General features: G+C 37.9%; 15 protein-coding genes, 1 long non-coding RNA gene and 1 other non-coding gene across 32 annotated transcripts in view; 2 read left to right on the forward strand and 15 right to left on the reverse strand.

The window, feature by feature from the left end:
* Positions 1-3,709: 3,709 nt before the first annotated feature.
* Positions 3,710-4,564, reverse strand: LOC131098789 (trace amine-associated receptor 4-like). Its single transcript, XM_058045991.1, has 2 exons — positions 4,375-4,564; positions 3,710-4,302 (listed from the first exon to the last, which is right to left on the reverse strand). The coding sequence occupies exons 1-2, from the start codon at positions 4,562-4,564 to the stop codon at positions 3,710-3,712; spliced, it is 783 nt and encodes a 260-aa protein (XP_057901974.1).
* A 2,494-nt stretch (positions 4,565-7,058) lies between these two features.
* On the reverse strand, positions 7,059-8,030 carry LOC131098805 (trace amine-associated receptor 1-like). The gene is made up of 2 exons (XM_058045992.1): positions 7,709-8,030; positions 7,059-7,636 (listed from the first exon to the last, which is right to left on the reverse strand). Exons 1-2 carry the CDS (start codon positions 8,028-8,030, stop codon positions 7,059-7,061), a joined length of 900 nt encoding a protein of 299 aa, XP_057901975.1.
* Positions 8,031-11,687: 3,657 nt separating this feature from the next.
* LOC131098821 (trace amine-associated receptor 1-like) lies at positions 11,688-12,671 on the reverse strand. Its single transcript, XM_058045993.1, has 2 exons — positions 12,344-12,671; positions 11,688-12,271 (listed from the first exon to the last, which is right to left on the reverse strand). The coding sequence occupies exons 1-2, from the start codon at positions 12,669-12,671 to the stop codon at positions 11,688-11,690; spliced, it is 912 nt and encodes a 303-aa protein (XP_057901976.1).
* Positions 12,672-14,551: 1,880 nt separating this feature from the next.
* On the reverse strand, positions 14,552-15,550 carry LOC131098837 (trace amine-associated receptor 1-like). The gene is made up of 2 exons (XM_058045994.1): positions 15,223-15,550; positions 14,552-15,150 (listed from the first exon to the last, which is right to left on the reverse strand). The coding sequence occupies exons 1-2, from the start codon at positions 15,548-15,550 to the stop codon at positions 14,552-14,554; spliced, it is 927 nt and encodes a 308-aa protein (XP_057901977.1).
* Positions 15,551-16,868: 1,318 nt separating this feature from the next.
* On the forward strand, positions 16,869-74,668 carry LOC131129148 (adhesion G protein-coupled receptor F5-like). 2 transcript variants are annotated; one of them, XM_058072362.1, is made up of 32 exons: positions 16,869-16,942; positions 51,853-51,965; positions 52,400-52,442; positions 52,766-52,975; positions 53,059-53,223; positions 55,963-55,992; positions 56,187-56,336; positions 56,411-56,578; positions 56,757-56,795; positions 56,883-57,026; positions 57,851-58,018; positions 58,752-58,790; positions 58,866-59,009; positions 59,084-59,251; positions 59,872-59,904; positions 61,073-61,222; positions 61,326-61,493; positions 62,428-62,469; positions 62,858-62,896; positions 62,966-63,054; positions 63,131-63,192; positions 64,784-64,908; positions 64,987-65,202; positions 66,445-66,645; positions 67,434-67,562; positions 67,646-67,830; positions 69,432-69,608; positions 69,688-71,064; positions 71,399-71,440; positions 71,525-71,569; positions 71,667-71,724; positions 72,868-74,668. In XM_058072362.1, exons 1-32 carry the CDS (start codon positions 16,879-16,881, stop codon positions 72,984-72,986), a joined length of 4,902 nt encoding a protein of 1,633 aa, XP_057928345.1. In that variant the 5' UTR covers positions 16,869-16,878; the 3' UTR covers positions 72,987-74,668. The 2 variants fall into 2 exon arrangements, with proteins under 2 accessions (XP_057928345.1, XP_057928340.1); XM_058072357.1 differs by lacking the exon at positions 16,869-16,942 and having other exon boundaries at positions 51,654-51,965.
* LOC131129169 (trace amine-associated receptor 1-like) lies at positions 21,834-22,826 on the reverse strand. Its single transcript, XM_058072393.1, has one exon. It carries the CDS (start codon positions 22,824-22,826, stop codon positions 21,834-21,836), a length of 993 nt encoding a protein of 330 aa, XP_057928376.1.
* Positions 31,408-33,532, reverse strand: LOC131129164 (trace amine-associated receptor 1-like). The gene has a single exon (XM_058072381.1). It carries the CDS (start codon positions 33,528-33,530, stop codon positions 32,538-32,540), a length of 993 nt encoding a protein of 330 aa, XP_057928364.1. The 5' UTR covers positions 33,531-33,532; the 3' UTR covers positions 31,408-32,537.
* LOC131129156 (trace amine-associated receptor 1-like) lies at positions 33,975-36,699 on the reverse strand. Its single transcript, XM_058072370.1, has one exon. The coding sequence runs from the start codon at positions 36,465-36,467 to the stop codon at positions 35,475-35,477; it is 993 nt and encodes a 330-aa protein (XP_057928353.1). The 5' UTR covers positions 36,468-36,699; the 3' UTR covers positions 33,975-35,474.
* LOC131129175 (trace amine-associated receptor 1-like) lies at positions 42,403-43,790 on the reverse strand. The gene has a single exon (XM_058072406.1). It carries the CDS (start codon positions 43,597-43,599, stop codon positions 42,631-42,633), a length of 969 nt encoding a protein of 322 aa, XP_057928389.1. The 5' UTR covers positions 43,600-43,790; the 3' UTR covers positions 42,403-42,630.
* On the reverse strand, positions 57,601-60,571 carry LOC131129179 (uncharacterized). The gene is made up of 3 exons (XR_009129786.1): positions 60,502-60,571; positions 58,574-58,656; positions 57,601-58,466 (listed from the first exon to the last, which is right to left on the reverse strand). It is a non-coding gene; the product is annotated as an uncharacterized LOC131129179 (long non-coding RNA).
* A 507-nt stretch (positions 74,669-75,175) lies between the features above and the next one.
* On the reverse strand, positions 75,176-86,305 carry adgrf3b (adhesion G protein-coupled receptor F3b). Its single transcript, XM_058076266.1, has 12 exons — positions 85,917-86,305; positions 85,776-85,834; positions 84,152-84,273; positions 83,798-84,028; positions 83,463-83,702; positions 82,477-82,614; positions 82,209-82,393; positions 80,735-80,914; positions 77,938-79,239; positions 76,286-76,327; positions 76,187-76,216; positions 75,176-76,095 (listed from the first exon to the last, which is right to left on the reverse strand). Exons 1-12 carry the CDS (start codon positions 86,001-86,003, stop codon positions 75,973-75,975), a joined length of 2,739 nt encoding a protein of 912 aa, XP_057932249.1. The 5' UTR covers positions 86,004-86,305; the 3' UTR covers positions 75,176-75,972.
* A 7,309-nt stretch (positions 86,306-93,614) lies between these two features.
* Positions 93,615-102,201, reverse strand: LOC131139486 (meprin A subunit alpha-like). 3 transcript variants are annotated; one of them, XM_058089152.1, is made up of 14 exons: positions 101,697-102,054; positions 101,593-101,617; positions 101,462-101,515; positions 101,362-101,399; positions 101,207-101,282; positions 101,024-101,141; positions 99,887-100,062; positions 99,599-99,820; positions 98,288-98,434; positions 97,999-98,214; positions 96,377-96,823; positions 96,066-96,239; positions 95,820-95,976; positions 93,615-94,145 (listed from the first exon to the last, which is right to left on the reverse strand). In XM_058089152.1, the coding sequence occupies exons 1-14, from the start codon at positions 101,757-101,759 to the stop codon at positions 93,929-93,931; spliced, it is 2,130 nt and encodes a 709-aa protein (XP_057945135.1). In that variant the 5' UTR covers positions 101,760-102,054; the 3' UTR covers positions 93,615-93,928. The 3 variants fall into 3 exon arrangements, with proteins under 3 accessions (XP_057945135.1, XP_057945145.1, XP_057945152.1); XM_058089169.1 differs by lacking the exon at positions 101,697-102,054 and adding an exon at positions 102,099-102,186 and having other exon boundaries at positions 93,617-94,145; XM_058089162.1 differs by lacking the exons at positions 101,593-101,617; positions 101,697-102,054 and adding an exon at positions 102,099-102,201 and having other exon boundaries at positions 93,616-94,145.
* Positions 102,202-102,814: 613 nt separating this feature from the next.
* Positions 102,815-102,896, forward strand: trnas-gcu (transfer RNA serine (anticodon GCU)). Its single transcript has one exon. It is a non-coding gene; the product is annotated as a tRNA-Ser (tRNA).
* Positions 102,897-103,053: 157 nt separating this feature from the next.
* On the reverse strand, positions 103,054-106,562 carry LOC131139700 (uncharacterized). 6 transcript variants are annotated; one of them, XM_058089561.1, is made up of 6 exons: positions 105,689-106,008; positions 105,605-105,627; positions 103,776-103,955; positions 103,653-103,701; positions 103,485-103,567; positions 103,054-103,417 (listed from the first exon to the last, which is right to left on the reverse strand). In XM_058089561.1, exons 3-6 carry the CDS (start codon positions 103,953-103,955, stop codon positions 103,259-103,261), a joined length of 471 nt encoding a protein of 156 aa, XP_057945544.1. In that variant the 5' UTR covers positions 105,605-105,627; positions 105,689-106,008; the 3' UTR covers positions 103,054-103,258. The 6 variants fall into 6 exon arrangements, with proteins under 6 accessions (XP_057945544.1, XP_057945570.1, XP_057945553.1 ...); XM_058089587.1 differs by lacking the exons at positions 105,605-105,627; positions 105,689-106,008 and adding an exon at positions 106,188-106,562; XM_058089570.1 differs by lacking the exons at positions 105,605-105,627; positions 105,689-106,008 and adding an exon at positions 106,148-106,562.
* A 127-nt stretch (positions 106,563-106,689) lies between these two features.
* brox (BRO1 domain and CAAX motif containing) lies at positions 106,690-116,455 on the reverse strand. 2 transcript variants are annotated; one of them, XM_058089524.1, is made up of 13 exons: positions 116,349-116,455; positions 115,805-115,933; positions 114,304-114,410; positions 114,082-114,178; positions 113,056-113,151; positions 112,909-112,981; positions 112,224-112,329; positions 111,891-111,980; positions 110,659-110,744; positions 110,494-110,575; positions 108,960-109,110; positions 108,700-108,859; positions 106,690-108,117 (listed from the first exon to the last, which is right to left on the reverse strand). In XM_058089524.1, the coding sequence occupies exons 2-13, from the start codon at positions 115,903-115,905 to the stop codon at positions 108,034-108,036; spliced, it is 1,233 nt and encodes a 410-aa protein (XP_057945507.1). In that variant the 5' UTR covers positions 115,906-115,933; positions 116,349-116,455; the 3' UTR covers positions 106,690-108,033. The 2 variants fall into 2 exon arrangements, with proteins under 2 accessions (XP_057945507.1, XP_057945513.1); XM_058089530.1 differs by lacking the exons at positions 110,494-110,575; positions 110,659-110,744.
* Positions 116,456-117,123: 668 nt separating this feature from the next.
* Positions 117,124-119,883, reverse strand: LOC131130210 (alpha-1,6-mannosyl-glycoprotein 2-beta-N-acetylglucosaminyltransferase). Its single transcript, XM_058074485.1, has 2 exons — positions 119,719-119,883; positions 117,124-119,636 (listed from the first exon to the last, which is right to left on the reverse strand). Exon 2 carries the CDS (start codon positions 119,515-119,517, stop codon positions 118,273-118,275), a length of 1,245 nt encoding a protein of 414 aa, XP_057930468.1. The 5' UTR covers positions 119,518-119,636; positions 119,719-119,883; the 3' UTR covers positions 117,124-118,272.
* Positions 119,884-128,204: 8,321 nt separating this feature from the next.
* Positions 128,205-142,055, reverse strand: part of disp1 (dispatched homolog 1 (Drosophila)) — a 76,443-nt gene continuing 62,592 nt past the window's right edge. For 4 of the 7 annotated variants that reach the window (XM_058090518.1, XM_058090524.1, XM_058090474.1 and 1 more), the window contains exons 13-15: positions 141,682-141,765; positions 141,465-141,549; positions 139,160-139,901 (exon numbers count right to left, since the gene is read on the reverse strand). The gene's annotated coding sequence lies outside the window, so the exon portion shown is untranslated. Of the gene's footprint in view, positions 128,635-134,869; positions 135,432-139,159; positions 139,902-141,464; positions 141,550-141,681; positions 141,766-142,055 lie in introns of those variants that run through there. The other 3 variants (XM_058090501.1, XM_058090492.1, XM_058090508.1) reach the window with 3 other exon arrangements.

Below are 142,055 nucleotides of genomic sequence, written 5' to 3' on the forward strand. Positions count from 1 at the left end.
TTAAACCTTAATGATTGATTGAATGAATATATTGCATAAGTGCTTTTTAAACAATAAGTAGTTGTGAGATATAGTCTGTAATGGCGTAAGGGATTGTGTGTGATGTCCTGTGTTGCATATACAGTTGCTAGTACAAAATGAGAATATGATACAGAATCTCACAATAAAAATATATTACATTTTTAAAATAATTTTTACTAATGCTGTAATTAATTAATTGTATTTTTATTCTTGATGCCCATGTTAGTAATTCAGTGTTTTTATACAAAGTGATGTAAAACAGGTGATGTCTGCAAATGATTTTTATTACAATTTTGTAGAAAACAACATGTAGCATAGGAAAATATGGCATAACAATGGGAGAAAAACAGGAAGAGCATATTTAATGTCATGTCTAATCACATTCATCGCATGTGTCAGAGTCAAAGAAAACATGTCACAATAAAAATATATTACATTTTTTAATAATTTTTACTAATAATAATTGTATTTTTATTCTTGATGCCCATGTTGATAATTCAGTGTTTTTTATACAAAGTGATGTAAACCAGGTTATGTCTGCAGATGATTTTTATTACAATTTTGTAGAAAACAAGATGTAGCATAGCAAAATATGGCATAATAATGAAAGAAAAACAGGAAGAGCATATTTAATGTGTCTAATCACATTCATCGCATGTGTCAGAGTCAAAGAAAACATGTGACCTCAATGCAGTTTACAGTTTCTGTAATTGCCACTGAATACTTTCCCTGAAATAATAATTCTGAAAGCAGCTCGGAACCACGAATAAAAGAAGCCATAAACCTTTGGGTTTTTTTTTTTTGTATGTTTTGTATGTTTTGTACACTACCAGTGAAGGTGAAAGTAACCTTAAATGTTCATTTAAATCCCTTTCATTTGTCATGTATATGCATTTAGAATTATTTTATGCATGCAACACTATAATTGTGAAACTATTAAAACGTGTTTTGTGTTTACATTTTTGAGAGTCAACCCGCTGAAGACATAGCGTAGATATAGATCAGATATAGCAGACTTACGGTTCTGGTTGCCATTTTGTTAGCAAGCTAAGGATGCTAACAAGGGCATTCATGATAAAAAAAAAAACAAAACATTAAGAACGCAGTTGTATTTATGCAGCGTTTAATAATATGAGAACATGCACTCCATTTTAAATGTAGGCAAACTTCAAAATTTTAATGTACACTATTTTACTTTAACTGAATAATAAGCTAACCGGCGTGGACATACATGACTAAGGATTAGTTAGCTAAGGATGCTAACAAGGATATTCATGATAAAAAAAACATTAAGAACGCAGTTGTATTTATGCAGTGTTTGCTAACAAGACAAGATGCGCTCCATTTTATATGCCAACCAGAAAATGCTCGCAAGGTCAAAATTTTAATGTACGTTTTTTTACTTTAACCAAAAAATAAGCTAACTAGTGTGGACATAGCTGACTTCTGGTTCTGGTTGCCATTTTGTTAGCAAGCTAAAGATGCTAACAAGGGAATTCATGATAAAAAAAAATACATTAAGAACGCAGTTGTATTTATGTAGTGTTTAATAACAAGACAAGATGCGCTCCATTTTATATGCCAACGGAAAATGTAGGCAAATGTAGATTTGTGTCATTATTGGCGTATTTATTGGATTTAGACTGTGATACTTTAAACCTGACCATATACAACTGTGTCTGATGTTTTTTTTTTTTTTATAAAATTGTAAGTCTACAAAGGTATGGGGGGACTAATAAACATATTCATGAAAAAAATACATTAAGAATGTAGTTGTATTTATGCAGTGTTTGCTAACAAGACAAGATGAACTCCATTTTATATGCCAACCAGAAAATGTAGGCAAACTTCAAAATTTTAATGTAAGTTCTTTTACTTTAACTGAAAAATAAGCTAACCGATGTGGACATAGCTAACTTCTGGTTCTGGTTGCAATTTTGTTAGCAAGCTAAGGATGCTAACAACGGCATTAATTGTTAAAAAAACATTAAGAATGTAGTTGTATTTATACAGTGTTTGCTAACAAGACAAGATGCGCTCCATTTTATATGCCAACCAGAAAATGTAGGCAAACTACTACATTTTAATGTACACTATTTTACTTTAACTGAAAAATAAGCTAACCGGTGTGGACATACATGACTAAGGATTAGTTAGCTAAGGATGCTAACAAGGACATTCATGATAAAAAATACATTAAGAACATTGTATTTAAGCAGTGTTTGCTAACAAGACAAGAAGCGCTCCATTTTATATGCCAACCAGAAAATGCTCGCAAAAGTCAAAATTTTAATGTACATTTTTTTACTTTAACCGAAAAATAAGCTAACCAGTGTGGACATAGCCGACTTCCGGTTCTGGTTGCCATTTTGTTAGCAAGCTAAAGATGCTAACAAGGGAATTCATGATAATAAAAAAAAATACATTAAGAATAAATACATTATGTAGTGTTTAATAACAAGACAAGATGCGCTCCATTTTATATGCCAACCGGAAAATGTAGGCAAACTTCTAAATTTTAGTTTACACTTTTTTTTTACTTTAACTGAGAATTATGCTAATCGGTGTGGACGCTAGCCACACACACTTTCGCATTCAATTTCAAGAAGTGTGTCCAAAAGTTTGTTGTTAGTGCTCATTCAATTATTCTGAAATGTTCAAATAATAAGTATTTGTGTCATTATTGGCGTATTTATTGGATTTAGACTGTGATACTTTAAACCTGACCATTTACAACTGTGTCTGATGTTTTTTTTTTAATAAAATTGTAAGTCTACAAAGGTATGGGGGGACTAATAAACATTTTTATTTTATCAAGCGTAAATGTGTGCGAGCAAATATGTGTGAATTTAGCATGCAAACATTTATTCATTCATAGTAAATGCATTTTATCAACTTACATCATTGACAATGAACTGATGCAGTCCTGTTTGTCGCTGTTGTTGTCATGGCAACTGTTGTTGCTGCTGTTTTTGTCTCTCTCTTTCTACTGTGCAGCTTAAACCTTAATGATTGATTGAATGAATATATTGCACAAGTGCTTTTTAAACAATAAGTAGTTGTGAGATATAGTCTGTAATGGCGTAAGGGATTGTGTGTGATGTGATATAGAATATGATACAGAATCTCACAATAAAAATATATTACATTTTTAAAATAATTTTTACTAATGCTGTAATTAATTAATTGTATTTTTATTCTTGATGCCCATGTTAGTAATTCAGTGTTTTTATACAAAGTGATGTAAAACAGGTGATGTCTGCAGATGATTTTTATTACAATTTTGTAGAAAACAACATGTAGCATAGGAAAATATGGCATAACAATGGGAGAAAAACAGGAAGAGCATATTTAATGTCATGTCTAAACACATTCATCGCATGTGTGAGAGTCAAAGAAAACATGTCACAATAAAAAAATACATGACATTTTTTTTATAATTTTTACAAATGCTGTAATTCAATAATTGTATTTTTATTCTTGATTGCTCATGTTGGTAATTCAGTGTTTTTATACAAAGTGATGTAAAATAGGTGATGTCTGCAGATGATTTTTATTACAATTTTGTAGAAAACAAGATGTAGCATAGCAAAATATGGCATAATAATGAAAGAAAAACAGGAAGAGCATATTTAATGTGTCTAATCACATTCATCGCATGTGTCAGAGTCAAAGAAAACATGTGACCTCAATGCAGTTTACAGTTTCTGTAATTGCCACTGAATACTTTCCCTGAAATAATAATTCTGAAAGCAGCTCGAAACCACGAATAAAAGAAACCATAAACAAACGGATTAAAAATAGAATTTGACCATCCGAGCCAAAGCAGCATTTCACTCAGAGGTAGCGGAATTGAATAACCACTGAGAGGATTAAAAGTTAAGGAGAGAAAAAAAGGGGTCCAACAGAGAAGAAAAACTCCCATCACAATAACCAGCGTTTTTGTGGCTTTTCTTTCCATTTTACTCACTCGTTCAGTTCGTGCAGTTTGTGTGCTTTGGATGCTTTGTGCCTGTTTCAGCGCCACAGTTAATATTTTTAAATAAATGCCGAGCAGGATGATCACCGGCAGGTAAAACGAAACAATAGGCCCCACAAATCCATTCGGAATGTGAAATACGAAGCACCGGCCTTCACAGATAGTGTCTTTAAGCCCCACAAATGTAAGACCGAATCCAGAAAGAGCAGAAAAAACCCAAATTACCAGGATCATGATCCCAACCACTTGACCGGTTATCTTAGTTTTATAAGTCAGAGGCTGACACACGGCGTAATACCTGTCAATAGAAATGCAACACAAGTTAAGAATGGAGGTCTTCATCAGCCAAATATCAAAACTTCGACGAATTTTACAAAATACGTCCCCGAAACATATACAGGAATTGACAGACAGAGCCATGTTGAACTGCAAAACCAAAGCACCCAAGAGTAGGTCAGCGACAGCCAGAGACAGGATGAGGTAGTTGGTTGGAGTGTGGAGCTGCTTGAAGTAAATGATAGACGTGATTACCAGGAGGTTACAACATATTATGCTGATAGACATAGTACTACCGATGAACATGTACAAGAACATACGTGTTACAGAGGGTCTTATTATCATCAAGCAAGACTCTTGCTTGGTTTCATGACAGAAATACAACAAATCAGTCTTATTGACAATAAATTCCATGCTTCCTAGATGGGCAGATTTCATCATAAAACAAGGTTACAACATTAGAAGTATTAATCAGACATAAATAATACATTAATTGAAAATGCTTGAAAAAAAAAATCATCCATATTCAGGAAAAAAAAAAAGTGTAGTTCTTGTTGAAGTTTTGTCTCCTCCTGTTGACAGACTCAAATAGTCTAAACTGCATCAAAGGAGTTCGTGTTATTATGCTTATTGCGTTCAAGGACCTGTCCAATCACAGGTTACTGGGCATGGCAGGCCACACCAGCTTCTGCTAATGAGGTTTTGTGATTGGTTCAGTATTGTTTCTATTTTTTTTTCCAATTATGCAAAATGAATTGGATTTTTTTTCCCCTGTAGGGGTCGCTACAGAGAATCAATCCTATTATGGAGGGGATAAGGTTTCATTTTTATGATGGATGCTCTTCATAACACAACCATCCATAGTTGGGTGTAGGGGCTCTGGTCAGGAATATGGCGGTCTGCATGAAAGGCGACAGCATGTACCGTTATATCACCCTGCAGTAGTCAGCCAATCACAGGGCACATATAGACAAACAACCATTCACACTCACATTCATACCTATGGACAATTTGGAGTCGCCGATTAACCTCGCATGTTTTTGTATATCTTACATCATACTTATATCTAAATATCTTACTTTTTTTTTAAGTAACATGAAAAATAAATAAACAAATCAAGAATAAAGAAAATGAACCAATCAGTAATAAATAAATATTATAATAATAATAAAACGGCAAATAATAAAAACTTAAGAAACCACATATAGTTGGTGGGTAGACAAATTATTTTTTTCAGATTAAAATGAACAAAGCATTATTAGAGCCCTGTAGACATGACAAAACACGACTATAGTCACATTTATACTCTTTTTATTTACAACATATTGCGCAACTGCAGGGTCTTGAGACACATGCTAACTCGCAAACTAGAGAGCTAGCGACCTAAACGGTAGCCTTCAAGTTATTTCCTTTAAACTTAAAAAGCCAAAAACTTAACACTTCCACACGGATAGGGAGGATAACTATTAACAGTTATTTAACCTTTAACATGAACATTAATCAAACGTAATAATTTTTTTCTGGGTACATGATACCATACAGCATCCATATCAAACTTGCGCGGGGCCGCACTAACATTAAACTTTCATATCAAGGCGGGGGCCTCAAACTAGTGTCCCGCGGGCCGCGTGTTTGAGACCCCTGCTGTAAATGGAATGAGTAAAATTCTACAGTCATGTTCATACCTATGTACAATTTAGAGTCTCCAATTAAACTTAACATGTATATTTTTGGAATGTGACAGGGAAACCGAAGTACCCACCAGGAACATAAAACATGAACTTTGCTGTACTGTGAAAATAAAAATGTTACGACATAAAAATACCCAAAGACTGTAAAGGTGTAATGCGTTTATTTATTCTTTATTCTTCTTAATTTATTTCAGACATGCATATTATGTTACATTAATGTTTCTCGCATATACACTTACAATACAACATACTTACAATATCTATTTATATACTTACATATATACGTATACACACACATATACACACATACTACATATATATGTATATATATGCAGCATACATGCACATTTTCATACATACAGTACATATATATATATAGTACATACATATACGTATATACAAACATACACACATACACAACACCTCATTACTACACATGTCTGAAAAGGAGCAGGAAGAAGCAAAGCTTATTAACCCCTTCTCCACGTCACAGTAAGTGATTTGGATGGATTCTTTGGAATTCCACTATGGAATCACAGTTAAATGTTATGAATTTCATTTATAAACAGAACCAACAATAGTGCATATACAATATATGACAATAATAAATCATGTAGATAAATATAGACAGTATCCATTCCAAGAGTTGTATCAGTATATTTCTTCTTTTTATTTGTTTTGGTCTTTATTATAATAATCCTAATAATCCTAATATTATAGGCAAACCCCCCGCCCCAAAAATCAAGGAAAATTATCACTATTGGCAAAAAAATTGTCCTGTATTTGCCCTAATAAAAAAATGCACGGCGGACGAGTGGTTAGCGCGCCGACCTCACAGCTCGGAGACCAGGGTTCAATTCCACCATCTGCCATCTCTGTGTGGAGTCTGCATGTTCTCCCCGTGCATGTGTGGGTTTTCTCCGGGTACTCCGGTTTCCTCCCACATTCCAAAAACATGCTAGGTTAATTAGCTACTCCAAATTGTCCATAGGTATGAATGTGAGTGTGAATGGTTGTTTGTCTATATGTGCCCTGTGATTGGCTGGCCACCAGTAGAAAATGAATGAATGAATGAATAATATTTGTTCAAATCACATCAATGTACAATCAGCAAAATCCCCTTGAAATATCTTCCCGGTTATGATCATTTTGAAAGCAGAGCGGAACCAGTTATAAAAGAAAGCGTATATAAACGGATTCAGCATTGAGTTGGATAACGTCAGCCAGTTTAACGTCTCGATCACAGGAATCGACGGAGCGTCGGCGAATAGCGGCTGAAAGACCACGCAGAAAAAGTAAGGCGACATAAACAACAGGAACACTCCCATGACAATCGCTAGAGTTTTGGTAGCTTTCCGTTCCAGTTTACTCACAGACTTTGAACTCTGGATGCTGTTCACTTGCCTCTGAGCCACGAAGAAGATCTTCAAGTAGATGCAGCTCATAATAACCGCCGGGAGATAAAACGCTAAAACCGGTCCCATAATATTGGATAAAATAACATTAACGGAACACATTTCCTCACAGGTTCCTTGGCTATATCCTCCTATGATAATACCGATTCCGATCATAGCGGCAATAACCCAGCACAATAGAATCATCATCAAAGCCACTTGAACGTTTATTTTTGATCGATACGTTAAAGGCTGACAAACGGCGTAATATCTATCAATAGAAATGCAACATAAATTTAAAATCGATGACGTGCATAATGATACGTCGAAGATATCTCGTATTTTACAGATGAAATCCTTGTGGTCAAGACAGGAAGTGACGGTAAAAGCCATACTGAAGGGAAAAACTAAAACACCGACAAGTAAATCAGCTACAGAAAGAGACAGAATGAAATAATTAGTCGGAGTGTGAAGTTTTTGGAAGTAAATGACAGCGATAATCACGAGAAGGTTGCCGCATATTGTAGTCACGGACAATAACCCAAGGACACAATACACAAAAACGCACGTTAAAGAAGGATGGTTTGTGAATATTAAGGATGCATTGTAGGATTCATAACAAGGATGCATGGCGTTTATAGCGTCGGTCCCGTTGATGATGGAATCCATTTCCATGAATTAAGATTTCTGCAATCAAATCAAATCAACTTTATTTGTATAGTACTTTTCCTGCAAAGACATGCAACACAAAGTGCTTTACAGAATTAAAACAATTACCAGAATTAAAAAAAGAAAAAAAAAACAAAAAAAAAAAAAACAAAGAAACAAAAGAAAGCCCCCCTCCTTCCCACCCTCCATACTAGAGCTGCAGGCCGTGCCATCGGAGGACCAGCACCCGGGCCCCCCAACTCCGACAGACGGGCGGACCCCCACATTAAAGGGAGAAAACCCCCAGCCGGCCGGGTCGAAGGGACCCAAGGATGGCACCCCCTCAGCAGACCCGACACAGCCCCCAGTGTGGAGGACCCAACCCCTGAGGAAACACTGGAGTTAAAACTAAGAGCATAAAATAGGACTAAAAAGATAACAACAAAACACTGGAGTTAAAAGCTGAAGACTAAGAGCATAAAATAGGACTAAAAAGATAAAAACATAACACTGCAGTTAAAAGCTGAAGACTAAGAGCAAAAAAATAGGACTAAAAAGATAAAAACAAAACACTGGAGTTAAAAGCTGAAGACCAAGAGCAAAAAAAAAGAAAAAAAATAGGACTAAAAAGATAAAAACAAAACACTGGAGTTAAAAGCTGAAGACTAAGAGCAAAAAAAAAAAAATAGCACTAAAAAGATAAAAACATAAGACTGGAGTTAAAAGCTGAAGACTAAGTGCAAAAAAATAGGACTAAAAAGATAAAAACAAAACACTGGAGTTAAAAGCTGTAGACTAAGAGCATAAAATAGGACTAAAAAGATAAAAACAAAACACTGGAGTTAAAAGCTGAAGACTAAGAGCAAAAAAAAATAGGACTAAAAAGATAAAAACAAAACACTGGAGTTAAAGGCTGAAGACTAAGAGCAAAAAAAAATAGGACTAAAAAGATACAAACAAAACACTGGCGTTAAAAGCTGAAGACTAAGAGCATAAAATAGGACTAAAAAAGATAAAAACATAACACTGGAGTTAAAAGCTGAAGACCAAGAGCATAAAATAGGACTTAAAAGATAAAAACAAACGAAAAGTTTTAAAATATTAGTTAAAAGCCTGATTAAAAAGGTGTTTAATCTTTAATCTTTTTTTTTAAATATCAACAGCCGTGACAATTCAGTTAAAATAGAATCCAACACACTCTCTTACTCATCTCTTACCTGTGTATTAAAATTGAGGCGTTCCCATATTCTGTACGCTATGCAACTTTTTAGCAATATTTATAACCCTGTAGCTCATTTGCATAATCAAAACAAGCCTATCAGATGCAAGTTGTATGCAAATTCAACCCATGCATGCATGCATTAAAAAAACTCACATTGTAAAGTAAATAGGAACTTCAAATGTACAGATTATTTTTATTTTTTGTATTTTATGTAAGTGGTCAAATTCACATTCTCACGGTGCAACAAAACGAAAACACAACACATCCACAGCAAGTTACCGCATCACATAAATCAACTACTAGTACCAAATGCGGCATAAACAACAACTCTGCGCTAAACATAACATGCAACTTTAGGTGTTTGTTTACGATTCCCGTTGCAAGGCATGCTGGGTAGCATCGCGGCAACAATAATATGAATGATAAAATGTCAGATATCAAGAGTATGTTATCGTCCCTTCTTGTTTGCTTCCCCCGACTACCTCCTCAATATAGTTTACAATCAAGCAGAGTTACGACAAACACAACAAAATGCTACCTAGCATGCCTTGCGGAGGGAAAGTATGGGTGTAATTTTGTCATAGGAATTGTACGTGTTTATTTGTATGCTCAGGTACTGTTGGTTACATTGTAGTGAGCGTGTGTTGTTATTTTCTGCTAGCCACCGATGGCTTCTGACATATTTTCCACGGGGCCACAGTTTGCCCACCCCTGCTCTACACTGATTTTACATGATCATTTGTTAGTGGTTCGGTCTAGAGACAACGCCACTGAGGAAAAGACAGGAAGCAGAACTGGAGGTAGCAGAAATGAGGATGCGGAGGTTCTCATTGGGAGTGACCATGATGGATAGGATCAGGGACGAGTACATCAGAGGGACATTACATGTTTAGAGGCCTTGGAGATGAAGTCAGAGAGGCCAGACTGAGATGGTTCGGACATGTCCAGAGGAGATCTTGGGTTGAGGGGGCATAAGCGGGGAGGCGGATCCCAGGCTAGGGTAGGTCACCGTGGAGTCCCTTGGCACCGGGCATGTGTTGGTGGAATTGAGGACCCTTCCACTGGTCCACAACATATCGTAGCTTCGAGGTTAGCAGCATCTCCACCGTACACGGTTGTGACAGTGCACCCTCCTCAGACTGCAAATGTATATCCGGAATCCCTCCCAAGCCATGTGGAATTGGTTCTCTACTTTATATAAGTTGACTTGTGGACTCATATAAAGGAATAAAAACAACCTAATGAGATGTAGTATCTCACATACTCTGATATCAAGTCACATGTGACAATAACAGAAGCAAGTACATAGTAACTGAAATGACACGGGTGAGGCCACAATGCTGAGAATGACAGGAATGACAGAACCAGAAAACTACATACACTCATGTTAATTACACAGGCGATACTCTCTGTTGAAACATATGACAGATAAGAAGATGATTGGCTGACACGAGACCAGGTGAAACTAGCAAGAGAGTGAAATGAGGACAAAATGGAGGCTATGACGCTTATCCTCATTTGGGTGCTGGGGTATGCTGGAGCTGACTTCGGGAGGCGGGGTACACCCTGGACTGGTGGCCAGCCAATCACAGGGCACATATAGACAAACAACCATTCACACTTACATTCATACCTATGGACAATTTGGAGTGGCTAATTAACCTAGCATGTTTTTGGAATGTGGGAGGAAACCGGAGTACCCGGAGAAAACCCAATTCATAAAAAAAAATATTAATTAAAAGATTATATTAGGAAAGCAGGAAGTGAACAAATGTAACAGTTGATGTTTGCTAAATACAAGGATGAAGAGTCTTGAACCAGTCATGATGTGCTATATATATCACTATATTGACACTTACTATGGTACCCATTATGTCATTGGATGCTCATATCACCTCCTAGTTCTGTACATGACAAAAAATAAAAAATAAAATAAAACTAAAAAAATAAAAATTCATTCAAAAAATTTTTTTTATCAAAAAATTATATTAGGAAAGCAGGAAGTGAACAAATGTAATAGTTGATGTTTGCTAAATACAAAGATGAAGAGTCTTGAACCAGTCATGATGTGCTATATATATCACTATATTGACACTTACTATGGTACCCGTTATGTCATTGGATGCTCATATCACCTCCTACTTCGGTACATGACAAAAAATAAAAAAATAAAATAAAACTAAAAAAAATTAAAATTCATAAAAAAAAAATTTAAATAAAAAAATTATATTAGGAAAGCAGGAAGTGAACAAATGTAACAGTTACTGATTGTAAAAGTACCAGATGGAGGGGTAGGATTTAATAAGCTTTGCTTCTTCCTACTCCTTTCGGACATGTGGAACTGGGAACTGATTATGTGATGCATTCAATTGTAATCTGATGCATGTTCAAATGAAATAAAACTATTACATTACCATAATAATTTGTATGATAAAGCTTACACATATTCAGTCATTTCATCCAAATAAACCCATATTGGTAAAATCCCCTTGAAATATTCTCCCAGTTATAATCGTTTTGAAAGCAGAGCGGAACCAGTTGTAAAAGAAAGCATAAATGAACGGATTCAGCATCGAATTGGATAAAGTCAACCAGTTTAACGTTTCGATCACGGCGACGGATGGAGGTCTGCGGAACAACGGCTGAAAGACGACGGAAAAAAAATACGGCGTCATGCATATCAGGAAGACTCCCATAACAATCGCTAGAGTTTTGGTGGCTTTTCGTTCCATTTTTGTGAAACATTTCATACTCTGGATGCTGTTCACTTGTCTTTGAGCCACAAAGAAAATCTTCAAGTAGATGCAGCTCATAATCACCGCGGGGAGGTAAAACCCAAAAACCGGTCCCATTGTGTGAGCCAAAACTATATCCACAGAACACGTTCCTCCGTTACAAGTTCCTTGACTAAATCCTCCGAATATTATTCCGATTGCTATCAGTGCAGAAATCCCCCAGCACACGCCAATCATCATTAAAGCGACTTGATGGTTTATTTTCGATTTATACATTAAAGGCTGACACACTGCATAATATCTATCGATGGAAATGCAACATAAATTTAAAATCGATGTTGTACAAAGCACGATATCGAAGCTGTCTCGTATTTTGCAAGCTAAATCCTCACGATACAAACAGGATGTGACAGTAAAAGCCATGCTGGAAGGAAAAACTAAAACGCCCACGAGCAGATCCGCTACAGATAAAGATAAAATAAGATAATTAGTCGGAGTGTGAAGTTGTTTGAAGTAAACCACAGAAATAATCACGAGAAGATTCCCGCAAATTGTAGCGACGGACAACAAACCAAGGACGCAATAAACAGAGATACATATTAAAGAAGGGGTGCTTGTAAATATCAAAGATGTATTATTAGATTCATAGCAAGGATGTGAGGCAATAAATGCATTAGTTCCATTGATGGTGGAATCCTGTTGCATTTTCCACGATGCCTGCAATAATGAACCGCAATATTAGCAACATATTATCATTTATGGTATTTAGTAAGTTCTCTTACCTACAAGCGCCTCCGGGGGTGTGTGTGCTCCCAAGCCTTCAGATGATATTTATAAGGCATAATTAGCATATTCAAAAAAACCCAAAACAATTACGTCTAATGTAAGCTGACAGCGGAGGATGGAAATAAATTAGAATAATTTTTGATAACTAGGGATGCTCCGATCAGGACTGAAATCACATGGATTAATTATTCATTCATTCATTTTCTACCGCTTATCCTCACAAGGGTCGCAGGGGTGCTGGAGCCTATCCCAGCTCTTATTTTATTCTATTTTATTTTATTTTATTTTTCTACCACTTTTTCCTCACGAGGGTCGTAGGGATACTGGAGCCTATCCTAGTTATCTTCCAGCAAGAGTCGGGGTACATTCTGGACTGGTGGCCAGCCAATCTCAGGGCACATATAGACAAACAACCATTGACACTCATTTTATTTTATTTTATTTTATTTTATTTTATTTTATTTTATTTTATTTTATTTTATTTTATTTTTAACTCGGGTCTCCTAGCTGTGAGGCCCTCACGCTAATCACTCGTACACCATGCAGCGTAAAAACTGCTTATTTTCTCTTATTATGTCGACTATATTGGGTAATATGAGTATAAAGTTCACTATAGGGGTGTTACTTCATGTCTAGAGGGCTCTAAAATTCATTCATTCATTTTCTACCACTTATCCTCATAAGGATCGCGAGGGTGCTGGAGCCTATCCCAGCTGTCTTCAGGCGAGAGGCGGGGTACACCCTGGACTGGTGGCCAGCCAATCACAGGGCACATATAGACAAACAACCATTCACACTCACATTCATACCTATGGACAATTTGGAGTCGCTAATTAACCTAGCATGTTTTTGGAATGTGGGAGGAAACCGGAGTACCCGGAGAAAACCCACGCATGCACGGGAAGAACATGCAAACTCCACACAGAGATGGCCGAGGGTGGAATTGAACCCGGGTCTCCGAGCTGTGAGACCTGCGCGCTAACCACTCGGTCACCGTGCAGCCTAATTATACATTGTTGAGTTTATTTACTGTGGTCAAACCTGTTCAAAAACTGTTTTTCTCTTCTCACATCCCCCTCAATGTGCCCCCCCCTCTCTCTCTTTGTGCTACAGCCAGTGATGACCCCCACCCCCTGCCACACCTCCCATCATGTTGTTATTCTGCATCCTTTGTACTATTTTTACTCTGTATTTACGCTGGACTCTTGGTTCCTTTTGCACTGCAAGGTCATTATTTCAAAAATAGTATAATTATTAAAATTATTTAAAAAAAACAGGACAGGGTGGGTATAAAAATGTAGCATTTGAGAGGCTTTATATATGGCATGTAATACAGTAACAAAATATAAACATAGAATTCAATAAATTGATAATATAATTACATTTCTAGAGTTCTCAGTAAGCAACAATGGCTGGCAATGAATTACAAACTAATAATAATAATATTAATAGTACATTTTATTGGTATAGCGCTTTTCAAAATACTCAGACACTTTACAGAAGAATGGAGCTGAATAAAAGCAAGTAAACAGAGTACAAGATACATTAAAATACAACATTAATTTGTTAATACACAGTTAAAACACAAGAAAACGCAGGGCGGGGCACAGCAGTCTGATATAAAAACAACAACAAACATTAAAAACAAATTTAAAGACTAAAAGTAAATTACATTTCCATGTATACTAGTACAGTTGCCAAACACAGAAAGACCCCATTATGTTTCAAATGTGCACAAATACTCTAAAAAATATTACAGTACATAAATAGCATTCAAATTTAGTTTATAAGGCAAAACATCAAAATAATTTTGTGTTGGTAAAATCCCCATAAAATATCTTTCCGGTGATAATCAGTCTAAAAGCTGTCCTGAACCAGCTGTAAAAGAAAGCATAAATAAAGGGATTAAGCATGGAATTAGAAAGCGTTAGCCAGTTTAGTGTTTCGATCACAGCAACCGGCGTTACGTTAAATGTTAACGGTTGAAAAATGATACAAACGAAGTAGGGCGTCCAACATAAAATAAAAACACCCATGACTATAGCTAAAGTTTTGGTAGCTTTTCTTTCCATTTTACTGACAGTTCCTGACTTTGTACTCTGACATGTTGTGGTCTGGATGAGCCGGACTTGTTTTTGCGCAACAAGAAATATTGTTAAGTAGATACTAAGCATGATAATGACTGGGATGTAAAAGGAGAATATACATGCCAGGGTGGTAGATATCAACGCATCCATTAAGCAACTTTCTTCGCATTTTCCTTGATTAAATCCTGCAACGGTGATACCGATTCCTATTAGCGCAGAAACACCCCAGCTTACAAAGACCATGACGCCGATAACACGGTAATTTATTATACTTCTATAAGTCAGAGGCCGACACACGGCATAGTACCTGTCGATGGAAATGCAGCATAAGTTTAAAATGGAAGCCGTACTCAGCGTGACGTCGAAACTAGCTCGTATTTTACAAAAGAGGCCTTCGTGATACCAACAGGAGAACACGGTGAACGCCATACTGAAAGGAAAAACCAGAACCCCCACCAGCAGATCGGCCACGGCTAAAGACAGAATGAGGTAGTTAGTGGGGCTGTGGAGCTGTCTGAAGTAAATGACGGCCATTATTACCAGAAGGTTTCCACATATTGTGCAAACGGATAATAAGCCGAGAAAAACATACAAAGAAACGCATACAATTGAAGGATTACTTGCAAATACATAAGTCGTATTATCTAATACATAGCAGGGATGAATATAATTATAAATATCGGTCTTGTTGACGGTCGGTTCTGGCTCCATCGTTACGGATTCCTGGAAATACACAACGATAACAACAATAACAACAATGACAAAAAGTAACAGAAGAAAATATTTACACATTAGGAAACATTACCCGGTTAGTAAGTGCATCAATGTTACCTTCAGTTTGTGTGTGACACTTTTAAACCTCTACATAATTACCATAATTCATGCAAATATATATTGACCAATCAGATTGTACCATTTTATGACATCATGCAACTGTTTTTTTTGAAGCATCTTCATTCATTTTCTACCGCTTAGGAGCCTAACCCAGCTGTCTTCGGCCGAGAGGCGGGGTACACCCTGGACTGGTGGCCAGCCAATCACAGGGCACATATAGACAAACAACCATTCACACTCACATTCATACCTATGGACAAGTTGGGGAATGAATGTGACTGTTTGTCTATATGTGCCCTGTGATTGGCTGGCCACCAGTCCAGGGTGTACCCCGCCTCTCGCCCGAAGACAGCTGGGATAGGCTCCAGCCCCCCCGAGGATAAGCAGTAGAAAATGAATTAATGAATTTTAGTGCCCTTTAGACATGAAGTAACATCCCTATAGTGAACTTTATACTTATATTACCCAATATAGTAGACATAATAAGACAAAATAAGATGTTTTTACCAAAAGCATGCTAGGTTAATTAGCCACTCCAAATTGTCCATAGGTATGAATGTGAGTGTGAATGGTTGTTTGTCTATATGTGCCCTGTGATTGGCTGGCCACCAGTCCAGGGTGTACCCCGCCTCTCGCCCGAAGACAGCTGGGATAGGCTCCAGCAACCCCCGCGAGGACACGCGATAGAAAATGAATGAATGAAAGATTGACATTACTTAAATAATATTAAGTTGCACATCCTGTGTCCGAGCTTCATCAAACACACCACTTCCTCCTTTGACATTAGCCTACACCAGGGGTCGGCAACCTTTACTATGTAAAAGAGCCAATTTCCCCCCATGAGCCAGACATCTGTCCATGCAGAATTAAAAACTCCAATGTTCCTTTTCATATTCATGGTTAGTTTACCCCGTTGGCTGAAGACCCGTAACATCCCAACCAAATTCATCCAACCAAAAAAAAAATGGTGTTATGATGTGGCTTTCGGGTGTGCGACCCCAGAATGCATAGAGCAGGCATGTACATGTAAAGTGTTAGTTTTGAATAATAATTGCAGCAACAGGAAACAACAACTGAGACGTGCAGACCAACAAAGGATAATGATCCCACAAAGGGGAGAAGCACACACCTGAACTAAATAGACAACAGAAATTAGGAACAGGTGTGGGTGATAATAGCAACACGGGGAGGAAAACAGGAAGTGAATGCAAAATAAGGGCGTCCGAACAGAAACTAAAGCCCAAGAAGGGAACATAGACGAGCTGTCAGGTAGGAACCTACACAGGGCGTTCCACAACAAAGAGCCTGAGAGCCGTGGGTTGCTGACCCCTTTAAATTATCTACACTTCATGTTGTTGCATGGTACTTAAAGTGACATGATACATGTACTGTCAATTTATTTAAAGAATTTATGATGGATATCCAGCCATTAGTCAGTCAACATCACTAAATAAATACTCAATATGTGGATGTTTATGGAAATGGGGCATTACAAAATAATTGTTGTTTACAATATGAGTCATTAAGACTAGAAGGTATCGAACAAAATTCTGTATATTCAACTCGACAAACTAAATTAATGGACCACACTCTTAATTTATTATGGTAACGGTAATGGTTTTATTTCATTTGAACATGCATCAGATTACAATTGAATGCATCACATAATCAGTTCCCAGTTCCACATGTCCAAAAGGAGTAGGAAGAAGCAAAGCTTATTAAATCCTACCCCTCCATCTGGTACTTTTACAATCAGTAACTGTTACATTTGTTCACTTCCTGCTTTCCTAATATAGTTTAATTTTTTTTTTTTTTTTTTTTTTGTCACGTACCAAAGTAACTTTCAATGAGTCCCTTCCAACGCTGCGGAGGAATTGTGGTCATGAACCCTGACCTAAACTGAGATAAGTGAGGCCTCCAGTTCTTTGGATGTTGTTGTGGGTTCTTTCGTGACCTCTTGGATGAGTCATTGTTGTGCTCTTAGGGTCAATTTGGTTGGCCCGGTTCACCAGTGGCAGTAGGGGCATAGGTTGGGGCACCCCAACAGCTTGCCCACCAAGCCGCCGTCTGCAGAACTACTGAAAGCAAGTGTCTGTTCTTCAGAAATTATGATATTTTTATTATGATATCGATATTTACAGGATGAAGAGACTTGAACCAGTCATGATGTGCTATATATATCACTATATTGACACTTACTATGGTACCCATTATGGCATTGGATGCTCATATAAAAAAAATAATAATCACAAAAAATAAAAAAATAAAATAAAACTAAAAAAATAAAAATTTATAAAAAAAATTATATTAGGAAAGCAGGAAGTGAACAAATGTAACAGTTACTGATTGTAAAAGTACCAGATGGAGGGGTAGGATTTAATAAGCTTTGCTTCTTCCTACTCCTTTCGGACATGTGGAACTGGGAACTGATTATGGGATGCATTCAATTGTAATCTGATGCACGTTCAAATGAAATAAAACCAATACCATTACCATAATAAATGTTTCATAAACATTAATGCACAACACAGTTATGTTTCCTTCTGTTCAATTTATTATAATTCAGACATAAACATTGACAAATAAGAAATAATAGCAGCAGACATTGTATTAAAAAGGCGAAATATGAAACTGTACATGTTTTTACATGTAATACCAACTAATGAAGTCAATCAGGTTGTCTTTTAATAATAAGATCATATTCTCAGTACTTATTACAGGAAAGGCAGCGCTCTCCCAGAGGAGACGAGGAAGGAAACGACCTTGAGATGACAATATTCTTCAAATAAAGTCATTAAAGAATCAGTTGTGATAGACTCCAGCATATATATATATATATATATATATATATATATATATATATATATATATATATATATATATATATATATATATATATATATATATATATATATATATATATATATATGTATATGTACATTTAACCAGGAAGTAATAACAATGACAGCATCTTAAACAGAATTAATTATTAACATTTAAAGCACAAAATCAACACAATTTTGTGTTGTTAAAATCCCCATAAAATATCTTTCCAGTGATAATCAGTCTAAAAGCTGTCCTGAACCAGCTGTAAAAGAAAGCATAAATAAAGGGATTAAGCATGGAATTAAAAAGTGTGAGCCAGTTTAGCGTTTCGACCACAGCAATCGGAGTCGCACCGAATGTTAAAGGTTGAAAAATGATATAAACGAAGTAGGGTATCCAACATAAAATAAAAACACCCATGACTATAGCTAAAGTTTTGGTAGCTTTTCTTTCCATTTTACTGACAGTTCCTGACTTTGTACTCTGACATGTTGTGGTCTGGATGAGCCGGACTTGTTTTTGCGCAACAAGAAATATTCTTAAGTAGATACTAAGCATGATAATGATTGGGATAACAAAAGCAAATATGGACCCCAGGGCGGTAGATATCAACGCATCCATTAAGCAGCTTTCTTCGCATTTTCCTTGATTAAATCCTGCAACGGTGATACCGATTCCTATTAGCGCAGAAACACCCCAGCTTACAAACACCATGACGCCGATAACACGGTAATTTATTATACTTCTATAAGTCAGAGGCCGACACACGGCATAGTACCTGTCGATGGAAATGCAGCATAAGTTTAAAATGGAAGCCGTGCTCAGCGTGACGTCGAAACTAGCTCGTATTTTACAAAAGAGGCCTTCATGATACCAACAGGAGAACACGGTGAACGCCATACTGAAGGGATAAACCAGAACCCCCACCAGCAGATCGGCCACGGCTAAAGACAGAATGAGGTAGTTAGTGGGGCTGTGGAGCTGTCTGAAGTAAATGACGGCCATTATTACCAGAAGGTTTCCACATATTGTGCAAACGGATAATAAGCCGAGAAAAACATACAAAGAAACGCATACAATTGAAGGATTACTTGCAAATACATAAGTCGTATTATCTAATACATAGCAGGGATGAATATAATTATAAATATCGGTCTTGTTGGCGGTCGGTTCTGGTTCCATCGTTACGGATTCCTGGAAATACACAACGATAACAACAATAACAACAATAACAACAATGACAAAAAGTAACAGAAGAAAATATTTACACATTAGGAAATATTACCCGGTTAGTAAGTGCATCAATGTTACCTTCAGTTTGTGTGTGACACTTTTAAACCTCTACATAATTACCATAATTCATGCAAATATCTATTGACCAATCAGATTGTACCATTTTATGACATCATGCAACTGTTTTTTTTTTTGAAACATCTTCATTCATTTTCTACCGCTTATCCCAGCTGTCTTCCACCGAGAGGCGGTGGCCAGCCAATCACAGGGCACATACAGTCAAACAACCATTCACACTCACATTCATACCTATGGACAATTTGGAGTGGCTAATTAACCTAGCATGTTTTTGGAATGTGGGAGGAAACCGGAGTACCCGGAGAAAACCCATGCATGCACGGGGAGAACATGCAAACTCCACACAGAGATGGCCGATTGTGGAATCAAACTCTGGTCTCCTAGTTGTGAGTCCCTCGTGCTAATCACTCGTCTGCCATGCAGCGTAAAAACATCTTATTTTCTCTTATTATGTCTACTATATTGGGTAATATGAGTATAAAGTTCACTATAGGGGTGTTACTTCATGTCTAGAGGGCTCTAAAATTCATTCATTCATTTTCTACCACTTATCCTCACAAGCGTTGCAGGGGGTGCTGGAGCCTATCCCAGCTGTCTTCATGGCGAGAGGCGGGGTACACCCTGGACTGGTGGCCAGCCAATCACAGGGCACATATAGACAAACAACCATTCACACTCACATTCATACCTATGGACAATTTGGAGTCGCTAATTAACCTAGCATGTTTTTGGAATGTGGGAGGAAACCGGAGTACCCGGCATCGTTTAACACGAGAATACAACATTCTATCTACATTTATAGGTCAGAAAAGTGGAAAAAGCATAATAGGTGCCTTTTAATAATATTTTGTAATGTTCGTCAATGGAACTTTTTAAGTAAACAAATGTCCAAAGGTTTATACAATGAGACAGACAGTATTTGGACGGTGAAATATATATTTTTTAATGATTGTGCATTGATACAACATCAGAATAAATATACAATAATACAGTAGTTGGTGGGAGGCAAGACAATTATGACAATAATTAACTGCTTCTTAATACTTGTTCTTAAAATCTTTGCAGCCAGCTTATTTGTAAGGAGGAGACCAGGGTTCAATTCCACCCTCGGCCATCTCTGTGTGGAGTTTGCATGTTCTCCTCGTGCATGCGTGGGTTTTCTCCGGGTACTCCGGTTTCCTCCCACATTCCAAAAACATGCTAGATTAATTAGCGACTCCAAATTGTCCATAGGTATGAATGTGAGTGTGAATGGTTGTTTGTCTATATGTGCCCTGGCCACCAGTCCAGGGTGTACCCTGCCTCTCGCCCGAAGATGGCTGGGATAGGCTCCAGCACACGTAAGGAAAAGCGGTAGAAAATGAATGAATAAAAATAAAATAAAATAAAATAAAATAAAATAAAATAAAATAAAATAAAATAAAATAAAATAAAATAAAATAAAATAAAATAAAATAAAATAAAATAAAATAAAATAAATGCATTCAATTTTAATCTGATGCATGTTCAAATTAAATAAAATCATTACCATTATGATTATGTTTTGTTATGTGTTATCTATGTTCTCTACTAATTAAAAAAGGTGGCACTGAAACAGGAAATGAACAAACCTTGAAATGACACAGTGGAAAACACAAGTATCAGCATATTAAACATAAAAATGACATAAAAAATAATCTTCTTACTCTTTTTTCAAACATGAATCCCATACCATCATACACAGTAAAATGCAAAAATATTGGTACAGTGAATTTGAAATACAGTAATCACATTTTAATAAAGTGTTGAGCTTTTCCCATTCATTCTGTGTACCATGTAAAAGTTGCAATAATGAAAAATTGCATGTATTTTCTGCCAGCTTACATTGAAACCATACGTGGGTTTTGATTCTGTCATTTTTATGTAAAAACAGCTTTGATTTAATTTAATTTTTCTGTGAATAACACACACATTAATGTATATGTTATGTTATGGCTTGCAGCGACATTAATTATTTATCGACTTTCTGATCGATAACTCCATGTTAGTGAAGTTTTATGTGAGAAAAATCCCCTTGGAATATTTTTCCCGTTATTATCATTTTAAAAGCAGACTGAAACCAACTGTAAAAGAAAGCATAAATAAACGGATTGAACATTGAATTAGTCAGAGCCAACCAAGTCAGTCCTTCAAAAAATGCTATCGGTATCAACGTCCGGTTTCCGAGACGAATACAAGAATACAGAAAGAAAGGACTCCAACAAATTAAGAAAAAACCCACGACTATGGACAAAGTTTTAGTAGCCTTCCTCTCCATTTTACTGACTGTTGCTCTTAGCATCCTGCTTTGATGGTTAGCGTTTTCAATGCTGCGTGCCTGTTTCTGTGCGACAAGGAATATCTTTACATAAATACATAACATTATGATCACAGGAAGGTAAAATGAACAAATAAGTCCCAAAACTGATGCAATTAAAATATCATTATAACATTTCTCTCCACATTTTGCATAGTTTATACGTGTAACCACAAATCGAACTGCAACAAGACCGGAAAGACTCCAGCTCATCGATATCATAACCCCGACAACACGATCAGTGATTATAGATCTATACATCAAAGGCTTACAAACTGCGTAATATCTATCTATAGAAATACAACATAAATGTAAAATAGAAGCGGTGCTAAGTGTTATATCGATAATGTTCCGTATTTGACAAAGCAGTTCTTTTTGATACACGCAATAAGTGACGCTGAATTCGATACTGAGAGGAAACCCCGAAACCCCTACGAGTAAGTCGGCCACCGCCAGAGAAAGAATGAGATAATTAGTAGGAGTGTGAAGCTGTTTGAAATAAAGCACAGAGATGATGATGAGAAGGTTTCCGCATATGATAATAATGGATAATAAAGACAGAAATATGTTCAATAAAACACACTGTAAGGAATGGGTTTTTGACAGTACATAATACAGATGATGGAACTCATAACAAGGATGTATGACATCGGTTCCGTTGACGACGACCTCCGATGCCATGTTCCTGGATACCTGCAAATCAACTACATTAAAAGTTATGAATATTTTTGTAAAATGATTTACTCGTTTCAGTTGGGTTTACCTGCTCGGTACGAAGTGTGTCCTTCAGAAGCATGTGACAGTGTGTACATTTGTTTTATAGCAACATTTGGCTAATTAGCATAATATATTCATACTTCAACTGTCCAATAGAATTTTTGGACAATGTTTTGTTGACTTTAGGTACCATAGAAACCTTAACCCTATTACTGTGTAACAATGGTCTCCTCACTCAAATATTCAAACATTCATTCATTTTTTTACCGCTTATCCTCACGAGGGTTGTTTTACGTAAAATGTAAAAAACAATATTTTTTTTCTAATGAGAGAAAATTATGCTTGAAATGTAGCTTTTCCCACAAAAAAAAGTTTTTAGTTGGGAACTGATATTTTCCTGAAAGAACGCACCAGGGATAAAATTTAACAGTTGGGTTTACCTGCTCGGTACGAAGTGTGACGAACATTTGGCTAATTAGCATAATATATTCAGCCTTCAACTGTCCAGTAGAACTTTGGACAATGTTTTGTTGACTTTAGGTACCATAGAAACCTTAACCCGATTACTGTGTAACAATGGTCTCCTCACTCAAATATTCAAATATTCATTCATTCATTCATTTTTTACCACTTATACTCACAAGGGTCGTTTTACGTAAAAATGTAAAAAAGGCAGAAACAATCTTTTTTTCTAATGAGAGAAAATTATGTTTGAAATGTAGCTTTTCCCACAAAAAAAAAAATGTTTTTAGTTGGGAACTGATATTTTCCTGAAAGAACGCACCAGGGATAAAATTTAACAGTTGGGTTTACCTGCTTGGTAAACAAAACAAAACAAAAAAAAAACAAAAAAAAAAGTTTTTAGTTGGGAACTAATATTTTCCTGAAAGAACGCACCCGGGATCAAATTTAACAGTTGGGTTTACCTGCTTGGTAAACAAACAAAACAAAAAAAAAACAAAAAAAAAAGTTTTTAGTTGGGAACTAATATTTTCCTGAAAGAACGCACCTGGGATCAAATTTAACAGTTGGGTTTACCTGCTTGGTAAACAAAGAAAAAAAAGTTTTAGTGGGGAACTAATATTTTCCTGAAAGAATGCACCCGGGAAAAGATCAAAGTAAATTTTAAAGTAATGAATTAAACTGTGGACATGTTTTATATAGATATATCTTTTATTTTGAAGAAAAACTGGCGTATAGAAGGGTTTAGATTCTGTTCCACAGATGGCGCTAATGCACACCAAAGCTGCTTGCCAACCGCCAATAAACAACAGAAGAAGAAAAACACCACAAAGAAGAACGCAGTCTGACAACTTTCCGTTTGAGCGGGTACAAGATACCTCAATCGGATTGGGGAAAGGAATATTCCACCCCTGGGAATCCCATTATATATTCATTCGGATTGGCACTTTTCTTTGGGAATGTGGTGTATACAAAGGTTACATTCTTTCCGTTTGAGCAAATAAACCGAATGGAATTGGAATATTTGGGTCCATGTAAACGTGGCTAATGAAAACAGACACACATGCACATGGCATTATATCGAGACTTCTTGTGTGATTAATTAATTTATTATCGGTTCTTCTTGATAGACACAATAAAAGAGAGAATGATACAATTGTGCCTGAAAGCCTTACAGTGCGAGGGTATTGATGGTTGTATGCATTTGTGTATTCAAAGTACTTTTCAGAAGGGGGTAGTAGTTCTTTTAGAGTTGGGACATTATGGAATTATTCCAGTTAGCTAATGGACACTTCATACTCGGTTAGCAGGATTAAAACTATTATATAAGGATTAAAATCACAGGGCACATATAGACAAAGAACCATTCACACTCACATTCATACCTATGGACAATTTGGAGTCGCTAATTAACCTAGCATGTTTTTGGAATGTGGGATGAGGAAACCGGAATACCCGGAGAAAACCCACGCATGCACGGGGAGAACATGCAAACTCCACACAGAGATGCCCGAGGGTGGAATTGAACTCGGGTCTCCTAGCTGTGAGGCCCTCGTGCTAATCACTCATCCGCCATGCAGTGTAAAAAACATCTTATTTTGTCTTATTATGTCTACTATATTGGGTAATATGAGTATAAAGTTCACTATAGGGGTGTTACTTCATGTCTAGAGGGCTCTAAAATTCATTCATTCATTCATTTTCTACCGCTTATCCTCACGATGGTTGCGGAGAAAACCCACGCAGCACGTGGAGAACATGCAAACTCCACACAGAGATGGCCAAGGGTGGAATTGAACTTGGGTCTTCAAGCTGTGAGGCCTGCACAATAACCACTAATCCACTATGCAGCCCTTGCTTTAATATTAATTAATTCATAAATTTTCTACCTCATATCCTCACGAGCATCACATTGGTGCTGGAGCCTATCCCAGCTGTCTTCGGGCGAGAGGCGGTTTGTTTTTGTTTCGATAGTCGTCTCACTCACTATATTATCAAACACCAGTAATTCTCGGCTTTATATTAGCATTAAAAGGTAATAATTTGCATAATTGGTGCACATTCTACCAGTCAGACATTTTTAAGCATTGCATGAAAATGATTTGCTAATTATTGTCTCAAAAGAACCGAAACGATGAACCAACTGTTGTCTGAGTCCATATGTTGGTCTGTGTAAATATGATTTTATTTTATATTTTCTCTGCTGAATATAATATTGTTTGCAAAAAACACGGAATCACATGCTGAGAAATATTTAAACACACTTCCCGGTATCCAGATCTATTTCTGTATATGCATTAATTCTGATTAATAACTCCATGTTAGTGAAGGTTGGTGCTAGAAAAATCCCTATGGAATATTTTTCCTGTTATTATCATTTTAAAAGCAGACTGGAACCAGCTGTAAAAGAAAGCATAAATAAACAGATTCAGCATTGAATTAGTCAGAGCCAACCAGGAAAGTGTTTCCACAACTGCTATCGGGATCAAAACCTGGTTTCCGATATTAATACAAGAATACAGAAAGAAAGGACTCCAACATATTAAAAAAACACCCATAACTATACTTAAAGTTTTAGTAGCCTTCCTCTCCATTTTACTGACTGTTGCTCTTGGCGTCCTGCTTTGATGGTTAGCGTTTCGGATGCTGCGTGCCTGTTTCTGTGCGACAAGAAATATCTTTACATAAATACATAACATTATACTCATAGGAAGATAAAAGCAACAAATAAGTCCTAAAACAGATGCAATTAAAATATCAATATAACATTCTTCTCCACATTTTGCATAGTTTAATTCCGCAACCAAAAATCCCATAGAGACTAAAATCGATAAACACCAGCTCATCAATATCATAACTCCGACAACATGAACAGTGATTGTAGTTCTATACATCAAAGGCTTACACACTGCATAATATCTATCTATAGAAATACAACATAAATGTAAAATAGAAGCGGTGCTAAGCGTTATATCGATGCTGCTTCGCACTTTGCAAAGCAATTCCTCTTCATAGACGCAATAAGTGACGGTGAATTCGATGCTGAGCGGAAACACCAAAACCCCGACAAATAAATCAGCCACCGCTAGAGAAAGAATGAGATAATTAGTAGGAGTGTGAAGCTGTTTAAAATAAACCACAGAGATGATAATGAGAAAGTTTCCGCATATGATAATAATAGATAATAAAGACAGAAATATGTTCAATAAAACACATTGTAAGGAATAGATTTTTCCGTAACATGGATGTATGACATCGGTTCGGTTGACGGCGACCTCCGTTGCCATGATCCTGGATGGAAATCAGCTCGGTTAGGGAACATATAACATGAATATAATCATCTACTAGTTTCGGTTCATCTTACCTGCGCTGATGAATCATTAATGTGTTGATATGACGCGAGGAACAGTGTGTAAAACATTTTTATATATCAGGATTTGTCTTATTATCGTAGTCTAATATATTCATATTGAGTTATCCAATAGAATGTAAGATATGGTTTTGTTGACATTAGATACTATAGAAACGCTGACCCCATTACTGTGTGGACGTTGTCTTAGTTTTTGTTTGGATGATATTCTCACAATTATGGATTTATGTATAGTCAGTGAGTTAAAAATTACCAAAAAATAAATTGAGACAAGGAGTGCTTGTTGGGCATTTCTGAGCCTGGTGATATAATATAAAAATTATATGAGTGAATTTACTTCCATTAAAACCTTGGGTCATACTGATGACTTTGTGTTTACATTTATCTAGAACAGGGGTCTCAAACTCAATTTACTTGGGGGGTCACTGGAGCTCGGGTCTGGGCGAGACTGGGCCGCATCAGGTTTTCCAAAAAAAAAACCAAAAAACGCATTTATTAATAACAGAAAAATTAATAAACTTGAATATAACTAAAGTTATATACTAAAGTGGTAAAAACTATTATTATTATTAACCTGATTAATCACATTTTTTCCATTGTTAAGTTGTAATTAATCACAGTTAATTGCAGCATATCAATGTGCGATGATTTTTTTTCTCGACAATTTGAGAATTTGGCTTTTTTTGATTCCCTACTCATTAGAAAAAGGTGACACTTAAAGCTTCCAATCGATTAAAATCTTTAACCTGATTAATCACATGTTATCCACATTGAAGTTGTAATTAATCACAGTGAATTGCAGCATATCAATGTGCGATGATTTTTTTCTCGACAATTTGAGAATTTGGCTTTTCTACTCATTAGAAAAAGGGAAGTGAACAAGCTTTCAATCGATTAAAATCTTTAACCTGATTAATCACATGTTGTCCACAGTGAAGTTGTAATTAATCACATTTAATTGCAGCATACCAATGTGCGATGATTTTTTTCTTGACAATTTGAGAATTTGGCTTTTTTTTTTGATTCCCTACTCCTTAGAAAAAGGTGACACTTAAAGCTTTCAAGCGATTAAAATCTTTAACCTGATTAATCACATGTTGTCCACAGTGAAGTTGTAATTAATCACATTTAATTGCAGCATACCAATGTGCTGATTACAATCAGTACTCACATTTGTCTATAGTGGGGTGCTTTTTTCGTAAGATTTTTTTCTCTAAAATTTGAGAATTTGGCTTTTTTTTGTTTCATTTTTTGTTTTTTGTTTTCATCACTGTGGAAGATATCTATTGCTATGTGCTTTCTACTCGTTTCCCTACTCATTAAAAAAGGTGACACTGAAACACGGGAAGTGAAAAATGTTTGAATTGATTAAAATCTTTAACCTGATTAATCACATTTTTTCCATAGTTAAATTGTAATTAATCATAGTTAATTGCAGCATACCAATGTGCTGATTACGATCAGTACTCATATTTGTCTATAGTAGGGTGCTTTTTTCGTATTATTATTTTTTTTACAACAATTTGCGAATTTTTCATTTTTCTTACATTTTTTGTTTTTTGCTTTCATCACTGTGAAAGATATCTATTGCTGCGTTTTTTCTACTCGTTTCCCTACTCATTAGAATAAGGTGACACTGAAACACGGGAAGTGAAACATTTTTGAATCGATTAAAATCTTTAACCTGATTAAATCACAATTAATTGCAGATCAATACTCAGTGTACCTTTGAAAGATCATTTTAAAGTGGTTAGAACACCAATCCAAAAACAAGACCGAATAACATGTTGCTTTATTTTTATAAACAGCTCAACACAAAATATATACAACAAGTCGACATTAGTAATGTAAACTGTCCATCACTCCAAAAGCATTCTCTTCAAGCAAATAATTAACAAAATCATCATTTTGACTAATAGTATAAATAAAGGTTTGCAAAAACACCAAACAAGTAAGTGACATTAGGACGTTAGAAAAATAAATATTGACTTTTACAGACACACACACACTTTATCACACTTGTCCTGGTCTGGAAACTTCAGCAGAGTGGACGTGTGACCCCGCAAGTCATGCAACATTTTGTTCTTTTTTTGACATAATAAACATAATAAATTTCTAATAAATACAGTGGTATGAAAAAGTATCCGAACCTTCTCACATTTCTGCATAAAATCACCCATCAAATGTGATCTGATCTTTGTCAAAATCACACAGTTGAAAAAAAACAGTGTCTGCTTTAACTGAAACCACCCAAACATTTATAGGATTTCATATTTTAATGAGTATAGCATGCAATCAATGACTAGAACCGAGTAGTAAAATCTCATTGTACCCCCTTTTGTAAAGACAATAAAGCTTCATCTTCCGTGTGAGTTCGGAAATCGGTATTAAGACTATATCTGCTAAATATCCCGTTTTTGGCTCAAAAAAGGGAATTCCGTATTAACTCCTTATTATCTTTGACAGCCCTACAATGAATTTGAAATACATACAATACACATCTCGGTATCTGCATTAATTCTGATTAATAACTCCATGTTAGTGAAGTTTGGTGCTAGAAAAATCAACTTGGAATATTTTTCCTGTTATTATCATTCAGGTAATTCTCGGCTTTATATTAGCATTAAAAGGTAATAATTTGCATTATTGGTGCACATTGTACCATTCAGATGTTTTAAGCATTGAATGAAAATGATTTGCTAATTATTGTCTCAAAAGAACCGAAACATATGTCTGAGTCCATATGTTGGTCTATGTAAATATGATTTTATTTTATATTTTCTTTGCTGAATATAATATTGTTTGCGAAAAACACGGGTTCACATGCTGAGAAATATTTAAACACACTTCCTGGTATCCAGATCTATTTCTGTATATGCATTAATTCTGATCGATAACTCCATGTTATTGAAGTTTGGTGCTAGAAAAATCCCTATGGAATATTTTTCCCGTTATTATCATTTTAAAAGCAGACTGGAACCAGCTGTAAAAGAAAGCATAAATAAACGGATTGAGCATTGAATTAGTCAAAGCCAACCAAGTCAGTCCTTCGACAACTGCTATCGGTATCAACTGTTGGTTTCCAACATAAATTGAAGAATACAGAAAGAAAGGAATCCAACATATTAAAAAAACACCCATAACTATACTTAAAGTTTTAGTAGCCTTTCTCTCCATTTTACTGACTGTTGCTCTTGAAGTCCTGCTATGATGGTTAGCGTTTTCGATGCTGCGTGCCTGTTTCTGTGCGACAAGAAATATCTTTACATAAATACATAACATTATACTCATAGGAAGATAAAAGGAGAAAATAAGTCCTAAAACAGATGCAATCAAAACATCACTATAACATTTCCCCGCACATTTTGCATAGTTTAATTGTGAAACCAAAAACCCGATGGAGACTAAAATCGATAAACACCAGCTCATCAATATCATGACCCCGACAACATGAACGGTGATTGTAGTTCTATACATCAGAGGCTTACACACTGCATAATATCTATCTATAGAAATACAACATAAATGTAAAATAGAAGAAATGCTAAGCGTTATATCGATGCTGCTTCGCACTTTGCAGAACAGTTCCTGTCGATAAACGCAATAAGTGACGCTGAATTCAATACTGAGAGGAAACCCCGAAACCCCTACGAGTAAGTCGGCCGCCGCCAGAGAGAGAATAAGATAATTAGTAGGAGTGTGAAGCTGTTTGAAATAAAGCACAGAGATGATGATGAGAAGGTTTCCGCATATGATAATAATGGATAATAAAGACAGAAATATGTTCAATAAAACACACTGTAAGGAATGGGTTTTTGACAGTACATAATACAGATGATGGAACTCATAACAAGGATGTATGACATCGGTTCCGTTGACGACGACCTCCGATGCCATGTTCCTGGATACCTGCAAATCAACTACATTAAAAGTTGTGAATATTTTTGCAATGATTTACTCGTTTCAGTTGGGTTTACCTGCTCGGTGCGAAGTGTGTCCTTCAGAAGCATGTGACAGTGTGTACATTTGTTTTATAACAACATTTGGCTAATTAGCATAATATAGTCATACTTCAACTGTCCAATAGAACTTTGGGAAATGTTTTGTTGACTTTAGGTACCATAGAAACCTTAACCCTATTACTGTGTAACAATGGTCTCCTCACTCAAATATTCAAATATTCGTTCATTTTCTAGCGCTTATCCTCACAAGGGTCGTTTTACGTAAAAACGTAAAAAAATCTTTTTTTTTCTAATGAGAGAAAATTATGCTTGAAATTTAGCTTTTCCCACAAAAAAAAAAAAAAAAAAAAGTTTTTAGTTGGGAACTGATATTTTCCTGAAAGAACGCACCAGGGATAAAATTAATAGAATTTTTGGACAATGTTTTGTTGACTTTAGGTACTATAGAAACCTTAACCCTATTACTGTGTAACAATGGTCTCCTCACTCAAATATTCAAATATTCAAATATTCATTCATTTTCTACAGCTTATCCTCACAAGGGTCGTTTTACGTAAAAACGTAAAAAAAATCTTTTTTTTTCTAATGAGAGAAAATTATGCTTGAAATGTAGCTTTTCCCACAAAAAATGTTTTTAGTTGGGAACTGATATTTTCCTGAAAGTAAGCACCAGGGATAAAATTTAACAGTTGGGTTTACCTGCTTGGTACAAAGTGTGTCCTTCAGAAGCATGTGACAGTGTGTACATTTGTTTTATAACAACATTTGGCTAATTAGCATAATATATTCATCCTTCAACTGTCCAATAAAATTTTTGGACAATGTTTTGTTGACTTTAGGTACCATAGAAACCTTAACCATATTACTGAGTAACAATGGTCTCCTCACTCAAATATTCAAATATTCATTCATTTTCTACCGCTTATGCTAATTATGCTTGAAATTTAGCTTTTCCCACAAAAAAATGTTTTTAGTTGGGAACTGATATTTTCCTGAAAGAACGCACCAGGGATAAAATGTAACAGTTGGGTTTACCTGCTTGATGAAACATCAATGTGTGTCCTTCAGAAGCATGTGACAGCGTGTTAGCTTGATTTATAGCAACATTTGGCTAATTAGCATAATATATTCATACTTCAACTGTCCAATAGAACTTGGGAAAATGTTTTGTTGACTTTCGGTACTATAGAAACCTTAACCCTATTAACTGTGTATGTAAAATAATTGGCCTTATTTTTTTGTTTAGGTCGTAGCCTCAGTCAAATATGATATATTTATCATTGATTGGTATCAAGGCGGGCTGCACGGCGGTCAAGTGGTTAGCGCGCAGACCTCACCCTTCAATCCCACCCTCGGCCATTCCAAAAACATGCTAGTTTAATTAGCCACTCCAAATTGTCCATAGGTATGAATGTGAGTGTGAATGGTTGTTTGTCTATATGTGCCCTGTGATTGGCTGGCTGGTGATTGGTGCTTGTGTATTACATCGATCAGTTCCCCTTTGGATACAACTATTTACTAATCTGACAAAGGTGGATGCAAATTTTTGGTGTGGACCGGTCCAAAATTTCGGATGGTGGGAAGTTTAAGTAAAAAAAAAAAAAAATAATAATAATAATAACCAACATACATTTGTATACACAAGGAAGGAAGGAGTTTTTAATTTCACCAAAACACTTCTATTTCAATGCCGGTCAAGACCTTAGCCAGTCTACCTTATTGTATTTATCCAAAACAAAAGCTTGTTTGTTATTAATTATTTACACACAAAAGTCCGTACATGAACATGAAGGATTGCTCGTTCTTAGACTTGGGAGTACAGTGTCCTTTAAGAGTCAAAAATCTTATAATGAACCTGATTAGAACTGATCTTATTACTTGTCAGTGAAGTCCGGTTCGAGAAAAATTTTCTCGGAATAGTTTCCCTAATATAATCATTTTAAAAGCAGACTGGAACCAGCTGTAAAAGAAAGCATAAATGAACGGATTAAGCATTGAATTAGTCAAAGCCAACCAGTTTAGTGTTTCGACAACTGCTATCGGTACCAAAACCTGGTTTAAAATTTGAACCAAAAAGTACAGAAAGAAAGGACTCCAACATATTAAAAAAACACCCATAACTATACTTAAAGTTTTAGTAGCCTTCCTCTCCATTTTACTGACTGTTGCTCTTGGCGTCCTGCTTTGATGGTTAGCGTTTTCGATGCTGCGTGCCTGTTTCTGTGCGACAAGAAATATCTTTACATAAATACATAACATTATACTCACAGGAAAGTAAAAGGAACAAATAAGTCCGGCGACATTTGCAATCAAAACATCAATATAACATTCTTCTCCGCATTTGGCATAGTTTAATTCCGCAACCAAAAAACCGATGGCGACTAAAATCGATAAACACCAGCTCATCAATATCATGACCCCGACAACATGAACGGTGATTGTAGTTCTATACATCAGAGGTTTACACACTGCATAATATCTATCTATAGAAATACAACATAAATGTAAAATAGAAGCGGTGCTAAGTGTTACGTCGATGCTGCTTCGCACTTTGCAAAGCAATTCCTCTTCATACACGCAATAAGTGACGGTGAATTCGATGCTGAGCGGAAACACCAAAACCCCGACAAATAAATCAGCCACCGCTAGAGAAAGAATGAGATAATTAGTAGGAGTGTGAAGCTGTTTGAAATAAAGCACAGAGATGATGATGAGAAGGTTTCCGCATATGATAATAATGGATAATAAAGACAGAAATATGTTCAATAAAACACACTGTAAGGAATGGGTTTTTGACAGTACATAATACAGATGATGGAACTCATAACAAGGATGTATGACATCGGTTCCGTTGACGACGACCTCCGATGCCATGTTCCTGGATACCTGCAAATCAACTACATTAAAAGTTATGAATATTTTTGTAAAATGATTTACTCGTTTCAGTTGGGTTTACCTGCTCGGTGCGAAGTGTGTCCTTCAGAAGCATGTGACAGTGTGTACATTTGTTTTATAACAACATTTGGCTAATTAGCATAATATAGTCATACTTCAACTGTCCAATAGAACTTTGGGAAATGTTTTGTTGACTTTAGGTACCATAGAAACCTTAACCCTATTACTGTGTAACAATGGTCTCCTCACTCAAATATTCAAATATTCGTTCATTTTCTAGCGCTTATCCTCACAGGGGTCGTTTTACGTAAAAACGTAAAAAAATCTTTTTTTTTCTAATGAGAGAAAATTATGCTTGAAATTTAGCTTTTCCCACAAAAAAAAAAAAAAAAGTTTTTAGTTGGGAACTGATATTTTCCTGAAAGAACGCACCAGGGATAAAATTAATAGAATTTTTGGACAATGTTTTGTTGACTTTAGGTACTATAGAAACCTTAACCCTATTACTGTGTAACAATGGTCTCCTCACTCAAATATTCAAATATTCAAATATTCATTCATTTTCTACAGCTTATCCTCACAAGGGTCGTTTTACGTAAAAACGTAAAAAAAATCTTTTTTTTTCTAATGAGAGAAAATTATGCTTGAAATGTAGCTTTTCCCACAAAAAATGTTTTTAGTTGGGAACTGATATTTTCCTGAAAGTAAGCACCAGGGATAAAATTTAACAGTTGGGTTTACCTGCTTGGTACAAAGTGTGTCCTTCAGAAGCATGTGACAGTGTGTACATTTGTTTTATAACAACATTTGGCTAATTAGCATAATATATTCATCCTTCAACTGTCCAATAGAATTTTTGGACAATGTTTTGTTGACTTTAGGTACCATAGAAACCTTAACCATATTACTGAGTAACAATGGTCTCCTCACTCAAATATTCAAATATTCATTCATTTTCTACCGCTTATGCTAATTATGCTTGAAATTTAGCTTTTCCCACAAAAAAATGTTTTTAGTTGGGAACTGATATTTTCCTGAAAGAACGCACCAGGGATAAAATGTAACAGTTGGGTTTACCTGCTTGATGAAACATCAATGTGTGTCCTTCAGAAGCATGTGACAGCGTGTTAGCTTGATTTATAGCAACATTTGGCTAATTAGCATAATATATTCATACTTCAACTGTCCAATAGAACTTGGGAAAATGTTTTGTTGACTTTCGGTACTATAGAAACCTTAACCCTATTAACTGTGTATGTAAAATAATTGGCCTTATTTTTTTGTTTAGGTCGTAGCCTCAGTCAAATATGATATATTTATCATTGATTGGTATCAAGGCGGGCTGCACGGCGGTCAAGTGGTTAGCGCGCAGACCTCACCCTTCAATCCCACCCTCGGCCATTCCAAAAACATGCTAGTTTAATTAGCCACTCCAAATTGTCCATAGGTATGAATGTGAGTGTGAATGGTTGTTTGTCTATATGTGCCCTGTGATTGGCTGGCTGGTGATTGGTGCTTGTGTATTACATCGATCAGTTCCCCTTTGGATACAACTATTTACTAATCTGACAAAGGTGGATGCAAATTTTTGGTGTGGACCGGTCCAAAATTTCGGATGGTGGGAAGTTTAAGTAAAAAAAAAAAAAAATAATAATAATAATAACCAACATACATTTGTATACACAAGGAAGGAAGGAGTTTTTAATTTCACCAAAACACTTCTATTTCAATGCCGGTCAAGACCTTAGCCAGTCTACCTTATTGTATTTATCCAAAACAAAAGCTTGTTTGTTATTAATTATTTACACACAAAAGTCCGTACATGAACATGAAGGATTGCTCGTTCTTAGACTTGGGAGTACAGTGTCCTTTAAGAGTCAAAAATCTTATAATGAACCTGATTAGAACTGATCTTATTACTTGTCAGTGAAGTCCGGTTCGAGAAAAATTTTCTCGGAATAGTTTCCCTAATATAATCATTTTAAAAGCAGACTGGAACCAGCTGTAAAAGAAAGCATAAATGAACGGATTAAGCATTGAATTAGTCAAAGCCAACCAGTTTAGTGTTTCGACAACTGCTATCGGTACCAAAACCTGGTTTAAAATTTGAACCAAAAAGTACAGAAAGAAAGGACTCCAACATATTAAAAAAACACCCATAACTATACTTAAAGTTTTAGTAGCCTTCCTCTCCATTTTACTGACTGTTGCTCTTGGCGTCCTGCTTTGATGGTTAGCGTTTTCGATGCTGCGTGCCTGTTTCTGTGCGACAAGAAATATCTTTACATAAATACATAACATTATACTCACAGGAAAGTAAAAGGAACAAATAAGTCCGGCGACATTTGCAATCAAAACATCAATATAACATTCTTCTCCGCATTTGGCATAGTTTAATTCCGCAACCAAAAAACCGATGGCGACTAAAATCGATAAACACCAGCTCATCAATATCATGACCCCGACAACATGAACGGTGATTGTAGTTCTATACATCAGAGGTTTACACACTGCATAATATCTATCTATAGAAATACAACATAAATGTAAAATAGAAGCGGTGCTAAGTGTTACGTCGATGCTGCTTCGCACTTTGCAAAGCAATTCCTCTTCATACACGCAATAAGTGACGGTGAATTCGATGCTGAGCGGAAACACCAAAACCCCGACAAATAAATCAGCCACCGCTAGAGAAAGAATGAGATAATTAGTAGGAGTGTGAAGCTGTTTGAAATAAAGCACAGAGATGATGATGAGAAGGTTTCCGCATATGATAATAATGGATAATAAAGACAGAAATATGTTCAATAAAACACACTGTAAGGAATGGGTTTTTGACAGTACATAATACAGATGATGGAACTCATAACAAGGATGTATGACATCGGTTCCGTTGACGACGACCTCCGATGCCATGTTCCTGGATACCTGCAAATCAACTACATTAAAAGTTATGAATATTTTTGTAAAATGATTTACTCGTTTCAGTTGGGTTTACCTGCTCGGTACGAAGTGTGTCCTTCAGAAGCATGTGACAGCGTGTACATTTGTTTTATAACAACATTTGGCTAATTAGCATAATATATTCATCCTTCAACTGTCCAATAGAACTTGGGACAATGTTTTGTTGACTTTAGGTACTACAGAAACCTTAACCCTATTACTGTGTAACAATGGTCTCCTCACTCAAATATTCAAATATTCATTCATTCATTCATTTTCTACCGCTTATCCTCACGAGGGTCATTTTACATAAAAACGTAAAAAATCGTTTTTTTTTCCAATAAGAGAAAATTATGCTTGAAATGTAGCTTTTCCCACAAAAAAATGTTTTTAGTTGGGAACTGATATTTTCCTGAAAGAACGCACCAGGGATAAAAATTAACAGTTGGGTTTACCTGCTTGGTATGAAGACACATTGATGTCCTTCAGAAGCATGTGACAGCGTGTTAGCTTGATTTATATCAACATTTGGCTAATTAGCATAATATATTCAATCCTTCAACTGATCAATTGAACTTGGGAAAATGCTTTGTTGACTTTAGGTACTATAGAAACCTTAACCCTATTACTGTGTAACAATGGTCTCCTCACTCAAATATTCAAATATTTATTCATTCATTTATTTTCTACCGCTTAACCTCACGAGGGTTGTTTTACGTAAAAACGTTTAAAAAAGTCAGGAACAATCTTTTTTCTAATGAGAGAAAATTATGCTTGAAATGTAGCTTTTCCCACAAAAAATTTTTTTTAGTTGGGAACCGATATTTTCCTGAAAGAACGCACCCTAACCCTAACCCTATAGAAACCTTAACCGTATTAACTGTGTATGTAACATAGTTGGCCTTATTTTTTTGTTTAGGTAGTCGCCTCAGTCAAATATGATATATTTATCATTGATTGGTATCAAGGCGGGCTGCACGGCGGTCGAGTGGTTAGCGCGCAGACCTCACAGCTAGGAGAACCGATTTCAATCCCACCCTCGGCCATTCCAAAAACATGCTAGTTTAATTAGCGACTCCAAATTGTCCATGGGTATGAAGGTGAGTGTGAACGCTTGTCTATATTTGCGCTGTGATTGGCTGGCTGGTGATTGGTGCTTGTGTATTACATCGATCAGTTCCCGTCTGGATACAACTATTTACTAATCTGACAAAGTGGATACCAATTTTTGTGTGGACCGGTCCAAAATCTTGGCTGGTGGGAAGTTTAAGTAAAAAAAAAATAATAATAATAATAAACAACCAACATACATTTGTATACACAAGGAAGAAACAAATAAACATGGCAGGCATGCATCCAAAATACCTTTATTTATTTATTTTGTGACACAAAAAAGCCAGATGAACAAACCTGGGCAAAAAAAAAAAAAAACACATGGTCACATGGTCTTCTTAATGAGATGTGGTGCTTTTCCTGGTTGGGGGTGACTTGTACTCTGTCATTATTACATATGTGCATATTTTGTATACCTCAATAATGTAATTGCAAACATGGAATTTCCATTTTTTAAATGTAAATATCTTGGAGAACCCCATCCCTTTCCCCCTCAGAAGACCGAAGCCATTATGTCAGGGGTCTCAAACTCAATTTACTTGGGGGCCACTGGAGCTCGGGTCTGGGTGAGACTGGGCTGCATCAGGTTTTCCAAAAAAAAAAACAAAAAAACATATTTATTAAAAACAAAAAAAATTAAAAAAACTTCGCTTTGGTTCCAATTATCTACAAGAAAAGCTCTGATAAAACATTCCACTGTTCTCAAATATCTTACTTTTTATTTTTCTGCACAAAATAAGATTAAACATATATAAACAAATCAAGAATAAAGAAAATGAATCAGTAATAAATAAATAAATATAATAATAATAAAACGGCAAATAATAAAAACTTATAGTTGGTGGGTAGACAAATTATTTTTTTCAGATTAAAATGAACAAAGCATTATTAGAGCCCTGTAGACATGACAAAACACGACTATAGTCACATTTATACTCTTTTTATTTACAACATATTGCGCAACTGCAGGGTCTTGAGACACATGCTAACTCGCAAACTAGAGAGCTAGTGACCTAAACGGTAGCCTTCAAGTTATTTCCTTTAAACTTAAATAGCCAAAAACTTACCACTTCCACACGGATAGGGAGGATAACTATTAACAGTTATTTAACCTTTAACATGAACATTAATCAAACGTAAAAAAAAAATTCTGGGTACATGATACCATACAGCATCCATATTTCATATCAAGGCGGGGGCCTCAAACTAGTGTCCTGCGGGCCACATTTCATGTGTTTGAGACCCCTGCAGTATGTCATACAGTTGACCAGTCACATGCAGACAACATATTCTGAGTCTATCACGAAAGCCTGGTGTTTGAAAAATCACCTTGAAGAATTTTTACAGATATAAGTATTTTAAAAGCAGACCTGTACCAGCTGTAAAAGAAAGCATAAATAAACGGGTTGACCATTGAGTTTGACATTTGCATCCAGGACATAACTTCCACAGTTGTAAATAGCACTGACTTCTTCTTAATGAAAAAAAACATCCAAACTGTAAAAAAAGGACCGCAACAAATGAGGAAGGCACCCATAACAATAGCTAAAGTTTTTGTAGCCTTTCTCTCCATCTTGCGAACAGTTGGTCCTGAGGTCCTGCTTGCATTTTCGATGCTGCATGCCTGTTTCTGTGCCACAAGAAAAATCTTCACATAAATACATATTATTATCACCATAGGAAGATAAAAAGTAAAAATAGGTCCGGAAACATTTATAATTAAAACACCAATAAAGCACTTTTCACCACATCTGCGGTAGTTTAATTCCGCAACCACAAAACCAATAGAGAGTAGAATTGAAAAACCCCAACTCAGCAAGACCATGACCACAACAACACGGACTGTGATTGTCGTTTTATAAGTTAGAGGTTTACACACTGCGTAATATCGATCTATAGAAATACACATTAGGTTCAGAATCGAAGCTGTGGTCAGTGACACGCTGATGCATGTCTGCGCGGTGCAACCCAAACCTCCGTGACTCGTACAGTAGTCAATAGTGAATTCCCTGCTGAGAGGAATGATTAAAACGCCGACGAGTAAGTCGGCCACCGCCAGGGAGAGAATGAGATAATTAGTAGCGGTGTGAAGCTGTTTGAAATAAACCACAGATATGATTATGAGGAGGTTTCCAAATATGATGATAATACATATCAAGTAAGGAAATATTCTTAATAAAACACAGGAAAAATAAGGTTTACAGGAAAAGACGGCGTCGGTTCTGTTGTCATTGTCTTCTGGTGTCATAGTTCGATGGGCCTGCAAATCATCTCAGTTAGTAACATGCAAGAATAAAAGGTAAAAATAGGTAATTAGGTAAATAATTATAGGTAATAAGTAAATAGGTAAATTGGTGTCAGTTGATATTTTGACCTACCTGACTGAAATGGCCTGAATCCTTGATGACGCGTTGAGGTTGTGTCGTTTTTATATCATTGTTGACTCAACTTGTACACCATCGTCATTCTTCAGTCGTCCAATTGAATGTAAGTCTGTAGTTTGTTGATGTTTGATGCCATGGAAACCCACAGTGGGCAACGTGCAGTAACCGTCCAAATAATCCAAACGTTGTGTTGGTATCGCAAAGACTTTATTTAAATAATAACTTTGATTTTTTTTGTAAAAGACAGTACTTGATGGAGCACTGAAGTGGTAATCACATGTAAAGTCGGAGGTGGGTTGTAAACAACAACATAGATGGATGGTACATGTTATTATATTGTTATATATAATAACCTCCTGCAATTTCCAGTGGCTTGACAAGCTTGTTGTCAGTGCACCGATGTAATTGTCTATATACTGGAATATACTGTAAATAAAATAAATAAGATGTTGGATGCGTCAATAAATACTGGAGTAAAAAAATCGGAAACATTGTTCGTAAATATTATATCGACAATATTAATTTGCGCACAGAAATGCATGTGAAAGCAATGGTATACATAGAAAGGAATATTCCAATCTGAAAGAATGCACCTTGGATAAATTTAAACAGGAAAACAAAAAGAAAAAAAAGAAAAAAAAAAGTTTTTAGTTGGGAACTGATATTTTCCTGAAACGTACGTATGTTCTACTTCTGATTACTAAAGAACAGAGAAAGGCAGAAACAAACTTTTTTGAGAGAAAATTATGCTTGAAATATAGCTTTTCCCACAAAAAAAATGTTTTTAGTTGGGAACTGATATTTTCCTGAAAGAACGCACCCGGGATACATTCAAACAGGAAAAGATCAAATTCAATCTTAAACTAATTAATTAAGCTGGGGATATGTTTTATATAGATATATTTTCTGATGAAAGAAAATTATGCTTGAAATATAGCTTTTCCCACAAAAAAAAATGTTTTTAGTTGGGAACTGATATTTTCCTGAAACATACGTATGTTCTACTGCTGATTACTAAAGAACAGAGAAAGGCAGAAACAAACTTTTTTGAGAGAAAATCATGCTTGAAATATAGCTTTTCCCACAACAAAAATAATCATTTTAGTTGGGAACTGATATTTTCCTGAAAGAACGCACCCGGGATACATTTAAACAGGAAAAGATCAAATTCAATCTTAAACTAATGAATTAAACTGGGGATATGTTTTATATAGATATATATTTTCTGTCACGGTCGGTCTCGAGAGCTTTAAGGTTCGACCCCAGGATGCAGCGAGCAGGACCAAATTCAGGTAAATAATATTTATTTTAGCAATAATTGCAGCAGAAGGAACAGCAACTCAAGGAGCAGACAGACACACAACAATGATCCCACACGAGGAGAAGCACTCACCTGAGCTAAATACCAACGCTAATTAGGGACAGGTGTGGGTGATTGGGGCAACGAAGGAAGACAGGGCAAAGCAGGAAGTTCCATACACAATAAGGGTGTCAAAAACGGAAACTAAAGCCCACAAACAAACTGTCACGAGGGAACCCACACAGGGCGTGACATTTTCTTTAGAAAGAAAAACTGGACTTGTGAATAAAGTATAGAAGGGTTTAGATCAGGGGTCTCAAACTCAATTTACTTGGGGGCCACTGGAGCTAGGGTCTGGGCAAGACTGGGCCGCATCAGGTTTTCAAAAAAAAAAATACGCATTTATTAAAAACAGAAAAATGAATAAACTTTGCTTTGGTTTCGATTTTCTACAATAAAAGCTCTGATAAAACATTCCACTGTTCTCAAATATCTTCATTTTTATTTTTCTGCACAAAATAAGATGAAAAATAAATAAACAAATCAAGAATAAAGAAAATCAATCAGTAATAAATAAATAAATATAATAATAACAATAAACGGCAAATAATAAAAACTTAAGAAACCACATATAGTTGGTGGGTAGACAAATAATTTTTTTCAGATTAAAATGAACAAAGCATTATTAGAGCCCTGTAGACATGACAAAACACGACTATAGTCACATTTATACTCTTTTTTTATTTACAACATATTGTGCAACTGCAGGGTCTTGAGACACATGCTAACTCGCAAACTAGACAGCTAGCGACCTAAACGGTAGCCTTCAAGTTATTTCCTTTCAACTTAAATAGCCAAAAACTTACCACTTCCACACAGATAGGGAGGATAACTATTAACAGTTATTTAACCTTTAACATGAACATTAATCAAACGTAATTATTTTTTCTGGGTACATGATACCATACAGCATCCATATCAAACTTGCGCGGGGCTGCACTAACATTAAACTTTCATATCAAGGCGGGGGGCCTCGTGTTTGAGACCCCTGGTTTAGATTCTGTTCCACAGATGGCGCTAATGAATCATTCATTCAATTAGTGTCCTAATCTATGTCGTTGTTATGAGTTGTAGTTGACTACTTTATTCCATCCAGTCAGCAAACATCTAAAATTCTGGTCAGTAATTAAGTAATGAGTCCAAAACTCAGATTTTAGCTCAGTTCTATAAGAATAAAACGCAGGTCATATGTAACATTGTGTTCAAACCCTTGTTTTCCTTTTACTTCACTCACAACGTTATGTAATGATTGTAATGATCCGCACACATCAAAAGCAATTCAACACAATGCCGAATTAGTGAAATCATCGAGAAATATTTTTCCCGACATGATCATTCTGAATCCAGATCGGAACCAGCTGTAAAAAAAAGCATAGATAAACGGATTGAGCATTGAGTTGGACAAAGTCAACCAGTTCAGTGATTCAATAACCGGAACCGGTACGACTACATCGCTAAAAGGCAGAAAGGTTACACAAAGAAAGAATGGAGTCCAACAGATCAAAAAGACGCCCAAAACTGTAGCGAGAGTTTTGGTGGCTTTTCGCTCAACCTTATTGACAATCAATCCGGTCTTGGCTGAGATCTGGATGCTGCGTACGTGCCTCAATGCAACCAGTAAAATCTTCAGATAAATGCAAAGCATTATAACCACCGGTAAGTAAAAAGACAATAAAGGCCCGATTGTGTTTTCCATGAGAATATCAATCAAACACTTTTCCTCGCAGTTTTCATTTTGTAACCCAGCAATCAGGACTCCAATCGCGATTAGAGCAGACACCCCCCAGTTGATTATTATCATCATCGCGACAACACAATGATTCATTTTCGTTCTGTACGTCAAAGGCTGACATACTGCGTAATATCTATCAATGGCAATGCAGCATAGGTTCAAAATAGAACAAGTGCTAAGCGATATGTCGAAACTGCCTCGTATTTTGCAGAGTAAGTCCTCGTAATAAATGCATGAGCTCAGAGAAAAGGCCATACTGAGAGGGAAAACAATAACACCCACAAGCATATCGGCCACAGATAGAGAACAAATCAGATAATTCGTAGGAGTGTGAAGCTGTTTGAAGTAAAAAATGGTGATCATTACAAGAAAGTTTCCACATATTGTAACTACAGATAATAACGCGAGGAAAATATACAAAGAAACACATCCAGTTGAAGGCTCGCTTGTTAGTACGTAAGAGAAATTATCTATTTCATAACAAGGATGGATGTCAGTCATGTTGCCGCTTTCCATATTTGCAAAAATCCAAAAGACTACGATTACCAATCCTTTTCAGTGTGGTTATACCGTCCTCTACTTGATATTACGGACATCTGACGTCAATGTATGGTAAACCCTCCTCTATATATAATATGTCTTCTGTGACAGATATCCTTAGCTGACCAATTGGGTGTAACACGCACAGAAATGCATTTGCATGTGAATGTTTTGTACAAATCCTGATTCGACAGCTTTTTCCATTTTTGTTAAAAAAAAAAATATATTAGAAAGTCAATAACCTGCATATCAGGGGTCATTAGCGCCATCTGTGGAACAGAATCTAAACCAGTCTCAAACACGCGGCCCACGGGCCAAATGTGGCCCGCAGGACACTAGTTTGAGGCCCCCCGCCTTGATATGAAAGTTTAATGTTAGTGCGGCCCCGCTTAAGTTTGATATGGATGCTGTATGGTATCATGTACCCAGAAAAAATTATTACGTTTGATTAATGTTCATGTTAAAGGTTAAATAACTGTTAATAGTTATCCTCCCTATCCGTGTGGAAGTGGTAAGTTTTTGGCTATTTAAGTTTAAAGGAAATAACTTGAAGGCTACCGTTTAGGTCGCTAGCTCTCTAGTTTGCAAGTTAGCATGTGTCTCAAGACCCTGCAGTTGCGCAATATGTTGTAAATTAAAAAAAAAGTATTAATGTGACTATAGTCGTGTTTTGTCATGTCTACAGGGCTCTAATAATGCTTTGTTCATTTTAATCTGAAAAAAATAATCTGTCTACCCACCAACTATATGTGGTTTCTTAAGTTTTTATTATTTGCCGTTTTATTATCATTATTATTATATTTATTTATTACTGATTGGTTGATTTTCTTTATTCTTGATTTGTTTATTTATTTTTCATCTTATTTTGTGTAGAAAAATAAAAATGAAGATATTTGAGAACAGTGGAATGTTTTATCAGAGCTTTTCTTGTAGAAAATTGGAACCAAAGCAAAGTTTATTAATTTTTCTGTTTTTAATAAATGCGTTTTGTTGTTTTTTTTTTTGGAAAACCTGATGCGGCCCAGTCTCGCTCAGACCGTAGCTCCAGTGGCCCCCAGGTAAATTGAGTTTGAGACCCCTGCTATAGATTATCCTTACAAATGATCCTGGGACATCCTGCTTCCACAGAGAGTGGCTGATGTCATTGCAGCCCCCAATGAATGTTTTTCTCAGACGCAATGCCTTACGGAAAAACTTGAAAATGTTATGTTTTTTTTTTTTAAATGTGTGGTGCATTGCATCATCATCATCATACTGTGCGGCATTGCTTCATGTTTAGGCTGTCAGATTTGCGTGTCGCATTGGGCGTCGACAAGAACCCGTTGACAACAAACCTTGTAAAAAAAAAAAAAACAGTGATGGCTCTGTCAGGACGGGACATTATATGCACAAAGAATGTACTCCACCCTTTCTGACTTTCTGTTTTCACTTTTGTATAGCATTCCCACCACACATACAAGTTTCAAACCAGCGACATGTAACATGCAGACTCTTTTTCCGGCGCCTGGAGAGGTATGAAGTGTCTTACAAAAGAGCAGAACTCCCTGTGGCTAAATAGGAACAACCAAATCTGACAGGACGCATTCTCATAATGTTTTTGTTTTCATATACAAGGCTTGTACAGTGCTGGAGCCTATCCAAGCTGTTAGCTGTTAGCTTGGTGAAAGTGACCATGCAGGGAAAAACGTTTAAGTCGACCCTGTTTAATGTATTCATTCATAAAAAAATGACTTTTGTAAAAATTACAATGGAACCTTGGTTAGCGTACGCCCCGGTTAGCATGTTTTTTGCTTAAGGTAGACAATTTACAACGTTTTTTCTCCGTTTGTGTACATTATTATTAATCTTATTATGGGCTTATTATATGGCTATGCCACTTGTCCTCACTAGGGTTGCGGGGGTATGCTGGAGCCTATCCCAGCTGACAAAGTATAAGCCATCAAACCCGCCAACTGGTGAATGTAGTATTCAACTAGGTGTCAGTAATTGTTCGGTGAGACTTATCTAACAGCAGGTATAATAATAATAATAATAATAATAATAATAATAATAATAATAATAATAATAATAATAATAATAATAATAATAATTAGAACATGGGTGTCACCAGATTAATAAATGATCACCGTTTTGTAAAAAGTACAGTGGAACCTTGGTTAGCGTACGCACCGGTTAACAGGTTTTTTGCTTAAGGTAGAAAATGTACACAGTTTTTTCTCGGCTTATGTACATTGTTATTATTAAGTAAGTAAGTATTAGCTTTTGTGGCAGATTTTCAATTATCTAACAGCAGGTATAATATAATAATAATAATAATAATTAGAACATGGGCTCAGTGTCACCAGATTTGACGACATTCTCAAAGCGACTCATGACAAATCGAGCAACGTTTTCTGACATCGTTGTGGAGTTTTCTGGTATTTGGGGACTCAACAGTGAAAGCACTGCGGTGTACAGTCAGCACCTGAGCCACGGAGGGTGGAGCTTGAAAAGAAATATTTCGGAATCTTCAATCTATTATTGGATAAAAGAAATGTTTTTATATTTTATTGCTAGTCTATTGCTACTTTTTTATTAGTAAAATAAAGTGGATTAGCTTACATTTCTTCAAGTAAATGTAAGTAAAGCTATTCACGAGTCATCTTAACAGAATAAATACAGTAGAATCTGTTGTTAAATTTTAGTTTAATGTATTCATTAATAAATAATCACTGTTTTGTAAGAAGTACAGTGGAACCTTGGTTAGCGTACGCCCCGGTTAGAAATGTTTTTTGCTTAAGGTAGAAAATTTACACAGTTTTTTCTCGGCTTATGTACATTGTTATTATTGCCCCAATACCAATGTTTTCTAGATGTTTTCTAGATACCACATGTTTTCTAGATATCCAAATATAATTAATTAAAAAGTAAATCAATCTGTATTGGCATGGAGTCATTCGAATCTGAATTCTTGGTTTGCAGCTGACGCTTCTCATGCTAATTAACGCATGTGTTGGTAGATGACACAAGAAGTATTTTTATTTGGTTTATTGGTTTATTTGGCATTTTATTATGGACAGTGGTTTCAAACTTGAGTTCAAAAGTAATGAACTTCAAACTGAAACCATATAGTAAACATGAGTTGTTTTGCAGCTGCCGAACCATGGGAAAAAAATCCAGGAGGTGTTAACCTGTCACAAATAACCCATCACATTTGCGTATTAGGGTGTATGTTGGCATGATGCAATATTGTGCAAATCTATCTTACAAAAACAACACGCAAAACACATCCAAGTGGTCACTAACATAATCATGTCTGATGAAACAACCTTCAATTAAAGGTGTGACTTTTGTGTGGTGTGAATGTATGGAGGTCCCTTGGCTGGCTTTGTTATGGGAAACGCACACACACACACACACACACACACACACACACATAGAAACACCTCTGCCTCCAAGCATCTCACTTCATCAACCTGGGGCCTCTTTGTGTTTAGCAATAACATAACAAATGGAGCAAAACATTGTAATGATCCAAATGTTAGCCGGTTTAATGAGGAGGATAGAACAAACAATACATCTGCAAGGTTGGGGATTATTTACTGTTTCTTCGCAAGTCACACAGTGTCAAAGGTGACATCACCCAGGCATGAAAAACACAAATATATTTTTCTAAATTTTTCTGCAGCAGAAAAGTGCATTTAAAAAACTTTGCCAAAAATAAAAAACGTAAGGATAACCCCTTACCATTTTTGTCAAAAATCAACATGTGAAAAAAGTGGAAGTTTTTGCCATTTTCTGGTTCTGACGGGACCTCCTATGACAGTGTGGGAGGTTTCTACATCCTCCTGCAGCAGAAAAGTCCATTGAAAAAATTTTGCCCCAAAAATAAAAAAACATAAGGAGAACCCCTTACCATTTTTGTCAAAAATCAACACGTGAAAAAAGTGGAATTTTTAGCCATTTTTGGGTTCTGCCGGGACCTTCTATGACAGTGTGAGAGGTTTCTACATCCTCCTGCAGCAGAAAAGTCCATTTAAAAAATTGCCCCAAAAATAAAAAAAGTAAGGATAACCCCTTACCATTTTTGTCAAAAATCAACACATGAAAAAAGTGGATTTTTTAGCCATTTTGGGGTTCTGCCGGGACCTCCTATGACAGTGTGGGAGGTTTCTACAACCTCTTGCAGCAGAAAAGTCTATTAAAAATTTTTGCCCCAAAAATAAAAAACCTAAGAATAACCTCTTACCATTTTTGTCAAAAATCAACACGTGAAAAAAGTGGAATTTTTAGCCATTTTTGGGTTCTGCCGGGACCTTCTATGACAGTGTGGGAGGTTTCTACATCCTCCTGCAGCAGAAAAGTCCATTAAAAAAATTGCCCCAAAAATAAAAAACGTAAGGATAACCCCTTACAATTTTGGTCAAAAATCAACACGTGAAAAAAGTGGAATTTTTAGCGATTTTGGGGTTCTGCCGGGACCTCCTATGACAGTGTGGGACGTTTTTACATCCTCCTGCAGCAGAAAAGTCCATAAAAAAATTCCCCCCCCACCCCCCCCCAAAAAAAAACGTAAGGATAACCCCTTACCATTTTTGTCAAAAATCAACACATGAAAAAAGTGGAATTCTTAGCCATTTTTGGGTTCTGCCGGGACCTCCTATGACAATATGGGAGGTTTCTACAACCTCCTGCAGCAGAAAAGTCCATTAAAAAAATTACCCAAAAAATAAAAAACGTAAGGATAACCCCTTATCATTTTTGTCAAAAATCAACATGTATCAAGATCAAATCCTTAAATCAGGATTACAAACTCAAAGATAAAAAAAACAAATAACTGGTTTTAAAAGGAATCTAGATAAATAATATATGGCACTGTGGTGCTGGCAAAATTATGTATCTAATTGCGGTCTGAACATGCCATAAAACCTGTCAAACAGCCAGAAGGGTTTGCACCAGGAACCAATTTTCTTATTCTCTACCTTCCTGGTAGCATTCCATTACTGGAATGCTAGCAGTGTGCACTGGTCCTCAAGCTTTTTCATGTTTGGAGGCATGGTGCACTGTATGCTAACATGTACTAACATGTTGTATACATAAACACAAGAATGGTTAGCTTGACTAGTGGAGAAGCATTACTTATAATAACAGTATGTTTATTATTACAGGTGGTTATGTGCAAGTCGGTTCTTATACCTAAATTATAACAACATTAACTCCTCACTCACATTATAAATGCACTGTACGCACTGTGTAAAAAATAATAATAGTAATAAAACACCATTAGGCTCTCATAGGAGCCAATCATTTAACATGGTCAGTGATACTGTATTGACCTGGCAGTTTGTATTATGAAGTGATGACGGGTTCACTTTTGCATATGTAACAATGAAAATATACATTTTATATAATCAGAACCATATTCAGGCTTAATTATGGTCTCGTGTTTACTAAACTTAAAAATTAAGCTTAATAAATGCATGGGAGCGTATACTGTATGTAACCCTGAAGGTCGGAATGACATAAACCAAGGAACCTCGATAATGAACACAATTTCATATCCATACTGGAAAAAAATATTTTTATAATATATAATATAATTATATTATATATTATAATAATAATTTGTTTTGAAATATTTTTATATTATATTTTTATATTATAAAAATATTAAAAAAAACATTTTTGAAAGACAAGTGATATGCACTGGTAAAAAGTACAGTGGAACCTTGGTTAGCGTACACCCTGGTATGTTAGTATAAGTCACGACTCCTACTACTACTACTACTACTGAGTATAAGTCAGTGGAAATAAATCTACCTGAGAATGCAAAAAGTGTATCTTCAATCACATATTGGATTTGTGGGACATCAGAATGTTTGCCACCAGCTGCTTATAATGATATGCCTTGTATTTTCCAAGAAAGTTAATTCAATTAATTCATTCATTTTCTACCGCTTATCCTCACGAGGGTCGCGGGTGTGCTGGAGCCTATCCCAGCTGTCTTCGGGCGAGAGGCGAGGTACACCCTGGACTGGTGGCCAGAGCCAATCACAGGGCACATATAGACAAACAACCATTCACACTCACATTCATACCTATGGACAATTTGGAGTCGCTAATTAACCTAGCATGTTTTTGGAACATGCAAACTCCACACAGAGATGGCCGTGGGTGGAATTGAACCCTGGTCTCCTAGCTGTGAGGCCTGTGCGCTAACCACTAGACCACCGTGCCGCCCCTTCCAAGAAACAGTGATATAAAAATACATTTCTGCTACTGTTTATTAAATTTCTCTACATGCATGCATTTTTGTCCACTTCCGAAAAAGATTTGCACGAATAAAAACAATACATTTTATGTTAAAACTATTGGGAATTGTATCGGAATGTGCAAACCCGTTGGAAACACACACAATCATCCACACTCACAATCAAACTCCACAGAGATGCCCGAACCCAGATCTTCCAGATCTCTTGACTATGTGGGCCAACATGCTAACCAAAAGAAATTTCAGCCAAAAACTGAATGTCAGTGAACATTATGTACCGCGCCTGTCATTGTGATGTCACAGGAGGAAACAGGCATAACTCCTCCCATTACATGTTCATACTGCTGAAACCTGTCAATATCTACCAGAAAAACTACTACAGTTCCCAAAACATGCATGCATGCAGAACCTTTGAAACAACAGAACAACAAAAACAAAAAATGTTCCCGTCGTGTCATGGCAGAAATTCACAATTACAAGGGAGGAACCGGGTGTCAAGTAACAATTAATAACGTTCCTTTTGCTCGAATAAGTATAGGGATCAATAAGGAACAAGGAAACTCATAACAAGCAGTACCGTGACGTTGAATCTTAATGGCTGAGCCTAATTGTCAACGTGAAGCAACGGAACTTGTCAGACTGGTGTGTGGTGCTCACAAATATTCCAAAGAGTGCATGGACGTCCTTGCACACTTTCATTTCTGCGGGCACTCGTTAAAATAAGAGGGATTTATTCATGACAAGACGACAAAAGGTAAATTAAATCTTTTTGAATGTTATTATTAATTTTTTCCTTGCAGAAACAACTGTTTTGATGTAAGATATAAACATAAATGTGAGCTCTCGGAAAAACTATTCGGTATTTAGAACCATGTGGAACTGACTATGTCGAAGATGTGTGATGTGAAATACGCTACGGGCCAAAAGTTTGAAGACACGTTACTATGTTATGGTATATGCTAGTTCCAGTGTATGCTAGTTTTTGACACGCAGTTTATATGCCACCAGTCAAAAGTTGCTAATGTTACTGAAGACAGTAAACAGTATACAGATGTGTCTCCAAACTTCTGACTGGTAGCATAGACATACCCGTCAAAATACGGTGTACTCGAGCTAAACAGACATGGTACAGTATACACCAAAATATACCAATATATTATAATTTTTCCTCAATAAATAAGTTTGTTTATACCTTTTTGTGTTCTTTAGTAATCAGTGGTAGGCGATGGTGTATTTACAATTCTCACATTTGGAACTTGGCTGCACGGCGGTCATGTGGTTAGCACGCAGGGCTCACAGGTAGGAGACCCGAGTTCAATTCCACCCTCGGCATGTTTTCCCTGGGTACTCCGGTTTCCTCCCACATTCCAAAAACATGCTAGGTTAATTGGCGACTCCAAATTGTCCATAGGTATGAATGTGAGTGTGAATGGTTGTTTGTCTATATGTGCCCTGGGATTGGCTGGCCACCAGTCCAGGGTGTACCCCGCCTCTCGCCCGAAGACAGCTGGGATAGGCTCCAGCATACCCCTGCAACCATAATGAGGATAAGCGGTATAATTCTCACATTTGGAACTAGCTACATGGTGGTCGTGTGGTTAGCACGCAGGGCTCACAGTTAGTAGACCCGAGTTCAATTCCACCTTCGGCATGTTCTCCCCGTGCTTGCGTGGGTTTTCTCCGGGTACTCCGGTTTCCTCTCACATTCTAAAAACATGCTAGGTTAATTGGCCACTCCAAATTGTCCATAGGTATGAATGTGAGTGTGAATGGTTGTTTGTCTATATGTGCCCTGGGATTGGCTGGCCACCAGTCCAGGGTGTACCCCGCCTCTCGCCCGAAGACAGCTGGGATAGGCTCCAGCACCCACCGTGACCCTCGTGAGAATAAGGAAAACTCCCACATGCAGTATTTTAAAACAATTATTCGCTATAAAAATGCCTTTTCAGTCTATGATACTGATTTTAATTTCTCTCCAGCGGAGATGAGCTTATCCATGGCAGCCAGGTTTGGCTCGCTCCTCCTTCTGTCTGTTTTCTTCTTTTGGCAGAATCTGTGCCCCACGCAGTCTTTCAACACATTTTTTTTCAAGGTAAGAATTTGAAAAAAGTATAAATGTGAGTGTGAATGGTTGTTTGTCTATGTGTGCCCTGTGATTGGCTGGCGACCAGTCTAGGGTGTACCCCGCCTTACGCCCGAAGACAGCTGGGATAGGCTCCAGCACCCCCCGCGACCCTCGTGAGGAAAAGCGGTAGAAAATGAATGAATGAATGAATAAATGTGAGTGTGAATGGTTGTTTGTCTATCGTATATGTGCCCTGTGATTGGCTGGTGACGAGTCCAGAGTGTACCCCGCCTCTTGCCCGAAGACAGCTGGGATAGGCTCCAGCATACCCGCGACCTTTGTGAGGATGGCGGCATAGAAAATAGGGAAATTAAGTGTTCTCTTTAATATTTTTATTTAGTTTTAGTTTTATTTAGTTTATTTTCCATATGAGTGTTTTATGTGAATTGATGTTTTTCCAGGAGGTTACACCATCTCAAAGTCATGGAAGACAGAAAAGAGATGGTGAGGCATGTTTTGATTGCATCATATCAGATTTCAGATGTATATTTTTTTTTATACTGGAGTATAGTACATCTCACTGTACAAAATACTATCCACTTTGTATAACTAGCATCATATGTTTGGGGGGCAAAGCTTATTTAATCCTACCCCTTCTCTGTTTAACATTAATTACATTTGTTCACTTCCTGTATTCCAAATGCAGTCTTTGCTAATATTAAATGTAAAGTAAGGCAGTATAAAAATGTGTTATTATAGGAGTCAAATAAATTATAAATATTTTTTAAATATTTTGCTGTATTGTGACCGTGTACCGTTTGTTCCAGTCCCCAGTGGATTCCCACACTTCACCACAAATCCTAATTGTCCTGCACCAAATTGTTCGTTACTGGTCGTGGACATTGTGCTCACTAAGGATCTTCCACTGGACTTCAATGGCTCATCACAGTTCATTGATCAATTAAGGGATGCAGTGAAAAATATCACTTTTAATGTCACTACTGATTTGCTACTGACCGGTTTAAGTTTAACCACTGGTAAGATGTTCTAGTCTCTTTGGTGTATTATACCGACTCATTTAATGTTATTGTTTATTTATCGTTTTATTATGTGTTGTCAGCTTGCAAACCAAACTCAACCGGAGGCCAGCAGTGTCGTTGCGAGGATGAGTTTGAATGGCCGAGTGACGTTTGTGACACTTTTGATGCATGCAATGCCAGCGCAGAAACCTGCGACTGCTTAAATAGAATTCCTTCCAATGGGCGATTCTGTGAACCGATATCAAGTAAGTGCAGCTCATATTTTTATAGCTGGGAAAAATCATTTGAAAAACAGTCTGAGACATTTTAAATGCACTCTCAGATGATAAACAATGGTATATTAGATACCATTAGATTAGACACATGGGACATCTTTGACTTTTTTCTTTGAGTTTACTGTAGGTGTCACCATGCTTGACTACGGACTCACACTGGATCCGTCGCGGATCTGTAAGACTGAAATGCCTGTTTTAGGCTCAGCTGGCGGATGGATGGATGGATGGATGGCAGATGGATGGATGGATGGATGGCAGATGGATGGATGGATGGCGGATGGATGGATGGCAGATGGCGGATGGATGGATGGCGATGGATGGATGGATGGATGGATGGTGGATGGATGGCGGATGGATGGATGGCGAATGGCTGGATGGCGGATGGATGGATGGCGATGGATGGATGGATGGATGGATGGTTGGATGGATGGTGGATGGATGGTGGATGGATGGCGGGTGGATGGATGGATGGATGGCGGATGGCTGGATGGATGGCGGATGGATGGATGGCGATGGATGGATGGATGGTGGATGGATGGCGGATGGATGGCGGATGGCTGGTTGGATGGCGGATGGATGGATGGATGGCGATGGATGGATGGATGGTTGGATGGATGGTGGATGGATGGCGGATGGCGGATGGCTGGTTGGATGGATGGATGGATGGATGGCGGATGGATGGATGGATGGCGGATGGATGAATGGCGGATGGCTGGATGGATGGCGGATGGATGGATGGCGATGGATGGATGGATGGATGGATGGATGGATGGATGGCGGATGGATGGCGGATGGATGGATGGCGGATGGCTGGTTGGATGGCGGATGGATGGATGGATGGTTGGATGGCGGATGGATGGATGGATGGCGGATGGCTGGTTGGATGGCGGATGGATGGCATTTTTTCGTTACCGTACGAAAAAACGGGCGCCTTAAACATCACAGAAACCGGCGCACTCTCTGGTCAATTTAATTCCAATAGACATGAAAAAAGATATGGTTTGTAGTTACTCATTGTATGAAGTCAAAAGACGCCGAAATCTATGCCAATTATAGCTATTGTTTATAAGAACTTCCTGTATACAAAGCTAGTTATCGCGTGATCGATAGTTATCTGCTCTTGATCAGGTTGGAGAGGTTTGATTAGCTTGAGAGCAATTTAGCTTTGGCTTACATATCAGTCTATTGCTAGGCCGTGTCCGTAGCTGTTTGTAACGAAAAATATATATAAAAAATATCCACGTTTATTTCCAAGAATACAAACAAAATAGCTGGCTAGCACAATAGTTTTCAACTAACTGAAAATAGACAAAAAAAGAGGTCAGAAAACCGTATGCCTTCTAACTCTCAAGCGCTAAATGACAGCAAAATGTAAACCAGGAAGTATATCTGCTCTATGCGCTCTTAAAGGGGAGGTACACTTTTTAACAATGTATACAAAATCTTATAAAAACATGTATTCCAATGGGCCTTTAAACATTTTTAACTATTACAGTAAACCTTGGATATATCGGATTCAATTGTTCCCACTGGTTTTGTCCGATATAAGCGAAATCCGTTATATGCGTATACCGGAAAATGTCCGTTTTACGCATATATCGGATTTATATCCGGTATATGCGTAAATCGGATTTTATCCGTTATAAAAAGGCACTTCCTTGACTATGTTTCCAATGTACCTGGACGCGCAGGCAACGCTGCAAACGACGTCATATAGCGGCCTGTCACGATTCGGCGAATCGGAGCGCCACGATGCGGCCATCCGATATATACGAGGGAAATTTAATGGAAATGCATTGGAACGGGACTGGAGATTTTGTCCGAAATAGGCGAAATCCGTTATAAAAAATCTGATATATGCAATGAATTTTTATTGGAAATGCATTACAGAAAAATTGGTTCTTTTTTATCTGTCCGTTGTGAGCGAATTTCCGATATATCCGAGTCCGATATATCCGAGGTTTACTGTATATGAAGTTATATATGAAATTATGAATTATTAAACTTCTTTGCACTTATATAATTGAACATGCATGAACCGAGTCCAACCATGAGTGAAATCACCTGATACCGATATCAATCGCATAGATTAACTGATAATTTGGTAATGGTTTTATTTCATTTGAACGTGCATCAGATTACAATTGAATGCATCACATAATCAGTTCACAGTTCCACATGTCCAAAAGGAGTAGGAAGAAGCAAAGCTTATTAAATCCTACCCCTCCATCTGGTACTTTTAGAATCAGTAAATGTTACATTTGTTCACTTCCTGCTTTCATAACATAATTTAAGTTTTTTGTAATTTAATTTAATTTAATTTCTTCATCCTTGTATTTAGCAAACATCAACTGCTTGTATTGTTTCTTGAATTGGCTCATCGTTGTGCATTGTTTGATTTCCTTACTCAATCCATTCCATAGTTTGATTCCACATACTGAAATGCTATGACTAGCATAACGTAGTCCTAGCATAGACGTGTTTCAAATGTACTTCTTCCCTGAGATCATATTTCTCCTCTCTTGTAGAGAAGTATTGGATGACATTTTTTTAGCTAATTGGTTATTTTTAGCCTTATGCATTATTTTAGCTGTGTGAAGATTTAACTATTATATCAGCAAGTTTAAGTATTTGTGATTTATGATTCAACATCCTTCTCCGTCTTTTCTAGTTACATTGACTTATTGGTTTTAAAATCTTGCTCCACAGGTATCATCCCATTTCCACCTCCAATAGAAGGTATTACTTTCACATTACTATTCCATATAGACTTTTAGATAGATAGACTTCCTTTATTTCCTTTATTTATATATTAAGCATGAACTGAGAGGTGAAATGCCTTTTTTTTTGGCAAATCTGTTCTTTCCCACACAAAAAAAAAACAAACTCGAGTATCAAATGTGTCACTTCATGTCATTTGTGTTCCTCCCCAGCATTCATGGACGTTGTCATCACAGCATTTGATCCAAATAACACAGACCCATCTCAGTTAATTGCTGAACTGAGAGATGCTGTGAACAATTTATCGTTACCAAGCAACATCACGAATGGCACCGTCCTGACAAGCTTAAATTTGACCACAGGTTCGAATCACATAACATCTGTATAATGTCTTTTATTTATTAATTCACGTCGTCAAGCGTTATTTTCTTCTCAGGATGCCACGCGACATTAACCGGGGAACAGCTTTGTCAGTGTGAGGAACAGTTTGCATGGTCATGTGACTTCTGTGACAATTTTGGCGCATGTAGCGATGCCAATCCGCAAACCTGCGACTGCATCAATGCTATTCCTCAAGTCGATCAGTACTGTGAGCCGATATCACGTAAGTGCATCTTCTATGAAAATATTCGACTTCTGGATGGACTTTGACAACAATAACCAGATTCCTTATAAGTTATAGTATATAGTTATAGACTATAGGGGTGTTATTTTGTGTCTAGAGGCCTCTAATAATGGCTGGATTGGACTTTTATTCAACTTTTATGGACTTTCCTCCACAGTTATCCCCCCATGTCCGTTACCATCACAATCAATAGAAGGTACAGTATAAGTAGATAAGATGTATGACAGCAGTTTACAGTATTTTGTCAAGTGAATTCTAATGTTGTATTCTTCTTCCGCTTTAGTGGACATTGTTATCACAGTGTTTGATCCAAATAACACGGACCCAACTCAGTTAATTGTTCAACTGAGGGACGCTGTGAATGGTTCATCTTTACCAAGCAACATCACCAATGGCACCGTGCTGACAAGCTTAAATTTGACAACAGGTAAAAATCAACCAAAGTCTGTCACCCTAAAGCAGGGGTCTCAAACTCAATTTATCTGGGGGCCACTGCAGGTAGGGTCTGGGCAAGGCTGCGCCTTTTTCAAAAAAAACGCATTTATTAAAAACTTTTTCAGTGCTTTGGTTCCGATTTTCTACAATAAAAGCTCTGATAAAACATTCCACTGTTCTCAAATATCTTCATTTTTATTTTTCTGCACAAAATAACATGAAAAATAAATAAACAAATCAAGAATCAAGAAAATTAATCAGTAATAAATAAATATAATAATAATAATAAAACGGCAAATAATAAAAACTTAAGAAACCACATATAGTTGGTGGGTAGACAAATTCTTTTTTTTCAGATTAAAATGAACAAAGCATTATTAGAGCCCTGTAGACATGACAAAACACGACTATAGTCACATTTATACTCTTTTTATTTACAACATATTGCGCAACTGCAGGGTCTTGAGACACATGCTAACTCGCAAACTAGAGAGCTAACGACCTAAACGGTAGCCTTCAAGTTATTTCCTTTCAACTTAAATAGCCAAAAACTTACCACTTCCACACGGATAGGGAGGATAACTATTAACAGTTATTTAACCTTTAACATGAACATTAATCAAACGTAATAATTTTTTCTGGGTACATGATACCATACAGCATCCATATCAAACTTGCGCGGGCCGCACTAACATTAAACTTTCATATCAAGGCGGGGGCCTCTAACTAGTGTCCTAGTTAGAGGGCCGGGTGTTTGAGACCCCTGCCCTAAAGTGTTTTCATTTATGAGTTAATTAAGTGTCATTTTCTTTTCAGGATGCTACGTAACATTAACCGGGGAACAGCTCTGTCAGTGTGAGGAACAGTTTGCATGGTCATGTGACTTCTGTGACACTTTTGGTGCATGTAGCGATGCCAATCCGGAAACCTGCGACTGCATCAATGCCATTCCTCAAGTCGATCAGTACTGCGAGCCGATCTCACGTAAGTGCCGCTTCTGTGAAAATATTCTAAGACTTCATAAAAGCCAATCACATTTAATGCATCTGGTTGGATTTTATTTAAAGGGGACCGTTTGTGCTTTTTTTTTTTTTGTATGTCAAATGATGTCAAAATTTCAGATAATGATGGTTGTACATTTGGAAGTGAGCTCTGAAAGAAGTTTGGGATTGGTTCTGAATGCTGGTTGTCAGAGGGTCACAGTGTGATTATAAACTTCTATACCAACCATATCAGAAAATAGGGTTCGGCAGCTGTCAGGAAGTCCTCGGGAGCCTTTGAGTACGTGACCAATCACAGCGGAGAGGCATGCAGGGGTTGAATAAACGATCACATACCATTTTGGAAAAATCCAAGGAAGACATAGTTGGAATAGTTGCAGATTCTGGAAGATCTAGAAAGCTTTCTGTGCAGGTTATCGTATGTTGCTGCTCTATAGGAGACAAAGGGGGAAAAGCTGTCTGGAAGTCCTCGGGAGCCTTTGAGTATGTGACCAATCACAGCGGAGAGGCATGCGGGGTTAAATAAACGATCACATACCATTTTGGAAAATCCAAGGAGACATAGCTGGAATAGGTGCAGATTCTGGAAGCTTTCTGTGCGGATTATCGTGTGTTGCTGCTCTATAGGAGACAAAGGGGAAAAAATTAGCATAACCTATTGAGTCGGTAATGAATTTTATTAGTCATTTATGGATTTTTTCAACTTTCCTCCACAGTTGTTCCCCCATGTCCACTACCACCACAACCAATAGAAGGTATTATAGATTTTTTACAGTATTCCCTCAATTGAAATCTGTTTTAATGTCCCTGGCGTCCCTTTTCCGCTTTAGTGGACGTTGTTATCACAGTGTTTGATCCAAATAACACGGACCCAACTCGGTTAATTGCTCAACTGAGAGATGCTGTGAACAATTTATCTTTACCAAGCGACATCACGAATGACACCACGGTAACAAGATTAAATTTGACAACAGGTAAGAATCACCTAACATTTACTATGCTAATCTGCTTCAATATTAGTTAATGTCAAAGCAAATTTTCTTTTCAGGATGCTATGTAACATCAACCGGGGATCAGCTTTGTCAGTGTGAGGAACAGTTTGCATGGTCATGTGACTTCTGTGACACTTTTGGTGCATGTAGCGATGCCAATCCAGAAATCTGCGACTGCATCAATGCCATTCCTCAAGTCGATCAGTACTGTGAGCCGATATCACGTAAGTGCGGCTTCTATGAAAATATTCCACTTCTGGATGGACCAGATTCCTAATTATTTATTTTAACAATTAGTAATTCGGCTGCACGGTGGTCGAGTGGTTAGCACACAGGCCTCACAGCTAGGAGACCCGAGTTCAATTCCACACTCAGTCATCTCTGTGTGGAGTTTGCATGTTCTCCCCGTGCATGCGTGGGTTTTTTCTCCGGGTACTCCGGTTTCCTCCCACATTCCAAAAACATGCTAGGTTAATTAGCCACTCCAAATTGTCCATAGGTATGAATGTGAGTGTGAATGGTTGTTTGTCTATATGTGCCCTGTGATTGGCTGGCCACCAGTCCAGGGTGTACCCCGCCTCTCGCCCCGAAGACAGCTGGGATAGGCTCCAGCACCCCCCCCCCCCCCCGAAAATGAATGAATGAATAATTCCTAATTCCTAACATGAGTTCCAAGCCAAGTTATAGTCTATAGTTATAGACTATAGGGGTGTTATTTTGTGTCTAGAGGCCTCTAATAATGGCTGGATTTCATTCTACTCTTAAGTTGATAATGAATTTTGCTCATGATTTATGGAATTTGATGATGAGATGTCATTTTTAAATTTTTCAATTTGCTCCACAGTTATTCCTCCATGTCCATCACCAACAATAGAAGGTATTGTAACTGTGATGTGCTGAGACTTGAATATGTTACAGGTACCAGGATAAGGTACCGCAATAACAAAATACAAAATATGTGAGAACATATTCATAACATTTCACAGAATGACCTTCACTATAATGTAAATCACATTTCTAGTGATTTAGCTTTACACTGGCAACATAAACATGTTTATACCATCACTTAAAATAAGTGGAAAGAATCCACTATAATAACATTGCACAAATAGTACACTTCTATTCCACTGTGCTTTAAAGAAGCAGCTTGTTATAGAATCAAATAAATCACACGCAAAATATAATTTCTAAAGTTCTAAACCCCTTTTTTGCCAACGAACCAAGATAATATGGGTCAGGCTGTGTTTGTGTTCAATTATCACTTACAGCGAGCTTGCCTGTGAGACAAGAATGAGGGTCTTCGAACCCAAAACAGCCGCGACACGGGACAAACTTGCCACCTAAAATACTAAAGTACTCGAAGACTACCAATAATCTTAGAAAGCACTTAAACAATATTACATATTTTAATTACTTCCATTAGCATGTTATGGATTCAAATACATGATATTAGTCACTTTTAACGACAACTGACCAAGTTCTTCATCCAGATTGTTTGTGGGCGGTGGCGGAAGTTCAAACCTAATACAATCCTGGCACAACAGCTACCGGAACAAAGGTTCCACCTGAAAGGTTCCCGCTGCATTATAGTATTTTTTTTTTACATTTTCACTGTATATATAGCAAAAATACACATCCTACACTTTCAATGAACTCAAAAAAATCTGAACTACGTTTTGGGTGTATGGATGGTGGAATAGATAGGGATAAATTAGAATGTGATGCATATCTGTTATTAGACCAAGTTCTTCATCCAGATTGTTTGTGGGCGGTGGCGGTTCCGGCTGCATTATAGTATTTTTTTTACATTTTCACTGAATATGTAGCAAAAATAATGTATAAAAATAATGTATAAAAATTTGAACTACGTTTTGGGTGTATGGATGATGGAATAGATAAATTAGAATAGGGATAAATTAGAATTAGGGATAAATTTGAATGTGATGCATATCTGTTATTATAGATTTTTGTTATTGTGGTACCATATCCTGGGACATGTAACAACTTGAATTAAGTGTTGTAATATTCCTTGTGTTCCTCCTCAGCATTAGTGGACATTGTCCTCACAGTGTTTGATCCAAATGCCATGGATCCATTAGAGTTAATTGCTCAACTGAGGGATGCTGTGAACAGTTTATCCTTACCAAGCAACATCACAAACGACACCGTATTGACAAGCCTACAACTGACGACAAGTGAGAATTTTTTGTATTTTTTTTAAATTTCAAGTTAATTTGACATGATCTAATATTTTTAAATAGTGTATTGATCAACGTTGCGGTGTCAATTTCTATCCAGCCTGCTTCCTGAGCTCTATCGGAGAACAGCGGTGTCAGTGTGAGCCACCGTTTTCATGGCCGTGTGAAGTCTGTGAAACTATTCAAGCATGCAGCGACGCCAGTCCGGTAACCTGCACTTGCCTAAATGGATTTCCTCCAAATCAGCAATTCTGCGGCTTAGACACAAGTAAGTGTTTCTAGACCAGTATTTAAAAGTCTGTTTGGTTTTGATGAAAACAACATCCTCCATGTAAAGGTGTGATTGCTAGAGTTGGGCAATAATATACAGGGCCAGGTGTTGCCCATAAAAAAAATTATACTCATATTGGTACTTCTTTGTATACTTTTAAGTATACCTTTTGAGGGTTAAGTTGATGTCTTAAGACGATATTAAAAACTATTTCAGAAAATTATACTCATATTGGTACTTCTTTGTATTTTTTAAGTATACTTTTTGAGAGTTAAGTTGCTGTCTTAAGATATTAAAAACTATTTCAAAAAATTATACTCATATTGGTACTTCTTTGTATATTTTTAAGTATACCTTTTGAGGGTTAAATTGATGTCTTCAGACGATATTTAAAACAATTTCAGAAAATTATACTCATATTGGTACTTCTTTGTATATTTTAAGTATACTTTTTGAGGGTTAAGTTGATATCTTAAGACAATATTAAAAACTCTTTCAGAAAATTATACTCATATTAGTACTTCTTTGTATATTTTTAAGTATACGTTTTGAGGGTTAAGTTGATGTCTTAAGACGATATTAAAAAATATTTCAGAAAATTATACTCATATTGGTACTTCTTTGTATATTTTTAAGTATACTTTTTGAGGGTAAATTTGATGTCTTAAGACGATATTAAAACCTATTTCAGAAAATTATACTCATATTGGTACTTCTTTGTCTATTTTTAAGTATACTTTTTGAGGGTTAAGTTGATGTCTTAAGACGATATTAAAACCTATTTCAACCATACATGAAATACATACTGCATATAATACAATATAATACAACCTGCCCACCCCTAGCGATTACTGCTATATGTGGGCTAATGTTTACATGCATAAATAAATAAAAATAAATAAGTGACTGTCCGTTTTTTTTCCCCCAACAGTTAACACAATATGTCCAGTTTCTACTACTTCCTCAACTACTGGTATTGTATATGAGTTTTTCAATTTTTACTATACGAGATAATGCATTTACAGGATGTCCTCGTGTATGTACGAATTCCGTTCCGTTGCTATGATGGCAATGAAAGTCGAGAAACTAAAGTAACACTTAAGTCACAGGTGTTCTTGGCCTAAATTAAGCATTTTCAAGTATAAAAATGGCTAAAATACATCACACAATAATAATAACACTATAGCTAAAACTCAACTCTGAATCCCATGACATCACTTCCTATACGCAGACACCCAAAAGACATTTATCGAAACACATCGTAAACACACGTAACATCGTAACACGAGGACAGCCTGTAAAAATGGAAAAGGCATTGAAATCAGTCATTTGAAATTGATTATAAATTATTTGCTTTGTAGTTTCCTCAACAAATTTGTCAACGCTCCCTCAGCCAGACGGTACGTGTTCATACACAATGACTATTTATCTCATGAGACTAATTATCCAAAATGTTTGTTTGTTTATAGTCAGGTCATTGTCAGTCATCATTGACATCGAATTTGATCCATTGTTCAACGACGTAACCAATCCTGTTTACGTGACGTTTTCCGATGTAGTAAGTGACTAAGTGTCCGCCGTTACTCACTGTGATATATTTTCCGAATCTAAATGATGATGTCCGTTTCCAACAGGTGAATACGCAAGCGGAAATTCACATTCCAGAATTGTTGTCAGCGGAGATAACTAACTTCAGGTATTTCCTGTTCTCTGATTTTTTTTTTTAAATGACTTCCCATTTCCATGATGTTACGTGTTTGATTGCATGGAACAGTTATTAGTTATTTGAATTGATGTCATATAGTATTTGGAATTGAAAATATAATCCGCATTAAGCACTTACAACTTCACTTATTATGGTTAATAATAATAATCAATTAATTAATAAATCATGCTGTTTTGTGGTTGAATATGTCCATTAATTAGTCAAAAATATGCATATGAAAAATGGTAAATGAACTAAAATCAGGCATGTCCAATATTGACTTTAGCCGATATTGTCCAACTCTCAATTTCCGATACCGATATTTGTAACATGACATATCTCCTGTGGTGGAGTGAACAGATAAGTGTTAGCATTTTTGAAAAAATCGGTTTTCATAATCAAAAATCACAGATTTTTCCCGATCATGAAAAAATATTTTTCATTTTTATGCTGATATCGGGACAAAAATTATAGGTCCGGATAATTAACTAACTATTAATCTAACTATAATACAAAAAAGGCATTTGTTCAGAAGATGCGTTCAAAGACGCTGTAATGTTTGAATCAAAAATATGCATATGAAAAATGGTAAATGAACTAAAATCAGGGATGTCCGATATTGACTTTAGCCGATATTGTCGATATTGCCGATATTGTATTTGTAACATGACATATCTCCTGTGGTGGAGTGAACGCATATGTGTTATCATTTTTGAAAAAATCGGTTTTCATAATCAAAAATCACTGATTTTTCCCGATCATGAAAAAATATTTTTCATTTTTATGCTGATATCGGGACAAAAATTATTGGACCAGATAATTAACTAACTATTAATCTAACTAAAATACACGAAAAAAATGCATTTGTTTAGAAGATGCGTTCAAAGACGTTGTAATGTTTGAATCATCCGACAACAGGAAACAATAATCCCAAACAGAAACCTCTAATAACAACATGGGCTACTGCTTAAACTCAACTCTGAACTGGCGATGTCACTTCCTGTCTGTTCGCTACTCAGCTAACCTAGCGAACACAAAAAAATGAGTCCAATTCATGACTTAAATGTCTTAATTTATCTTATTATGTTTACTATATTGTGTTAGCAGTTTGGAAAAATCGGTTTTCATGATCGGGAAAAATCCGAAATCACATTTTCATGCTGATATCGGGATGATAATTATTGGTCCGGATAATTATCTAACTAAAATACACAAAAAAAGGTGTTCATTCAAAAGATGCGTTCAAAGACGCTGTAATGTTTGAATCATCCGACAACAGGAACAATAATCCCAATCAGAAACCTCTAATAACAACATGGGCTACTGCTTAAACTCAACTCTGAACTGGCGATGTCACTTCCTGTCTGTTCGCTACTCAGCTAACCTAGCGAACACAAAAAGAATGAGTCCAATTCATGGCTTAAATGTCTTAATTTATCTTATTATGTTTACTATATTGGGTAATAGGAGTGGAAAGTTTTTATTTCATATCTAGAGGGCTCTAATTATTTTTATTTTTATTTATTTCTTTGTTTATTTTTCTAATAATGTTTTTAATGTCAGATTTTAATTTGTGTTATAGTCCTGGTAGTACAATTGGTAACTTTGAGATTACTGCAAGCACTACAATTCAAGACCCGGATGTTGAAGCACTTCTGGCGGCCATATTAAATTCCCTTCGGAACTCGTTTCCTGTGGTGTTTGAAAGTAAGTCATTTTTCATCTCACTATTATTTTATCTCCTGTCGACCGAGTATCCATGTTTTGTTTTGTTTTCTTTTACAGGCCCTATTGCTTTAGACTTTCAACCTCCTGTAATATTTAACGGGCAGACTCTGGTTGTGACGTGTGGGCCGCCACCGGAGAATCTGGAGATTTTTCCGACATCAGTAGAGTGGCGGCTTGACGGTGTTCTAATCGTAGAAGACGAACAACACATCTCATCACAAGACGGAAGAATGGCAACACTTACTATTTTGAATTACTTTTTCACTGACAATGGTAAGAAACACTAGATGTTTTTATTTTAATGGATTTTGACTGATCTTTCAATGCACATAGAATATTGTGTTGACTTTCAGGAAAATATCAGTTCAAGTATCAACAATAAAAGGGAGAAAAACAGCTTAATTTCAAGCAGGACTTTATATACCGTATTTTCTGGACTATAAGTCGCACAAGGCCAAAAATGCATAATTAGGTAGAAAAAAAACATACATAAGTCGCACTGGAGTATAAGTCGCATTTTTTGTGGGTAATTTATTTTACTACTTGACCAAAACAGACGTTACATCATCATGGAAGGCAAGTACTAAACAGTTTTTTCATTTATAAGTCGCTCTGGACTATAAGTCGCAGGAACAGCCAACCTATGGAAAAAAAAGTGCGACTTATAGTCCGGAAAATATGGTAATTACGTAGGAAAAAAAGTACATAAATTGCACTGGAGTATAAGTCGCAGGAACAGCCAACCTATGAAAAAAAGTAGGACTTATAGTCCGGAAAATACGGTAATTAGGTAGAAAAAAAACCCTACATAAATTGCTCTGGAGTATAAGTCGCAGGAACAGCCAACCTATGAAGAAAAGTGTGACTTATAGTCCGGAAAATACGGTAATTACATAGAAAAAACATACATAAGTCGCATTGGAGTATAAGTCGCATTTTTTGCGGGTAATTTATTTTACAAACTACTTGACCAAAACAGCCAACCGATGGGAAAAAAAGTGTGACTTATAGTCCGGAAAATACGGTAATTACGTAGAAAAAAAACCTACATAAATCGCTCTGGAGTATAAGTCGCAGGAACAGCCAACCTATGAAAAAAAGTTTGACTTATTGTTGGAAAATACGGTAATTTCGTAGAAAAAACATACATAAGTCGCACTGGAGTATAAGTCGCATTTTTTGAAGGTAATTTATTTTAACTACTTGACCAAAACAGCCAACCGATGGAAAAAAAAGTGTGACTTATAGTCCGGAAAATACGGTAATTACGTAGAAAAAAACCTACATAAATCGCTCTGGAGTATAAGTCGCAGGAACAGCCAACCTATGAAAAAAAGTGCGATTTATAGTCCGGAAAATACGGTATATATATTTACTATATATATTTTTAGCCAAAATACCTAAACAACTAATAGAAATGGCAATTTATTTCCAAATTTAACAGCATGAAATATTTAAAATTTGTGTTTTTAATGAGTTAAATTTATCTTGATTGATTTTTTACTTTCATTGCAGGATTCTACGAATGCGAACTGCTTGGACTGAATTTTATTTTCCGTCAGAGTTCTAACGGAGAATTCGTACTTGTTGAAACACCCATAATTCAGGTGCGTCCGCTCTTGATGAATATCTTGTGTGAGGTCGGGCAGCAAGTGTCACTGGAGTGCTCTGTCCAGAGCCCCTTCCAGGTGGAGTTTCCAGCTTTTCCAGTTGCAGGTAATCAAAAATTTTATCATCGGAAAATTATACAAATGATAATTAAATGCATGTGTATAGTTAATGTTTCATACCCTGGACAAATATTAAATTAAAGTACATGTTTCACTCAACGGTGCCCAAAAAATGCATTGGTAAAAAAAACTTTGACTCAAATTTGAATTTCATAATGCTTAGAAAGATTCAGGTGATTGGACGCACGGTGGAAGAGTGGTTAGCATGTAGGCCACACAGTCAAAAGACCTGGGCATCTCTGTATTATCCCCGTGCCTGCACGGGTTTTATCCGGGTACTCCGGTTTCCTCCCACATTCCAAAAACATGCTAGGTTACTTAGCGACTCCAAATTGTCCATAGGTATGAATGTGAGTGTGAATGGTTGTTTGTCTATATGTGCCCTGTGATTGGCTGGCGTACATATGTGGGAATGCTAATGGATCGGGGATCGGGAAGACCTGGGCATCTCTATGTTCTCCCGGTGTCTGCATGGGTTTTATCCGGGTATCCCGGTTTCCACCCACATTCCAAAAACATGCTAGGTTAATTAGCCACTCCAAATTGTCCATAGGTATGAATGTGAGTGTGAATGGTTGTTTGTGCCCTGGGATTGGCTGGCAACCAGTCCGCCTCTCGCCCAAAGACTTTTCTTTCTGGCAAAAACCTCAATAATAAAACATAACTGAAACTGAAAATTTGCCAGGGTATGAAGAGTTATCTGCTAAACTAATATAATATATTAATGTATATAATTGCTTTCTCTGTTTTGGGTTTTATTTGTTGCATGTTTAGGCATCGGTTCTACAGTCCAAAATCAACTGCCAATCACAGACTGCAGTATCACGGAATTGATGGTGATTTGTCAAGTCAGCGACTTTAATGAATTTAGTCAAACGATAACAGTAAGATTGTTCACAGATGGTAAGTATTGATCCACAAGTGGAAAAAGACATGAAATACTCATGAATAAATAATCATGAAAATTTTTTTTTTTTTTCTTGCAGTTGTATTCACATGTGTTGATGATCCCGATTTTGGAAACGGTTTTGTAAATGACACGGGGAGAGCTTCTTGTAGAGGAGAAGATGTGGGAGAGATGACAGCCATTTGTAGGGAAAGTGGGGAATGGGAAGATCGAGAAGACAACTGCATCCACGAAAGGATCGCGCCGCTACTCCTTCAATCAATGGTGAGCTGGTTGGCGAGTGTTTTAAATTTAATGATGATGTAGCCCTTTATACTTGTCACTTATACAGAAGTACAAGCGAAATAATGCAATCATCCGTTCATACATATACAACATACTATGCAGTGACACAAGGGGTGACAGGACGGGATGATTGGGCAATGAACACTAAGAGAGGGGACGGAAAAAAAACAACAATTCCAAACTAGACTCTTAAATGAAGGACCACAGTGTGGGTGAGTGCCTGCAACGCTTCTACCGCCCAACCTCAGTTCGCAGTGTATCATTGCGATACATAGCAGTTGCCATGGAGAAGTCTGTGGTGGGCCAAGAGAAGACAAACAACAAAGAAACAAGAAAAAAGGTGTCCGTGGTGGGGACGCCGAAATCCAGATTAAGAATATCGTTTGGGTTATTTCGGGCAGCCACATTCCAAGAGACCGGACCACCCTATTGTCCATTCTGGCCTCCCAATTGATCCAACTGCTTTTGCAAAGCCGAAATCTTCACCAAGATGGCATTCTTGTTGTGATTGGCAGTCACAGAGTGTGAACGGCTTTGCCCACCAAATTATTCACGATGGGCAGCGGTGGGCCAACTCGATCCGCTGCCTTCATCATCATACGAATTCTGCGATACACCAGGAAAGTGCCCGATCCAATCAGCAACAGACCTGTTATCATGGTTCCGAATAGGTAGACGTCTTCGATGTCCTCCACGGAAAGAATCGCCATGCACATGACTTTCCACTTTCCCAACTGTCCATCACGTACACGGCGGGGTACGCAGGCAGGTTCCCCCGAACCTGAGCTCGAGAAGATCGTGTCAATTGCGTGGAGAGACCAGTTGATCAATTCCATGATTTAGGTTTTTTGGATAGCAGTGCAGAGAGAGGCTCTTGAGAAAGTATAAGATGAGACCAGACAAGACAAAGAAGCTAAGCGGGGAAGATAAGGGATAGGGATGAGAGGGGAAAGATGCGACCGCCTTCGTTGAGAGCCAAAGAGAGCCAAATTTTACCGTGATCAGGGTGTGAGGCGTAGGGGTTAGTTAGTGATTGTGAGTAAACCAAAAATGTCTAAGGCAAGTCAGGGTGTCCGTCTTTTCAGGTGTTTCGCCGGATTTAGCCAGATTCAAACTGTTTACTCCTTTGGTTTGAAAACATCGGAACCATGGTTTGCATTCATGGGAATCATGGGGTCATTAGCCACGTTTGCATGGACCCAAATATTCCAATTCCATTCGGGTTATTTGCTCAAACGGAAAGAATGTAACCTTTGTATACACCTCATTCCCAAAGAAAAGTGCCAATCCTAATGAATATATAATCGGATTCACAGGGGTGGAATATTCCTTTCCCCAATCCGATTGATATTGATAGTCCTTTCCATGTATACAATTGCTTTCGGAAAGGTCATTCAGAAAGATTTCATTCGGAAAGAGAAAAACTCCTCATGGCTATTGTAATATTGTGCAATCCTGCCTAATATCTAACCAACAAGGCACCAAACCAACCAACCGACGTTAATTAGCTCATGTTGGATGATTTCCAAGTTTTTTTGTTTTGTTTGTGACATAATTTTCTTCCCTCTGAAATGTCCCAGTTTTTAACCGAGATGGATTTGGAGGAATTCCTGGACACACTAAGCCAAACCATTCTGGACCTAAGTATGGAAGTGGCTGGCTCGCCTAATAACATTATGGCCGTTGTTACAATTCTCGACAATGTCGGAATCTTTGTAACGGAATTTTTAATTGAAATAAGTCAGGAATCGATGGAGGTATGTGATATTCATCTCAAGTATCTGATCGAACCCAATCAACAAAACAAGTATTGACTTTGTTTCTGTTTTACTTTAGGATGTTCTAATAACTACTGGCGTTCTTACCATCGCTGAGGCGAGACCGTCTTGGGATTTTCTTAACGCTCAAGCAGTCACCGAGATCTTAGGACCAAGAATCGTCAGACCCAGGAATGAAAGCATCAGCTCCTTGTTATTATTTTCCCTGGAATCGATAACAAGCCGACTGATCAATGCCACTTTTTCCATTGAAACACCTTTGATTCTTCTGAACAAAACAACATTCATCGACAGTTTCAATGCGGATTTTAACTCTACGGTAGAAATAGAAATACTAGAAACTAATGCAACCACAAACCTAACTGTGATAACGTTCGAATCCATGGATAATGTACTTCCGCCGAGAGATGAGAACAATTCTACAAACAGAACCGTTAACGGTCGAGTGGTTCTCCTGCAGTCTAGCGCCATAGTTGATAATATTACGTTTATTTTTGATATTATTAATGATACTCTAACGACGCCTCAGTGTGTGTTCTGGAACTTTAGTCTCTTCGAAGGTCTCGGCGGATGGGACGAAGAAGGATGCCGATTGGTTGGAAGAGAAAACGAAACGGTGACATGTCAATGTGATCATTTGACGTCATTCTCGGTGCTTATGTCGCCCTTTGCTCCGAGAAACCGTATATTGGACTTCATAACCTTTATCGGAGTTGCTATTTCGTTAGCATCCTTAGTGATATGTTTGATTATTGAAGCGGTTATATGGAAAAAAGTCCGAAGGAGCACAACTTCGTACCTGCGACATGTTTCTATCGTTAATATCGCGGTGTCTCTACTGATTGCAAATATTTGGTTCATAATCGGTTCTTCAATCTCGGAGAACGAGATGAGGAATCCGAGCGCCTGTACTGCCGCAACGTTTTTTATCCATTTTTTTTATCTCGCGCTTTTTTTCTGGATGTTCGCTTCAGCTCTTTTGTTGTTTTACCGAACAGTAAGCGTCTTTGAGGGAGGACTTTCCAAAACCACGATGTTGATCATTGGATTCTGCCTCGGTTACGGGGCCCCGCTCGTTATCGTAGTCATTACCATTGCCGTCACCGCACCGGACAATACTTACATCCAAGAAACTGTGGTTTGCTGGCTCAACTGGAACCAGTCCAGAGCCCTGCTGGCGTTTGTGATCCCGGCGCTGCTTATAGTGTTCATAAATTTTATCATTTTAATTGTGGTGATTATAAAAATACTGCTTAGTCGGGGGATGGCGCACACGGCGCAACAGGACGACAAGTACGCGCTGCTGGTAATTGGTCGCAGTTTGGCCGCCCTTACGCCATTTTTTGGGATAACTTGGAGTCTTGGAGTTGGAACCCTTCTCAACCCACGTAACCTCGGAATCCACATTGCTTTTGCATTCTTCAATTCTCTGCAGGTGGGTTGATGGTACGATTTTATACAGTGAGCCAAACATGCACTACGAAAAAACTCATGATGAGCTTCTCACCGCATTAAAATTTGTAGGGTGTCATTAACGAAATAGAACAATCTGAATTTAGAACACTAAATTCATCGCACAGCAACTTAACACTCCTTTTATTATGGTAAATCTGTCTCATCAGCATTTTGATATGTGAGGTGGGTGGATTATGAAATAAGGATGTTCGCTAACAAAAATTTTGTGAGCAATATTTTGACGGACATAAGGAATATTGCTTGTTAGTCATATTTGTTTATGATGTCTAAAGTCTGTCTTTATTTTGACATAGGGTTTCTTCATATTAGTGTTTGGAACTCTGCTAGACAAAAAGGTATGTGCCTCTAAAAAAAAAAAAAAACATTATTTTAGATATTTGTCCCTTTTTTTGGTCTATAATCTTACCTAAAATTTACAGGTGCGGTCAGAAATTTCACTGAAGTCTCTAACTTCCGGAACAAGGGTACGTACTGTAATACGTACGGTAATACGTACAGTAATGGGCTACTTAGCATTACTCAAACTGAGTCTTCATTTGTGGTTTTTGTCACTTATTTCAGACCACCAGTGGAAACTCGTCAAGCGGATGGCAGTTTTTCAGGAACCTTGGAAAACGAGGTAGAGTAGGGAGTACACTTCCAGAATCCCAACTATGGGATTCTCAACTTCCACCATGTTTTTCTTATATTCGTTCGTTCTCCTGGCTCTTGGCTGATGGTTCTTGTTGGTGTCTTGGGTAAGGCTGTTATCGATACCATTCTCAGGGGCATCTAAGTCCACTAAGGACCCTCCTGCCTCCCTTCAGCACTGTGGTTTGCAACCTGGCTTTTGGGTTCCTCTTGCCGCACCTCATTTTTCCCCCGATGGATCCGTATGCGTCGGTCTCGAAAAGGTTCTGGCAAACCGTCCGGTGCCTCAGAAAAGGGAAGCAGTGCCTGGTCCCCACTGTAAACAGTGTGGACCAGGGGCCTGCTGACCTCGACCGGGGATGGAGTCGGACGGTGGAAGGAATACTTTGAGGCCCTTCTCAATCCCACTGACATAAAGGAAGCAGATGATACTCAGTACCTCCAAATCAGAGGCCATGGTTCTCAGTCGGAAAAGTGTGGAGTGCTCAGTCTGGGTTGGGAATGAGGTCCTGCCCCAGGTGGAGGAGTTTAAGTATCTCAGGGTCTTGTTCACAAGTGAGGGAAGGTGGGAGCGTGAGGTCGACAGACGGATCGGTGTAGCCTCAGCAGTAACGCGGTCGCCGTACTGGACCATCGTGGTGAAAAGACTTAAATTTACCGGTCGATCTTTGTTCCCACCTTCACCTACGATCCTGAGCTTTGGGTCATGACCGGAATAATGAGATCACGGATACAGGCGGCGGAAATGAGTTTCCTCCGTAGGGTAGCTGGACTCACCCTAAGAGATAGGGTGAGGACCTCAGTCATCCGGGGGGGAGCTCAGATCGAGAGGAGTCAGTTGAGGTGGCTCGGGCATCTAGTCCGGATGCTTCCCGGACGCCTCCCTGGTGAGGTGTTCCGGAAATGCCCAGCCGGGAAAAGGCCCCGAGGTAGACCTAGGACACATGGAGGGATTATGTCTCACAGCTGGCCTGGGAACACCTTAGTGTCCTCCCGGTGGAGCTGGAGGAGGTGGCCGGGGATCGGGAACTCTGGGATTTCTACTGAGACTGCTGCCCCTGCGACCCGGACCCGGATAAACGGAGGAAAATGGATGGATCCGTATGTCTGAAAAGTGTGTTTGTTTTTTTAGGTGGCAACAATGTGTCATCAAGCAACTCTGGATTTGGGTCATCTAATCAACCTCAAACTGCGTCTGAGTCTGTGCCACATAATAACTCCGGATTGGACTCTGAAGCCATCAATACTTGATGCCCACTGGAAAGATCACTGGCCGTAAATATTGTATGAATGCTGAGACGCATATCCATAGTAAGTATGGAAGGGAATATGACTGGTTGGTTCTTTCAGCTCGGCTCCCAAAACAAGAGACGGTTCTTCAGGTTCCTAAATAGCTTGCTTGAGTTTGTTTCTCACCGAAATGCTTATAAAATAATTTTTTTAATGTAAAAATAGAATGACAGTGGATTACCTTGGTTAGCGTCCGCTTCAGTTAGCATGTTTTTCAGTTAATGTTGAAAATGTATGCCTCGGTTTGATTACATTTTCCAAAAACTGTTACCTGGACACTGCATTTCCGCTTAGTTTTGCACATTTTTATTTATATTTTGTTGTGTCATGTTTGCCAATTGAGCAATAAAAATTTGATGTCAATATAATATTTTGGTAAGAAACAAAAAAAATTATTTGGGAAATGAAAGAACTGATTCTGTTTAGGGGGCAGAGCCTTAAGACAATGAATGAATAGTTGTAGTATGTCTCACAAAAATTGCACTACAGTGGAACTTTGGTTAGCGTCTGCCCCGGTTAACATCCTTCGTTACACAGTTTTTCGAAAAAAAATTCTCTCACTCTGTCGTGGTTTTTCAATAATTATATTTCATTAATAAATGATTAAAAGACAAGTTATATGTAGTATTCTAGTCACTCGGCGTCGGTAATGTTACATCGATGAGACATGACGTTATATTTAATTAACACTGAGTCAGCAGTGGCATGTCCGACATGAACAAGTGAAAAAAAAAAAGTTCTCTCATTCAGTGTGGAAGTGGTAGATTTCTGGCTTCTTATTGTGTGCTTCTTCCCCACACTCTTTCAATCACTTTATTAATCTTAAATTTAGAGGCTAACTAGATTGATGGCCTGTGCAATGAGGCGTAAACAAAGTCAAATCACTATAGAGGTTTTATCTCATGTCTACATGGCTCTAATAATGTCAAAATCATATTTAGAAAAGCCATAAACAGGTTTTGTATGAAAATATTTAATTTCTTAATTGAAACCTACTTCCTAATTCACCTATCACAGTCAGGTCTGGGACAAGTTAACCGCGGTAAACGAGGGACGTATTTGTGAGTAGCTTAACTTCATTGGTTTGCACTGATACTCGTCATCATTGGCGTGTGAAAAATCACTTTTTCTTCATGAAAAGACTTTTGATGTACTTGCACTGTATATCCATTATCAGATGAATGAGGCACTTTACATGTATAAACTTTTTATGAGAAGTTCTATTTGTTTAGTGAAAGTATTTTACTTATTTTGTACAGTTGCACATCGCGAATGAAGTGATGTACTTTATGAAATTTAATGTAATTTGATGTGATTTGGATGTTTCATGGCCAACAAAGCTAAACACTCCAAAGCATAATGAAAATTCATTATTTTTTTAAATAATGAATTTTTATTTTAAAAAAATAATAAAAAAATATACCTTAAACTGTATTATGGAAAGCAGGAAGTGAACAAATGTAACAGTTACTGATTGTAAAAGAACCAGATGGAGGGGTAGGATTTAATAAGCTTTGCTTCTTCCTACTCCTTTTGGACATGTGGAACTGGGAACTGATTATGTGATGCATTCAATTGTAATCTGATAAAATCTGAAATAAAACCATTACCATTACCAAAATTCTGCTTTTCATATGATTGAATTTATCTTTCAGAAATATATGAATAATAATATGTATTATTGTAATATGTAATAATATGTATTATTATAATATGTACTATTTTATGTATTATTTTCACTGGTATATCAATGATAACACATGATTTATGTTTTGTGTTGTTTCTGTTTACTCTTCTTTGAGTTATTTAAATAATGTGATTTATGTGTAAATAAAGTCTTACATTGTCTGTGATTTGTGCTCAGAAATCACTTCATCATCAAGACAAAATAGTTCTTGTAGTTGATAATTAGTAATTTAGTCAACATCGTGGGAGTATTTATACCATTTTTAGTGGCAAATTTAACGGTCATCATACAGGAGGTCTCAGTCTACGTACGAGTTCTGTTCCTATGAGTTTTCGGGTAAGTCGGAAATTAACACTGATGGACATGAACATTTAATTCACTATATTTATTTAGCTCCAAATCACAACAGTTATCTCTTGGCACTTTGCAGAAAATAGAACAGAATACAAATACAAAAAAAAAATTAACTGGAAAAGACGCTCCTGGCTGGCTGGACCGAGCAGACAACTTAAAGGAAAACTGCACTTTTTTGATAATTTTTGTCCGTCATCCACAATGTGTAGGAGAACACTGCTCCAAGAGACTGCATCACAACAAACAAAATGTGCAGTGGTAGAAAATTATTTCCAAATACAAAAAAAAAAAAAATCGACTGAAAAAGACGCTCCTGGCTGGCTGGCCCGAGCAGACAACTGTCCATGATATTGATAGTGATACTATTACAGCTATATAGACAGTTTATCTTGCCGTGTACAAACAAAACATGGAATGCTGGCTAATAATTTACAGATAATTTGGTTTGGTAGAAACTTATTTCCAAACACAAAAAAAAATCGACTGGAAAAGACGCTCCTGGCTGGCTGGCCCGAGCAGACAAGTGTCCGTGATATTGATAGTGATACTATTACAGCTATATAGTCTATCTTGCAGTGTACAAATAAAACATGGAATGCTGGCTAACAATTTACAGATAATTTGGTTTGGTAGAAACTTATTTCCAAATACAAAAAAAATTCGACTGGAAAAGACGCTCCTGGCTGGCTGGACTAAGCATACAAGTGTCCATGATATTGATAGTGATACTATTACAGCTATATAGACAGTCTATCTTGCAGTGTACAAACAAAACATGGAATGCTGGCTAATAATTTACAGATAATTTGGTTGTCATATTATTATTGTTCTTGTTTCCCAGTCAGTGTAGATTAGTGTTTTGGGGTTTGCCCATTTCTTCTTGAAAAAAGTGCAGTTGCATTAGTTTTATTTTCTTAAAGTGTAATCTGATGACGCAAAAGAAAAATTCCATAAACCATTCCATTTCTCCCTCAAGTATGTTGTTGAAGTATTGTTGGGGTTTTTTCGGAATTTTGAGTTCACTTGACTCTATAGAAAAAAGACAGGAGATACTGTATAAACTGTATGTTTACATACATAAAATGGCATAATTCTTAATAAATCACATTTGTGAATGTACCGTCAAGAGCCTCAACAGTTCCTCTCGAACCTGGGACAAATAAACAGATATTTGACATCGAGTTTTACAGAAAAATTTTAAATAAAAGAACAAACATACCTTCTGCTCTGCCAAACACCCTGTGAGCAAAATGGAGAGTCCCTATAAGACAGCAAGAATAAGGCAAATATTTTATTTAGCATCAGAATACGTCTCCTAAACATGAAGTTCTTTATGAAATTATAATAGTTGGTAGTAAGGTAGCAATTTGTGTTCAATACCTAACCATGTTTAAGCTAACCTTGAGTTTTCTATGCGTTGTTTCGGTATTAAATGGTCAGTGTGAAAATCGATTTCCGCAAGCAGCTCGGTTTTTTATTGGTTGTCAGTATGTTGTAATAAGATTCTGTACAAACTCAGTTTTTAAACTCCCCAGTTTTTGTAAGATTTGGATTTTGCGAAAATTTTCCCTCGGTTTTCATATCGCTTTTGATATCGTACAAAAACGCGCATAACAAACTGTTGTATTTTAGTCTGTAATTCGTTAATCTTGTGGTATTAATAAAGGTATTGCTTGTTTGACTGGCGGAACCTTGGTTAGTGTATGTCGGTTTTGGTTAACACTGAAAAAAATTATTTGTCCTGGTTTGCTTACCATATATATATCAGTCCAACTTATTTCTTAATAATAATAATAATAATACATTTTATTTGTATAGCGCTTTTCAAGATACTCAAAGACACTTTACAAAAGAATGAAGTTGAATAGAGCAAGTAAACAGAATAAAAGACACACCAAAATACAACATTCATTGCTTAGTACACAGTTAAAAAAGCGGGGGCGGGGCACAGCAGTCAGATATAGAAGGTTAGACATTAAAAACAGATTTAAAGAGGTGGGTTTTGAGTTGTTTTTTGAAGGTGGGAAGGTCAGGGCAAGCACGGAGTGAATGGGGCAAAGAGTTCCAGAGAGTGGGGGCAGCGATGGAGAAGGCTCTGTCTCCCCAGGTTCGGAGCTTGGTCTTACAGGGGAGTGCCAGGAGGTTGGAGTCTGAGGAGCGAAGGGGACGCGGGGGATTATGTGGATGGAGGAGGTCTGTGAGATATGGGGGGGTCAGATCGTGGAGGGCTTTGTAGGTGATGAGAAGAATTTTGAAGTGAATGCGTTGGGGGACGGGAAGCCAGTGGAGGTTTTGGAGGACAGGGGTAATGTGTTGACGGGAGCGGGTGGAGGTGAGGAGGCGGGCAGCGGAGTTCTGAATATATTGTAGTTTGTTGAGGGTTTTGGATGGTGTACCGTAGAGAATGCTGTTGCAGTAGTCGATTCTGGAGGTGATGAATGCATGGATTAGGGATTCAGCGGCAGAGAATGTAAGTGATGGACGGAGTCGGGCTATGTACTTAAGATGAAAGAATGCAGTCCGGGTTAACTGTTTGATGTGGGGTTCAAATGAAAGGGTGGGGTCTAGGAGGATACCAAGGTTGTGGATGAGCGGGGATGGAGTGAGGGTGGCGCTGTCAAATTGAAGATGGAAATTATGGGTGGGCGCCGTGGTGTTTTTGGGACCGATGATGATAATATCTGTTTTGTCAGTGTTAATGTATCTATCATAGCAGCCTCGGAAACAGGATCAGGAACCTTGGTTAGTGTATGTCGGTTTTGGTTAACACTGAAAAAAAAAATTTGTCCCGGTTTGCTTACCATATAAATCAGTCCAACTTATTTCTTAATGTATCTATCATAGCAGCATCGGAGTGTGTGTTATAATTACCTGAAAGGAATTGAGGATGATGAAACTGTAGTCAGTAACAGTAAACATAACATCGTCGGCGTCCAGTGTAAACAAAAAGAACCCAGGAACCCAGGTTAGTCCAAAGACTGGCGTTAAGAGGACCACCACTCTGAGGATGCTTTTGCCTGTTTCCTTGAGGTCTACCCTGCTGCCATCCGGGACTGGAGACTTCAACAAAGTAACAATAACAACCACGACACAAAAAACATTTGTCAAAGTAACGGTTCCTACCGGGACCAGAAAAGCAAGCAACGATCCTTCGGATGGCTTCTTATAAACGAGCCAACAGTTGTTAGTTTCATAGTAAGGCTTGTTGGTGTATCTGCAATACCCGTAGCTCAATCCCACTATCAACATTGGGAAGATGTAGCCAACAATGCTGGAGAAAAACATAAAACCCGTTTTTCTCAGGGGTCTGAATACAAAGATGAGCTGGTGCACGAGAACCAGGCTCAAACACAGCATCCAAGCAAACGTGGCCAAGAAAAAAAGATGTTTGCAGACGGTCAGAATGCAGCACCAAGAATCTGGGAGATCCGGGTAAGAGGAAGCCAAGAAACTGCAGTGGGCGAGCAAAAGGAAAACAGCCATATTCACCATGACCGTATGACGGACGTGTGAAAGAGTAGTTTTGACCACAGTTGACCACACCGCGAACTCAACGATAAGAAAGATCAGCAAGGAGCAAACCGACACACTCAGTCCGACCGTTGTAAGGATGTTCGTGGATTGAGTAGATGTGTCCCGAATGTATACGAGATACGAGAACGGAGTCAAGTGGTTGCACAGGCAAATCCTGCGATCGCCGATGCCGTTTTGGGCAACGCATCCATCCTCTGACCACTTCCTCTCAGAAATGTTCCAGAAAACACAAACATGTTTTATAGATGTCTGCTGCTTCTTGAAGAAGTCCAAGCTAATTCTCACGGATGACTCAAGTTTCAAGTTTGCCACTGTGGCTGATATCAAAACTGAAGATGGAACAGTGTTTGGGAAATTGTTTTCTAATTTATCCGTCAGATTTCTGACAGCAAAGGTTTTTACCAATCCAACAGTCTTGAGTTTTACCATGCTATCGAACAAAGTCAGGTTACAGTTCCCGCTTGGGCAGAACTTCAGGTCTACATTAGGAGTGGTTAGCCCTTTGCTTTCGTTGACTTTGATGTTCTTCACCAAATCTTCCACAGACCGAAGATAACGTGATGCCATGTCATGAATAACGGAGTTGTTGACTCCATCCCATGTTTGGTCCAACATATTACTTGCTGCATTTATGAAGTCCTGAAACAAAACAGAAATTAACCATTGAATTTTCTTTCTGCGTGGGATCAATTCCTTCTCAATAGGATTGAATGGTTGATTGCATGCGTCCTGTGATTGATTAGCATGCTATCAAGTGCAATCAAATCAATGATTTTGACTTTGTTTTTTTTGTTCTTTCCGATTACAACCATGGACGGGAGCCACATTCATCAGAACAGATCCTTTAACATGCTCAAGGATACGTCTGTATACTAAATGATGTTCGAGACAAGTCGAGTGGTTCAGAGCAGATCTTCCATGGTGATAGTTTTCCTTTTCTCTGGCCACCAAAATCGGTATCGGTATTGGTGATACAGTAAACCTCGGATATATCGGACTCGGATATATCGGAAATTCGCTCACAACGGACAGATAAATATCGCATATATCGGATGGCCGCATCGTGGCGCTCCGATTCGCCGAATCGTGACAGGCCGCTATACGACGTCATTTGCAGCGTTGCCTGCGCGTCCAGGTACATTGGAAACATAGTCAAGGAAGTACCTTTTTATAACGGATAAAATCCGATTTACGCATATACCGGATATAAATCCGATATATGCGTAAAACGGACATTTTCCGGTATACGCATATAACGGATTTCGCTTATATCGGACAAAACCAGTGGGAACAATTGAATCCGATATATCCAAGGTTTACTGTACTAGTCTATTATACTGGTTCCCAAATGTCGCAGTATTATTACCCATTCCTTAGGATTAAGGTCAGCCATCCTGCCATGTTTTGGCTAACCTCACGTTTCCAATGCATTGTCTCGGTATTAAATGGACAGTGTGAACCATGGACGGGAGCTACAGCAGAAGGCACGATCTGTTCCTTTCATCGGAACAGATCCTTTAACATGCTCAAGGATACGTCTGTATACTAAATGATGGTTGAGAGCAAAAGTGAATTTTTACTGTATGATGTTCGAGCAGATCTTCCATGGTGATAGTTTTCCTTTCCTCTAGCCACCAGAATCGGTATTGGTATTGGTGATACTAGTCCGTTATACTGGTTCCCAAATGTTGCAGTATTATTACCCATTCCTTAAGATTAAGGTCAGCCATCCTGCCATGAAGTTCTTAGCATTTTAATCATGATGGCCTAACTGTGTTTTGGCTAACCTCGAGTTTCCAATGCATCAATGTGAACCATGGACAGGAGCCACAGCAGAAGGCACGATCTGTTCCTTTCATCGGAACAGATCCTTTAACATGCTCAAGGATACATCTGTATACTCAATGATGGTTGAGACAAGTCGAGTGGTTCAGAACAGATCTTCCATGGTGATAGTTTTCCTTTTCTCTGGCCACCAGAATCGGTATCGGTATTGGTCTGTTATACTGGTTCGCAAATATTGCAGTATTACCCATTCCTTCGGATTTAAACAGTCTTTCACACAGAATGACGGTCATAATAAATATTATGAGTAATTGTATTTTTTTGTAAATGAAAAAAGACAAAGACTTACAGGTAATACATCGTCATGTATGACAGTGTTTTCTGATGCGTTGGCCATCAGTTCGAGAATGTGGATGGAAACCATCAGGTCAGCCATCCTGCCACTCAAATCAGGCGTAGAACTGTTCTTGAGTCCTTCAAATATTTCCATTGCCGCCTCAGGAGTAGACTCTTGTCCAGTAATGAAGAGCTACCAAAGTGCAAAACCAATAGAATTATGCACTTATTGTAGGTCATAAAAATACTTTTTTTAGAAGATAATCATTTTCTATATAATCAAAAATGAACCGACTGGACTTGGACTTTATGAGTTACAAGGTTTACTGACATAATTTGAAATTTCTTGCCTTTTATTTGATTCAGATTTTGGCAGTTGACAAATAAATACCAGTTCCAGACCGACCAGTGTGTTCCTTTTCTATTTTGTGTAGGATCACAATCGGGGTCACCGATGTGGCCTTAAATGGGTTCCTCTGTCGTGGTAATATTTGGTGTTTCAGAAAATCGGTTGAAAAGTAAACCAGGAAATTACAGCTGTCTCAATATTCAATATTTAGTATGGGTTTTAAATCACAGAAAAATAATTTTTGCATATTTGCGGAGAAACACCTCAATAGCCACGTTTACATGGACCCAAATATTTCAATTCCATTTGGGTTATTTTCTCAAATGGAAACAATCTAACTTTGTATACACCTCATTCCGAAAGAAAAGTGCCAATCCGAATGAGCATATAATGGGATTCCCAGGGGTGGAATATTCCTTTCCCCAATCCGATTGAGGTATCTTGTACCCGCACAAACGGAAAGTTGTCAGACTGCGTTGTTCTTCCTCGTGTTTTTCTTCTTCTGTTGTTTATTGGCGGTTGGCAAGCATCTTTGGTGTGCATTAGCACCATCTGTGGAACAGAATCTAAACCCTTCTATACGCCATTCACAAGTCCAGTTTTATTAAAAAAAGAAAATACATATCTATATAAAACATGTGCTGAGCTTAATTATAAAATATTAGCAAGATTGAACTTTATCTTTTCCTGTTCCCGGGTGCGTTCTTTCAGCGAATGCTGAGATATGACGTAACACGCAACTCCATGCGTTCTTCGATTTAAAAAAAAAATGGAGGCGAGGAATCGGCACTGGACTGCTGCGGAAAGTTTGTTTTTGATTCAAACTAAATTTAAAAAAAAACTGGCAATATGGAGTTATTCCAACAAGTGAAAGAAAAACTGGAGGAAGTCGGTATCACGTGATGTTGGTGTTTACGTTTTACTGGGCATGCCCTATTGACTATTCTGGTTGATTATAGCGGCGCATGTAGACACGCGATTGGAATATTCCTTTCCATGTATACCATTGCTTTCGGAAAGGTCATTCGGAAAGATTCCGTTTGGAAAGAGAAAAACTCCTCATGTAAACGTGGCTAATGTTCAGTCAATTAGACTAATTGATTGACTAAACTCGGAAAAAGTATCACAAATACTCTACCTTTGCTGCTTTCAAAGTGGAAAGTAATTGTTCACTGACACAGCTGGAGAACACTGGCTTGTTTCCTGTACAAGTCCGCCACTCGATATCAACTCTACCATCTGGACATGTTTGCTTCATCGCTTTACGTCCGTCTGGGATCTTTGGCCACAAATCTCCATCTTCTGTGCAAAAAAGTTCACTCTCTTGCAGAGAATGAAAATACACATAAGTAATATTACAACCAAGCAGAAATCAAAGAACCTTTGTACAGTCTAAGATCATGTACCGTAAATTACTCGAATTTCCAGTCTTGCACGTTTTTGTTGATCCTTGTTGTTTTTAAAGGTGACGGTCATGTAATGTGTTTCTTCGGTTTTCTGGCAGCTGATTGATGTTTGGAAATGATAGTGCAGGGTATCCCCAGCTAGAAACAAAAATGTGTTAGTTTCAGGTTATGGTTCATTCAGTACTTTCACCAATGTCCAAGTACAATATAGAATATTCCTAAAGTCTCGATACAAAGGAAATGTGGAGCTATTTTTGGGAACCATTAACTCATTTTGCCAATATTAACATTTGAGATATGATCTCAGGGAAGAACTAAATTTGAAACACTTCTATGCTAGGACTACGTTATGCTAGCCATAGCATTTCAGTATGTGGAATCAAACTATGGAATGGATTGAGTAAGGAAATCAAACAATGCACAACGATGAGCCAATTCAAGAAACAATACAAGCAGTTGATGTTTGCTAAATACAAGGATGAAGAGTCTTGAACCAGTCATGATGTGACTGTTTTTTTGTGATGTGACTGGAAAAATTAAATTAAATTAAATTAAATTAAAAAAACAAACAAAAAAATTAAATTATATTAGGAAAGCAGGAAGTGAACAAATGTAACAGTTGATGTTACATTAATACAAGGATGAAGAGTCTTGAACCAGTCATGATGTGCTATATATATCACTATATTGACACTTACTATGGTACCCATTATGTCATTGGATGCTCATATCACCGAGTACTTCGGTACGTGACAAAAAATTAAAAAAAAATTAATCTACATTAGGAAAGCAGTAAGTGAACAAATGTAACAGTTACTGATTGTAAAAGTACCAGATGGAGGGGTAGGATTTAATAAGCTTTGCTTCTTCCTACTCCTTTTGGACATGTGGAACTGGGAACTGATTATGTGATGCATTCAATTGTAATCTGATGCACGTTCAAATGAAATAAAATTACCATGACCAGATATTGTGGTTTATCTTACATGTGTCGATTGAACTTTTTTTCTTCCCATCTTTGTAGCTCCACCAGGCTTCATATATCTCATGGATGTATGGGACAGTCGCTTCGATGTTGACTGTAACATTTTCAGTGCTATTATTTAAGCAATGCACAGTCGGCGGTGTGGCCTTCATGGAGATCTCGTCAGGCAGGAATCCCAACCTCAGTTCTGTTTTGGCCGTATGCCTGAAGGACCCAACAGTGAATCCGCATTCATATGTACCTACAGGGAACACAAAATATCAAACCTTTTATAGTAATGGTTTCTTTACATCGAACACTATCTGTAGTCACATACTAAGAAATCCATAGACTAACCTTTCCAATTGCTTGTTAGATTCCGAAGTGTCACTGCAATGCAAGAGTTGTATTCATTTGTGGCACAGCCGGTGTCCAATTTCAACACACCGGCATTATTAACTTCAGAGCATCCATCCACTCGACATATTTTCCAGTTAGCGTCGTTCGATGCCTCCTCGAAAGTGCATTTCAGTGTGGTCTCGGACATGTAAGGCACCAAAGGTTCTGATGATTCTAATGTCACCATGCCTACGTACAGAAAAAACATGACAAATGTCACGAAATTAATTCAAAAATATAAACATTTCTGTTCATCTGATACGTAGATTTAGGTAAATATGAAAGATAACAACAACAACAGACTTGACTTGCCTGTAGTGTTCACCCAAATATCAGCTCCGAGACTGGTTTTCAAAGTAGACACCATTTTTTGGAGTTTAGACATTTCACATTTACAGCTAAGGTCCATTTCAAAGTCAGTACGGTTCGATCCCCTGTGCAATCGAGAAAAGAAAAAAAAAATAATAATAATATATCACTTCATTTAGCTGCCCTTTCCTTTTTCTGTGCATTATAACACGAGAACATGAGTTCATTTGAGCTAGCTTAAAATGCTGTCATTGGGATACATCTATTTTGACTATGAAGACTTAAGACTTAATTTTTCGGATACTGACATTTTGTAAATGTTTAATACATACTGTATTTAGCTGACATTTTATTTTTTCTGTGCATTATAACACAAGAACATGAGTTTATTTGAGCTAGCTTACAATGCTGTCATTGGGATACATCTATTTTGATTATGAAGACCGCTAAAAAAAAGATGCTGTTATCATGCATTAACACGTACGCACACTGATGATAACATGTAATAATTGTAGTGTCTTGCTGTATTTTGATGATTTAACGAGAACATGAGTTCATTTGAGCTAGCTTAAAATGCTGTCATTGGGATACATCTATTTTGACTATGAAGACTTAAAACTTAATTTTTCAGTTACTGACATTTTGTAAAGGTTTAGTACATACGGCATTTAGCTGCCATTTCCTTTTTCTGATTTAAACACCACCCAAACTTCTATTCTATTGTCTGCGCGTTGATACACATAGCTAGCTAACAACAGATGTACAATATGTAAAAAAAGGCTGACGGCAAACGAACATCTTGTTTGAGTGTAGCGAAATGGTGAGCTAGCTAGCCACTCTTCCGTCTGTGAATGATGCTGAGACTAGCGAAATAAAAATATTTTTTTAATGCTAGCTGCTACAATAATAATAGCACTTATCTTGGTTAATATACTAATTATGTTAATAAAGCACTGTTACCATTTTTTTAATTTTTTAATTTTTGTGAGGCCATTAGCATCAAAATGACGTCTGTTGCTAGCTAGCTCATATTTTATTTTGTCGTGCAAGAATGCACAGAAGAGGGAAATAAATATGTGTTCATGTTTCACATAAGGATTGGGAATTATGGGCAAAATTACCCCCAAAAACTGCAGTTCCCTTTTAAGAAGTAATATCTTCTTTTGCGCGTTGTTACACATAGTTGTGCTAGCTAACAACAGATGTACAATATGTAAAAAAGGCTGACGGTCTTTGTAGCAAAATGGTGAGCTAGCTAGCCACTCTTCCGTCTATGAATGATGCTGAGACTAGCGAGATAAAAATAGTTTTTTTATGCTAGCTGCTACAATAATAATAATAGCACTGTATCTTGGTTAATATACAAGTCAGTTATGTTAATACAGCACCGTTGCAGTTTTTTTAATTTTTTTATTTTTGTGAGGGCATTAGCATCAAAATGACGTCCATTGCTAGCTAGCTCATATTATTTTATTTTGTCACTCAAGAATGCTCAGAAAAGGGAAATAAATATGTGTTCATGTTTCACATAAGGATTGGGAATTACGGGGCAAAATTACCCCCCAAAAACTGCAGTTCTAAGAAGTAATAAGAAGTAATATTAGTTTATAATAGTTTCGTACGATACCTCAGACCAATAAGGTTCAGGTTCTCACCACCATTCAGACTTCGAAAGGCAGTTTCAAGCTTTAAGAAGAAAATCAGAGGGAAATATGTTGAATTAAATGTATTAAAATGAAATAAAAACCTAACAGTCAAGATAATGTACCTGTTTAGTTCTGTTTGAATCCCATGTACTTCCATTTTTCAGTATTGCAGTTACGTTGAGGTGAACTGGAGTGATGGCAACAATCATTGAATTGAATTAAAGGCTGTTATATGTGTCATACGCCAGGGCAGGGGTGGGCAAACTACGGCCCGGGGGCCACACGCGGCCCACTAAGCGTTTGCTTTCTAAATATTTGAACTTTGAACATACAACCTGGCAACATGACTTGCAAGTTGGATGTCTTATGTACAGTGTCACATTTAAATTATGCTAATTCAAGTAGCAAAACATATTTAGGCTAATGACTTTCATAAAGCACACATGCACATCAAAGGCTCAATGCAACAACTACGTTCAAACCCCCCAGCTGAACTAAATACAGCAATCAGCAATTACCACCAGGTGCGTGTAACAGTGAACCTAAAAGCAGCACAAAACACAACAGACCAACACAGGAAATATTTCAAAATAAGAGCACAAAACCAGGAACTAAGTCTTACAAAGTGAAACAAAATAAAACAATATTGTAACAGTACGGTACCTGTAATCAGTTCACTTCCTGTAATCGTCACTTTATGGGATGTTCCATTAGCATCGGTCACCAAAAGGTCGGTTGTTGTATTTAAAACTGACAGGATGCTCGTTGCTTGGAGTGTGACATCACTTTCCACCACAACATCAGCAATGTAGACGGTCTCTAAAGAAGCATAACACCTTTGGATTCATAAGTAGTACTAGTAGTAGTAGTAATAGTAGTAGTAGTACATACCAGCAGCAAGAGCCTGCAATCACAAGAACAGATAACAAATTTGAATATATGAATTTATTCATGTATGAGTCAATACTAGAAGCATTACCTGATGTATGTATACAGTTGCAGTCAGGTACAGAAACACCATGGGAACCATTGTATTCCTTCATAAAGACAGGACCTAAATATAAACAATATTTTGGGGTAAATTCATTCATTCATTTTCTACCGCAGTGTAAAAACATCTTATTTTCTCTTATTATGTCTACTATATTGGGTAATGTGAGTATAAAGTTCACTATAGGGGTGTTACTTCATGTCTAGAGGGCTCTAAAATTCATTCATTCATTCATTTTCTACTGCTTATCCTCACGAGGGTCGCAGCTGTCTTCGGGCAAGAGGCGGGGTACACCCTGGACTGGTGGCCAGCCAATCACAGGGCACATATAGACAAACAACCATTCACACTCACATTCATACCTATGGACAATTTGGAGTCGCTAATTAACCTAGAATGTTTTTGGAATGTGGGAGGAAACCGGAGTACCCGGAGAAAACCCACGCATGCACGGGGAGAACATGCAAACTCCACACAGAGAGGGTGGAATTTTACTCGGGTCTCCTAGCTGTGAGGTCTGCGCACTAACCACTCGACCGCTGTGCAGCCATAAAGAAGGTTTTGTGATATAAAAAAAAACAAAAAAACAAAGACACGCTGAGTTTTGTATGCTAACCAGAAAATGAATGCAAACCAAGGCAAAATCGTGGCATAACCGCTAACCGGAGTGGACACTAACCAAGGTTCCACTGTATTTTGTTGATATTCTTATATATAGACAAAAAAAAAAAATCCAAAAGTCAATCCCAAAGCAGGGTGTGAGCATATTAAATTTGATTGATGCAAATCTCTCCTCTCTCGAGTAACAACTCGAAATAAGACTGGAAAAAATTTGCCATAAAACAACAAAATAGAAGTAATGAGTCATAACAGAAATAATCTACTAAGTTTCGTTTTGTGAACATCGCTGAAATCTGACACTTTTTTTTAAAGTTACTTGGACATATCAGCGTCTTAAATGTGTGTATTTTGTGCAAGTAAACAAAATGAGCTCGGCAGCTGTCCAGAACTCCTCGGGATCGCTTTGGGAGTATGATCAATCACAGCGGTGTGAGCATACCTGGTGGGATAAAATTAAACCGACCATAAATCCATGAAAACACTCCAGACAATCTGGAAAAGATCTAGAAAGCTTTCTGTGGAGGTTATTGCGTGTAGCTGCTCTATATGAATCCACTACTTAATAAAAAGGGCGGAAAAATGAGCAAAATAGGTGCCTTTTTAAAAAAAAACAACTGTATTTATCCATTTATCCATTATGTTTGTGCAGCTTCACAGACCCATTAATGTTGTTATACGTACGTATGTTTATGATTACAAAGAATAACTGCAAAATATATCATCTGAGTCAGTCACATTTGCATAATTTTGCACAGGAACAAATAAGCAAGTTGGCAGATGATGTTTTTTATTGCTTCGTATAACAGTATCGTATTCACTCCTGCCCCCAGCTGTGGTGCCACAACATTTGAATTGAACAAAGGTTCCTGTATGAGGTCATGTTTACTTTTATTATACAAATATGATATGAGCATGGAAAATGAGTTCATCAAACATGGCGTGCTGTCCAAAAAACAGATTTTTCCTTGAATTTGCTCATCACAATTATCATCAGAATAAAACACACCAAAAAAATACCAATATATCATATACTATATATAAAAATAACAACAAAATACAGTGGAACCTTGGTTAGTGTCCACTTTCGTTAGTGGTTATGTCACAATTTTGCCTTGGCTTGCATTCATTCTCTGGTTAGCGTACAAAATTGAGCGTGTTTTTTTTTTTTTAATCACTAAAAAATTAATGGCTGCACGACGATCGAGTGGTTAGTGCGCAGACCTCACAGCTAGGAGACCCGAGTTCAATTCCACCCTCTCTGTGTGGAGTTTGCATGTTCTCCCCGTGCATGCGTGGGTTTTCTCCGGGTACTCCGGTTTCCTCCCACATTCCAAAAACATGCTAGGTTAATTAGCGACTCCAAATTGTCCATAGGTATGAATGTGAGTGTGAATGGTTGTTTGTCTATATGTGCCCTGTGATTGGCTGGCCCCCAGTCCAGGGTGTACCCCGCCTCTCGCCATGAAGACAGCTGGGATAGGCTCCAGCACCCCTCGTGAGGATAAGCGGTAGAAAATGAATGAATGAATTCTTCTTTATTAGCATCAACCACCACCCACTTCCTGTTTTCAGTCATGCTAAAAATCACGCCTTCATTCATGATTTATCTGAATTTCAAATTGTCTTCTGCTTGTAAATCTATCATTTAAAAAATCTAAAAACGTAAACAAAATTAAACTTTCATTTGTACACTGCAAAAACTGAAATTCCAGCTAAATTATCTGAAATTTGTTATAATATTTGGAATATTTGGAGCTACCTTCCTTACCGTTTTAGACTCAATTGATCTGAGGTAATATTGAAAAGCATTTTAGTAAGCCAAATTTAAGAAGTACACCTCATATGTTAGTACATATTACATAAGATAAGCCAATTGATCTAAGATATGATAAAAGGAAAAAGTTATTCGGTATTCAAAAAGTTCTTACCTTTCAGATGCGGCTTCAACTGATGAAGAAACGTCCACTAACGGTCTTTGTCCGTGCTGTCACTCTTGTGTGTCCGAATGTGGGTCAGTGTTACAAGGGTGTGGTTGGGGGATTTCTTTATCCTGCATTTGCATTCATGCCATGTTTGTTTGTGGTCGACATTGCATGCAAATATCGATATCATCGTTCCAGAAGTTCCATTCCAGAAATGTACTCAATTTACTAACCCAGAGGGAGGCTGACGTCATTGCAGCGGCCCAATGAATGCATTGCTCAGACGCAATGCATTATTGGAAAATATTTAAATACTTGTTTTTTTTATGTTTATGTATTTGTAATGTCTACCTTTTGAGTGTTAGGTTGCTGTGTGATGAGTAAGATGTTATACTGTTTTGTCTGCACTTTCGATATGAGTTGAACCTTGGTTAATCCGTTCCAACTTTCTTATTTTATTGCATGTTTGTCTCACTTAAATGTTTCAACTGATGAGTTAAAGAAACCCAAATCTAAGTGGCCCCCGTGTGAAAAAGTGATTGGTCCCCATTAAATATAACATAACTGTGTTTTATCACACCTGAGTTCAATTTCTCTATCCACACCCGAACATAATTACTATCACACCTATTCTCAATCAAGCTTAAATAGTACCTGACAAAGTGAAGTAGTACAAAATATCCTCAAAAGCTCGATACTGTGATGTAAAGAAATTCAGGAACAAAGTAATCAAAATCTATCAATTAGGTTTTAAAGCAATTTCTAAGGGTTTGGGACTCCAGCAAACCGCAGTGAGAGCAATTATCCACAAATGGTAGAAACATGGAAAAAGTGGTGAATCTTCCCAGGAATGTCCGGCCAACCAGCGATGACTCATCCAAGAGGTCACAAAAGACCCCTATTGTCACCTTTGCACTCCTATTAGTCATTGTTTACTCCACATTCCAACTCTTGCAACTCCAGCAAGCTAGTGAGCTAACCACTTCTACACTTTAAAAAATCGAAAAAATTACCACTTCCACAAGTGACGGGAGGTGAACTTTATTCCACTTTATCATATCGTACGTGCCATGGCTAACTTCATAACTTTCAATTTTTCTGACCTATAAATGTAGTTAGAATGTTGTATTCTCGTGTTAAATGATGCCAAAGTTTCAAAAAATGATAATCTGCGCATTTGGAAGCAAGTCCTGAAAGACATTTGGGATTGCTCTGAACGCCAGCAGAGTAGGCGTGCCCATAAATTTAAAAAAAAAAAAAAAAAACATTTTGGAAACCCAAGGAAATACAGCTGGAATAGGTGCAGTTTCTGGAAGATCTGGAAAGCTTTCTGTGCGGGGTTAACAGGTCCATACATTGTAATGTAAGGTAACGTGTCAGTGTTTTGTGTCTTTACTGCCGCCTAGTGACCAGAGTACTACATATCACTTGTATTAAAATATGTTTTTTGACTAATAACAGACCATAGTAAGTGATAATTCAGTAATTTATTTATTTATGGTAAACATAGCACATATTTTTGTAAATGTATTATTTTAATCAGTTATTAAATTACTCCAAAAGTGTATATATGATTACATGGGATGGTGGTTTAAGTCAGTAAGACAGCCGCTATCAAAGCAATGAAGAATAGAAACAGGTTTGCCTTTAGTGCTGGTGAATATGACACCGTCATATACCTGTCCAACTGACCGAAAACCATGTCAGTCTCAGGAAATGCAAAACCTTCATTGCTCAACTTCTCACACCGCATGCCAGTAGAGAAAGTGGCTGGACGTGAAGCGCACCTGAAAATACAGATGGAATAGCCTGATTAGGCGATTGGAACTGCGCCCTCCCTCCCAAACCGTAAAAGTAATTGTTTTGTAATGTGTTAGTGTTAGTGTTAGGTTGCTGTGTGATGAGTAAGATGTTATACTGTTTTGTCTGCACTTTCCATATGAGTTGAACCTTGGTTAATCCGTTCCAGAAGTTCAGTTCCAGAAATGTACTAAATTTACTAACCCAGAGGGAGGCTGACATCATTGCAGCCGCCCAATAAATGCATTACTAAGACGCAATGCATTATTGGAAAATATTTAAATACTTGTTTTTTTTATGTTTATGTATTTGTAATGTCTACCTTTTGAGTGTTAGGTTGCTGTGTGATGAGTAAGATGTTATACTGTCTCGACTGAATTAAATAACTCGCTTGTCTCATTCGCTCGCTTCCGACTCATAGTGACTCGTAGTGACTCCAAAAAATTCCACACGAAAACTAAATACACACCTGCATGAGGCTGCTCCGTTCTTCTCCACACACACACCTCCGTTCATACATGGGTTGGGATGACAGGGGTGTGTATCACGGGCTTCTCTGGGTTTGCCAACCTCCAGGTTCACTGAAATGAAAAAAAAAATCACAAACCACACTTAAGAAATGTGACTTAGCATGAAGAGCTAATATAAGAATATGAAAACACAGACCTTTATTAATCTTCTGTATGTCATCCCTGAGTCCGCCATGATCTGCATTATCACCTGGAAAGCAAACCAAGTGAAAAATCTATTAAATTTAAACAACAAGCTGATCATTTCTATCATGGAGATCAAACCTGTTAGTTTTGGAACAGCGTGCACCTAGCAAACATAACAAAAAGTATCATTCAAAACCCAAAACGATGACTCAATGTCAGTCAATATGAAATAGATCTACCTCGATAATTGCCAAAATGGCAATCAGTGATGCGATCTTCGTCCAAGTCTTTCCACAGCCCATCATGTTGTGATCCGCAGATGCTCGTGTAAGCACAACACATAAGGACAAGAACAAGGGGCGGACCGTGGTTCTCCATAATGGAGCTTAATGGATAACTTGTGTCTTGCAAGTATCTCTTCTGTTATCATCGTTCAACAACAAGTGTTGTTATTCAGTCAATTACTGCAGTCTATCTGTTTCTTTGATAACAGCTTATCTCATAGTCGAGCCGGTGAATATTCAAATCCATCCAGGTCATTGTATCAAAGCCGATAAAGCCTAAAACTGCTGGCCTAAACACTACGTATCAGAAGAACTGACCTACATTATAGCATATTTGTTCCCAACAGTCTATTAGCTTCATTTCTTAGCATGTCTTAGGCTTCCGATCCCGGTGTTAGATTTAATGTAATATGCCCAGGTCCTTCAGAATCAGGACTTAAAATACAGATGGAATAGCCTGATTAGGCAATTGGAACTGCGCCCTCCCTCCCAAACAGCAAAAGTAATTGTTGTTGCACAAACCAAAAATAAGAAGGTAGACTCTAAGTATGTGATTGATTTTAAAATAAGACCGCAATCATGGCATTTTGAACAGAATAACGACACTCCACAAAAAAAACTGCAAACTCCACACAGAGATGGCCGAGTGTGGAATTGAACTCGGGTCTCCTAGCTGTGAGGCCTTGGAAGCAAATAAACATAAACAAATCCCAGTAATTTATTACTGCATAACTATAGTATGGTGCATGTCAAATGACAGTAAGGCAATAATGATCTGATATGTTTGGGTTTTCAGTACAACCTCGGTTAATCTGTTCCAGAAATGTACTAAATTTACTAACCCAGAAGGGAGGCTGACGTCATTGCAGCGGCCAAATGAATGCATTGCTCAGACGCAATGCATTATTGGAAAATATTTAAATACTTGTTTTTTTATGTTTATGTATTTGTAATGTCTACCTTTTGAGTGTTAGGTTGCTGTGTGATGAGATTTGTTTCGCCATTTCTTAGCATGTGTTAGGCTTCCGATAGTGTGTTAGATTTGATGTAATCTGCCCAGGTCTTTCAGAATGAGGACTTTGTTACTTAAAAACACGATTAATAATGGGGCTGATTTCAGGACCTGCTAGCTGGCCCACAATAGCATCAATGTTGTTGTTTTTTTTTGTCCTCTGATTGGTTAATCTGAGCAAACTAATATTTTATTGGGTGTTATTAGATGAAGATTGATTGATGATGTTGTAGTGCAGAGGTTTGGAGTTGTGTCATGTCACAAGTTCTTTGAGCCCCCCCCTCCTTTATCAGTGAGATGTTCGATTTATGCTTGTTACATTTGGCTGAGCACCAAATTTACAGGCAGCGGTTGCAGGTTAGTAACCCTCAAAGTTATGAAGAGAAATTAAGTTCAGGAGTTCAGGCTCATGATGTTGGCACTATAGTAATATATATATATATATATATATATATATATATATATATATATATATGTATATATACACACACACACACTATATATAGTGCTAATATAATGTATTTTTGCTAGTATGAAATGACTACAGTTTTTGTTAGGAATAAAGATTTTTATATGTCCAATTTTGGACCGGACATGTGAAGATATGCTAAGAAGTTATGGAAATTTAAAAAATAATAATAAAGAAATAAAAATTCGACCCATTGTTAGTTGGATTTGATTGAAGCGCATGTTATTATTGGTAGTAAAATAAATGTTTGATATGTCACAGGCAGGGAGGGCCACAAAGCAAGGGATAACTCATAACTAATACAGTATATAGCAATTAAAACATATTACATATTAGTTATGGTTATCAAATCACAGCTTTATAAATTGCTCCAAAATTATTAAATGGGAATGTGGTCTAAAATTGGTAAGGCAGCTGCTATCAAAACAATAAAGAATAAAAAAAACAGGCTTGGCGTTGATGCAGCTGAACGTGAAGGCATCATCATCCAGTCAGGGTGACTTAAAACAGAATCGGTGTCAGAACCAACAGACCCATCTCTGTTCAGTTTTTCACACCACATACCGGTAGAGAAGGTGGCCGGATGTGAAGCACACCTGAAAAAGCAGCAGATGGAAAAGCCTGATAAGATGATTTTAAGCTGCACCACCTTATGCAAACAGTAAATTGGGGTAAATACTGCCCCCTGGTGTTTTGGTTCATGTATGACACATCAATACACAACTGAATCCACATTGAAAAAGTAACACAAAGGCTTTATAACCATGCCATGTGTTTGGGGCTTTTGGACGTTGCTGCGATTATAAGACGCCATTGATTGTACCTTGAACATCAACCACAACAACAGGTAGTTATCACACCTCATTATATGACGATATGAACTTTGTTGACTAATCTTCTCAATCTTACTTTAATCTTGGGCCTTCAAGGGCTCGTCGGTTGTAAATATAAGAAGATATAAATGTTGTTGTAAATGATTCAACCAATTTATTGATTTGAGTAAGGCTGCATGGTGGCCACACAACAGATGGATGGATGGATGGATGGATGGATAGATAGACAGCCTTCCTTTATTGTCATTGCAGAATAACACAGCTGTGAAATTGCCAACGAAATGTCGTTGCCTGGCTCCTGTATAATAATAATAAATAATAATAATAATAATAATAATGTAGAGAATAAATAGATGACATCAAATATGAACAACAATGTACAGTGTCAACAGTAAATTGCACAAATAATTTAAATAATTAATTAAATAATCATTTAATAGTTTAATAATAATTACAATAATTTAAATAATGTGACTATAGGGGTGTTATTTCATGTTCAAAAGGTTCTAATGTAAAAAAAAAAAACACCAACAAAAACAGAAAAGTCATAAACAGATTTCGACTGCACGGTGTACAAGTGGTTAGCGCACAGGCCTCACAGCTAGGAGACCCAAGTTCAATTCCATCCTCGGCCATCCATCTGTGTATGGAGTTTCCAAATTCTCCATAGGTATGAATGTGAGTGTGAATGGTTGTTTGTCTATATGTGCCCTGTGATTGGCTGGCCACCAGTCTAGTTGGTACCCCGCCGCTCGCCCCGAAGACAGCTGGGATAGGCTCCAGCACCCACCGCGACCCTCATGAGGATAAGCGGTAGAAAATGCATGGATTTTTTGGTAGAAAGCAGAATTCATGGTTCCATTTATCACAGCAAGTCTTCCAGGTCCTGAAGCAGCAAAACAGCCCGAGACCATCACACTACCACCACCATATTTTACTGTTGCTATGATGTTTTTTTTCCCAAAGGTCTTGGAGATCATCAAGATGTTTTCTGTCAAAATTGAGATGAACCTCAACAGGTTTTTTTGTTCAGCAGCGGTTTTGGTACTGAACTCTGCCATGTAAGCTGATTTTGCCCAGTGTCTTACTTATGGTCATGAACGCTGACTTTAACTGAGACAAGTGAGGCCTGCAGTTCTTTGGATGTTGTTGTGGGGTCTTTTGGATGAGTCGTTGTTGCGCTCTTGGGGTTATTTTAGTTGGCTGACCACTCTTGGGAAGGTTCACCACTGTTCACGTTTTGGCCATTTTCAGGTAATGGCTCTCACTGTGGTTTGCTGGAGTCCCAAAACTTTAGAAATGGCTTTTCCAGACTAACAGATCTCAGTGAAGTTATGTTTAAATAATGAGGGGGGTTAAGAATGAAGTTGCCTGCTACGTGGATTTCACTTATCACTGTTTTGAGAACTCATCCCATACAATAAATGAAATACACACCTGCATGAGGCTGCTCCATTTCTCTCCACACACACCCCTCCGTTCATACATGGGTTGGGATGACAGACGTTTGCGTCACGTGCTTGTCTGGGTTTTGCATCATCTACGGGCTTCTCATCCGAGACGGGCACCTCAGTCTTGATCAAAGGCGTCAGATCTGATAGCAGAAATGAATAAATATAAATATTGGCTTTACAAATCACATATAAGAAATGTAAAATCGTAAATTTACTATACAATTATTACCATTAAAGTCAGCAAAAATGATGAGGTCGTTATTTTTCAGGAAGCTCCTCTTGTGCAGCTGCTTGTGAGAAATAAATGTACTCCAGCCTCGTCCGTTACTCCGGTAGCAGCTGCAACCGGCATCCCACACTGCGCCTGAAGTAGCTGTTGGTTTGTTCCACAGGGGGTCCTCAACTAAAAAAGGGAAAAAGACACAGGAAAGGAAATATAATTTCGTAGATAAGCGGAATGGAGTTTGAGTGCACAGTAATCCTTCAACTGCTTGGAATTTCAAATTTTTTGCCTTCGTTTGCCCCCCAAAGTTGGCGTACCAGTGGTGAAGCTTCTTGTAGAAGACATCCTCATTTTAACATCAGGATCTTGATCCATGGCGACGATCGTCACTTGTCGGTTTTGTGCCGGCCATTCCATCACTGCGTCATTTTCACCACTGCACAGGTGTAGGTACACGCTAACATAATCTGGGGGGGTACTGTCGTACCCATTTGGGTAAAGACTTATCCCGAAGGAGTAGCCCTCTGAGTTATAAAAGCAGCGGCTATTTATTGAACTGCCCGCTGGGGTGCTGGTAAGAATCTGTGGGAAGTTGTGGATTTGCCACACGGCATTGGGGCAAACGGTTTCACTAAGAGTGATGTCATCAAGCAAGATGGCCCCTGAAGAGCTGGCTGATCCTCTGATGCCTTGGAAGATGTAGCGGAATTTGTTTGACATTCGAAGTGTCACATGGTTTATTTTCCAGGCGTCATCTCCATCACCTGAGAAGCAAGAAAAAAAAAAAGTTCAAGACGTTGACATCGATTTTTTTATGTCATTTATCGCGATTACATATATACGTTAATTTCCGTGATTCAATATTAATAACACTGAATAAAAATAAACAGAATTAATAAATGATCGCTATTTACTGTATTAGTAAAAAAAAAAAATGACTCCTCCCATTCTGTGTGGAAGTGGTAAGTTTCTGGCTTCACATTTTGTCCTGCCTTAGGTTTCGAATAAATCAACTGTAAGTAACTACTTAGCTCGGTAGCTTGCTCTAGCTTGCCCGTGCAATGTGATGTCAACAAAGAATAACAGCAGTGTAAATGTGAGTATAGGGGTGTTATTTCATGTCTAAAAGGCTCTAATGTAAAAAAAAAAAAAAAAAAACATCAACAGAAACAGAAAAGTCATAGACAAATTTCAGTTGCACGGTGCCCAGGGGTTAGCGAGCAGGCCACACAGATAGGAGACCTGAGTTCGATTCCACCCTCGGCCATCTCTGTGTGGAGTTTGCATGTTCTCCCCGTGCATGCGTGGGTTTTCTCCGGGTACTCCGGTTTCCTCCCACATTCCAAAAACATGCTAGGTTAATTGGCCACTCCAAATTGTCCATAGGTATGAATGTGAGTGTGAATGGTTGTTTGTCTATATGTGCCCTGTGATTGGCTGGCCACCAGTCCAGGGTGTACCCCGCCTCTCGCCCGAAGACAGCTGGGATACCCCGCGGAACCCTTGTGAGGAACCCTCCTTGGAGAAAACCCAGAGATGGTCGAGGGTGGAATCGAACTCGGGTCTCCTAGCTTTGTGGCCTCCACACTAACCACTTCTCCACCGTGCAAATCTGTTTGACTTTTCTGCTTCTGTTGATGTTTTTTTTTAACATTAGAGCCTTTCAGACATGAAATAACACCCCTATACTCACCTTTACATTGCTGTTATTCTTGTGTTTACATCACATTGCGCGGGCAAGCTATAGCAAGCTACCGAGCTAATTAGTTAGCTCCAGTTGATTTATTCGAAACCTAAGACAGGACAAAATGTGAAGCCAAAAACTTACCACTTCCACACAGAATTGGAGGAGTCTTTTTTTTTTTACTAATACAACAAATAGCCATCATTTATTAATAAATAAATTTTTGAAAAACAGCAACAGAGAGACTTTTAATACCTGTGATGGTGTGGATCTTCCTGAGAGTGCGAACATTCCCTGTTCCATCGTCGATCCGAACCCAAATAACGAGTTTATCCCCAGCTGCTCCAGTCATCTTATAGAAGAATTGCAAACATTGCTCGCCTCTTTTGGGGTAGAGGATGCGGGACTCTAACAAGGCGCTGTTTGTAGCGTTCCCAGAAGATGTGTCAAACTTCATGAAGTAGCCGGAATCTAAAAATAAAAAAAAGGATAGGAAACACGTCTTATCATACAATGGAGATTCAAATAGGAGACATGAGTCTACCTCTGCAGCGCCCTGCGAGCGTGTGATCTGTATCGGCGGGTGTACTCAATGTCTGGACCCAGTCGGCATTGTCGTCCTCATTCTGGATCATTCCACAGATGTTGTTCAATTCGAAGGAACATTGGTCCAGAAGAGTGTGTGTGTTTGCTGTGAAAACACAAATAGTCTATAAAAGTACACTACCTTTCATACGCTGGTATATATGCTGGAGCCTAGGGTGGAATCGAACTCGGGTCTCCTAGCTGTGAGGCTCTCGCGCTAATCACTCGTACACCATGCAGCGTAAAAACATCTTATTTTCTCTTATTATGTCTACTATATTGGGTAATGTGAGTATAAAGTTCACTATAGGGGTGTTACTTCATGTCTAGAGGGCTCTAAAATTCATTCATTTTCTACTGCTTATCCTCACAAGGGTCATGAGGAGTGCTGGAGCCTATCCCAGCTGTCTTAATGCGAGAGGCGGGGTACACCCTGGACTGGTGGCCAGCCAATCACAGGGCACATTTAGACAAACAACCATTCACACTCACATTCATACCTATGGACAATTTGGAGTGGCTAATTAACCTAGCATGTTTTTGGAATGTGGGAGGAAACCGGAGTACCCGGAGAAAACCCACGCATACACGGGGAGAACATGCAAAAAACTCCACACAGAGATGGCCGAGGGTGGAATCGAACTCGGGTCTCCTAGCTGTGAGGCTCTCGCGCTAATCACTCGCACACCATGCAGCGTAAAAACATTTTATTTTCTCTTATTATGTCTACGATATTGGGTAATGTGAGTATAAAGTTCACTATAGGGGTGTTACTTCATGTTTAGAGGGCTCTAAAATTAATTCATTTTCTACTGCTTATCCTCACGAGGGTCGCTGGCCAAATGTGGCCCGCAGGACACTAGTTTGAGGCCCCCGCCTTGATATGAAAGTTTAATGTTAGTGCAGCCCGCGCAAGTTTGATATGGATGCTGTATGGTATCATGTACCCAGAAAAAATTATTACGTTTGATTAATGTTCATGATAAAGGTTAAATAACTGTTAATAGTTATCCTCCCTATCCGTGTGGAAGTGGTAAGTTTTTGGCTATTTAAGTTTAAAGGAAACAACTTGAAGGCTACCGTTTAGGTCGCTAGCTCTCTAGTTTGCGAGTCAGTATGTGTCTCAAGACCCTGCAGTTGCGCAATATGTTGTAAATAAAAAGAGTATAAATGTGACTATAGTCGTGTTTTGTCATGTCTACAGGGCTCTAATAATGCTTTGTTCATTTTAATCTGAAAAAAATTAATGTTTTTATGAGCAGATACTCACCACAGCTGTACATACGGTTGAGCCTTGTGATATCCACGGCACTGAAGTCCAGTCGCTGGCCAATGATTTCATTAAAAAACGGAATGGAGGTGGTGATGGTCGGGATGCTCTCATTCTTGTTAAAGGACAAAGGCCTGTAGTGCATGATGGACTCATAATCGTAAGGAGTGTTCAGATCAGTGATGAAGTCGTCCTCGAACTTGACGAAATTGTGCTCCATCCCTGCGAAGTATTCATACACTGGATGTATTTATCACGAATAATCACATTTAGTATCGTCGTCATTACCTTCTTCGATCTGATCCCACCAGATCTCGACATAGTCGTCTCTGTCGGAACGCGACTGTTCGTGGTAAAAGCCGAGAGCGTGCAAGAGCTCGTGTTGCACAATGGCCTTCGTGTCACACCGGGCTCCGATGGACACATTTTGGCCCCCTTTGTCATCCCCAACATAAGACCAGCATCTGGAAAAAAAAAGATCACTTCTCACTGGAAATGAATCGTTCGGGTTGTGCAAAGTATTCGGTCACATCCACAGTGGAGCTCAATTAAGTCGACTCTCCTTGGACTGTCTGACTGACATCAACATAAGCGTTTGTTGACATCAGTGAACTCATGACGAGCTTGTCAACTCATTGCAAAAAAATGCTAAAATCATCACGCAGCAACTTAACACTCCAAAGCTTGGTAAGAAATATACAAGGCAAGTATCAATAGAAGTTTATAATATAAAACAAAGTGCTGCATGGCAGTTTAGTGGTTAGCACGCAGGCCTCACAGCTAGGAGACCCATGTTCAATTCCACCCTCGGTCATCCATCTCTGTGTGGAGTTTGCATGTTCTTCCCATGCATGCGTGGATTCACTACTGTGTTTTTGTGCAATGACAATAAAGGGAGTCTATCTATCTATCTATCTATCTATCTATTTTTTCCGGGTACTCCGGTTTCCTCCCACATTCCAAAAACATGCTAGGTTAATTAGCCACTCCAAATTGTCCATAGGTATGAATGTGAATGGTTGTTTGTCTATATGTGCCCTGTGATTGGCTGGCCACCAGTCCAGGGTGTACCCTCCCTCTCACCCAAATACAGCTGGGATAGGCTCCAGCACTTTCGCGACCCTCATCCCCAGAGGGAGGCTAACATCATTGCAGCACCTCGGCAGCAATAACCAATTAAATGTTTGTCCACCAGAGGGAGTCAGTGGAGCCCAGAGGGAGGCTGACATCATTGCAGCACCCCGGCAGCAGTAACCAATTAAAAGTTTGTCCACCAGAGGGAGGCTAACATCATTGCAGCACCTCGGCAGCAATAACCAATGAAATGCTTTCTGAGAAGAAATGCAGTAATAAAAATGTGAATATTTTTCTACCAAGTTCCACCGTAGTTTTTGATACTTTTTGATGCACAAGGACATAACTCACCCAGAGAGCTTCGTGAAGGAGATGTAGCTTGCCTCGCCTTCATAGGGCTTGAAGTCCACACAGGATCTTAAACGGTATTCCTCAAAAGCCTGCAGTATTACCCCTTTTGCATTCAACTCTACAATAACAACAATGAATTTTGCTTATTCATCATAAACGCTGCTGGTAGTGTTTTGTCATTACCTAATGAATCTGTCAGGATGTATGGTATAGGAAACTTCCATCTCATTGTCTCATCAACGATTGCATTTCTCTTGGGCTGCAACACACATTAGAAGAACTGAGTATTGTTTATGTATTTGCAGTACTTCCACATCGGCTGTGTATATAATACTTACATCGCCGGCAATGTCTCCCTCAAAAAGGTGTCTTAGACCTAAAAAAAAGTATGATATTGTATATGTATGCAGGTCATTTTAACAAGTTAGGAACTCTTACCTTTATTAATCTCTGGTATGTCATCCCTAAGTTCACCATCATCTGCATTATCACCTGGGAATCAAACCATGTCAATAATAATATATGTATATTAAACAATATGCTGATCATGTATATCATCAGAAGCCAACCTGTAAGTTTGGGTGCAGCAAGCACCTAGCAAACATTAAAAAAAGTGTCAGTTTGAACCACGTTAAAAATCAACATCATGTAAATAAAGTGTAAAATATATCACCTTTAAAATTGCCAAAATGCTAATCACCAAAGTGATTTTTGTCCAGCTCTTTCCACAGCCCATGGTGTTGTTATCTATGCTAGCTTAAGCTAGTGTAAGCTAACACCTAAAAGGACAGGGGTGGAACCTTGCTCTCCATAATGGAGTTTAATGTTTAACTTTTATATCACGCGTGTTTTCTCTGTTAGCATCCTTCACTCCAAGCCTTGTTCAGCGATTTACTGTAGTAAACTGCAGACTATGTAGTAAACTGTAGCTAAGCTATAGCTAATAGTAAATTGTAGTAAGCTGTAGCTAATGTACCTAACCTAAAGTGCGTATTTTGGTATCGATATGATACCAAGTAAATAAACATTCCATTGCTAACGGATCAATCAGTATCCTTTATTATAATTTTCTCACCAACGCAGCTCAGCTTTAGTCCATCTTTCGACAATTTATCCAACATTTATCCAAAGAGAGAGCCCCTTGCTACTTCCGGGTTTATTAGCATATTTCAACATTTGACCAATCACGGATGACGACGACCCTCCGCACCTGGAGCTGTTTTTTGTATACGACTCTGCCTTTCAGGGCTAATGGGTTAATGGTTAGTGAGTTCGATTCCCGACCAGGGTTGCGTCAAATAAAAAAACCCAACTACAACAATACTAACCCATTCATACAGCCCCCACCCAAAAAAATAGACAAATTAAAGGCAAACTCATGACACGATCATATCTGATCTCGCCCAGCACTTCAAAGAAGATGTCATGTGTGTTAATTGCCGCTAGATGGCGCCATTGGCTTTGGCGTGAATGAAAGAAGCAGAACCAGGAAATGCTTCTTTACACGTTCAGTAAAGCTTCGAGATATGAACGATGTGAATTAGCATTTCTTCGATTTGTCGTCGTCTAACTGCCTGAAATATTTAACCGTTGGCTTTTAAATGCAAATACACGTGGTGCATTCCTCTAATGCGGTAACTAGAACTAAAAAATGTGTTCGAAATAAACAAGTTGAATCACGTGAGTAGGAAAATTAGTACCAACATTAAGGAAAATTACTACTAACATTAAATCACAATAGTCATCACCGTAGCTAATACTTTATTTAAAAAGTGTAGCAATGGCACATATGACGAGGTGGCCGAGTGGTTAAGGCGATGGACTGCTAATCCATTGTGCTCTGCACGCGTGGGTTCGAATCCCATCCTCGTCGAATGTTTTTTTGTTTTTGAACCGCAAATTTTCTACAACGTGACTTACTGTTACGTCGAAGTCAATTGTATAAATAGTACAAGAAAAATTTAAATCTTTTGTCTAAAAAAAAAAATTAAACGTCTGAAAAAAAGAGTATGTGAAATGCAGGTGCCATTTTGATATATTTTTATTTTTACAACACGCAAAATTAGATATAAATTAGATACAATTTAAGAAAAAAAACAGCCAGCATGTTTCCAATTTACCTTTTTTTGTTTTCTTTTTAAATGTATTTGTCAAACATGAAACAGGCTGACAAATAATCTACACTTTGGACCCCCGTTTTACTGTCATCAACTGAAAGCTAATGATAGCATCCGTTCACATGGCTGCCACGTCCGTGTCATCACACACTTGGCCGGCATCATCAGAGCAGCTGCAATCTCCCGTCGCCCCGTGAAAAACATTTCTCGAGCTTTTTGAGTCGTGGTTCGTCTTCTCGTCATCCATGTGGTCTTCCGCGGTTTGCCTTGGCGTGCTCTGTAGAAATTCCACATTGTATTTATGTCATTGGGAAGCCCGTAATTAGCCCGTATATGAAGCATACCTCTTGTTCACAATTATGTCGATTTACCGCATACTGGAATTTGGACGCATTCAGTCCGAGAGCCCCACCGATGAAATCGTAAGCTGAAAAAAATGACAACACGGTGAGATCATCTGACAAGGTGGAGTGATAACTAGATATTACTATTTACCATTACTATTCACTTACTCCTTAATGACAGCCTTCCTATTAGCTGAACCAGGTTCCTGACTGAGAACTAAGACAAAAACAAAGAATGATACCAGGACTTGTTTTAGACCAGTAAAGTAAACGCACTTCAAACATCCTCACCATCCCTGCAGCCTCTTCAGTTGATGATTCTTCCTCTTCCTCATACTCCTCTTCCTCCTTTTCCTCTTCCTCCTCATCACTGTCCACGTCGGTCAAAGCTTCACCTCTGCTGAAGAAGATGACTTTCTTCTGATTGGACAGTCCGGCACCCTCATGTTCTGGTTCCTGTGAATCTGTCATCTGTAAGATGTAGCAACCCATGACTCGGTGACCCTCGAGAGTACCCGTGAGTCAGTCACCCTCAAGTACCCACGACTCATTGAAATTAGAATCTTTGTTGAGCACACATGACGAATCCACGAGTCGGACCCAAGTCTTAGTCGTTGAAACCAAAGTAAGCACATGAGGCAGTGAAACTCCAGTCTTCACCAAGCACTCCAGTCCATGAAACATGAGTCATTTCCAGTACCCATGAGTCATTAAGTACTCAGGAGTCAATGAAACTTAAGTCTTTGTGAAGTACCCATGAGTCAGTGAAATTAGTCCTTGTCAGGTACCCATGAATCAGTGAAACCACAGTCTTTGTCAAGTACCCATGAGTCAATGAAACTAGTCCTTGTCAAGTACCCATGAGTCAATGAAACCATTGTCAGGTACCCATGAGTCAGTAAAACTAGTCCTTGTCAAGTACCCATGAGTCAGTAAAACTAGTCCTTGTCAAGTACCCATGAGTCAGTAAAACTAGTCCTTGTCAAGTACCCATGAGTCAATGAAACTAGTCCTTGTCAAGTACCCATGAGTCAATGAAACTAGTCCTTGTCAAGTACCCATGAGTCAATGAAACTACTCCTTGTCAAGTACCCATGAGTCAATGAAACTAGTCCTTGTCAAGTACCCATGAGTCAATGAAACTAGTCCTTGTCAAGTACCCATGAGTCAATGAAACTAGTCCTTGTCAAGTACCCATGAGTCAATGAAACTAGTCCTTGTCAAGTACCCATGAGTCAATGAAACTAGTCCTTGTCAAGTACCCATGAGTCAATGAAACTAGTCCTTGTCAAGTACCCATGAGTCAATGAAACTACTCATTGTCAAGTACCCATGAGTCAATGAAACTACTCATTGTCAAGTACCCATGAGTCAATGAAACTACTCATTGTCAAGTACCCATGAGTCAATGAAACTAGAGTCTTTGTCTAGTACCCATGAGTCAATGAAACTAGAGTCTTTGTCTAGTACCCATGAGTCAATGAAACTGGAGTCTTTGTCAAGTACCCATGAGTCAATTAAACTAAAGTCTTTGTCAGGTACCCATGAGTCAGTGAATCTCGAGTCTTTCTCAAATACCCATGAGTCGGTGAAACTCGAGTCTTTGTCAAGTACCCATGAGTCAGTGAAACTTGAGTCTTTGTCAAGTACCCATTAGTCAGTGAAACTAGTCCTTGTCAAGTACCCATAGTCAGTGAAACGAGAATCTTTTGTTAAGTACCCACGAGTCAGTGACTTAGAGTCTTTGTCAAGTCATCGAGTACCCATGAGTCAGTTACATTAGAGTCTTCATCAAGCACCAGCAATACCAGCTAAATTCAGGGTCAGTACTTCCGAAACTAAATTTCTCACAAATCTTTAGTACCCCCCACAGGATGTGCTGTTATTTAAGGCCGGAAGTGTGTGTGTTTCGGTAGCTTGTTGGGAGATGAGTGAAGAGACGAGCGACGAAAATAAACATGTCTCCTGCATTCATTTCCAACAAGCTACCTAAACACACACACACACACACACACTTCCGGCCTTCAAAATAACAGCACATCCTGTGGGGAGTACCAAAGTAAGGGCGTCACATAAATAGCTTACATATTGAACTTTGCGGAGCATCATTACATACTTACAATTGTAATCTGGCCGCAGGAGTCTTTTCGTGCTAATTAGAATTCGTAAATACTATCACGAAATTGACTGAAGCCGCAATTTACCTGCTGGAATTCAGATTCGATGTCTTCTTTTGTAAATACAAGCATTCTACGTGTGTAGCACTGAAAGCTTTCATGTCTGACGTTAAAGGTCAATAAGTGCTTCCGTGCGGCCAAACGTGTTGCCGTCAGGTCGCAGTGACGTCATTCACTTAAACGTGACTTAATATGAAATTACTGTCGCATTTTTCCCTTATTGAACGTCGACTGACACTTGCGGCTCAAATTTGGGAGGCGGTAACCCGGCATTGTGACATATTTGCCGTAAAGTGCGAAGAAAAGCTGCAAAGCCTTTGGATAACAAATGTGCGGCTGAAACTTGTGAGGCGTTACCCGGGCATCGTGACATCTTTGTCGTAAAGTGCAAAAAAAGCTGCAAAGCCTTTAAATAACAAATTTGCGGCTCAAACTTGGGAGGCGGTAACACAGAACTACATTACGTAGAAAAGCCATGAGCCGTACGTTGTTGTCGTCGCGAGTCCGCCATCTTTTGTAGCACTACCTTGTTCGTTTGCGACTTTCGAAAGTTTTACTGATGGTTTCTGAAATTCTGGACTCGTTAAGGCATTTAAATGCCCTACTGTGTGGCTGTAAACTACATATATATGCCTATACACTGCTGCTAAGTTGTGCTACACAAGATGGCGGCGTGAGCACTGAAGGCACAGCGCGGCGGCGACACCGCGCTCTGTGTGTTGTTTCCGGGTTTGAGCTATCTACGTCTGTCAATTTCTGTGGGCGGTAACTGGCCATCGAGACATCTTTGCCGTAAAGTGTGAAGAAAAGCTGCAAAGTCTTTAAACACCAAACAATTGCTATTACTGTTACGTGATAGCGTATTTTCTGTTTTTAATAAAATTATAGGTGGGAGTAAATACTCTGAGGGGTAATTTTGACCATGTAAGCATACCTGTCAACACTCCTGACTCTTTTTCCAGTGTCATCCGGTTCTAAGTGACTGACTGATATCCTTAGATGCTAAACATGCAGTCAGACATGCAGGATGATGGTTATAAGTGTGATTTAATATGGACTGACATACAGATTACATCAATTAGAAGATACATAACAGCAGGGGTGTCGAAACGGCACTCGGGCCACACCTTGGACACCCCTGCTTTACAATGAATCCAACCAACGGTGTGATGAGACTAGATAATAATGCTTAGAATTGTTTTTGACGCACTTGCACATTCACGTTACGTAGAATTCGGCCCAGCATTTCAGTTTTACTCCGCTGCCACAAACCCAAATGATACGAGCAGCCAACAGCACGGCGGTGTATTACAATATGTACAGCGTTCTACTGGTTGTGCTTTACTTTATTCCTTTACATCCAACTGGGAGTGGTTGATGGCGTACATTAGATCCCACACTACATGCCTGTATTTGTTTCTTAATTTGTAAGTGACTGTGATAGGGCTTTTTTGAAGCATTTAAAATATCAAAAATAGGGCTGTTCCCGCTATTAACATAGCTGGGATCTACTGTAAGCAGCAGCATATTTAATATATGAAAATGATTGTGTCCATGTGCAATAACATTACTAGTGTTACCTAACAACGCTCACTGATTAAAGACTAAACATGATTGATTCATGAAAAAAAGGCAAGTATTAAAACAAGAAAAATGATCATTTGAATTGTACACTGTTATTAAAAGTGTATATAAAATGAAGATTATAAAAATGATTCTGATTGGGGGAACAAAAATTATAACTAAGCCGTTACATATCATATATTTTACTTTGATGATTAGTAAAAAAAAAAAAAAAGTAATGGAGTCCTATAATAATGATAGTAGTCATTTAACATGATTGTAAACATCTACGCCGAACACAAACCAAATTTGTCCATCAGTCTTGTTTCTTTTTACTTCCTCAATGTAAACCAGGGGCGTCCAAACATTTCCCATTCACATAAATAGTAAAACAATGTTTTAATTTTGCAGAGGGGCAATAAAAGCCAAAATGGCCTCCAGGCAGCACTTTGGACACCCCTATATTTACAGTAACTCATTTTTGGAATTAAGTTATATCGGGTCTCCTGGTAATATATTTTAACATCAGTCTTTTCATGTAAAATGTAAGCCAACGATTGGGACATTTCCAAAGCTAGCATGACGTGTAAGAACAAAGTGATGACATCGTCTCCCATCAAATGTTACATAACGGCGCAGGAGCTCTGATGTCATATGTAAATACACCAAACATTCCAGCATAAACGTTAAACACCATAGATTAACTGTTACAAAAGGATGCTAATATTCCTGTGTATATGTGTGTGGATACTTATTGATGGGCGCTACTGTAGCAGGACCGGAATGACGTAGACCGGAATGATGTGTATTTAGGAAACGGTGCAGCCTGTGTCCTTCTGGGGTTTTAAATCGGGCTCCTTCATTGGTTTGACTTCCTCCTCTTTCGGTTTAGCCTGGGGATAAAGACACAATAGATATCATCATTGCTGGAAACAATAGGAAACTTCAATTGAATTGTATTGAAACGCTTTGGGGCTGCATGGTGATCTAGTGGTTAGCGTGCAGACCTCACAGCTAGGAGACAAGGGTTCAATCCCACCCTCGGCCATCTCTGTGTGGAGTTTGCATGTTCTCCCCGTGCATGCGTGGGTTTTATCCGGGTACTCTGGTTTCCTCCCACATTGCAAAAACATGCTAGGTTAATTGGCCACTCCAAATTGTCCATAGTATGAATGTGAGTGTGAATGGTTGTTTGTCTATATGTGCCCTGTGATTGGCTGGCGACCGGTCCGGGGTGTACCCCGCCTCTCGCCCGAAGACAGCTGGGATAGGCTCCAGCACCTCCGCGACCCTCGTGAGGAAAAAACGGTAGAAAATGAATGAATAAAACGCTTTGATTCAAGTGGACTGTAATGATTTCTTATGACCACTAGAGGGTGTCAGACCACTTGTTAAAAATTTTGCTGTTTTTTTTTATACAATGTGCCACAGGCCACCAATTTTGGACCCCCCCTGTTAAAATGGATGCGTACTACCTTGTCATTTTTGGCTCCCTTGGTCAGGTCAAAGCTGGCGTACACTTCAGGGGTACACTGCTCACTGGGAGATGGCATCTCAAAGGGTACTGGTTCGGCCAGGCCGTAGTTGGCCTTCAACTCAAGCTGCGGAGGGTCCGCTGGAACCTTGTGGAAGTATCTGCAAAAATATTAGCATCGTTGAAGTCAGTGTCTTCAACAACGCTAAACCCTGCAGGACGATGCATTCGTGGTTAACAAAGTGTGTGTGTGTAACTCACATGAAGCCGTTTTCCCTCTGGCACTTCTCCAGTGTGTTTTTAATCAGACCGCCCAGTTTGCGGAAGAAGAGCTGCTCTGATGGTTTTGCGGTGGTGCCCGGACCTTTGGTGTGACGGTATTCTTTACACAGCTCCTCAGCACGGGAATAACCTTGGCAAACATAACAGCCATGTTATGGATGATAATCAAACCAATTATTTTAGATTAGTTGATACGCATGCATATGTCTCTGATTAAAATCGGGTTGAGTTAGGTTAATTAGTGAAGGTATTTGCTCAATTTTGCTGTAATAAGACCCGCTTACTTGTAGGTATACAGGGACTGCAAATAAGCCGGGACGTCTGTATTGGACTCCAGCCACAATCTTGAGCGTATAAAAAGGCCGGGCAGGGAAAGGAAGGGTGCTTTTTTTGCAGCTGCGCTGTAATAAGACCCGCTTACTTGTAGGTATACAGAGACTGCAAATAAGCCGGGACGTCTGTATTGGACTCCAGTCACAATCTTGAGCGTATAAAAAGGCCGGGCAGGGAAAGGAAGGGTGCTTTTTTTTGCAGCTGCGCTGTAATAAGACCCATTAAGACCAGAATAAACAATCTGGTTCTCATTCCATGATTTTGTTCTTTGAGATTCCCTTATCCTCTATTCGAAACCCACTTAGAGTCTCGCAGGGAGGATTACTACATTAGCGACTCCAAATTGTCCATAGGTATGAATGAGAGTGTGAAAGATTGTCGTTATGTGCCCTGTGATTGGCTGGCGACCAGTTGAGGGTGTAGAAGACAGCTGGGATAGGCTCCAGCATACACGCCAACCCTCGTGAAGATAAGCAACATAGAAAATAGATGGATGGGATTTGTATTGTTTTACACTCGTCTGCACTGTGTATGCTAGCGGTCCCCGCCCCCTCCCACTAAGACTGTATGGCTGACAAAAGGGCTCACTCCGTTCATGCCGTTGTTCTATAGAACAAATACACTCTCTTCCTGCCTGTTTAGAGGCGAGCGATGAGGAAAACAGATAAGATAAGCGGCATAGAAAATAGATGGATGGGATTTGTATTGTTTTATACTCTTCTGCACTCTTGTGTTTACGCTAGCGGCCCCCGCCCCCTCCCACTAAGAGTGTATGACTGACAAAAGGGCTCACTCCGTTCATGCCGTTGTTCTATAGAACAAATGCGCCGATGGGCTGAAATCAATACACTCTCTTCCTGCCTGTTTAGAGTCGAGAAATGAGGAAAACAAATAAGATAAGCGGCATAGAAAATGGATTGATGGGATTTGCATTGTTTTCCTTCTGGGACCTCCCATGAAGAAGAACAAGACAATGAGTCTAAAAAAAAAAAAAATTCACGATTCACACATCGTGCAGTCCTACTTAAAAGTCACTTCAGGCTGTTGCAGAACCGGAATGACTGCAAAGTAGCGATCATGTGTTCAACGATACAGTTAGCATGAGTGAGTGAAATGTCAATATGAAGCAGAAGAAACGACAATTATCAAGAAAAGTGAAATCAAAAGTAACTCTCCATACACTTTTCTGCTTCCTGGAGCGATCGTATCGCCTCACCACACTTATCACTCCCCAGCAGCGTCTGTCCATGATAGCAGTACGCCTGGAAACACAAACGTACTGTAGCTCAGGCCTCTTCAACGCAAAAGAACATGCGATTTACCGCATTTAAGCAAGGAAACTTACATAAGCCAAGTAAAAGTAAAACTTGAGCTGGAGATACTTCCTCCACTTGCTGCTGCATTCAGGCTCCAAAGTGTTCAAGGTGTGGTCTGCACACACATGCAGACGTTCATAATGGTTTTATCGTCTTCGCATCTTTGATTTAAGCTCGAGTTAGCAGAGCTATCAGGCCCTTCAGGATTTCCTAGGCTATTTTTTGTAAACGTTACATCCTAAAATGCCTCATTTTGCAGAAAAAGTTACGATAATTTGAGGCTTTTGTGTGTTTTTTCCCCCCCCACCAGTAATGTTGGCTCAGCTTGAAGTGTTGTTTGTAACCTTTGTAACCCCAAAAGGCACAGGAGTTCAACAAGTATAAGAAAATATGCTTTGTTTGCAGACAAAATGTGTGCGTATGTTAGAAAACAAATACAAAAAACAAATATTGATATTTCACTTGTTTTATTACCTTTATTCTAACTTTGGGTACATTGTCTCTCTTGAAATATTTATTCTTTATTATATTATATTATTCCTATATTATACTATATATATATATATATATATATATATATTATATTATATTATATATATTATATATATTAAAACTTTATTCCCATATTGTAGCTTTTTTCCCACAACCTAATTTTGTTTGTTTTTCACATTTTTTATATATATATTAATATAAAATATATTAATTATATTAATATTAATATATATAAATAATATAATATATTTATTTTTTCACAATTATTACAATAAATGATTATTTATTCTTTAATATTTCAGCTCTCAGCTTTGACTTTATTCCGAAAAATCATTTTTTTATTATTATTTTTTTTATAATTTCTAAATTTTGTCATTTTCTTTTCATAATTATGACTGCATTCTCGTAATATAAAGTTTTCCACACAATCAAATTAAACCTTTTTAAAAAAGTTTCTCATATTTTTACTTTATTTTTAAATTATAGTTTTTGATTGTGTTTTCTGCCAATTAAAAAAAATTGGACATGAAATGAAATCTAACTGGCAGCATGTTCCACTGTCAAATGACTATTTTGTATTTGTGGTTTATTCGATTATTTTTAGTCAGGAAGTACCTGCTGCCATTGGGATGTGCGCTATGCCAGACCTGTATGGAAAATGTTTGCCTGAAAGCATGTTATGCTTATTATGCATCATAATAAGCATGAATGAATTTCCATGAATTGGTGTAATCCTGTCGGGTCTGCTAAATGTGTTTAAAATGCTCACCAGCTCTCTGGTAGAAGTTTGCGGTCTCAAACGCCAACGCTGCGACGATTGAGGCGTTGTGCTTCAGTTCGATGGCTCTAGCGATTGTCACTGGAGTAAAAGACAAAGAGGTTCATGACACTCACAGAAACTAGACTTAAAAGCAGACATATAGACTTTCTGTTCTATTTCTTTGCAGTTGGTTTTTGTGTGTTTTTAATCCCCACGGGGTCTTGGATTAAGATCTGGGCTTTGACTTGGGCCCTTACATAACTCTGTTTTTGGTTTTTAGACATTCCTTTGTGGATTTACTAGAATGTTTTTTTTTTTTTTTGTAGCTGTGCTACAATGTACCTTCTTGAGCTTCCGCCTGAGACTGGATGATGTACGCGTCAATCACTCTCGGCTCCAGGTCCCTGCCTTTCTCTGCGGGGGTGATGAGACGAGGGATGTGGGCCTCCTGTTGGGGAAATTCATTAAATTCCTAGTTAGGAAGTACTGACCCCCAAGGTGATAATGATGTGGTAGACTCAACTACTATATCGAACATGTACGTCACCTTTATTCATTGAATTGAATGAATAATAATAATAATAATAATAATAATAATAATAATAATAATAATAATAATAATAATAATAATAATAATAATAATAATAATAATAATAATAATAATAATAATAATAATAATAATAATAATAATAATAATAATAATAATAATAATAATAATAATAATAATAATAATAATAATAATAATAATAATAATAATAATAATAATAATAATAATAATAATAATAATAATAATAATAATAATAATAATAATAATAATAATAATAATAATAATAATAATAATAATAATAATAATAATAATAATAATAATAATAATAATAATAATAATAATAATAATAATAATAATAATAATAATAATAATAATAATAATAATAATAATAATAATAATAATAATAATAATAATAATAATTGGGACCTCGAGCACCCTAAGCTAGAATCATACCACTAGACCAACAAGCCCCTACGTCACCTTTAGACATTTGAATATTCCAGCAGCAACCTTCAGGCTCCGGTGAACATCTTTTGCTTCATCCTCTGATACACTGACAAAAATAAAAATAAAAAAACACACATATGAGAAACAATGCTGCAATTAAACAATTAAACATAAACATACTTTTCTTTTCCAGCAAGTCTCGAGGCAAACTTGGTGTACCAGATGGCGACGTTAAAGGCCATGGAGACGAGCTCGAAGACTGCATCTTGCTGGGCACTGAAAGAAAGGGAGTGTTAATTATGTTAATAATAATAATAATAGTAATAATAATAATAATAGTAAAAATAGTAATAAATAGTAATAAATAGTAATTGTAATATAATATAATAGTAAATAGTAATAGTAATAATAATATAATAGTAATAATAGTAATAGGAGTAGTAATAATAATAATAATATAATAATAATAGTAATAATAGTAGTAGTAATAATAGTAATAATAATAATCAACTTAAATACTTAACTCAAATAATACTTATTAATTATAGTAATAATAATAATAGTAATAATAGTAATAGTATAATAATAGTAATAGTATAATAATAGTAATAATCATGATAGTAATAATAGTAGTAGTAATAATAATAATCAACTTAAATACTTAACTCAAATAATACTTATTAATAATAGTAATAATAATAATAATAGTAATAATAATAATAGTAATAATAGTAATAATCATAATAGTAATAATAATAGTAATTGTAATAATAATAATAGTAGTAGTAATAATAATAATAATAATCAACTTAAATACTTAACTCAAATAATACTTATTAATAATAATAATAGTAATAATAATCTTAATACTTAACTCAAATAATACTTATTAATACTACTACTACTACTGCTACTACTACTAATAATAATAATCTTAAATACTTAACTCAAATAATACTTATTACGAATGATTGTGCCTTGTATATTTAATATGGGTGTCACGATACATGAGACTGGGTGGTGTAACTGTGTTACACTCTTCTGCACTCTGTGTGTACGCTAGCGGCCCCCGCCCCCCTCCCCACCAAGACTGTATGACTTGGAAAAACATGCGTCTGTGATTTGGGGCTGAGTAAACGTCAACCAGTCAACATTTACACTTCTGATCGGGTGTAAAGATGGCGGCTCCTGAAAAGTCCCGTCTACCTTGGCGTGTTCCCTTGTAGAGTATCGGTCCATTTGAAGTTCTGGATGTACCTCATCTTGTTGTCCTGTGTGGTTCCATCCAAGGAGACAATAAAGCCTGTAGTGGCAGAACCAGTTCAAAAAAATAACAATTATTTATCCTTTGTTCCTTGCTGTTAACTGAGGTATTGATCATTATATTTGACTTATGGATGAGGATGTTACGTGAGTGTGACAACTGACATTGAAGCAGAGCCAAGTACGCATCTGTGGCGTTTTTCATGATCTCCGGGTTGCAGGTGACGTCGGTGAACATTTCCAGCAGCCTTGCCCTGGTTGTCCTTAGGTCACTGTAATTGGACACACAGATAATTCTATACGTTAAAGTAACAAGTTTTGGTAGGGTACAGGATCTTCATAAATGCTCTTTGCGAGGGTTCCATTACCCGTAACATGAAATACTACAAGTCATTGATACGCCCATAAATATCGTCCTGTTAGCCTGATGTTGACATTATCCTCTGATTTCATATCAACATTTGCAATACAAAAGACAGTATAACAGATCCAGAACGCTCCCTTTCTCTCTTCGATTGCCAGGGTACGCTTGTCACAAAAGTCGTAAATATACCTCTCACACTTCCATGTTGCATGTTCTCCCCGTGCATGCGTGGGTTTTCTCCGGGTACTCCGGTTTCCTCCCACATTCCAAAAACATGCTAGGTTAATTAGCGACTCCAAATTGTCCATAGGTATGAATGTGAGTGTGAATGGTTGTTTGTCTATATGTGCCCTGTGATTGGCTGCCCACCAGTCCAGGGTGTACCCCGCCTCTCCCCCCGAAGACAGCTGGGATAGGCTCCAGCACCCCCACAACCCTCGTGAGGATAAACGGTAGAAAATGAATGAATGAATGAATTATGTTATTCTGGGCCGCATGGCGGTCAAGTGGTTAGCGTGCAGGCCTCACATCTAGGAGACCCGAGTTTGCATGTTCTCCCCATGCATGCGTGGGTTTTCTCCGGGTACTCCCTTTCCTCAGATTTCAGGTCAACATTTACAATAAAAGTGACTTTATGTAACACATAGATTATTAGTTCTAGCAAGAGTAACACTCCCCTAAATATTTCATACATACATTTTAATGTGTTTAGCAAGGGGGCTGCACAGCGAACGAGTGGTAAGCACGAAGGCCTCACAGCTAGGAGACCTGAGTTCAATTCCATCGCTGTGTGGAGCATGTTCTCCCCCGTGCATGCGTGGATTTTCCTCCCACATTCCAAAAACACGCTAGGTTAATTGGCGACTCCAAATTGTCCATAGGTATGAATGTGAGTGTGAATGGTTGTTTGTCTATATGTGCCCTGTGATTGGCTGGCCACCAGTCTAGCCCGAAAACAGCTGAGATAGGCTACAGCATCCCCCCGCGACCCTCGTGAAAATGAATGAATGTGTTTAGCAAGCTGAATGACGCAAATTGAGGGCATGAAACTACATTTTGCCACATGCGAACAAAGGCAATCAAAGAGAGAAGAAGGGGTGGGGTTCTGTACCTGAATGTTACATAATAATTAAAATAGCAGGACAATGTTAATGTCAAGTACAAGTATAAGACAGTATCTTGCATGAAGAACATAGAGATCATACATGCTGATATAAATCATACATCCAGTCTTTGGTCTTGATGACAAAGTTCTATCTGATTAAGGTGTTATAATATTTAATGAAAGGAGATAGAGCATACTTGCAAATTTTATTGGCAGCGGGGCTCCCTGCCACACCGTAAAAGTTAAAGGACACAGGCGCCGTCGCCTTTAGAGGGTTTCGGTGAAACCAATGCGCCATCTCACCGGGGAGGGCACGCCCACAATTGCTGGAACACATATATGATGACAATAGGTGATTTATGACATTGTGTAAATACACATATATATATTATATATATATATATAATACACTCGACAATGCACTGGGTACGAGTGAGCAACGTAAGCTAAAGCTAACACGCTAACAGCTAGCCAACACAACTTGTTTTGGCTATAAAAACGAGACACTGTTGATTAGTGTCGTGTTATATCGTCATTTTATTCCATACAAACATCCGGGTACCGTAGATAATGTCATGCTAAGGCTAACGTTTTTACAGCACCTTATTAGAAACGAAACAATTACGTAAGCTACAGAGAACTAGCTCATAGCGAGTGATTGCCAACTCTAGCGTCGTCTATAATAACTGAATACATATATGTATTTACTAAACTGTGTAAAAACCAAACCTAAACACTTACCAGTCGTTGTGGCGTTAGCTTGTTGTGATTTGACACCCCGACGGAAAGTCTGATGCTGGCAAGTATTACTTCCGGAAATAAACAGGCGGAACGTTGGCCAATGAAAACGGTCTCTTTGGTCACATGATAAAGTCAGGAAGTGGCGGCAACTTGCTTCTGACAGACATGTAGTTCAGTTACTTGAGGTGAGCGATACTGAACATTTTTGTATCGATTCAATGTTTAATGTATTAATGTATGTGTTTATTATATTATTTTTTAAATTTTTTGTAATGTATTAATTTTTTAAATTAATTTTAATTAATTATTATTTTTTTAAGATACTTGAATTAGTTTGTGTAATTTTTAAAACTATGATTATAATAAAACTAAAACACATGGAAATTATTTTAGGCTAAACATATACCAACGAATAAACAATAATATAAGACTGCCACAATATCAACAATATAATACAATTATCAATTTTTATTACATACAACTCTCTAATTCCTTTGTTTTTTTCGCCCAAAATACTTGTTTAACAATGTATAAATATAACAATAACAATTAAACAACAAAAAATAGATATTTATGAAGTGAAATGTCAGCATTGACCCGCGTACCCCTATTCAACAGTCATCTTAAAATGCCAACAAACCAGTTTTATGTGTCATAAGAGGTCAAATATGAATGTGGGTAGCTTTTAATGTACTTCAACATGTCCACACATACTCTCTAAAATGAAACCGTATAAAATCTAATATTTTAGCTGCAGGATACAAAAAGTGATGACTAAATATAAAATATTTTTTATTCCCATTCACCACACTCCTCCAATTGTGAAACAAAGAAATAAACAGTAATAATCAGATTTCACATTGATCATTATGAAATGTAAGGCATAACAAATGTAATGTTAAAAGTATTTTAAATAAACAAGCCACACTAAACGCTCGCTTGCACTTTTTAAGAACAAACCAGGCACATTTCAAGTCAGCTTAACCACAATGACGTCATTGATAGGATTGTACACCCCCCCACCAAAAAAAATAAACAAAAAAAAAACATGACTGCCTGTTTGTTTCACGAGGTACAAGATTCCAAAAGGTCACATTTATTTATTCTCCTAGGAAGAAAAATCAATAAATCGCAACCCTCTTCCATGATGTGCATGTCAAATGAGATATGAGCCTTGTTGACTGCAGTTAAAAGTTGTACTGTAAAAAAATGTTTTTTAAAAAATTAAAAAATTGCCTCAAGTACGGGTGTCCTGGAATATGTTCTATACATTTTTTTGCTGTTTATGCTCCATTTTTGGTGAATTAAATCAAAAACACTTAATGGCTTGCAAAAGATGAACATGAAATGTTTTCAGAACGATTCGAAAGTTTAAACACACAATACATTATGAACGATTCCTTGGCATCTGTGTCGCTTTGGTGATCATACAGTACAGTAAAGTTGTACCGTAAAAAAAAAAAAAAATTAATTGTCAAGTAGGGGTGTCCTGGAATATGTTCTATACATTTTTTTGTCTGTTTATGCTCCATTTTTGGTGAATTAAATCAAAAACACTTAATGGCTTGCAAAAGATAAACATGAAATGTTTCAGAACGATTCCAACGTTTAAACACACAATACATTATGAACGATTCTTTGGCATCTGTGTCGCTTTGGTGATCATACAGTACCGCAAAAAAAAAAAAAAAAATTGTCAAGTAGGGGTGTCCTGGAATATGTTCTATACATTTTTTTTTGTCTGTTTATGCTCCATTTTTGGTGAATTAAATCAAAAACACTTAACGGCTTGCAAAAGATAAACATGAAATGTTTCAGAACGATTCAAACGTTTAAACACGCAATACATTATGAACGATTCTTTGGCATCTGTGTCGCTTCGGTGATCATACAGTTGACTGGAATGTTTATGAATTCCATATTTTCATAAACGTTTAGCGTAGTTACTGCACAGATTATGATCTCGGATATCTCCCCAGCCTCCGTTCTTCATATGCTCCTTGTGTTCCGCTTTTTCCGATGCGGTGATGACAAGAGACGACGGGAAAAAGCCACTTTTAGCCGCTTGGAGAGTTTGCTCGACTTTCTGCAAAGCCCATTCCGGTCTGCAGTTCTGCTTCTGGTGCAGTCCGCAGTCTCCGGTGTGAAGAACCCTGGAACCCTGAGCGACGAGCACCTTCAGTGGTTTCGATATGCAGGTTCCGGAGAGATGCTGAAGAGTCCAATCCCAGTTGTAATCATCGTAAGTGCAGAAGTCCTTGTTGCATCCCATTAGTTTATAGTACACTTCCCTGGAGATGGCTACTCCGATGTTGTGTTTGGTGGACATCCATCCGGTGGTTAAGACTTTGTTGGATAGCGTAGCAAACCCGTGAGGCTCGTTATGGTTCCCCAAAGCTAGCACGTCGCAATCCGGACAGTTGTTATTCCGGAATTCTATCATGGATGTATAGAAGTGGAAAAAGTCAGGTAAGATGTAGTTGTCTTCTTCGAGGAACACCGCGAAACCGCCGTAGCCTCGCAAGACCTGAAGTCGCTCCCACGCGAAGTGTAACTTCCACCACCAGTGATGTTTAGTTTGAGTCACGGATGCTTCCCGGTAATGTCCGTAACTATCCGGGTATTCCGCATTCAAGCATCCTGTTTCACGGGCATCCTCTTTGGATGCATCCCGTTTGCAGTCACGTGGATCCTGTCCGGGAAACTCGTCGGGATACAGCTGAGTACTAAACGGGAAATAAATTTGCAGTACCTTGCAGAAAGTGATGCCTTGCACAATGGACTCGATTTCCGCTGAGAAGTAATCATGGCTGAAGATGACGAGGAAGTTATGGACCTCGGATGTTCTCTCCAGAGACTTGATAAGGAGTTTAAGGTATTCCGGTCTGTTGTGGACCTGCACGACCAGAACCAGCTGCGGCGCCAATGGAAACCTATCTCCATTTAGAATAACTTGTCTGTAATTGGCAATGTAAAGGGACTGAGTCAAGTCTGCCAGGGACCCCCCTAGGTCCAGTTTGACCTTGTCACTCGTGTGGTGACGAGTCACGACTGTGGGTTCGGGGTCTGAAACTGACAGCACGCGCGTGGATATCAAAAAAGTCCACACAGCGAAGGAAACACCCAAAAGCAACAGGAGATTCCTCTTACCCAGCCGAAGCCTCATCATCTTTGTTAGGTTAAAAAAAGCATATGGAGAAATCTCATGATCTGGCGACTTCCTTTTTTTATGTGATATTAAATGTAATAAATATTAAAAACCCAACTTCTGTCTTTTTCTTTTAACACCTGAACAACAAGGGACGAGCGGAAGTTAGCAAGTAGAATAAGAACGTCGTGTTAAAAAAAAAGTCGGTCAGCAAAAACTTACCCTGCGTTACAAGTCAGCCTTGACAGTAAACTGCGCTCGAAACAGGAAGTGAGTGGTCTGTTTTGTCTTTCCACCGCCGAACAGCAGATGCGTACAACGTGGCCAACAGTCAGTTAGAGTTAGCCGAGTGTGCTCCGCCAATCATTGTTGTACCTGCAACTTTTGTAACCCGAGAAGCAGACGCCGAGATGTGGACATTTTGGAGGTGTGCGGATCGATACAAAGTACCGAATTGTCGATACCAAAACGTGGCTCAGTTTCGGGTCAATGCTAATTCAATGAAAACGATACTTAACTTGTTTTGTTAAGTCCCCAATATAACTTAATAAAGCGTATACAGAAGGTGTGTTTTTTTGTTGGCCCGCGAAAATGTAAAAATGAAAAGTTGTGTTATGTCATTTTAGTAGCATAATGTAATATTACACCATTACTTAAAAAAAGTAATAATGACAATAACAAATAAAGTTTTAGTTTGTGGTAAATTAGGTTGTGGAAAAAGTTATTTTGTTAAAAAGTCGAAATATTATGGGAATAAAGACATAACTACAAGAGGGAAATTTACAAGAAGAACATTGAAATAGTTGGGAAATAAAAAAAATTTTTTTTAGAACAATGTCGAAAAATTCAGATACATTTTTTTTCTAAATCAGCAAAAAATAAAAATTTTTATCAGAATAAACTCATAATATAATGAGGAAAAATAATGTGATTTTAGTAGCACACAGTTCCGAATATTGAATGCGGACTATGAGAAACAAATCAAAATAAAATTCTCATTTTTGGAAAATTAAGTTGTTATAAAATGGGAATAATATTACACGAACAATGTTGAAAAATTCAGATACATTTTTTTTCTAAATCAGCAAAAAATTTAAATTTTATGACAATAAACTCATAATATTATGAGGAAAAATAATATAATTTTAGTAGCACACAGTTCCAAATACTGAATTCGGAAAAAATCAAAATAAAATTCAATTTGGAAAATTAAGTTGTTATAAAATGGGAATAATATTACAAAAAGAACCCGCGAGGATAAACAGTACAAAATGAATGAATGAATGTTGGGAAAATTACAACAAGCTACCCAGCATGCCTTGCGGCAGGTGTAATTTTGGCATGGTGTTGTGCATGGATATTTATTTGTATGCTCACATGGTGCAATCATGTGTGTGTTTGGATTGCATCTGACTATTTCCTGTACAAGTTTCAACATTAAAGGTTTAAAAAAAAAGGAATTTGAAGTGAAAAAAAAGTCAGTCTCGAACTTTACAACTTTTGCAGCAACTTTTTCAAGAATGCAAAAATCATTTTAAAAAGTCTGCAAAATCCTGGAGTGATGTCTTCTATGAAAATAGTACAAGGCCTTATTATGTAGAATCATTTTTATATACTGGGGATGTACAGTTAATATGGAAAGACCTACAAACCAAAAAAAAGCAGTGTTATTTTTGTCCACTTGGTGGCAGCAGTGAGTCTCAAACAACAGAAATGATGAGCCTAATCATCAGATACATTATCTTGAAGCTATATTAGATTGCTGTATTAGATTCATCCTTGATGGATACTGTATTACAGTATACAGGCGGAGGGGGGGGGGGGGCTTTGACATTTGGTCAACCCCTACGAATGCCAGAAAATAATTCCCAAGCTTTTAATAAAGGTTTCTATATCTGTACAATGTTATGACCACTTCCTCCCACGGTTGCTATAAACCCTGAGGGTTTTCCAAGGTATGCCCGCAAGAACCGGACAATAATCTCCCTGAAGTGAGTGTTTCCTTTTGTTGCCAGGATTATTACACTCCTCCTCACTTTCCATAGAAATACAGTAAAACAACAGGATATGTGTGTGAAAGTGGAAAAATATTGCTCTTTCACGTACATGAAAACTCAATATCTAGTTGACTAATTGTATCCCGGAACACAAAGGTTAAGGATAAAGCTAAAATACACTATAACCTTCATGTACATGTTTCAGTACTTTTTATATATTCTGACTAAGTATCAGAATAAGTTACACACAGCTCTTAGACTTTTGTGATGAAATAGTTCATGGGAGAGAGACATAGAACAGCAGCTGGAGCCAATCTGAATGGCGTTTAAAATGACTGTGAGTCACACGTAAAAACTTCCAAGTTCTCTCATGTTGCTGTATACACTCTGCGGTGTTCATTTTTAAACTTGGCGTGTAAAAAAAAAACTTTTTTCAAACATGATTCAAGCCCTCTAATAACGGGTAGTATTGACATATTTTTCCAAAGACACCTCCTTCTTGTTTTGCCATGAGTTATTTCTGAAATTCAATACTCATATATATTCAATACTCAGCTCTCATCTCAGTAACCCGAAACAGATCCGAAGCAAGTGCCAGAATTTTGATAAAGAAGGTAAGAAACACGCAAGAAATAACTCATGGCAAAACAAGAAGGTAAGTTGGCTCTTGTACAATAGCCACGTATACATGGACCCAAATATTCCAATTCCATTCGGGTTATTTGCTCAAACAGAAAGAATGTAACCTTTGTATACACCTCATTCCCAAAGAAAAGTGCCAATCCGAATGAATATATAATGGGATTCCCAGGGGTGGAATATTCTTTTCCCCAATCCGATTGAGGTATCTTGTACCCGCTCAAACGGAAAGTTGTCAGACTGCGTTCTTCTTCGTGGTGTTTTTCTTCTTCTGTTGTTTATTGGCGGTTAGCAAGCAGCTTTGGTGTGCATTAGCGCCATCTGTAGAACAGAATCTAAACCCTTCTATACGCCATTCACAAGTCCACTTTTATTAAAAAAGAAAATACATATCTATAGAAAACATAGAAAATATTAGCAAGATTGAATTTGATCTTTTCCTGTTTCAGTTTTCAGTGTTTCACTGTTTCAGTGTCTTTCAGGAAAATATCAGTTCCCAACTAAAAAAAAAATGTTTTTTTGTGGGAAAAGCTACATTTCAAGTGTAATTTTCTCTCATGAAAAAAAAAGTTTGTTTCTGCCTTTCTCCGTTCTTTTGTAATCAGAAGTAGAACATACGTACGTTTCAGGAAAATATCAGTTCCCAACTAAAAATATTTTTTTTTGTAGGAAAAGCTACATTTCAAGCATAATTTTCTCTCATAAAAAAGTTTGTTTCTGCCTTTCTCCGTTCTTTAGTAATCAGAAGTAGAACATACGTACGTTTCAGGAAAATATCAGTTCCCAACTAAAAATATATTTTTTTGTAGGAAAAGCTACATTTCAAGCATAATTTTCTCTCATGAAAAAAGTTTGTTTCTGCCTTCCTCCGTTCTTTAGTAATCAGAAGTAGAACATACATACGTTTCAGGAAAATATCAGTTCCCAACTAAAAATATTTTTTTTTGTAGGAAAAGCTACATTTCAAGCATAATTTTCTCTCATAAAAAAGTTTGTTTCTGCCTTTCTCCGTTCTTTAGTAATCAGAAGTAGAATATGCATACGTTTCAGGAAAATATCAGTTCCCAACTAAAAACATTTTTTTTGTGGGAAAAGCTACATTTCAAGCATAATTTTCTCTTATTAAAAAAAAAAGTTTGTTTCTGCCTTTCTCCGTTCTTTAGTAATCAGAAGTAGAACATACGTACGTTTCAGGAAAATATCAGTTCCCAGCGCCATCTGTGGAACAGAATCTAAACCCTTCTATACGCCATTCACAAGTCCAGTTTTATTAAAAAAAGAAAATACATATCTATATAAAACATGTGCCGAGTTTAATTATAAAATATTAGCAAGATTGAACTTTATCTTTTCCTGTTCCCGGGTGCGTTCTTTCAGCGAATACTGAGATATGACGTAACACGCAGCTCCAGACGTTCTTCGATTTAAAAAAAAAATGGAGGCGATCAATCGGCACTGGACTGCTGCGGAAAGTTTTTTTTGATTCAAACTAAATTTCAAGACTGGACGAAGGAAAAACTGGCAATACGGAGTTATTCCAATAAGTGAAAGAAAAACTGGAGGAAGTCGGTATCACGTGATATTGGTGTTTACGTTTTACTGGGCATGCCCCATTGACTATTCTGGTTGATTATAGCGGCGCATGTAGACACGCGATTAGAATATTCCTTTTCCATGTATACCATTGCTTTCGGAAAGATTCCATTTGGAAAGAGAAAAACTCATGTAAACATGGCTATTGTTGACCAGGAAAAAAAAACAGCATTTCCTGTTTTGACTGTGATGTAGTTTCACATGCCAAGACAACATGAATGTACATGTCTGCTGGTAGTGGTTCTTTTGCCCCCCCCGCCCCAAAGACTGTGATGCAGTGGTGATAAAACAGATGTGTCTTTACCCCCAAAGCTACAACAGCGATCCTAAGACCTTGTTAGAGTTAACATCTGCTTTGGTTTAACGGCGAGAGAACGGCTAACCTTGTTGTCAGTGGAAATCTGATAGATTAAACTACGTCAGTATCTATGGGTCCATATAATGTGTACATGATCTGCTTTGCATTACGCCAAAAACATTCCAGAGTAGATCTCCGAACACATAACACTTCTTCTCGACTACATGTGCATTTAATGAGATGGTCATCGTGCCTCATGCATTCCTTTTTCGTGTTCCTGGGTGGGTGGCTCTCAATTGAGCTCATTCGCTGAAGTCAGTACCGCACTGTCAAAACACGCAACGTTCCTCCGTGTCCATGTGTGGTTTGACAAAGACTTCAAGACGGCAAATTAGGAATGACAAAAGATTCCGAGCCAGTGAAAGTCCAGAATGGGTAAACAATAGTGAAACTTATTACATAAACACGGCACACAATGGAAACACTAATATTTATACCAACGAACACAACACAAGCTGGTCCACGCCTCCTCCCAGACCACGTCGAGCATGAGATTGGGTACCTCTTTGTGGGGTTCTCATGTTCTCCCCGTGCCTGGGTTTTCTCCGGGTACTCCGGTTTCCTCCCACATTCCAAAAACATGCTAGGTTAATTAGCGACTCCAAATTGTCCATAGGTATGAATGTGAGTGTGAATGGTTGTTTGTCTATATGTGCCCTGTGATTGGCTGGCCACCAGTCCAGGGTGTACCCCGCCTCCAGCACACATCCGCGACCTTAGAGAGGATATAAGTGTCATAGCAAATCTATATCTGTATAAGTCTTGACTCACGCTGTCATCTTACTATATTCATCACACAGCAACTTTACACTCAAAGGGTAGCTAAGAAATATACGAGTTAAAAAAACTATTTTATTTTTCCCATAATGCATTTCATCCCATAAACCATTTCATTGGTTATGGCTGAGGGCTGCACAGCGGTTGAGCGGTTAGCGTGCAGACCTCACAGCTAGGAGACCTGGGTTCAATTCCACCCTCAGCCATCTCTGTGTGGAGTTTGCATGTTCTTCCCGTGCATGCGTGGGTTTTCTCCGGGTACTCCGGTTTCCTCCCACATTCCAAAAACATGCTAGGTTAATTAGCGACTCCAAATTGTCCATAGGTATGAATGTGAGTGTGAATGGTTGTTTGTCTACATGTGCCCTGTGATTGGCTGGCCACCAGTCCAGGGTGTACCCCGCCTTTTTCTGAAGTCAGCTGGGATAGGCTCCAGCATACCCTAGTGAGGATAAGCGGAATAAAAAAAAATAAATCCCAGGAAGGTTCCCGTGTGGACAGGGCCTTAGTGGTTCCACGAGAGGTTGTGAAGCACATGAGTGGGTGACACGTGTATAACGACTGTAACTGAATGCTGCTTTAGCGAGGGAGCGTAGAGGTCCACATTTGGTCAGCTCAGCTTCGACAGCCACTTGAGCTGTTTTGTCAGGGTCTTGACGTTCACGTGGCGAGAAGTAAGTAAAAACAGATGAGAGTGTGCTGGTCATGTTCAAACGTCCCCATGTGACACCTTAGGCTGTCTTTCATGGCCGGGAAAACGCGGGCCTGTTCTGGTGCAGGGGTGTGTACACAGGGTGTCTGATAAGATTAGCGTTTGTGTCCCAACAAGGGATGACTTCACATAAAAAGTTGTTACCATAAGACTACTTCCAAGTCTCTTTAAATCAGGGGTTTCAAACATTTGGCCCGCGGGCCAAATGTGGCCCGCAGGACATAAGTTTGAGGCCCCCGCCTTGATATGAAAGTTTAATGTTAGTGCGGCCCCGCGCAAGCTTGATATGGATGCTGTATGGTATCATGTACCCAGAAAAAATAATTACGTTTGATTAATGTTCATGTTAAAGGTTAAATAACTGTTAATAGTTATCCTCCCTATCCGTGTGGAAGTGGAAGTTTTTAGCTATTTAAGTTTAAAGGAAATAACTTGGAGGCTACCGTTTAGGTCGCTAGCTCTCTAGTTTGCGAGTTAGCATGTGTCTCAAGACCCTGCAGTTGCGCAATATGTTGTAAATAAAAAGAGTATAAATGTGACTATTGTCGTGTTTTGTCATGTTGACAGGGCTCTAATAATGCTTTGTTCATTTTAATCTGAAAAAAATAATTTGTCTACCTACCAACTATATGTGGTTTCTTAAGTTTTTATTATTTGCCGTTTTATTATTATTATTATATTTATTTATTACTGATTGATTGATTTTCTTTATTCTTGATTTGTTTATTTTTCATCTTATTTTGTGCAGAAAAATAAAAATTAAGATATTTGAAAACAGTGGAATGTTTTATCAGAGCTTTTATTGTAGAAAATCGGAACCAAAGCACTGAAAAAGTTTGTATATTTTTCTGTTTTTAATAAATGCGTTTTTTTTGGGGAAAACCTGATGTGGCCCAGTCTCACCCAGACCCTAGCTCCAGTGCCCCCCCCAAGTAAATTGAGTTTGAGACCCCAGCTTTAAATCATTCTTGAACCTTGCCAAGAATGTTTAGTGAAAGTCTTGCAGGGGGGGGGGGGGGATCTGCGTGGGAGGTTAAATAGTTCATTCCTTTACAAATTCCAAAGTCCTTTGGAAGAAGATGAGGTTTGTAAACAGGGATTTCTGCTCCGTTATCACAAATCACAGGGGAAGCCGTGTTTGAGGATACGTTAACGAGTGACGCAAAAACCAAAATGGTTCAATTTTGGAAACCGTGTGGGCTTTGTGGGTTTGTCTCAGGTTAGTGTTTCTCTGCAGGGTACGATTCCAAGCTTGCGTAACAGAAGCTCTACATCTGGTTGGAGGTCTTTGGGATCTTACCCAAGAGGACAACAGGCTTAGTGCCATTAATGGACAGACAGCTGTGAGATGAAGAGCTGTTGAACTGTACCCGAGTTCTGTTCAGGCGCAGCGGAGAAGAATGTTTGGAACAAAATGGAGTGTGATTGATGGCGGTGGAGTAGGCTCCAGGAAGGACTGGTTGTTGGAGGAACATTGAAGACCAACACTTGAGGAAATATGCACATAAAGAGAGGCGTTTAGTGTTGTTTAGTCAAGGGTTTAAAAACCAGGGTTTAAAACCGTGTCTGAGTATTTTGAATATGACTTTTGTAATATTACCTCATAGCCTGTGCAATGAAATTACGTCTATCGGGACATAAGCCATGTTCAGACATTGTTGCCAAGTTGGGTGTGTGGACAAAAGCAACATTTCCTTCTGAAATCATCAGCTAATAAAGACAAAAATCTACTTTGTTCAGAGCAGAGGTGCCCCCCCCCGAACCCCCCTAAGACATTCCACATGTTGACAAACAAGCATTGAAAAATGATTGTCGCTTTTTGTTCAGATTACATCTGATAACATTTCAAGGCTACTTCGAAGGAGCGACTGCTAAAGGGCAGGCACACCCTACTTTTTCCTAATTTAGGGTTTCATTTGTTCACACAACAAACAAAACAAAACAAAACATCATGCATGTTGGACACTTGTTTTTCAGTTATTCACATTGAATAGTATAGCATAAAGTATCATGTATAGGGTTGGCCATCAGGTCTCTCGAACATTGTTTTTATTCCGATTCCTAGTTCCGATGCTCATTTCGCCGACTGGAAGAAAGAGCCGCAAACACCAACAAAGAAGAAGCAGTGAAAAAATGTGGTCTAACTTCATCGTTGCGGGAGGGTGCTGGAGCCTATCCCAGCAGTCTTCGAGAGAGGACTGGTGGCCAGCCAATCACAGTGCACATATAGACAAACAACCATTCACACTCACATTCATACCTCTGGACAATTTGGAGTCGCTAATTAACCTAGCATGTTTTTGGAATGTGGGAGGAAACCGGAGTACCCGGAGAAAACCCACGCATGCACGGGGAAAACATGCAAACTCCACACAGAGATGGCCGAGGCTGGAATCGAACTTGGGTCTCCTTGCTGTGAGGTCTGCGTGCTCACCACTCATCCACCGTGCAGCCTTTGCTTTAATAGACTCCAAATTGTCCATAGGTATGAATGTGAGTGTGAATGGTTGTTTGTCTATATGTGCCCTGTGATTGGCCGGCCACCATTCCAGGGTGTACCCCGCCTCTCGCTCAAAGACAGCTGGGATAGGCTCCAGCACCCGCGTGACCTTCGTGAGGAAAAGCGGTAGAAAATGAATGAATGAATGACTTTTGTTGCCTATGTGATTAACAATGTGATGAATAAATTGTGTGTTACCGAATATGGTCTTTGTTCCATGTTAAGTGAAGGATCTGGTGTGTGTGTGCAAAATTTATTGTGTTTCCACCATTGGTGGTTGTGGAAAAACTAAAACCCGGAAACTTGAAACAATAACACGGTGGAGTTTGAGTTGAAAAAAATTAATGTGTGTGTGTGTGTGTGTGCATACGACTTTCTGAAGGGTGTTTGTTGGTCGGGTCAATGCAAGTTCAGAAAACTCTTGTCAGCCAGCCAAGATTCCTTCCTCGAGGGACATCTTATTTTATCTTATTTACCACTGAAGGAGAAAGAACAGCAAAGCAGCGTTCCTGTCCACGGATCCGTCTGTCAGTCTTTGGCAGTCGGTTTACAGGTGGGATTTCTGGAAAGCCAAAAGGGAAACAATACTATTCCTGGGTTTTGTAACGGGACACAAGGGAAGCTCTTTTTATGCTACAGTTAACACAACAAAAAGGAATTTGTCAACAAATTTTAGAGACAAATATTGAAGTACTGTGATGTTTCTGGATTTGGCTGAACTGCAAATGAAAAATATTTAACGTTTTTGTACAATTTGGAATTCCACCAAATTTGATTACCACAATGTTTTTCTTAATTTGGAATTTCACCAAGCCCTTGTACTTAGCCTCTGGCCCAAAGTCAGCTGGGATAGGCTCCAGCTCACCCATGACCCTAATGAAGTAATTCAGAAAATGGATGCAATTCCACCCAATTTGATTGACCCAATAGTTTTCCCATTTGGAATTCCAACAACATTGATTTCACTTCAACCAAATTTGATTGCTAATTAACCTAGCATGTTTTTGGAATGTGGGAGAAAACCGGAGTACCCGGAGGAAACACACGCATGCACAGGGAGAACATGCAAACTCCAGAGAGAGATGTCCAAGGGTGGAATCGAACTCGGGTTTCCTTGCTGTGAGGCCCTCGCGCTAATCACTCGTTCGCCATGCAGCGTAAAAACATCTTATTTTCTCTTATTATGTCTACTATATTGGGTAATATGAGTATAAAGTTCACTATAGGGGTGTTATACTTCATGTCTAGAGGCTCTAAAATTCATTCATTCATTTTCTACTGCTTATCCTCACGAGGGTCGTGGGGGGTGCTGGAGCCTATCCCAGCTGTCTTGGGGCGAGAGGCGGGGTACACCCTGGACTGGTGGCCAGCCAATCACAGGGCACATATAGACAAACAACCATTCACACTCACATTCATACCTATGGAAAATTTGGAGTGGCCAATTAACCTAGCATGTTTTTGGAATGTGGGAGGAAACCGGAATATCCGGAGAAAACCCTGGAGAGAACATGCAAACTCCACACAGAGATGGCCGAGGGTGGGATTGAACTCGGGTCTCCTAGCTGTGAGGTCTGTGTGCTAACCACTCGCCCCAAATTTGATTACCAAATGTAAAAAAAATTTGTTAATTTATTAAAATTCTGGAAAAACTGATTGCATTGTACTTATGTTTTTTTTTTATTTTGAAATTCCAACAAATGTCATTACTCCAATTGGCTTTTGATTTGGATTTCCACTGAATTAGAATGGAATTTCACCAAACTGGATTGCACCAGTATTTTTTTTTTCAGAATTCCTCTAGAATTGTTTGTCGCCATGTAAATGTTAAATTTCACCAAAATTGGAATTGGAATTCCATCGAAAACCTCCAGAAAAACTACTATTTTTGTTTTTAATTCTGGTAAAAAATTAATTGTACTCTACCTGTGTTTTTGTTTTGTTTTTGAATTTCTAACAAATTAGAGTACTCCAAAATATTTTTGATTTGAAATTCCACTAGATTTGATTACCCCAAATGGTTGTTCCACCAAAACCTCCAGAACATTTTGAAGTAAACTGCAAAGACCAACAGAAAGTCAAATCTATCCAGTTGACCGAAGGTAGCCATGAGTGAGCAGACAGAGAAGAATGTGGGCCTTAAGGGACTCGTTGTAACCCGAGGCACTGATTAATGTAGCTACTGACTAGCTGGCCGCTACTGTATAAGCACTGGGACTTCTCATCCAAAGCAAAAGTGCTTTATTTACATTTTTTTATCCAAGTGCCTCGTATCTAATTTACTGTTTGTTGTTTGGGTTGACATCCAGCTGCAATGACACAGCCCATCCCATCTGATTTGTATCTACACACACACACTCAAGGTCTGATTTGGATCTGAGGATATCCTTTTCCATCTTATACCGTCATGACACATATCCCGATTGGCATGAGAAGCGGGGAGTACTTTCTTGCCAACATGGACACATTTATCACACACAACGTGCAATGGACTCTTGAATTTGCTTGTCTATGTCATGTTCAGTTGGGTTCAGTCTGAACAGTACATATAAATAAGTAGCTATGATGAGTTTCTCGGTAGTACTTCAAATCGTGGGGATGTAGAAACATGCCAAACAAAGCCAAAACAAAGTATACAGTAGCGTTGATATGCACAGAACAGATTTAGACCAAATAGTGGATGTGGGCCCAATCATTACATTACAACATGACAGCCGACCATTAACTATTGATTTTCTGTTCTGTGCTATTGGTCCCTCGTCGTCAAAAACAGAGCAGGAGGGGATAGAAAAGGAGAAATAAAAGGAAACAGAATATACAAACAAACAAAATATACAGTAGCGTTGACATACACAGAACAGATTTAGTCCAAATTAGATGTGGGCTGGACGGATGTGGGCCCAATCATTACATTTTTGTAACGTTCCTTCAATTTAATGGTAATGGTGTTATTTCATTTGAACGTGCATCAGATTACAATTGAATGCATCACATCATCAGTTCCCAGTTCCACATGTCCAAAAAGGAGTAGGAAGAAGCAAAGCTTGTTAAATCCTACTCCTCCATCTGGTACTTTTACAATCAGTAACTGTTGCATTTGTTCACTTCCTGCTTTCCTAATATAGTTTAAGTTTTTTTTTATTTTTTTATTTTTGTGGGAACATTATTCATGTTGATCGTGCACCGTCCTTTCGCATGATATCATGTGTTGCAAATGTTGCACTGAACATTTTTTTTTCGGTGCTTCTTCTTTGTTGGTGTTTGCGGCTATTTCTTCCAGTCGGCGAAGTGAGCTTCGGAACTAGGAATCGGAATAAAAACAATGTTCGAGAGACCTGATGCCCAACCCTATCTATGATACTATATGCTATATTCAATGAGAATAACTGAAAAACTAGTTTCCAACGTTTTGCTTTGAACAAATGAAACACTAAATTAGGAAAAAAAATGTTTTTTAAACTTTATTAATTAAAATTAAAATTAAGTGTCAATATAGTGATATATACGTATAGCACATCATGACTGGTTCAAGACTCTTCATCCTTGTATTTAGCAAACATCAACTGCTTGTATTGTTTCTTGAATCGGCTCATAGTTTTGCATTGTTTGATTTCCTTACTCAATCCATTCCATAGTTTGATTCCACATACTGAAATGCTGTGGCTAGCATAACGTAGTCCTAGCATAGAAGTGTTTCAAATGTACTTCTTCCCTGAGATCATATTTCTTCTCTCTTCTAGAGAAGTATTGGATGACATTTTTAGCTAATTGGTTATTTTTTAGCCTTATGCATTATTTTAGCTGTTTGAAGATGAACTATAATAGCAAGTTGAAGTATTTGTGATTTTAGAAATAAGGACTTAATATGTTCTCTGTAGGTGGCATTATGAACTATCTTTACTAGGAGACTTTAGAGTACAATGGAGATCGTCCACATCAATCAACCTACACTACTAGGAGTGACAGTTTTATGTGTGTACTAGATTAGTTTTATTGTGTTTTTTTATCTATCAGTTTTCTAATTTGGCTTATAATCTTTCCAACTGTGTTCATTACCTGCTGACTGATATGCAACACAATGGCAGGAAGTGGAGCCCACAGTGACGTGCCAATAAATCCACTTTGTGTTCCTTGTGTCTGCACGGTTCTCTCCAATGTTTACCAAGCAGCGAATAAAAACAGACAATATAATAAAACATTTAGCTGCTATTTCCTGTCAGAGGAGGCTAGAGGGACACAAACCAGAGGAGAGGAAAATAGAAGAATCCATTTGCCCCATCTTTCTCATGCCAAGACATACAAACGGTAAATGTGTTGGCTTAAGGGGAGACAAAGGAACCTCAATCCACAAAAATTCCTGAAATTAGTTGTGGCATGAAGAGAACGGCTTGTGTGCTTCTAGCAGTGATAGAAAATCACATGACAGCCGACCATTAACAAGCTATTGGTCCCTCGTCGTGGCTTTACTGTATCATGATATTTCAAAAACAGAGCAGGAGGGGATAGAAAAAAAGAAATAAAGGAAACAGGCGAGGGAGAACAGCAACAACCACAATTACACTGACAATAACGGAACAACAGAAACAAACAGTACTCCATCAGCAAATGTCTATGATGGTTATAAAAGACCATAATGGAGAAGACAAAGTCATAGTGATATTACTGAAACAGTCATACATATTAGTGGTAATATTAGTATTGAGAATATTATTATTATTACATTATTGCAGGTTTGAATGATCTCACAACAGGTACAATAATCCATATGACAAGGCTACACCAAGCAAAAACTCAACTTTTGACATCACTTCCTGTACCTTAGTACTGGAACATACAGTGTTTACAGTAACACACAGTAAAGAACGAGCATATTTTGGTCTGAAATGTCTTATTATGTCTACTATATTGGGTAATATGAGTGTAAAGGTGACTATGGGGGTGTTATTTTATGTCTAGACTTCTCTAATAATGCTAAACATTATTTTCAGAAGGTTGTAAACAGGTTTTCTTCACTTAATAAAAATATGAGATTATAAATAAAGAATACTTCTTTGCAGAAATTAATTTATCATGGTTTGGTCTTGAACCAATTAATTGTGATTACTGTACTGATTACTGTAGATTAGGGTTGGAAATTATTTGAATTTTTAACATCACAGCTTGAATAGTATCGCGTTTTTTTCAAAAATGATTTATGTATAATTTATAAATTGTCACAGTTTTGTGGTCGAATATGGCCTAAAATTAGCAAAAAAAATATGGAAATGCAAGTTATGGGGTCTGGCCACGAGGAGTCAGTAGTAACACAAAACATTGATGAGCCATGACATTACATCACATCACAAGTTCTCCTCCTATTCTGTGTGGAAGTGGTAATTATTTGGCTTCTTTTTTGAATTTATTAAATTATTTGGCTTCTTAAATGTACGTCTTTTTCCCCCCACTCCATTTGAAAGCTTTTCGAGTCAGCTCGCTAGCATGATATGCTGTCCCTTGTGTCCCTGCAGTGATCCCAAAGCCTGCAGCCTGCGCATTAGCAACTCAAAATAATAATAGGCGTGTAAAGGTGAATATAGGGGTGCTATTTTATGCCTACATGCCTCTAATAGTCGTAAAACTATGTGAAACTGATTAACATGTTTTCCTTATGTCTCTGGCCGATGTCACAAGCTTATGCTATCTACCGCTAAAAATAATAGGCGTGTAAAGGTGAATATAGGGGTGCTATTTTATGCCTACATGGCTCTAATAGTCGGAAAACTATGTTAAACTGATGAACCCATTTTGCTTATGTCTCTGGCCAATGTCACAAGCTTGTGCTATCTACCGCTAAGGTCAAGTGCGTCGGTTAATCCAACGGATATTGACTTAGTAACATGAATTATGCAACATGAAAGATGTACCAAAAAGAACAATAATATTCCCTGATATTCTGATATTCTTCAACCTCACACGAGGGAAGAACTCTTGGCCCGCTTTCACACTTGAACGATTCCCTTGAGATGCACTGATGGATATCTCATCTTTCATCCGATAGATGTTACGGGATTTACCCAAAACTACAATCCACAAAGCTGTCTTAGTTCTGGCAGGGATTGACACTGGAGGAATGAATTATTTGATCCCCTGCCGACTTTGGAAGTTTACCTTATCAAGACAAGAACAGTCCAGAATTATAATGGTGGAAAAGTACCAAAGTTTTTGATCTCCAAAACAAAACAAGGCTTAGTACGTGGTTCTTGGCAAGCACAGAGGTCAGATGTTTTTTGAAGTTGGTCATCAGGGTTTTTTGGTTACTCCTCTTTACATATAAGTCCAAATACTGAATGTTCTAAGCTTCTAAGACTAAGTTCCCACTGCAGTATTCTATATATATATATATATATATATATATATATGTGTGTGTGTGTGTGTATATATATATATATATATATATATATATATATATATATATATATATATATATATATATATATATTTATTGCTGGTATTCTATATATGTATATACTGGTGGCCAGCCAATCACAAGGCACATATAGACAAACAACCATTCACACTCACATTCATACCTATGGACAATTTGGAGTGGCCAATTAACCTAGCATGTTTTTGGAATGTGGGAGGAAACCGGAGTACCCGGAGAAAACCCACGCATGTACGGGGAGAACATGCAAACTCCACATGGCCGAGGGTGGAATCGAACTCGGGTCTCCTAGCTGTGAGGCCCTCGCACTAGTCACTCGTCCATCATGCAGCATGAAAACATCTTATTTTCTCTTATTATGTCTACTAAATTGGGTAATATGAGTATAAAGTTTACTATAGGGGTGTTACTTAATGTCTAGAGGCTAAAATTCATTCATTTTCTACCGCTTATCCTCACGATGGTCGCGGGGGTGCTGTCTTCGAGCGAGAGGCGGGGTACACCCTGGACTGGTGGCCAGCCAATCACAGGGCACATATAGACAAACAACCATTCACACTCACATTCATACCTATGGACAATTTGGAGTCGCATGTTTTTGGAATGTGGGAGGAAACCGGAGTACCCGGCAAAAACCCACGCATGCACGGGGAGAACATGCATCCTACCACCAAATAGTTCTGGTGATCCGGCCTTGTGTGTCTCAGTAAGACTACAGACACCTAGTAACGAGTGTCTTTGAATGCCTAATTTCGGTAAAAATACATAAACATAAGAAAAACTAAAAATCAGCAACTTTGTAGAAACCCATAGATTATCTTCCATCATCAGTCCCTCAGACAAATATTCAGTGTACATCACGCCCTGCTCTGAGGTGCAGGGGCGGGGACGTTAGATGTGGGGCCTCAATGGCAGGAAGTGCCCCCTCACGGCTCCTGAGTGATATCACAAGGTTTTAGGTTAAACAAGCAGAACATTTAAAAACTTTGTCCTTGATGATGTAAACATCCTTATCCACACTTATTTCTAAAATCACAAACACTTCAACTTGCTGATATAGTTCATTTTCAAACAGCTAAAATAATGCATAAGGCTAAAAATAAGCAATTAGCTAAAAATGTCATCCAATACTTCTCTACAAGAGAGGAGAAATATGATCTCAGGGAAGAAGTACATTTGAAACACGTCTATCCTAGAACTACGTTATGCTAGCCATAGCATTTCAGTATGTGGAATCAAACTATGGAATGGATTGAGTAAGGAAATCAAACAATGCACAACGATGAGCCAATTCAAGAAACAATACAAGCAGTTGATGTTTGCTAAATACAAGGATGAAGAGTCTTGAACCAGTCATGATGTGCTATATATATCACTATATTGACACTTACTATGGTACTCATTATGGCATTGGATGCTCATATCACCTTCTACTTCGGTACGTGACAAAAAATAAAAAATAAAATAAAACCAAAAAAATTAAAATTCATAAAAAAAATTATATTAGGAAAGCAGGAAGTGAACAAATGTAACAGTTACTGATTGTAAAAGTACCAGATGGAGGGGTAGGATTTAATAAGTTTTGCTTCTTCCTACTCCTTTTGGACATGTGGAACTGGGAACTGATTATGTGATGCATTCAATTGTAATCTGATGCATGTTCAAATGAAATAAAACCATTACCATTACCATAAATATGCAGATGTTTTATTCATGAATCATCCCATCTGTAAAGCATATGTAGAGTTGTATGTATGTGCAACTATGAGTGAGCGGGTGTGCGCATCCTTTGATCCTCACACTCGACATGGAAAAAGCATTCTCTGTTTTCCTGTGCCATCGCTCTCACACTTTGAAATCTACGGCAGTATCTTCGCGCTTTGGGAGTTGCCAGCGTGCCGACGGTGGAAGTGATGGGTTGAAGGTTAAGAAAACACTGCTTTCACGCCAGTAGAGACACACACACGCACGGTCATGTTATTGTTGGACAAAGTCTGGTAGTGGTCGCCGGGCTAACATGTACGTCTTTGTCAAAGACATAAGCACATTCATTTAATATATATATATATATATATATATATATATATATATATATATATATATATATATATATATATATATATATATATATATATATATATATATATATATATATATATCGCTTGTCCTCACTAGGGTCGCCAGAGCCTATCCCAGGTTGACTTTAGGCAAGAGGCGGGTCCACTCTGGGCCTTACTCTGTCTATAAGTCACATTTGGGCCTGGTCTTATGTCTCATTTCCTTAATCCTGATTTATGAATGGAATATTTTCATAGAGCATAAATCTTTTTAACATTATTTGAGCCCTCTAGAGATGTAATAATACCCATAGTACCCAATATAGTAGACATAAGAGAAAATAAGACATAAACAAGACTTGTGTTGCTATAAATGTGTGCTGGTGTTGGAGAGGAAGTGACATCAGCGATTCAGAGTGGAAGTTTGCCGTGGGTTATGGCCACAACAGTAGCATATGTTATGCTTATTAGAGCCCTCTCAACTTGACCTAACACCCCTATAGTCACCTTTACACTCGTATTACCCAATATGATAGACATAATAAGATAAAATACTTAAAAATAAGATTGATGCTTGTGTATGTTGCTGAGAATGTGTTCCAGCGCTCGGGTGAGGGGCAGACAGGAAGTGACGTCGGGGATTCAGAGTTGGGTTTTAGCTTGGCGTGGGTTACGCCCACAAAAGTAGCTCATATTATGTATTATTGCGTCGGTTGTTACATAACTCCAACTGGCAGTAAAAGCCTGTTGTCCCGGCGATGGAGGCTGGTGCTTGTGTGTCTCACTGAATAACATAAAGCATTATTTTATTAGAATAATTTTTTTTTCTTTACAAATATATCAACTTCTTCTTGTAAACTTTTTCTTGTAATAGTTTGAGTTGTAATTCAACCATCATAATTTGACGAGTAGCTATATATGTTTAATTTGAATGTGTTTTATTGCAAATGTTGATCTGAAATCACAGGAGAACATCAACGTCAAGCTAGCAGGAGATGTTCATGTTGATGTACTGCACCCGTTTTTGACTAGATACTTGCGTTTGTGTTTTGCTTGTTAGCTTTTAGCCAATTGTGGCTCTGTTGACATCCGTCACCTATTATGTTGGTTTGGCTCCATCCATGTTTTTTTCCAAGTGGAAAAAAATACTAATTTTTCTGTCTCTGCTGTCCTAGATTCACCAGTGCTGACACACAACAAGAATTCCACAGAATAACACGCTGCCAAGTGTGGTTCAATTTCCAACAGAACTTCATGTTTTTCTTGAAGCACCATGTGCTCCAAGATGTATAGCAATTCATCATTTTCTGATGAAAGTGTTATGGTGCCATATATGTTATATAAGCAGAGAACACATAACCTAAAGTGGAATATATGAATCACTGTAAAAACACATTACAGGCACAAGGTTTGGTGTGCGAATTTGGGAACGCCTGGAACTGGCAAAACTCAGTGTGGGTGTGGAACAAACTTCACGTTGAATCATTGCTTTTTTTTCCCTGTTAGCACGTTACTGGTTCAAATTTTGAACTTTCTCATGATTAAAACAACAACACACAGTGTTTTATACTGTCACTTATACTGTTTAATGTATGATGAAATTTAGTGATGAGTGAAGTATTTACTTGGCATATAACCGATTGTCGGGTTGCACGGCGGTCGAGTGGTTAGCTCGTAGACTTCACAGCTAGGAGACCAGGGTTCAATTCCACCCTCGGCTATCTCTGTGTGGAGTTTGCATGTTCTCCCCGTGCATGCGTGGGTTTTCTCCGGGTACTCCGGTTGGAATTGAACTCGGGTCTCCACGCTGTGAGGCCCTCGTGCTAGTCACTCGTCCACATGCAGCATAAAAACATCTTATTTTCTCTAATTATGTCTACTATATTGGGTAATATGAGTATAAAGTTCACTATAGGGGTGTTACTTCATGTCAAGAGGGCTCTAAAATTCATTCATTCATTTCCTACCGCTTATCCTCACGAGGGTTGCAGGGGTGCTGGGACCTATCCCAGCTGTCTTCGGGCGAGAGGCGGGGTACACCCTGGACTGGTGGCCAGCCAATCACAGGGCACATATAGACAAACAAGCATTCACACATTCATACCTATGGACAATTTGGAGTGGCTAATTAACCTAGCATGTTTTTGGAATGTGGGAGGAAACCGGAGTACCCGGAGAAAACCCACGCATGCACGGGGAGAACATGGAAACTCCACACAGAGATGCCCGAGGGTGGAATTGAACTCGGGTTTCCTAGCTGTGAGGCTCTCGTGCTAATCACTTGTCCGCCATGCAGCGTAAAAACATCTTATTTTCTCTTATTATGTCTACTATATTGGGTAATATGAGTATAAAGTTCACTATAGGGGTGTTACTTCATGTCTAGAGGGCTCGAATTTAGCTTAAATGGACCAGCTCGTCATTGAGTTCTGTGTAATGGTAATAGTTTTATTTCATTTGAACATGCATCAGATTACAATTGAATGCATCCCATAATCAGTTCCCAGTTCCACATGTCCAAAAGGAGTAGGAAGAAGCAAAGCTTATTAAATCCTACCCCTCCATTTGGTACTTTTACAATCAGTAACTGTTACATTTGTTCACTTCCTGCTTTCCTGATATAGTTTAAGTATTTAAGTATCCTACGTCTCAAAACTCAACACAATTTAACCATGGAAACCATGGAAATTTTTTGCTATGGAAACGGCGAACACAACACAGTGACGAGCCGAACTGCTGTCGTAACACAAGATAACGTTTGGCGTGGGCGATACCAACTTTGGTTACGCCTGGAACTGGCTAAGCTCAGCGTGGGCATTCACGATAGATATCGGTCAAAATATTTACCGAGACCAACCGGGTCTGCGTTTGTGTCGCCAGGCTGGTTTCCAGTTTAGATTCAAAACAGAGCCACTGGGGCTGCTCGGCAACGCTCCATTCAGCAGCCATGACTCGAATACAAACATTGAAGTGGTTATTTTGTTTGCGATGTGTGAACAAAGAATTCTCTTCCCTGCACGGCGGGGTCACATCCCCTCCACCCTATTGCATCCCACCACACCCACTTTTTACGACGGGGCGGCATTAAAATAGCATTGAGTCTCTTAGGGCGGGTACTTGTTCAGAATCACAGTCATGTTCCAAATATGTTTCAGGTATCCATCTTATCCAATCACATTTGGAGAATTAGTATGGAGAATGGCGGCCATCCAGAACATGTATACTACATTATTTTGTTCTCATCATATTGTCTTTCTATAACCTTCGGAATGTAGGAAGTGAGTCCATTGTATTTTTCTTACTTCCTCTTCCAGGTCCAGTCACTTGAAGAAGGCTTCCTTGTCCAACCTTCACCGCAAAGACACAAAACACCCCAACAATGAAAAAAAAATGACTCCCTGTTTCCCTGGTTATTAATATTACTACGGAAATAAGTGGTTACTGTAAATGTGTTATTCATGCTATAATTATCAGGAATTGGACAAAGAGCTACGTGAGAATACAAAAATGGAAATATCCTTTGAATTTCTGAAGCTCTTAAAAAAAGATAAATAAATCCTGCTGTGTTAGGGGTGACTAGACTACTAAAATTTAAGCAAAAACATGTATTTTTCTTGTCAAAATCAAGCACCAAAATGACTAAATGAAGCAAAATACAAATATAAGGCATGCAGAAGATGCATTCAAAGACCTTGTGATACAGTATGTAGTATTCTTCACTGGTCACTAGGTGCCAGTGAAACACACAAGCACCAGACCTGATCGCCAGAACAACAGTCTTTTGTTGTTACTGTAAATGTGCTATTCATGCTAGAATTATCAGGAATTGGACAGAGAGCTATGTCAGAATACAAAAATAGAAATACCATTTGAATTTCTGAAGCTCTTAAAAAAAGATAAATAAATCCTGCTGTGTTACAGGTGACTAGACTACTAAAATTTAAGCATAAAGCATGTCTTTTTTTGTCAAAATCAAGCACCAAAATAACTAAATGAAGCAAAATACAAATATAATGCATGCAGAAGACTCATTCAAAGACCTTGTCATACAGTATGTAGTATTCTTCACTGGTCACTAGGTGCCAGTGAGACACACAAGCACCAGACCTGAGCGCCCAGAACAACAGTCTTTTGTTGCGGGTTCGAATGAGCTCCCAAGAGGCGCAACAATCTCTAACATAAGCTACTTTTGCGGGCGATAACTCATGGCAAGCTAAAACTCAACTCTGAACCCAGGCGGTGACCCACAGCACCGGAAGAGTTTTACGGCAACACGCAAGTCTTATTTATGACTTATTTTTTCCTATTATATCTATTACATTTTCTAATATAATTTTAAAAGTGATTATAGGGATGTTATTTCATGTATAGAGAGCTCTAATAATATATTTTTTTAAATGATCACGGTCATGTCTGGAACTAATTATCAACATGAACGGATGCAAAAAAGGTTACTGGCACACTAAAGTACATGTTGTGTTTGCAGTTTTAGCATTTCCCATACGGTCATGTACTTAAACCCTAGTTACCTCAGGGATGGAAGACCACACTTCTTCTTTTAAATGTACCGAAACAATCTAAAAGGAATTTTCTTGAATTTTCTTTTTTTTTGTCACGTACCGAAGTAGGAGGTGATATGAGCATCCAATGCCATAATGGGTACCATAGTAAGTGTCAATATAGTGATTATATATATAGCACATCATGACTGGTTCAAGACTCCTCATCCTTGTATTTAGCAAACATCAACTGCTTGTATTGTTTCTTGAATTGGCTTATTGTTGTGCATTGTTTGATTTACTTACTCAATCCAGTGTTGCTAAATTCATCAAGTATTCAGACCCCTGTTCAACAACCTTTTTTTGTCCTTGACCCTCGGTCCGGCTTGTGACATTTCATCGTTTTACTCACCTTTTGTTCCTCCAACAGCATACATAAAAACGGATAGATGCGAACAACTAGCTGGACGTGAAGAAGGAGGCTGGCCAGGAAGACGCTGAAAGCAAAAGGAAGTAGTAAAAACACAATACTTGTAAGAAAGGTCAAAAAAACAAGACTGAAAAATAAGAATGACCTGGAAAAGCAGTGGTGGGGGGGGGGGGGGGGTTGGGGGGGTTAATACTCCTACCGTGGCTGCACCATTTATCAATAGAGTTGACTGCCTCCACCTGCCTTGTGGCTCCACCCACCACAGGTCACCAAACCAAGTTACCTGAAAAAAACAGCAGTAAAACAGGAAATTAACAAAATAAAAGCAACCCATGACATTTTTTTTTACAAATATTTAAACTTTCTTCTCATAATTTCTTTATTGTAATAGTATATTTTTATTTTCATAATATTTTGACTTCATCTGCATTTTTTTTCATCCGCAAAAAAATTACATACATATTTTAGTCCGTAATATTTATATTTAATGCAATTTTCTTCTTTTAATATTATGATTTTATTCTCCTAATATTTTGTGTTTATTCTTGTAAAATTAATGTTTTTTTTCATTTT

This window comes from Doryrhamphus excisus, chromosome 1, assembly GCF_030265055.1.
Source record: "Doryrhamphus excisus isolate RoL2022-K1 chromosome 1, RoL_Dexc_1.0, whole genome shotgun sequence".
Classification (NCBI taxonomy): domain Eukaryota; kingdom Metazoa; phylum Chordata; class Actinopteri; order Syngnathiformes; family Syngnathidae; genus Doryrhamphus; species Doryrhamphus excisus.

Bases quoted from the DNA above. Each gene is read 5' to 3' on its own strand.
- LOC131098789 (XM_058045991.1), bottom strand. From the start codon at position 4,564: ATGTCTATCAGCATAATATGTTGTAACCTCCTGGTAATCACGTCTATC. The intron at 4,303-4,374 runs GTAAAATTCGTC...GCATTTCTATTG, and splicing joins ATGTTTCGGGGACGTATTTT to ACAGGTATTACGCCGTGTGT.
- LOC131098805 (XM_058045992.1), bottom strand. From the start codon at position 8,030: ATGGATTCCATCATCAACGGGACCGACGCTATAAACGCCATGCATCCT. The intron at 7,637-7,708 runs GTAAAATACGAG...GCATTTCTATTG, and splicing joins TGACCACAAGGATTTCATCT to ATAGATATTACGCCGTTTGT.
- LOC131098821 (XM_058045993.1), bottom strand. From the start codon at position 12,671: ATGCAACAGGATTCCACCATCAATGGAACTAATGCATTTATTGCCTCA. The intron at 12,272-12,343 runs GCAAAATACGAG...GCATTTCCATCG, and splicing joins GTATCGTGAGGATTTAGCTT to ATAGATATTATGCAGTGTGT.
- LOC131098837 (XM_058045994.1), bottom strand. From the start codon at position 15,550: ATGGAGCCAGAACCGACCGTCAACAAGACCGATATTTATAATTATATT. The intron at 15,151-15,222 runs GTAAAATACGAG...GCATTTCCATCG, and splicing joins GTATCACGAAGGCCTCTTTT to ACAGGTACTATGCCGTGTGT.
- LOC131129169 (XM_058072393.1), bottom strand. From the start codon at position 22,826: ATGGCATCGGAGGTCGTCGTCAACGGAACCGATGTCATACATCCTTGT.
- LOC131129164 (XM_058072381.1), bottom strand. From the start codon at position 33,530: ATGGCATCGGAGGTCGTCGTCAACGGAACCGATGTCATACATCCTTGT.
- LOC131129156 (XM_058072370.1), bottom strand. From the start codon at position 36,467: ATGGCATCGGAGGTCGTCGTCAACGGAACCGATGTCATACATCCTTGT.
- LOC131129175 (XM_058072406.1), bottom strand. From the start codon at position 43,599: ATGGAAAGCGGCAACATGACTGACATCCATCCTTGTTATGAAATAGAT.
- LOC131129148 (XM_058072357.1), top strand. From the start codon at position 51,777: ATGCAGTATTTTAAAACAATTATTCGCTATAAAAATGCCTTTTCAGTC. The intron at 59,252-59,871 runs GTAAGTGCGGCT...TTTGCTCCACAG, and splicing joins GTACTGTGAGCCGATATCAC to TTATTCCTCCATGTCCATCA. The intron at 63,193-64,783 runs GTATTTCCTGTT...TTTGTGTTATAG, and splicing joins GCGGAGATAACTAACTTCAG to TCCTGGTAGTACAATTGGTA.
- adgrf3b (XM_058076266.1), bottom strand. From the start codon at position 86,003: ATGATTGTTGCCATCACTCCAGTTCACCTCAACGTAACTGCAATACTG. The intron at 85,835-85,916 runs GTACATTATCTT...TTCTTCTTAAAG, and splicing joins ATTCAAACAGAACTAAACAG to CTTGAAACTGCCTTTCGAAG. The intron at 82,394-82,476 runs GTACATGATCTT...ATTCTCTGCAAG, and splicing joins GGAAATTCGAGTAATTTACG to AGAGTGAACTTTTTTGCACA.
- LOC131139486 (XM_058089152.1), bottom strand. From the start codon at position 101,759: ATGGGCTGTGGAAAGAGCTGGACAAAAATCACTTTGGTGATTAGCATT. The intron at 101,516-101,592 runs GTTGGCTTCTGA...TTTGATTCCCAG, and splicing joins TGCTGCACCCAAACTTACAG to GTGATAATGCAGATGATGGT. The intron at 98,215-98,287 runs GTAGACTCATGT...TTTTATTTTTAG, and splicing joins GCTCGCAGGGCGCTGCAGAG to ATTCCGGCTACTTCATGAAG.
- LOC131139700 (XM_058089542.1), bottom strand. From the start codon at position 105,733: ATGCTTGTATTTACAAAAGAAGACATCGAATCTGAATTCCAGCAG. The intron at 103,956-105,688 runs GTAAATTGCGGC...TACATCTTACAG, and splicing joins TCGAATCTGAATTCCAGCAG to ATGACAGATTCACAGGAACC. The intron at 103,702-103,775 runs GTGAGGATGTTT...TTTTTGTCTTAG, and splicing joins CTGAAGAGGCTGCAGGGATG to TTCTCAGTCAGGAACCTGGT.
- brox (XM_058089524.1), bottom strand. From the start codon at position 115,905: ATGGCGCATTGGTTTCACCGAAACCCTCTAAAGGCGACGGCGCCTGTG. The intron at 114,411-115,804 runs GTATGCTCTATC...GTCCAATTACAG, and splicing joins GCTGCCAATAAAATTTGCAA to TGACCTAAGGACAACCAGGG. The intron at 113,152-114,081 runs GTAGACGGGACT...CCTTTCTTTCAG, and splicing joins CTACAAGGGAACACGCCAAG to TGCCCAGCAAGATGCAGTCT.
- LOC131130210 (XM_058074485.1), bottom strand. From the start codon at position 119,517: ATGATGAGGCTTCGGCTGGGTAAGAGGAATCTCCTGTTGCTTTTGGGT.